Source organism: Zosterops lateralis (assembly GCF_965231275.1).
Source record: "Zosterops lateralis genome assembly, chromosome: 10".
Lineage (NCBI taxonomy): Eukaryota > Metazoa > Chordata > Aves > Passeriformes > Zosteropidae > Zosterops > Zosterops lateralis.
The window spans coordinates 2,661,227-2,805,405 of NC_139770.1; the positions used below are offsets into that span (position 1 = coordinate 2,661,227).

Consider the following 144,179-nt stretch of genomic DNA (forward strand, 5'->3'; position numbering starts at 1 on the left):
GGAAAAACAAAACTTTGTGGCATAAAATCAAAGGAATTGCACGGGGCAAAAACAAAATAGGGAGATAAGCCACAAAGGGGTAAAAATTGTTTAAATAAATGAGAAAACCAAAAAAATTTTGGGGTTTTTTGGCATAAAATCAAAGGAATTTCACAGGGCAAAAACAAAATAGGGGGACAAGCCACAAAGAGGTAAAAATTGCTTAAATTAACTGGAAAATCAAAAAAATTTGTGGCATAAAATCAAAGGAATTGCATGGGGTGAAAACAAATTAGGGAGACAAGCTACAAAGGGGTAAAAATTGTTTAAATAAATGGGAAAACCAAAAAAAAATTTTGGTTTTTTTGGCATAAAATTAAAGGAATTTCACAGGGCAAAAACAAAATAGGGAGACAAGCCACAAAGAGGTAAAAATTGCTTAAATTAACTGGAAAACAAAAAAATTGTGGCATAAAATCAAAGGAATTGTACGGGGCGAAAACAAAATGGGAGACAAGCCCATGAAGAAGTAAAAATTCCTTAAATAAACTGGAAAAAACAAAAAAATTGTGGCATAAAATCAAAGGAATTTCACAGGACAAAAACAAAATAGGGAGACGAGCCCACAAAGGGGTAAAAAATTGCACTCAGGAATGTCTGTCCATGTACCTGTTCACTTCAATGCACTCCATTTTTATCTCTGAGGTGATTTTCATCTGTTTAATTGCACTTCCTTTATTGTTAATTGCATTTCCTTTGTCGTTAATTGCAACAACAAAACCACAGGGTTCAGACGTGAGGCTGCTTTAAATAAACCCCAAATTTACCAAGTGTCTGCAGCCCCTCTGCAGGGATCTGTGTGTTCCATATCTGCTCAGAAAAGCTGCCAGGAAGGTGGTAGAAGATTTTTATTTCAGTCTCCCTAATGATTCATAATTAACTTTGAGGGGAAAACGATATTTTTAACCTCGGATTTGCATCGCGCGTCAAAACCGATCACTGAACTCACGTTTAGAGCTCTGGGTACCAAAATTCCACCAAGGCAGTGGCTGATTTCAGTCCTTGGTTTTCCATCCCTGGCTCCAGAGGTGGGAAAAAGGGATGGAAGCAGTGCCTGTCCTGCAGGAGAGACACTGAGGAGTGGAGAAGGACAAAGGAGGAGAGTTCAGCACTAAATTCAGCTTTTCTTATTAAATTACATGATATTTTAATTCTCTGTTTGTACTTGAACAACAAAATTGACAGGAAGATGATTAAAAAAACATCCCTGTTACCACAGGACATGAAAGAATTACACTCACCCATTAGGTTGGGAAATGAGAAAGAAGAAGAAATTTATTTTTGGATTTAGGGTTTAAATAGGGTTTGGACTTTGACCAGCAATTGGGGGATGAGGTTGACACCTCTCTGACCCCACTGGTCAAACTAGAAGTCTATTAATTTGTCCTTCTCCTTGGAAAGGAATGTATTAGTTACTAAACATTAGTTTTTGTTTTTTTTTTTTTTTTTTTTTTTTCAATGCATGAGAAAGCTCCAGCAGAAATGTAAAACATCAGAAGGCTGAAAAATCAGCCCCAAGCATAGTCTGAACTCCATTACAGCCATCCAACAGGGGATGTTTAGGGTGGATATCAGGAAAAGGTTTTTCCCCAGAGGGTTCAGGCACTGCCCAGGCTCACCAGGGAGTGGGCACAGCCCTGAGGCTGCCACAGCTCCAGGAATATTTGGACAGGGTGGAATTTTTGGGGTGTCTGTGCAGGGCCAGCAGTTGGGCTGGATGATCCTCCCAACTCAGGATATTCCAGAATTCTTTGATTCCGTTGGGTTTTTACTCCAGATCTGAGGCTCAGAACCACCATGAGTTCAAGGAGTAGAACTCCTTGTTTTCTGGTGTTTGATTTCCTTGTCCCTTGTACCCAAACCAAAGTTAAGCTATAAAATAACCCCCAAACCAGCGGAACGTGTCAGGTTTTGGCGCAGACACAATCAGTTCTCTCTCTAAAGATGCACCTTTAGGTCAGGAGGAGTTCAAATGCTGCTGCTTAGAGCATGGGAGAGACACAAAGTTAATTTGTCACTCATTGGATTTATTCTGTCCCACTGGAACGAGCAGATTAAGTCCAGAGGAAGAGTGGAACAACACAGGGTTTAATCAAACCATCCCTCATTTCTGCCTGAGCTCACTCCTGATTCCCTTTGTTAACACTGACTGCAGATAGTCTGCCAAAGTAATAAAGGGATGTGTTGTTTAGTGCAGAATTGTTCAAAAAAATTAAGTCCTGTTTGGATCATTGTGCACATTATTATTATTATGAATATTACACCAGTGTCTCTCTCTGGATGCAAACAAATTAAATTGCTTTCATGTATAGAAAATATAATTATACTCCACGAGGGATGGTGCAGTAAACACCATGTTTCAACACTCCACATGCATTTAAACTATTGATTAAAGATGCAGATAATCTGTTTTCCATCATTTTGTCAGAATCCCGGGAATCTGGGGCTGCTGTCTGTGCTCTGGGCTGGTGGCACACCAAGGGATTCCGTAGATTAAAATCACAGAGGACAACTGGGGAATTACTGAAGTGGATTACTCTGAAATCCCTCACAAAGCATCAGAAAGGAATTTTCTGAAGTTAAAATATTTTGTTAAAAATATTTTTTTAAATAACATTTTTATTTTAAAAATAATTTTCACGGAGTTAAAATGTTTTTTTAAAATTCTTATGGTTAAAATCTGGACAGCTAGAGGGGGAAATGATGTTTTCTACATTTTAAAAACACTGTGGTGGAGCTCAAGAGTTCTGAGCCAATGGCTCTTACCTCAGTATTTAGTAAATTAACTGAAAAAGAACTGTAGTGTAATAATGAGCATGATATTCTAAGGATAGATTGCAGCAGTCCCAAAAGGAAAATTTTCTTTCCTCTGGGGGGTGTCAGCAAAAGAACAGATAACTGAAGAGTGATACCCATAATTTATTTGGGGTTTTAAAAAGCTCAAGTGCCTGTTAAGAAAACTTGGAGTAATCACAGGGCAGCTCATAATGAACTTTCATGGCCTGGAAGCTGCTTAAGGAGGAAAACAAAGAATGGAATAAATGGGATTAGCAAGTTGGAAATTGGGCTGAAGACTTAATTCTGGTTTAATGTCGGGTGGAAGTTTATGGCTTGGGTGATGTATTGTTATTTTTGCACTCAGGATTCAGATAACTGGGCAGTGAAAGGTCCTTGCTATCAATCAAAAGCAGCTCCTCATTTTGTTTTTTAGCAGCTTTACTCAATTACCAATAACTGTCATTCCCAGAAAATCTAAATTGCTGTAGAAGGCGAAAGTTTTTATTACCTGATTGATGGAGAATATTTTCAAGTCTGCAGTTTACAGCGCTCCAGAGTAAAAAAATCCACATTTATTTATTTGATTTTAGTGTTAGGATGACAGCTGCTGTAATAACGAATTTACATTTGGATACAAACCTGCAATTAAAAAAAAATCACAGATTTTATGGAGGAAAAAAAATAAAAAGATTTGTGGCAGATCATGGAGTGTCCAAACAGAAAATTCTCTGCTTTGTGCATCTTGTGCCATCATGGAGCATTTAATGAACTTGGTTCTCCCAAATGTGGGAGATTGGTCATACTGGAGCTCTTCAAACAATCTGGAAGGGCAACAATGAAATCTTTTCCTGGGTCTGAGCACAAGGAGATGCTTCACATCCCAGGGTTTGCTCCCTTTCCCACCTGCAGGCTGTGAATCCGAGCGTGAGCGCACACGGAGAGGGGAGCAGTGGGCAGAAGGTGTTTCCTGCCTTGGATGCACATTCCCAGGGCTGCCACGGATTGGGGAAATTGCAGGGCAGCTGTCAGATGGAGAAAACCAGGCAGCAGTGCAATGAGGGCCAGGAGTTTTCCAAAAAAAAAAATATTTTTTGGTGGATTTTGAGGAAGAAAAGCACTCAAAGTGGTGGGGAACGGTCTCACTGACAGTGGGTAAAGAAGCTGGTTGACTGGAGATTGTCAGAGCCAGGAAAACATCCTCAAGACAGGAACAATGGCAGAGCAATGAGGGCTGGAAGTTTTCCAGAAAAAGGATATTTTGGTGGATTTTGAGGAAGAAAAGCATCCAAAGTGGTGGGGAACGGTCTCACTGACAGTGGGTAAAGAAGCTGCTTCACTGGAGATTGCCAGAACCAGGCAAACATCCCCCAGACAGGAACAATGGCAGAGCAATGAGGGCCAGGAGTTTTCCAGAAAAAAACATTTTTTTGGTGGATATTGAGGTAGAAAAGTGTCCAAAGCAGTGAGGAATGGTCTCACTGACAGTAGGTCAAGAAGCTGGTTGACTGGAGATTGTCAGAGTCAGGAAAACATCCTCAAGATAGGGACAATGGCAGAGCAATGAGGGCCAGCCAGGGGTTTTCCAGAAAAAAAGCATTTTTTGGTGGATATTGAGGAAGAAAAGCAGAGCAGGAGTGGTGGTGAACAGTCTCACTGGCAGTGGGTAAAGAAGCTGCTTGACTGGAGATTGTCAGAGCCAGGCAAGCATCCCCCAGGCAGGAACAATGGCAGAGCAATGAGGGCCAGGAGTTTTCCAGAAAAAAAAAGCATTTTTTGGTGAATATTGAGGAAGAAAAGCGCCCAAAGCAGAGCATGAGCGATGGGGAACGGTTTCACTGTCAGTGGGTCAAGAAGCTGGTTGACTGGAGATTGTCAGAGTCAGGAAAACATCCTCAAGACAGGAACAACAGCAGAGTGATGAGGGCCAGGAGTTTTCCAGGAAAAAGATTTTTTGGTGGATTTTGAGTAAGAAAGCGGAGTGTGAGCGATGGGGAACAGTCTCACTGACAGTGGGTAAAGAAGCTGCTTCACTGGAGATTGCCAGAACCAGGCAAACATCCCCCAGACAGGAACAATGGCAGAGCAATGAGGGCCAGGAGTTTTCCAGAAAAAAAAAATTTTTTGGTGGATATTGAGGTAGAAAAGCGTCCAAAGCAGTGAGGAATGGTCTCACTGACAGTAGGTCAAGAAGCTGGTTGACTGGAGATTGTCAGAGTCAGGAAAACATCCTCAAGATAGGGACAATGGCAGAGCAATGAGGGCCAGCCAGGGGTTTTCCAGAAAAAAAGCATTTTTTGGTGGATATTGAGGAAGAAAAGCAGAGCAGGAGCAGTGGTGAACGGTCTCACTGGCAGTGGGTAAAGGAGCTGCTTGAGTGCAGATTGTCAGAGCCAGGCAAGCATCCCCCAGGCAGTGGCAACAGCAGAGCTGGTCTCACTCAGAGCAGTGCCCCGGAATTTAAGCTCAATTATGTTAATTGGGGAGACAGCTCGGGCTGGGGAGCGGTTGGAGCATCAGCTTTGAGGGTTATCAGAGCAGGCAGGTGTGCTCTGTGGGGCAGCGGCTCCTGTCGGAATCTCTGCTGCCAGAGCACTCCAGATGTATGAATTTCAGTCCCTTAATGAGCTGCTCCAGCTCCTTTTTAAGCCTCAGTCTCCTGAACCCCTCCTTTGTTTACAGAGCTGCACTGTCACAGCTCTGCTCCTCCATTTGGGTCTTGGGTTGTTGTAAAGGAGTGGTTTGGGCTGGACCTTGGTGATTTCACAAAGCTACAAGTGGTGGTTTTGTCATTAGTATGGGAAGGATCCCTCCACTTGTGTTAAACTGCACAAATTATTGATTTTTGTCGTAGCTTTGAAGGCGCTTCTCAGGCTCGTGGATCTTTTCAGGTTCAGCGTTGGACAGGCTGAGCTCCTGTTTGATATTGTGTGGAGTCGTGTTTGTCTCCGCCAGGGTTGAACGGGAGGTGAAGATGTTCTATCAGCGCCTCTCAGGATGCTTCTGTTTAATGATGCAAGCTCCTTTTTTATTTGATTAGGGACTCAGTGCTATCAAAACAGCCATGCAGCTTTTATTACAGGTGTGCAGAGAGGCTGTTCTGTTCTGTTCCTCGGATGGATGAGTGGGTTTTTTTTTCGCACAAATCTCTCTGAACACCTTTATTCCTCATTATTTTGTGAGGAGGCCACCCAGCGAGCTGCTCCAGTGGAACAACAAAAAAAGGTGTTTACACCTACCTGGGGAGGGTGGGTTGGTGTCACAACAATAATTAAATATGCTGATGGGATCTTAGGATCATTTTCACGGGAGGAAACCGAGACTCCTGCTCCTGATGAGATCCTGCTGATGAATAATCAGCTCCATATCTTGGTGAGGTAAACACAGTCTGGGGCTGAATGGATACCAGGGGAAATCCTTCATGTATTTTCATGAGTCTTTGTGCACGGGTGTTATTCTTAGATCCTTTTCCTGCAGGGTTATTTCCCTTGCAGCCCACTGCTTTTCCAGCAGCCCTTTCCTGAGCTGGGCTCCGGGATCTCCATGGGCAGGGATGGACCCATGGAGATCCAGAAACTGCTCGAAACAGGAAGGGGAAGGAGCAGAATCTGATACAAAGGATGCAGCATCCTCATGGATGGGCACTGGAAACAGCCTTGGAATAACTGGAGTTGGGAGGGACCTCTGGAGATCACCCATAGCCAAGGCAGGGTCACCTGTGATACCTCAGGATTTGAGCTTTTCTATTTCCCATCCATTTGTACTCCTGCAGCTCTTTAGTGTGTGACTCTAAACTCCACACACAGTCCCAGCTGCTGCTGCCCCAGTTTGGGCAGACACAACAATTCCTCTCCAGGCCTGGGGATCAAGGACACCTCACTGCCTCAGGCCCCAGAGATGGGAACAAAAGTGAGTTGTGGGGGGAAACTTGGGGTAAATGACTTCATTAGCTGGAGCTGGAATTGGGAGATGAACCCCCAATGTGCAAATGGCCCAAAGTGATCAAAGTGTGCAAACCCCTGACCCGGGGTCCAGTTTGGGTGTAGCCCTGGGGGGCTTTGTCTGCCCTAAATGTACCTGGAGGCAATAAATACCTGGAGTTCAATAAATTGAACTGCTTTTTACTCTCCTGATTTTATCAGGCCTCTGTTTTTAGGTGGCCCCAAAAGGCATCACCCGAAGCAGATGACACAGAAATAAGTCAAGGAATTGGAATATCTCCAGAGAGGGAGACTCCAAACCCTCCCTGGGCAGCTCTGCCACATTCCATGGAAGGTTCTTCCTCATGATGAGGTGGAGCCTGTTGTCTTTTAATTTATGGCTGTTGCTCCTCATCCTGTTGCCGGCCACACTGAAAAGAGCCTGGCCCCATCCTCTGGACATTCCTTAGGGATATTTACATGGATCGGTGGGATTCCCTCTCAGCCTTCCCTTCTCCAGGATAATCAGGGCCAGCTCCTGCAGTCTCTCCTCATCAGAGATGCTCCAGACCCCAAATCTTCTCTGTGACCTCCACTGGAGCTTCTCCAGCAGCTCCTTGTCTTTCCTGAGCTCTGGAGCCTGGAATGAGAAGTGATATTCCAGGTGTTCCTCAGCAGGGCAGAGCAAAGGAGGAGCAGGCAGAGGCAGAAACTGCTCCAAACAGGAAGCGGATCTTTGTATCAGCGGAATCTGTTACAAAGTGAGAAATAACCACAAAATTCCAACAGCAGGGAGAGATCCAGCAAAAAAAATTATCCCAGCAGAGATCGTGGGAAAGGATCTCTGCCCAGGCTGGCAAGGAACTGATACAAAAATAATGATTTTAGTGGTATTTTTAATATTAGGAAGACAAAATTTTAGAACTGGACACTCAGTTGCCACTTTCCATGCAGGAGATGAATGTTTGCAGTGATGCAGGTACAGGTTGAGCATCAAATCAAACCCATTTTCAGGCCTGTATCTGGGGAGGTGATGGATGCTTCCCGACACAGCTTTCCACGGGATCTTTTCCATGCTAATTATTGCACTAAACATTCAATCAGTAAAGCGATTTATCTCCTCATCCCACCCCCTGATGTGGGGCTGAATCCCATCCCTGATGTGTAATCAATGCAATTCTGTCATTGTAGCCTAATGCAATTATGTCTAAACAGGTATTTTCAGGGCATGATAAAATCAGCTGGAATGGTAGAAACCATTTCTAAAGATCAGCTAATTAGGGAAACTTTCCAAAACTTCATTTTTAACTCTCTAATTTTCTTGTCCTGCCTTGTTTTAACCAGGTAAAGCTTTCCCTTCAGTCACTTAAAGGAGATTTATTTATTTATATATTATTAATTTATATTAATTGATTAATTTATATTATATTATATTAAATAATATTAATTTATTGGCTCTAATTCTGAGGTATCTACTAACAAAGGGTGTAAAAAATGCCATGAAATGAGAAAAAAAACAGACCTAAGAGTATTTTCTTAGCAATGACTCTGCCCCTTGCTGTGATTACAGCACTGGATTAAATCCCAGTAATGTCCCAGTTAGGTAAAACATCAAGTGTCACCAAAGCTTCCTTGGTATTTGAGAATCTCCTAAAAAAGAATTGTTCATTTAAGGCATGGGATTTTGGAAATTCTAGTGCAGGGATTACTAGATGGAGTTACACCAGCCCTGCAGAAATGCTGGAAAGTAGGGCAGTGTTTTAGTCACGAAATGTTGAAAAAACGCCAAAAAATTTGTGTTGCTTCAAGTTTCTGTTTCATCCCACACCTGATAGTCCTGAGGTGTTTGGGATTTTTTTTTCAGGGCTACTATTGCATAAAAAAATTTACTTTCTTTTAGCTCAAATTAATCTAATTTTCCACTGTGGGAGGACTATGGAGTAATAAAAAAATCAGAAAAATCTAATTTTTGAGTTTTTATGATGTGGATTCCAAAGTACTGATTCAACCAAGATGTTCAGTTTCAAATCAGCTCAGGTCTTCCTGGTGAATGGGATGCTTTCTTTTTTAACTACATATTTAGCCATAAAAACTTTGTATCGTAGTTTGAAAGCAAAACTAGTGAGAGGCTCCAAGTCAGAAATACAATTTAATAAGAAGAAAGCTAAAAAGGTAAAAATGAAATAAAATAAATGCAATAACACAAAGGAGCACTGACAGAGTCAGAACACACCCTGAGCAGGGTGGTGGGAGCAGTCCAGGTGAGGGGCTCTTCCTGAAGCAGTGATCCCACAGAAAGGTCTGGGAGCTCTGCTCCTCTGGGAATCCAGTGGCTCAGGGCTGCTTGTCCTGTCCCAAATCCCAGATTCTCTCCAGGTGGGAATGCTTGGCTCCTCCCCCTGGGCATTGAGAGCATCTCCCAATGGGGTGAGGAGTCGTGCAGTGGGTCCTTGGTGGCCCATTAAACACAGACAGTCCTGCAGTGGGGCCTTGGTGGCCCATTAAACACAGACAGTCCTGCAGTGGGGCCTTGGTGGCCCATTAAACACAGACAGTCCTGCAGTGGGGCCTTGGTGGCCCATTAAACAGAGATAACTCCTGGAGGGAGTTCCCTGTGAGTCCTGGGCAAGGCATTGATGGGCCATGAGCAGAAGAGCCCAAAGGAGGGGCCTGGGAAAACACTGCCCCACCTGGTTCCAACAGCTCATGAAGATGGTGAGAGAATAAATACTTTGTGCACATCCTACACTGCAACCCAGGACACTTTGTTGACTTACTGTGGCAATATTTTTTTACAGCTCACAATGCCAAGGCCGGAGAAATCTCTGCTGTGCTTTTTATCTGGTTGCTATCACGGCGTTTGGGATGTAAGTAATGAAAATGTTAATGTTTATGGATTTATTTGTTTACTTTCAGTTATCTGGTTGCAGTGATATTAGAATATTTGGCCACATTGTTTTGCTGCTGTTGCATAACTTTGCCTAGAAATAATAATATATTAAAAAATTGCTTTTATGGGTGTTGTAGGATTATTTCTTGAATTATGTATTAATAACTTTACCTGAAGGTGAGGTTCTACCACTTAAATTAGAAAAAGGACAATAGTGGAAGCAAGGTCTAGAATTAAGGTGTCAAATGTGTTCCCATGGTTCCTGGTGGATAATTAGTGGTGATTGTTAGTGATAATTTGGGGGCAGGCTGGAAGACACCAGACAATAAAAACCAAATTTATATTTTGCCATATTCAGATTCACTGTAGTCAGGATGGGGATTTTTGGGTAGAGGCCAAATTTTTCAGACCTGAAATTAACCTGAGCTGGTGGGACCAGCCTCGAAAGGAAATGAGACACCAAACAATTCTTCCTTTTGACTTGGAATTCCCATTTTTTCAGGCAAAACAAAACTGAATCAAACAACAAAAACCATGAATGAGGGTTTGTGGGAAATGCAGAATAAGCAGAGTTTCCCCTGAGGGTGGCAGAACCTTCACCAATCCCTGCAGCTCAGCTTTCCCCTCTGTGTTTGCCTCCTCCAGAAGGCAAACTGCACCCAGGGAAGGGATTTCTGTGCTGGCTGCTCACTCCCAGCCTGGGAACAGATGGCACCGGGCTACCTGTGACTAATTCTGTGCTCCTGACACTGCCAGTGCAACAGATGGGAGAATTCCTGGGGAAAGGAGCTGGAGAATTCCTGGGGAAAGGAGATGGAGAATTCCTGGAGAAAGGAGCTGGAGAATTCCTGGGGAAAGGAGCTGGAGAATCACTGGGGAAAAGAACTGGAGAAATAAATAGTTTTATTTTTTTATTTTATATTAATTTTTTTTTTATTTAAAAAAAATTATTTCATTTTATCAGATTTTAATTTATTTTTAATTGTTTTATTTTTAGTTGGTTTATTTTTCAATTTTATTTTAATGGTTTTATTTTTCATTTTTAAAAATTTTTAAAATTTAAAAAAATTAGTTTAGTTTAGTTTATGTTGTTTTACTTTTAGTTGTTTTATTTAATTTTATTTTTAAATTTTTTAAAATTTTTTTCTTTTTTAAAATAATATTTTATTTTATTTTATTTTTAAAAATTTATTTTATTTTATTTTATTTTATTTTATTTTCAGCTCTTAGTGCAATTAAACTTTTAGCAGCAAATGGAGATACCATAAGAATAAAAATAGGGGTTTTTTTGGAACCAAAAATAGTTGGTTTTTTTTTGTTGTTGTCCCAACAGAGAACAACCAAACCTCCTCCCAGACTCCTGGAAATCTGGAATATTTAACTCTTTGCCTCCCAGGCTGGCAGGAATCCTCTGCTGATGGGGGATCTTTGGTGGGGCTGAGGAGCTGAAACTCAACTCCACTGAAGAATCACGTCCTTCATTAAATCCCTTTCCTAAATTAGCTCTTAATCTCCCATTAAAAACCTCCCAGGAAAAAAACCAAAAACCTCTGGCTGCTCTCAGCTCTGGAATGATCCAACCCTGAGTTTTAATTCATTAAATATTTCTGTAAAAAGGGGAGAGAGAACCATCTGTAAGAAGCTGAAATTGCTGACACAGTGCTCGTAATAAGTTCTTTCCCAGAGGTTTTTATTGCAGTTATGTAAGAAATCATCAACTTAGGAAGTTCAAAGAAACTTCCAAAATAAGTTGTTGTTTTTTTTTTTTTTTTTTTTTTTGGGGGGGTGTATTTTTGAACAAAGTAGCAGGAGACTGTGGAGATATTGCTCAGAATAATTAGAGCTGTGAAACCTCAGGAAAATGTGCTGAGGGAAAAAGGGAAAGTGCTTTATTTTACAGAAAATTTGGAGAATTTTTAAAGGGGAGGAATGTTTAAAATCCAAACTGAAGTGGGAATCCTGGAAGAAAGATTCCCAGTTCTTGGATCTGGGGATCTTTCACACCAGTTGCACAAATTTCCCTCCACAACTCAGAGGAATAAAACTAGGATGACCATGAGGGGATGAACAGAATTGCATCTTTGGATGATCATTTGGATCTTGCAGAACCCAAATCTTACCGATTCCATCTAAATTAGGCCATTGAACAGCAGAATAATTGAAATTCTTCCCCCAAATAATCCCTGAGGTGGATAAAAACAACAAACCATCAGTTTAATGTGAAGTTTGGGAGGCCTGGAGGGTGTTGCTCAGGGGATGTGGTGTGACATGTCCTTTGGAGCAGAATTCCAATTTTTTTTTCACCATCCCTCCCAACAAAGATGATCTGGAGCGATGCCTCCTGGAAAAAATCAACCCCAAAAAATCCCTGCAGCACACGTCAGTGTGTTCTTCTGGCTGCCTGCTCTTCACAAGAGATATTTTAGGATTACTGAAACTATTAAAATCTACTTCAGGTACTTGTGCTAAATATGTTTAACGAGCTGCGCTCGTTAAAATTCATCTATGACAGAGACGGGGTGGAAGAAAGGAAAAGGATCTGTTAATTCTGTAAGGCTGCTAAAAAATGAGCTTTTTTAAATAGAGATTTTCTTAATTGCTGAGAAAAATGTTGTCAGTATCAGTGTTTTAAAAAAAGGTTTGGCAAAAGACACGAGAATTATTGAAAATGAAGTAGATTTTCTGTATAAATCGAGATGGTTTGGGTGGAAGGATTGACGAGCGTCCCATCTTTTCCTGAGTGACAAATATGAACACAGGGAGTTGCTAAAGGCAGAATATTTTGTTTTTCCCAACATATTCTTCCCCAAATTGTGGAGATCCTCGTGGGCAGCAGGGGCTGGATCCAGGTGAGCACAGCTGGGTGGAGAAACTGCTGTGTGAGCTCTGCCAGCATCCACCACCCTGAAATCTCTCCCTGTGATAGAGGTCAGGACACCCTGACAAAATTGCTTTATCATAATTTCTCCTGCCCACTTTCCAGTCTTGACAGAACACAGAATGAGGTGGCTGCACCTGAGGGGTTATAAAATAGAGATGTCACTGTGTGAGGGCCACCTCATGTAGTCTCTGTATTAATGCAAATTATAGTCCAGGCCAGTGGTTACATTTCATTTAAATACCGTCCATTTATGCTAAAAAAATCTGAATTCCAATAGAGATGGGGAGAGCAGCAGTTATCCCTGAGCTGTGGGTTCTGAGAGTGGAGTGTAATGACAGCAAATGTCACTGAGGTCTCTCCTATCCTAAAGGAATTTTTTGGATCATCCTGCAGCTGGATTTGGGCTCCTGGGATCCTGCTCAGGATTCCCTTTTGCACCCTGAGGTCAGGAATTGAGGTGAGGCCTGGAATTAAATGTGTCTTGAAAAAAAAAAAAGGATGTCTCTGGAAAAATGAAAATAACGTCACAGAACTCGGAATTCTGTTTTTCCATTTCACCTGCACCAGCTGTGTGGATTAAAGGAGTGATTTTAGCAAACTCAGCTCTGCTAAGTCAGGCTCAGATCTCCAGCTCACACTTGGATGTGAAAGTCAGAGAATTCTGGTTCTGGTGGCCTGTTATCAGTAATAAATGTCCTGCAGCCCCTGGCTCCCACCTCGTGTGGCCTCTTTGCCTCCAGTGGGGTGATCAGATGTAATTAATTCACTCTGGACTTGCTTAATGATGCAGAAACAGGAAGAGATTCAAGCTCAAGCCTCGTAACTGCTTTTGCCTCTGAAATCTTAACAGGATTAAAGCACCATTTAAAAAAAATCCAGAGAGCTCTGTGAGCAGCTGAAGGCAGGATTCCTCTGGATTTGTGTCTTGTTGCTTGATTGACTATTAAACTGATTTATGAGGAGATTTTGTTATCTCTTCATACACCTATAATCCCTTCCTGCTGCATATTCTGGCAGTTCCGTGCTGCTTGCTGCAGAAATCCCCCAGTAGGATCAATAGTTATTAGGACACAATTGCTCAAAACCTGCTTTCTGTTTTTACCTCACCCCCCTGGCTTTAGAAAATTGAAACAATTTAGGTTTCCCCTTTGCATCTTTTACAGCTGCCTTTCAATGGGGAAAAAAGCACGAGGATGTGGTTATGAGCTTGATAAACCACGACACCATAAAATAAAGATCAAAACCCAAGTGAAATAAAGAAGAGGCTCTTCAGCATAATTCACAGGCCTGTGAGAATAAAAAAAAGAAACAATCACAGAGCAATCTCGCAAAACTGCTGGAAGGATAACAGCATTAGGAGGAAAATGTTTATGGCTGAGATAAAATTGGTGGGAGTCAGATGAAGATGAAATTGATGGGAGTCAGGTGGAGGATTTGGGTGGAGAAATGCACTTTTATTTTTACACAACCTGTTATTTTATAAACCTCTGGGAGGTGGTTGTGCTGAAGTGGCAGAGGAGGGTTTGGAGGTCACCTGGCTCATGTTTAGTTTATTCCCCTCTGTTTTCTTTGAGCTCCCCAACATTCCCAGTGTGATAAAAGTTCTACCCTTTTAGAGAAATCTATAAGTTTAATAAAAAAATAAAAATATACATATTTTTATATTAATTGGGAGACAGAGAAGCAAAAAGTTTTATCTGGGGCTCTTTACTAGAAAGCACACACTTCTTTTTCAATTACTGTGTTTTAAGGATTGCTGTTTTACATATTCAATAGATTCAAAACATTCTTTTCGAGCTTCTATATATTTAAAGTATTCTCAATCATCTTATTTGATAGATTTATTTGTGGGTGTCTCCACTCTGGTAATATGGGTCTTATAAATCTTTCTCTTGAGGTTTTTTGGTTGTTTTCATTTTGATAAACAGAAAATTAGCAGTCTTTATGCAGGTTACAAGGGGACGACCCTCCTCCCACACCTTCTGGCTTGGTCAGTTTAGATGTTACAAAGAAGAAAAAAAACTTCAGTCTTTTTGCTGTTAACTCTCTGGTACAAACAAAAAATATACATAAACTCTAAACTTTCTAAACTCTATTCATAAAACATAATACCGTACAATTATACATATAGTATTAATATGCATAATAATTATACATATAATATTAATATGTATAATAATATACATATTAATATTTGCTAAAAGCCAACTATATAATATGCATTTATAACACCAGGGAAAGAATTCCTGGATTTTATGGAGCTCTTCCAACCCAAACCACTCCATGACTTTGTGCCTCCGGGTCACTGCCTCAGTGCTGGAGATGCTTTATTTTGAGTAATTACATTCATTTCTTCAGCAGAAGGGTTTTAATAAGCTCCAATTTTGATTGATTTCTCATCTGTGCATAACCAGATGGCTGATTGTGTTTGAGGGGTGCAGAATTCTGTGTGTGTCACAAAAAAATTTCACCAAAATTTTCAGGTCCCAGAAAAGTCAGTGATAACCTGGTTAAACTCTCACCCAGGAGGGCAAAAACTTCATTCAGTCTTTGTGAAAATAATTCATGTGTCATTCAGTAATACAATAAATCATATTTTAACTGTCATGTCCACTCATTAAGCTTTAGAAAACTCAAACTAATAGTTAAAAAATAAAATAAAATAAAATAAAATAAAATAAAATAAAATAAAATAAAATAATAAAATAAAATAATGAAAGCCAAGAAATGGAGGATTCATGGATAGTCCAGTTCCTGGAAATGAAATTAATATGTCTCATTTCACACAGACAGGGAAAGCAAGAGCATTTGGGTGTGTTTGTTCTCAAGTTCTTTACAGCCTTTCATAGAATTCTGTATTATGAATCCTATATTAAGAATTCTATATTAAGAATTCTATATTATGGTGTTCACCTGTCTTAATAACTTGTGGGGATTCTGAGTTGTTTTTTCAATTCTTGAACTAATCTTAAGCACCACTTTTCAAATCTAAGATTCCCAGGCCCTGCCTATTTCACTAAAATAACTCTCCAGGTGTAACCACAACTGCAAGATTGATAATTTTAAATAATATTCCAATTTATTTCGTAGTGCATGGCGTGGATTTTGCTGTAACAGCAATACCTACCTTCAAACTAGGGAAAAATAATTTAGGAAAAAAACATCATTTTTGCAGGTGTGGCTGAGATTAGAACAGAGCTTGTTAAAATCCAAAGTTATTTGTGCATTTTGCTGCTTCTGATTCTGCACTACAGGAGGAGTTCAGGTTGTACAAATGCGCTTTTTGTTCAGCTGCAGGAAAATTCATTACAGACAAAGTCAATAAAAATGGGTCATTTTAATCAAGTTGATGTATTTCTCCTCAGTTCCACTCTTACAAATCAATGGGAGCAAATCCATAGTTAAGAGTGTAACTTGCACAAGGTTTCAGTGACTTCTCCGGTGGCTGGAGAAAAATGCAGAGAAGGAATAATCAAAGTTTAATGTCTGAATCCTTCCGATGAGAGGATAATTCCTGTTTCTTCTCAAAAAGCTGTGATTAATACAGAAATTATCCATGGATTTTTTTTTTTACCTTAAACCCTCAATGTCATGAATTTGTGTGTTCCTCCCTGATGGAATTTTGAGCAGCTTTTCCACAGATGATTTTCTTTCTTTTAGTGGCAGAATTTGGGGAATTGGGGTGGAAGATGAAGTGGTTGATGTCCTTTAATTCCTTTGCTTTGGGAAGCTTTTCCTTTAGGAAACTCAGGAAAACAATGGGTGTCCCAGTCAGACAGAGAAAGATTTGAAGGCTTCTTTCAAGATAAATGTGAGCATGCAAAACGGAATAATTTGTTTTATCTACACGAGATGATTTCTGAGAGAACAACTTGAGAGCATTTGTTTGGCTGATGGAAAGGAATGAAACCTAAGGTGAACTTGACTAAAACACATCCCTGTACAGAGAATTTCCCTAATTAAATTGAAAAGTTGGCACCTTTGTCAGTCCTGAGCGTTGAAAAGAGAATAATTTATGACTCATGGAAATCCCTGTTTAATGGTACAAGGCTAAAAAAGCATTCCCTGCACATTTTGAAATCAGATCTTCAGAGCTGAGACCTGGAATTTGCATAAATCAGGAACACAAAGTTATTTTAAGGTTGGCAGCTTTCAGTGAGGAAGATCCAGGACAGTTCCATCCCATTGGTGTCACTGTCCAGGAGTCACTCAGTGAGTTGGGTTTGTTGGTTATTGCTCAATTCTTCCTGTGTGAGTTTATAAAATAATAACCACGTTCCCATTTATCCTGAAAATACAGGAGAGGAAGATTTGATATGTTCTAGATACCAATCTTTAAGTGAATTGTGTAAAATTCGACATCCCCTAGTTTAATTCATGGACTTGCTTTATTTAGGATGCAGAATGCACATGGATTTGGGAGATAAGTGGTTCCTCAGTTTTTTTTTCCCTGAATTCCTTCATACTGAATGCCACAAGTGTAAGTTTCCAGTTTGATTTTGGAGTAAAGTCCAAACAATTTTTAAACATTGGTAGGAACTTGCTGTTTTCTTAATGAATGAGCTCATTCAAAAGAGCCAGAAATTACTGCAGATAATTTAAAAAAAAAATAGACACAGAAACATTATGGGGAAGAAAAAAGGCAGAAAAAATTTGAAATTGAATCGATTAGAAAATTGCATTTGTAATAACGTATCCAATTGCATTATGTACCCATTATACTTTTATTGTTGCACAAAAGGAAACCTTGTTCAACAGTCTTTTGGTGGAGGGAGTTGTTGTATTTCCCTTGCTTTTGTGTGAAGAGAACGATTTCTCATCTCTGGTCTGCTCCTGAAAAATTCCAGGTGTGAATCGAACAGAAAAGCATTTAATAATTCACAGAATACCTATTTTAAAACGTGTGTCTAAAGAAAAGCTGATGAATTGCTCTTGTAGTGTTCAGTAAAAATCCACAGACCCAGTTCCACCCTCCTAAAACCAGAATAATCCTGATTTTAATGAGATTAACTGGGCAGGACCCAAGTGGTCACATCTTGATTTCTGAAGGATCAACAACCATTCCTTGTGTTTTTTGTCTCCGACCCTGTGTGAGCTCCATTCCTCCACCAGTTTGGAATCTCTTTATCAAGGTTGTTTCAAAGAGAGATGGAGGGATCATTATTGCTAAAAATGAAAACCCAGAGAGAGGAGTGAAATCTTAAAATCCCAGAAGGGTTTGGGTTGGAAAGGACCTTAAAATCCTCAATTCCCACCCTCTTCCATGGGCAGGGACACCTTCCAGTGTCCCAGGCTGCTCCAAGCTCCATCCAGACTGGTCTTGGGCACTGCCAGGGATCCAGGGGCAGCCACAGCTTCTCTGGGAAACAGATCCTTTTATAAATCCCACTGTGTTGTGTTCATTGTTCATCAGATAATCCAGGTGGGAATCATCCTCAGACAAATACTTGGAGATCAGTTTGTGCTGTTTCTGCTGTTCATACATCTCCTGGCTTTAGGATTCTCCTAACAACTTGGTTTAAAAGGAAAAGAGTAATGTGGGAAAACAAATAATGACCAAAAATTCTTCTGTACTCCAATTATCCTTATGATCCTTTATACTTTACTATTTGACCCATATTCTGGTTTATTTTGGATCTTTTTCCTCAGCTTTGGCAATAATTCAGTTTTCCCTAGACCCTACAGCCTTCCAAGAGGCTTTTTTTTCTTTTTTTTTTTTTTTTGTTTTAATTCCCTCTGAGATTGGCTAGGGAATTCTGAAAGGTCAGAAACCCATTTCCAGTCTCCTGGAAATCTCTCCATTCCCACTGTTGTTGCAAAGCTTTTTTCCTACATCCCCCACGACGTAAGTTAAATTAAGAACACAGGTCTAGTCGTAGTCATAATCAATTTTCTGATTATGCAGAGAAGGGGGAAAAAAAAGTGCTGGAGCATTAACAATTTTTTAAAAGTACATTTAAATCATTATTCATTTATAGGGTTGCATTAATTTCTGAATAATGCAGCGCTGGAGATGGATGATTCAGAGCCGTGTAAAGTCTTTTGTAGTCGTTTAGAGCCTCATTATTTGACTCCATCACTCACTGTTCCCACCCACAGAAGCTTCTTGGAGCAACGAGGCAAAATCATTATGGGTGAGGATGAAAGGGAGAGCCTGGCAAAACAAATACAACAACAGTTTTAATTAGGCTGGTGTTCCTGAATTCCCACAAGGTGGGCAAAGTGGGCTGGCAGCCCTTCCAAACAGCTGGAGCAGCTCTTCCCAAAAAAAACCCCACAAAACACCCAAAAAAACCCCAAAAAACCAGGGGCTGTGGTTCTCCAGCTGCAGGAAAAGTGGGATGGGAGAATTTGCTGACTTGCCACATCTGACAGCAAAATGAACCCAAACCAAAGCAGTAAAGACAGGAGGAATAAAAACCAGGGGACACTGAAACCAGAAAGGGAGGAGAGAGGTTGGGCTGCAAACTGCTGACTCAGGCATTGCTTCACTTTATTTCTTCTTGATTTGCATAAAGGTGAGGTTTTTAGGTTTTTATCTATTTATTTCTTTAGATAATGACACCTCTGCATTGATTTTATTTTATTATTTTTTCTTCTTCTTTGTTTTCTCTTTTGAAAATGTGATCTTTTGTTAGAGTTAATGGAAATGTGAACCTGGTGAGGGAGGATGAGGGGCTTCATCAAGCCCAAACAATGAGTTGGGTTTCATTTCACTCCCCACGGAGAAGATGAGAGAGATGAGCGAGTTCAGGTGAAATACAACAAAGGGCTTTGATGAAAAGAATGAAAGAAAAAAAAAATAAATCTGCTAAATTTAATATGAAGGGTTTTTTTTTAGATCTTCAGGAGTTATTTTAGGAGACGTGTTTTAACTAATCAACTTGTAATCAGCTTAATCAGTTTCCATGTAGAAACTACAGGAAGGAGGAATTCCCATGTAAATAGCTGTGAACAGTCTTTGCTTGAAGAAAATTTTGTTTTTCAGACAGAGATTTGTTATTCTTCCTGCATTCATTATCTTAAAAGGTGAAGGATTTTTTTATTTTCTTTAATTTCTGACTTAACAATTTCCCTGCCATGGGCAGGGACACCTCCCACTGTCCCAGGCTGCTCCAAGCCCCATCCAACCTGGCCTTGGGCATTTCCAGAGATCCAGGGGCAGCCACAGCTTCTTTGGAATTCCATTCCAGGGTCTCACCACCCTCCCAGAAGAGAATTTTTCAGTGAGATGATTTGCAATGGTGTTTAGAGAGACAAAACTCCTGGAGCTTCTTCTCTTGGAGTTCTTGAAACTCTTGGAGCTGCTCCTTGCTGAGCTTTGAAAATGAGAGGAGATGGAGGCACCTGTGTGGCTGTGGGATGTGCAAAATCACAGTTCAGACTCCCTGGAAACAGTGATTGAGACATTTGTTCTTACACAAAAGGTTCAGGTTGGTTTATTTGTTTATTTGATTTTGGTATTTGGGCAGGAATAGGAAGAAACTGCAAAGCACAGCTCAGTTTTAGTGTCTGACACTCTGGAGTGGGTGCTGAGATCAGCACCCTGTGTATTATTAAATAAATTAATTAATTACTTAATTAGGAAATTAATACATTTCCTCCCTGTTTATCCTTTTCCCAGGAAGTTGAATTCTTTTAGAAAGACACATTTTTGGCAGCTGGGCTGAAATGAATCCAGCCTGGCTTGTGCATTCAGGAGGAGCATTGAGGGTTTTGTGGGATGCTGCGCAGATCCTCTTCTTCCTTCCCACAGCAAGAACCCCAGCGGGACTTTTTGGATCACAAAAAAAGGGCACAAAATAGGGGAAAAAATAGGACTTTGGAGCCTAAAGCTGGCAGCCTGTCCTGCTGTCCAGAGGACGTGGGATATTTGCTACAGCAGCAGGATTTTCCCTACTCAAGGGACCAGCAGGTGCTTTTCTGAGTGATGAAGATGACAGAAACTCTCTCTGCTGATCATTCATAATTATCCATATCTGACACATTTCCACTCCTGAGCAGGAGGGGACAAGCTGAGTGACCTCTTGGGTTTGGAAGCCAGGCCAGACCTCTCAGCACTTTTTTGGGATGGGGAAAGGGCGAATCCATGGATCAAGTGAATTTCCTGAACTGTGTAATGTTGTCATGGTTTGAAAGCAAAACGAGTGAGAGGCTCCAAGTCAGAAATACAATTTAAAAAGAAGAAAAGTAAAAAGGTAAAATAAAATAAATAAATGCAATAACACAAAGGAGCACTGACAGAGTCAGAACACACCCTGAGCAGGGTGGTGGGAGCAGTCCAGGTGAGGGGCTCTTCCTGAAGCAGTGATCCCACAGAAAGGTCTGGGAGCTCTGCTCCTCTGGGAATCCAGTGGCTCAGGGCTGCTTGTCCTGTCCCAAATCCCAGATTCTCTCCAGGTGGGAATGCTTGGCTCCTCCCCCTGGGCATTGGGAGCATCTCCCAATGGGATGAGGAGTCGTGCAGTGGGGCCTTGGTGGCCCATTAAACACAGACAGTCCTGCAGTGGGGCCTTGGTGGCCCATTAAACACAGACAGTCCTGCAGTGGGGCCTTGGTGGCCCATTAAACACAGACAGTCCTGCAGTGGGGCCTTGGTGGCCCATTAAACAGAGATAACTCTTGGAGGGAGTTCCCTGTGAGTCCTGGGCAAGGCATTGATGGGCCATGAGCAGAAGACAGCCCTACACTAGAGCACTGCCCCACTTGGTTTCAACAGTTCATGAAGATGGTGATAGAATAAATACTTTGTGTACATCCTACACTACAACCCAGGACAAATGTGCAAACAGGAGCCAAGTCCTTCATGGTCCTGGCACAGGAACATCTTTTCCCTCGCTGAAGAGGCTCAGAGGAGAAACATTCTCATTACAATTTTTGTCGTGAGGACAGATTGCTCCTCTCTCTTTGCATTCTCATTAAAGCCTCTGTCAAAAAGCAGCCATTTGGAATTTTAATGCTTTATATTCCTTGTTATTCGCGATGTTTGGGCTGGAAGACTCTGACCTTTCCACTGCTCTGCGGTTTGACTGACTGATTATTTCTCCCTCAAGTTGCCACCCATTTTTTGGCCGGTTTTTTTCACAAAGAGAAGTAATTAAGGGAGATTTGCATGTCTGCTCATCATTCCTTTCCAAGGTGCAGGTCAGACGTGTCCCATTGTTGTGCTGAAGTTGAGGTTTTCATCACCTTGGCTGAACTAAGCATCCCGTCCTTTCCTTGGTGCTCATTGTTCTCAGGTGTGCCAAATGAGGGGAAAATATGCAAGACTGCTATTCAGGCATGAAAATTAATGCTCGAGACAGAAATTTCTGTAGTAGAGGCTTTGCGTGGAGCCTGAGAGCTGGTTGGGATTTCAAAATAGCTGTTTACAGTAACTCCACTCCAGCAGCACATTCCCCCACTCTGCTGAGGAACTCACTGAGAAAAAATTTAGTGCATTTTATGAACACCTTCTAACAGAGTTTTCAACTGATTAAAGCTGCTTTTGGTGATTCTCAGCTGTGGGTGGTTCCACACCATTGTAGTGGCATTAAGGAAATATCTCCACTGACATATTGTCCTAACCTTTGAATATTGCTCAGGTGAAATCCTCTCCCTCCCTGACATTTAAATTAAGCCATTTGCAGCACTCATTCCTGAGGAAAAGTCCTGCATAAAATCCATTCCTGTCTGGCTGCACAGTTTTGGAAAAACCACAGCCTGCTAATAAATAAAAAAAAACATATTTCCAGGAAGGAGATTAAAGTTTACAGGCACCTATTTTTGAGCTTGCCACGTTTGTTAGATGTGAGTGCTCTGAGTTAATGTGAAACACTGTGAACATTCTGTGTGGACAGAGATTTTATTCATGCAGGGGAAAAAATAAAAAATCTGTTGTGAAGTTTGGTTCATCTTGCATTTCTCTGATGCACCCTCTGTTCAGTGCTTTTTGTTGGGTAGGAAAAGACTTTCATATAAAAGGGGTTTTGCCTTGTTTGAACAACCTGATTTCATCTTTCTCTGGCCAAAGGCATTTCTTCTGTTTCTTTAAAAAATAATGATTGTGGCGAAGTTTTGGTGCTAAGACATCTCTGTGAGAATAATGGAAATTGCTTTGATCAGAACAGCAGCACCTCTGGCTTTGGAGGAGGGAGAGCCCCATGGCTGAGTGTGAGACTGACCTTTCCTGGCGGTTTTTTGGGAAATTTTGGGCTGTTGGGCTGGTAAAATTAAATATTTGAAGCCATCTCTGGGTGGCTGAATTTGAATGGGGATCTGAAGCAGCACCAAATTCTGCTTCACTGAGGTTTTTGGTGGAAATGTCTCATTTGAGTTTCAACCTCTTCCATCCTCTCACAGCCCACACCTGCCAGGGTCCCATCCCAGAAATGCTTTTGCTCCTTTTACCAGTTTTAAGCCTTGGCAGAGAGAACATAAAGGGTTTTTTTAAAGCTGATTGGATCATTTCTTGCTCTGCCTGCAGGATTTGAAAACTGAGTTTATCCACTTTTAGAGAGTCAGTGTTCTCCATCATTCCTGCTCCATCTTTTCCCAGATTTCTCTGAGGGATTCCTCGAGGTGCTGCTGTCCAGGTTTCTCTGACCTGGACATTAAATTAATTAATAATAAATTAAGTAATTAATAATTTAATAAATAACCTGTTCATTGCTCTGTGCCTTCACCTGATGCAGAGATCACCTGTGCAGAGGCACCACTGCTGGTCCCAACATTTTATTGTCTATAAAACTCTAAAAAAGCAATTTTTCCTCTGCAGAGAGAGGAAAATCTCCATGCTGGGGGTTTGCAAAACTCTGTTAGTGACCAGGCCCCACTTCAGAGCACTTTGGAAAGATGCAGTGGTGATGGGAGGCAAAAAAAAAATCTCAATTTAACTCTTCTTGGAGATAAAAGGAAGGAACAAAGTGTTTAATGTGGATGTGAAATACTTTGGGCTTTGGGAATTCAAACAGGTTCTTTTTAATATTATCTGAACCTTGTTGTTCTCTGCAAAACACAAGTCCTGGCACTTCAGCTCCTATATAATGGTTTAAAGTTACAGAAACAGCTGAAGTTTTGTAATTCGGTCTTAAATCTGAACATTTCTAATTTAAACCACTTCATCTTTTGCATTTATTTGCCCTATAACTTCTCTTCAAAATTCAGTGATGAGGCTCTGCGACAGATAACAAAAATAATCAATCAGCTTGTCAGGCTGGGAATGAAAACGCTGATTAGGAAGTGAAATGTTGAGGAGAACAAATAAATTATTCAACAAACTCGTGGACTTTTGTTACTGAAATTAAACAGTTCTGAGGGATCTTCTTTGGACATATTTGGTTGTGAGAGTTTCTTGGAATTCCTCTCTGGCCTGAGGGAAAAAAAATAGAATTAAAAGACCCTTTTGGATCAGACATTGAGTCAGGTCAGAGATCTGTGTCTCCAACTGAAGCACCTCCCAAAGGTGAAAATCTGGAAATATCTCAGGAAATTTTTCCAATCCAAGTTCTGTTTGTTTAATTAATCTCCCTCTCTCTGGCTATTGCAGTGGTGATGGAAACTCCTCTTGGTGTTGTCCCAGCCAGGATGGAATTCTCCTGGGAAAAGCTCTCTGGGTCAGTTGTGTGGCCTGAAAATTCCCAAAAAATTGGGAAAGAAGTGAGATCCCTTCTGCTTTTGCTCAGGAAATTCCCACTGAAATCTGGGCTGGGAACAACTTTGTCACCTGCATTTGCCTTGAATCTTCCTCGAGGAGCAGCAAGGGAGAAACTGGGCTCCAAGTCATGAATTATCACATTTAACTGCCCTGAGCAGCCTCAGATTAACCTGCAGAGGGGAAAACTCTGCTGCAGGCGAGGGGAGAGCACGAAACGACACCTGGGCAAGATGAATCTCTGGGCAGATGGAGATTCAGGCACTCACTGAGATTAAACTCGTTGGTGTTATTTAATCCCTGCTGGGGTGCAGGAAAAACAGGGTGAAATTCAGTGTTCCATTGGTTCGCTTACGAATTTAAAGCAATTTATTGTTTAAATGGCTGCAGCAAACATCTCTTGTCCCCCTGGCTGAAATAATCTCCTCAAATTGCTGGCTGTTTATGGGAGCCTCTGTCTTTACATCTTGCTTGCCAGTTGATATTTCAAGCAGCAGATAATCCATTTTTTTTTCCCCCTGCAACTTGCAAATTTGCTGTGCCTGGATTCCTGTGAGCCCAGCAAAGGACTTTTCCCATTTTAAATGAATGACAATTTTATTTATTTCTGCTGCCCTGTTTTTCCTTATTTATTCCTGATGTTGTGCCCATTTGCCACGAGCTTCTTCACGTTTTAGTCTCCTATGAGAACAAATTGTGTTATTTCCTCCTGTCCTCAGAGGAGAGCAATGGTTTAGTGGGTCAAATGTCCAGGATAAGGAGGAGAACTGGTGCTGAGGATTCCCAGCTGGAGAAATCCATCCTGGGGAAATGGCTCCCAGCTGAGATCAGGGGATGTCACTGATTTTTATTCTGTTCTTTGTGTTTCTGGGGCATCAGAGCCTGTGGGGAGGAGAAGCACGGCCTGGGCATTGCTATGGAAATGGTTTGCTGCTTCTGGGGGGCAAAAAGTGGCAAAATGGATTTTTATTACATTTTTCAAATGTGATATTTATGCATATTTTCCCTTTTTCTTTAAGAGATGTCTTTGATTGGAACCAAGAGGGAAAAAACAAATTTAAAAAGCAAATAATCCCACAATAGAGTTGTTTGAATTTGCAAATAAATCTGTGCTGTCAAAAGCTTCACTCTCTGGTTTGGTCCCAAGCCCCCAGTCCCTAAACTTCTCTGGTGACATTTGTGATTCTGCAAGGCTTGGTTTATTCCAAAGTAAATAAAATCCAGGATTTTTTATCCCCCTGTCTGTTATTTTATTGGCTGGGTTTGCACATCTCTCCAAGGCTGTGCTGACACTCCACGAGGATGTTCTGGAGTCTGTGTGGAATGTGGGGATTGGGTGTGTCACAATCCTAAAAGTATCACTGAGGTGATTTCACTGCTCTTCCTCTAAATGGGGAAGGAATCATGGAGTCGTTAAAGTTGATTTTTTTTTTTTTTTTTTTTTTTTTTTTTTTTTTTTTTTTTTTTTTTTTTTTCCCAGAGTTGGGTTTAAATGCTTGAGATGGTATTTCTTGTCCAGACTCAGATGTTTATTAATTCTTATTTACGTTACAGTCTCACAAGCCGTGAGTGCTACAGCACTTCCAGATAACAAACTAAAAATGGAGCCCCATCTCTCTCTACAAGGCCTTTTAAGGATAAACTGTCCAATTAAGAAATGACACCTCAATTATTTTTACTTTTAACCCAATAACCAACCATCCCTGGCCTGCAATGAGGACTTTTATATCCAATTACAAAATCCCACCCAGACCCAGGAGAAGAAGGTGAAAAGGACTCAGCCTCTGCCCTAAAACCTCCATCTTGCTTTATATATATATTACTGTATTCTAAACCCTTAAACTCTGAGTTTTCCACCCTGTGCTATCACACACTTCTATCCAAACCCCACACCCACAATCCCAGTGCTGTCACTCAATTTTGGGAGCCTTTTCCACGGCCTCAGGTCAATGCAGTGTTTGCTGGGGGGTCAGTGCCTGTCAGCACAGAAAGTCTGAAATTCTCAGGGTTCCAGCAGGAAAAAACCTCCAAGACGATCCAAAAAAGTCCAAACCCTGCCCACTAAACCACATCCCCAAGTGTCACCTTGACTGTTTTTTTGGGCACCCCCAGGGTGGTGACTCCACCCCTGCCCTGGGCAGCCTTTCCCAGTGTTGGTCACTCTTTTTGGGAAGAAATCTTCCCTAAAACCCACCTGAACTTCTCCTGGCACGGCTGGAGGGCATTTCCCACTGGACAATAAAGGAATGATGTGGCAGGAATCCTGGAGGTGTGGGGTTTATCTCAGCCCAGGGAATGGGTATGCTGGGATAAAGTGGAGGCACAGGTGGAATTCCAGTTCTTTTAAAAATCTCCTCAGGGACCTCCAGGCCTTTGAAATTCAGCTTTTTGTGTATTTAACATGACTGGTGGTGTCTCCCAAATGCCTTTTCCCTACATTTCTTGGCATAATTCCATGGGACACTGGTGACATCCCATGTCATTAGATGAATCCTAATGAGAAATTTCCCAATTCCTTTTTTTTTTTTTTTTTTTTTTTTTTTTAATTGTAGGAATGTGTGGCTATAAAGACATTTCCTTCAGATGATTTCTGTCTGTTTCTTTCTTTCTCCTTTTGCTCTGCAAGAGGAATAACCTGTGTGGTAAATACAATTCTGTGCTTTCTCCTGAGCAGAGACCCCTGTAAGCCTAATGTGGATGGTCTGGATTTGAGGGCAGCCCAAGAAAATTCATTTCCTAAATCCAAATAGGCTTCTGGGCAAGTTGTGATATCACCCTGCATCTCTGAGAGAAGTTTTAAAGTTGAGGGGCTGGAGTTTTTTGAAGTAAAAAAAAAAAAAAATTCAACTGGCTTTCCTGGTGGGTATTGAGAAAGGAAAAATTCCTTGTATTTCTGCAGGAGGGAGATTTACTGCCAGGCCACTGGAGCAGGAGCCTTCAGGAAATGGTTTCTGTGCAATCCATGGGCCAGGATTTTATTACCAGCCTTGGAGAAAGCTACAGAAGACATAAAAAACCCCACAAATAAAAAATAAAAAGCACAAATTCAAATTAATTCTTGAGTTTTCCAGAACTGCCTAAGTCAGAAGAGTTCACTGCATCAGATGCTCCACATTTCCCTCAACATTTAAAACAGAAAAGGGTCGAAAAGTAGCAAACCAGGAGTCTTTTAATTAAAGTAGTGAACTTTAATTATTTTGGTTCTCACAGCATTTGGGAGAGAGCTGAAGTGTGATATTTCCATGTACACACACGTGTGTTCCTGCATGCTGCACTCTGTACAATCCAGCCTCTTTATTCCTTATTTTTTTGGCTTTTTCAGCTCTGTCATCTGCATTAAATGGTCCCACAACCATTTAAAAAATTATCTTTGTGAGATCCTCAAAGAAATCCGTCCCAGTGAGTTGAGATATTGAATGAGAACAGCAGCAAAATGCAAAATTCTGGCAATGAATGGGGACTGGGAGCTGTTGCAGGATTTGTAGTGTTGCCTGGGGAGGTTGGAGGCTCTCTGGAAGCTCATCCTGAAGGAGGAGGGTTTTTGTTTTTCCTTCTCAGTGTGAACACACCTGAGAAATTCAGTTTTATTTCCTTTCTGTGGGGTTTGGAGTTATTTCCTCGTTAGGTTTGGAGTGCTGCTTCTCCCAGGGAGATTTAAGGAACTCTCCATGGTTGAAGTTTAGTTTGAACCTTTGTCCTGCTGTAAAAACCCTGTTCCTTATTTAGGCTCTAATTCCCATATTTGACTGGTTCTCACAGACTTTGAGTCTGTTCCTCCATTTTTCTTCTGGAGTTCAGTCTGTAAACTTGATTTTTATTTCGTTTTAAGTTTTCAAACCATCCCACCACCCTGGAACTGGCTCCATCTCTCTGATCTTCTTGGTGCCTCCTCTGGATTTGCTCCAGGTCCTTCCCATGCTGAGCCCCAGGAGCAGAATTCCCAAATATCCCTTGGCTTTGTGGTGTGTGGTTAAAAGCAGGGATTGCTGGGGTTTGGATCTCCAAGGGAAGTGTTGAGGAATTATGTTTTCTGTGAGGTTTTTGTGAGTTTTCTGCCTGAGAACAGCAGCTGTGATCAAGCTGCCTTTGTTCCAGGCAGGCAGGCAGGCAGGCAGCTCCTTCCCAACAAACAGCAAATTCCTGAGCAAATAGGCCATAGAATCCTAAAAGGAAAAAAAGATCTCTGAATAAAAGGGAAAAGAAATAAAAATACATTTCAGCTCCCAAACTGTGCCGCATCCATCTCTGTGGCCAAGGCACAAAAGTGAGTAGGAACTTCAAAAATGCAGATTTACTCTCCACACTTCACTGTTGTTCTGTAGTTAAATACAAATAAATATGCAGAGCAAATATGTATTACAATGTTTAACATGAGTTTAGAAAATAAAAGGTACATAACAAATATAAATATAAATAATACGTTTAAATATTAATATATATACATAATACATTTAAATATTATATATTCATATGTAAAATATAAATATAAATATAAATATAAATATAAATATAAATACAAATATAAATAGGTGTGGATATATATTTTATATAAATATATATTTATTAAAAATAATAATATGACTATATAAATACAATAATATAAATATAAATATAAATATTTAAATATAAATGTAAATATAAGTATATTTAAATAGATATAATTTTAATACTCATGTCTAATACCACAACCTGAAGTGTCAGCATAGACCGGCAGGTGTTTGTATTAATTGATTTTATTTGCTATTAACTCCATGAAAACTAAGAAAATTAAAACAAAACTTTATTAAAATATAATTTGAGGACAAGAGTCACACACATTATAATAATTTATAACCATTTGAGCCTATTTTATGTATTTTACTTTACTATCAAGTGATGTGCTGTATTTTCTCACATTTTATCATTTCAGTTGACTGGGGAAGTTCTGAAATAAATCATTAAATATTGCTCACTTTGCCAGGGGAGCCCAAAATGCCTGAGACAGCTCCTGGTTGTTTTCTGTCAGTCTAAACTATTTTCATTAGCTCCTGTAACAAAACAAAAATCTTCCAAATGTCTCCGTGTTTTACTCTTTAAGAAAGGAGTACTTTGAAATGAAACACGGGAAGTAAAAAATAGCAACAATTTTGCTTTGAAATGTTGAAACAACAACAACAAAAAAATCAACTCCCTTTGATGTCTGCTCAAAACTTTTTTTTCCCCCTCAGATGAGACAATCTTGTGAATTAGATATAAATACTTCTGGTGACCTGAATCTGCATTTTTTTTTTCCCAACAAATAATGTTCTTACACCTGCATTTGGTCCCTGTTGATCAGGGTTAAAAATCCCATCCCACCCAGAGGGATGAGCAGAAGTTCATGAGGTTACAAATATTGCTGTTAATGGAGCAGATCTTTAAATACCTTTTTGTATTATTTAAATGCCTTTTTGTATTATTTAAATATTTAAATTTATCTAAACCACTGAATCCTCGTCTTCACTGCTCATGAATTGGGTTTCTTATTGGGTATAAATTTGGTTGAGCTTTAAATTTGAAGTTTTTTTGGGGAGGTCTCTGAAAATTTTTGGACATTCAAAAAAACTCTTCATTCCTATATCAGTGTGGGAGGTGATTATGTCAAAAACCTGCTGGATTTCCAAAATTTTCTATTAATTTTCCAGGATATTTTGCACCAAATTTTTTCCTTTGCTGAGGATTTGCTTCCTGAAAAGTTGCAGTCCTGAAATCAATTTCTTGCAGCAATTTTTCTGTCTGTCCTTCTTTTTTTTCTCCCTTTCCCTTCTGCCCTTCCCTTGAAGATCAGCCCAGGATGTTCAATTTGTGCCTGAGTTTTCCCAGGACAAAAAAAAAGGCAAAAATTATTCCACTTTGACGCTGCACTAAGTCAAACAGGCTTCAAAATTATTTTTTAGCAGAATATATAAATTTATAGGAAAAAAAGAAATCACCATATAGAGGAGAAACTTATTTTAAATGATCTCTCTGTTAAATATTCGGTGCAGGATTGGTTGATTTTTGATTTTTTTGATTTGTTTTTAAGAACAAGTGTAAATAAGGAACAAATATTTGTTCTGCAGCAAGAATTGCTGCACCCAGGGGTTTTTGTGCACCCATTCAGACGTGAATCTGTATTTTGTGATCTATATTGACACCTCCTCTGTAGTGTCTGGAAATTCCTGTACATCCAGCTCTAATTAAGGCTACACATGCCAGGATAAAAGACTCATTTGTATTTATGTATATGAAAGCAAATCTCTCCTTTCAAGGCGAGAGATTTGCTGGCTTTCTCTTTTTTTTTTTTTTTTTTCTTCTATTTTTAAGTTTCTTTTTGGCTTTATGCAATGTATGTATCTGACAAGAATCCCTGGCTGAGGCTAATTTAGTGGGAAAGGCAGACATCTTTATTTATAGAGACTTGATCCGAGTAAATGTTAAAAAAAAATAAATCTGCTAAGCCAAAGTTTTCTTTTCTCTTGCAGCATTTCTATTCTTGTGCTCCTCCAGAAGGTTCTGCCTTCCCTCGCTCGTTGTGAGGCCAACACACCTTGACACTTTGACAACTGGTAAGGTTTTATTGTTTGGGGGGACACCAAATGACAAAAAATACACACTTGGATGTATCCCCCAGTCACTCCTGATGAGCCTCACAAAGAATGTTTTTAATCTGTCCTTGATTGCAGGTTTTGATCTGCTGGGATCGAAAATTCCATGTATTCTTTGCCATTTATGCAAAATTCTGTCAGAAGCAGATTTATCAGGACGGCCCCAGCCATGCAGAACCAACCACACGTGGAAATGCAGATTTGAGGTGACAAAAGAAAGCTCAGGCAGCTCCAGGTTTGCACGTTTTGTGGCACATTGTCTTTGTAACAAAAAAAAAAAGTTTATTCTATTCCATCTGTTGAAACCTGGTTGGGGAGGAATTTTTTTTCTTTATCTGTTTATCTCCAGGAGGGAGGGGCTGGCTGCCTTTCTGATAACAAGCCAGCTGTTAAAACTGGGTGGGGCATTGTTTCTTATCTCTGTTTACCCTCCTATTACCTCCATGGGGATATCTTCTGTTAATGGGCCATCAGGGCTGACCAGTGACATCACACATTACATTATCCCAGTGTTCCTTATCTCCTGTTAATGGGCCATCAAGGCTCACCAATGACATCACACATTGTATCATCTCAGTGTTCCTTATCTCCTCCATGGGGATATCTCCTGTTAATGGGCCATCAAGGCTCACCAGTGACATCTCACATTGTATCATCTCAGTATTCCTTATCTCCTCCATGGGGATATCTCCTGTTAATGGGCCATCAAGGCTCACCAGTGACATCTCACATTACATCATCCCACTGTGAGATGCTCCACCCAGGGAGGAGGAGCCAAACCATTTCCACCCAGATAAAAAGGAGCCACAAGCGTCACCAGACATCCAGTGTCCCCATGAAACTCCCAAAGGAAGACTGAACCCATCTCTGGACCCTTTTCTCTACAGGATCAGCTCTACTTCCAACAGGACACACCTGCCACTCCAGGAGGGCTGACTTTGGACTGTTTCCAACACCCTGATCAACAAGGTGTCAGGTTGTATTCTGACTCTGTCAGAGGTCTTTTGTATTATTGCATTTATTTTATTTTACTTCTTTTTTCCTCTCCCTCTTTCTATTAAATTGTATTTCTGCCTTGGAGTGTCTCACTGGTTTTGCTTTCAAACCACTGCACACATCTGTTTCTGCACCATCAGACATTTCTGGCCCCACAACACCTGTCCTAAACTGGACAAAGATAAGGTGGAGTCACAGTGCTGGGATGATGCCAAGGAGCAGAATTTTAGAATTTCAGACCACATCTGGCAACAATTTTGAGGAATCTCCTTTTCTGGAATTGATCTGTATCCCAATGGTAATATTTTTAATATAATATAATGGTAGTCATTTTAATATAATACTTTAAAATATTTAAAATAGAGTTATTAAAAATATATTTCCCTTAAATATTTTCTCTTTCTTTGTGCTTTCAGGATCCTCAGTAAAGCCCATCTCATTTTTTCTATGTGTAGAAGTGTAGAGGAAGCACATTTTTCATATTATTTATTCTTTGCTATGTGCAAAAAGTTTATTTCAAAGGGAATTACAAATTAATAGTGGACAAACATTTTGCTGCTTTACCCACTTTGGTGATTTTGGCAGTCACAGCCACTCTCTTCTATTATTTTATTCTTTTCAACAGTTAATAATAAAGAAGGATTTTTAAATCCATTTGGGCAGTGTCAGTGTGAGCTCCTCACAACTTACTGCAAAAGTAAAGGGGAAGAGAAAAAATAGGATTCTTTGTCTTATTCTTTTCCCATGCGGAATTTTTAATATAATTTTGTTCAGAATATTATGAGAAGTTTAGAAAATTGCACCTGGGTTGGATCCACTCCATCCTAGAGCGCCTGGGATGGATCTGAGGGATGGGGAGAAGAGCAACCACCAGCAAGGAGAGGGGACCTCTCTCTTGGGTTTAGCCCCTGACTAGTTCTAGATTTTAAAATTCCCGTCCTACATGCACACCCACACATCTCTAAGATGATCCTCTTCCCTCTTATTTACTTTTATTTGTACAGTTTTAGGTTACATGAATTAAATAACATTTTTACGTATTTAAATGACCTGTCAAATCCCGGCATTCAGGATTTCAAACCTGCTGCCTTAGGTTTTTAATTTCCTTGAAATGTCCTTTTTTTTTTTTTTCTTTTCTCTCCCTCCTAACAGCAAGAATGTGCTAAAATGTTTATCAAGCCTTGCTCTTTTCCCTGAGAAACTCCAAGGATAATTACATTTCATAATTATCCGCCGCTGCCTGCAAGAGCCGTGTTCACCCTCTGGACCTGTTGTTCTGTTGCTGTTCTATCTCGTGCAGAAAAATTCTCCTCAGCTCCCCTCAAACAACATTAATCCCATCAAAAGTGGCTCAGATAATGTCATCAGCTCTGACACCAGCCTTCTCAGAATTCCCTGCCTCTGCCGAGGTGTAATGTCCTCTTAGGTGTAATTGAATTATGTCAAGAGGATTTTCTTGGTGGGAATAGAAAGGGAACGTTTGGGTACAAGATTGTTTAATTACAGCCTGGGCCTCAGCTGCTGTTGGGTGATTGTTTATCTCCACCTCGTTGTTGTGAGGGATCATCCCTCTCCAGACTGAATCCTAAAATGGTTTGAGTTGGGAGGGATCTCAAGGATTCTCCAGTTCCGTGGTCAGGGACACCTTTCACAAGCCCAGGTTTCTCCAAGCCCCATCCAGCCTGGCCTGGAACACTTGGGATAATGAATTTCTGGGCAACTTCTGCTTCCCTTCTCCTCCTGAGACACGTTCCTGCATTGGGAGAAATGATTTTTGCTCTAATGCTCTAAAATGCTCTAATTCTAGCTGATCTCTTACAGCTGGAGCAGCTGGGGAGCTTTGCCCAGCCCAGAGCTGTGTGAGCAGCTGAAAGGAGGTGAGGGGAGCCCCAGAATGGGAACCCCAGAAGGGGAACCCCAGTATAGGTTACCTTAACAGAAACACAGAATGAACAGAGACATTGAATCATTGAGGCTGATGTGGATCAGGACAGGGAAAAGTGTCTGGAGCCTTCTTCTGTGGGTTGGAGCTGTGGAGGAGGAAGGAACATTCCCACGCCCTGGTATGTGCCTGAAATGTTTTGGTTTTCTGAACTTCTTTTCCCAGGGAATTTTCTGTAAACAAGAGAAATGTTTTGTAAACTCTACCTGTGCTTTTCATTCCTTTTCCTGGGAGAGACTTCTTCTTGCTGTCCCTCTGCTCTGACCAATGGGAGTGAAGGGGTTTGCCTTTGTTTCACCAATGACATTGGTCTGTGTGAAATAGTACAAAAGGGAGACACATCCCAAAAATAAAGGAGTAATTTTCAGCCTTCTGAATCTCCGAGTCTGTGTCATTGTGGGGTAAAGCAGCATCAGGGACCTGCTCGGGGAACACTGGACTCACAATTCCTAAAGATGACCTCTTCCTATCCACAAAACACAATTTTAACTCATATTAACCTCCTCTATTCCAAACTTTGCTGCTGCCTCACTCCTGGGAGTGACCCCCCAACTTCACTGGGAGAACATCACCAAAAGCGCCGGAATTCGGTCCTCTGTTACCTTTATTAGCACAGTAAATCCTACTGCTCTGAGCTGTTATTTATGGAGCCCTGAGTGCAGCAACTGCTGGATCTATTGCCTCTGGTTGCTTCATTATCTATTTAAGATGCAAAGCAAACCATTATGTTTTGTTGCATTATCTCCGTCAGACTTTATTGCTCTCGTCGCTGGCGAGAGCTGTAGCTCTGTTCCACCACGTCTGTAGGAGCAATAATTCCCCACAGTTTTTTTTTTTTTCTCCCAGCCATCTACTTTCTTTTTTGGAAGTGCTGTGGAAGTCTGATAGCAGCAATACTTGTACTCAATAAATCATTAATTTGATCTAAAATGTTATGGAGGGAGCGGCTTTGTCTTTAACGGAGCCGTTGTCTTTATTTTTTTTTTCCCTGCTCTTGTTTAAAAGCCTTTCAGGAGGGAAATGCACATTTCTGAGGATTTAGAGCTGTTTGAACTTTGTTCTGGTTGCCTTCAGATGCATCCCAAAAGAGGAAAGAGGTGATGAGATCTGGAGGTGACACAGAGTTATCCCCAGAATTCCAGGTGGATCTGGAGGCTGAGTTCATTCATATCCACATTATGCATGAGGAATGAGTCTGCACCTGACGTGTTCACCTTCTCAAAGTCAATAATTCCTGCTAAAAGAGCAAAATTTTGAATTTGCAACAGAGGCAAACAAGCTGAATGACAAGCTCTGCCCAAAAAGACAGGATTTTATTCACCTCATTTATTCGAGATCAACGTGAACTTCTGTGGGTGGAGCTTCAAAACAAAGTGCTCAAACCTCAAGGTAACTTTATGGCCTCCCACAGAACTTCTGAAATGAGTGAAAGGGTAAAAAAATGTCTGAAGTGCTTTGGCATTTAGGGAAATACAGAGATTTCCAATGAGCATTTGTACCTGGAGAGCCCCAACACTCCTCCATCAGTGCTCTGGGCTTGCTTTCTGCTGTGATTTTCAGAATTGACACTCTTTTTTTTTTGACTGCCAGTGCAATGTTTTCACCACCTCCGACACTCCATAATTCTTTCTCTTCAGAACAGTTTATTAGAATGATCGAAAACAGTCAAACACTTCCCATCTCCTGACTCTGCATAGGGAAAAAAAAAACTATTAATATTTGATGCTAATCTTTCTGCAGGAGACCAAACACAATTCTCTGCAAAGTGGAATAAAATACAGCACGGCTGAGCCTGCAGAGGAAATGCCCAGGATTCGCTGTGCAATTGTAATTATTTTTAATAATTTGTTAAATTGCGTGATCACTATTCCAAATAACAAACCCGAACGCTCCATACATTATTTTGTGATGCAAAATATAATATCTGAGGGCCTTTTCCCTTAAAATTTCTCATCATTCTCATGGCAAAATCATCCAAACTCCCCAGCCCAGCCTTGGGAGAGTCAGAGATAAAAATAAAAAATCAGCTTTCCCCTAAACAAGGCAGATTTTATTGCCCCACTAACCAAGCCATGAGGGTGGGTTGTAGCATGAAAACTCGACACTAAAATCTCCATCAGTGCGTTTTGTTTTCTATTATTGGCCTCAGTGGTGGTAAGTTCATGGAGGATTGGTTTTTATGTGAGAGAGAAATAAAAATGTGGGGGGGGGAAAAAAGCCACCCGAGCAGTGTTCTTGCATGTAAAGGTGGAATTTTAAGAGCCCTCTTGGTACAGGATTATTGCTGAGTTAAAGTGGAAAAAAAAGCAGCAGAGCATCTAATGTGAATGCTGTAGGATGTCTGATTATAATAAAAATATCTGGTGAGAGACTGTTAAATCCTAAATCTCTTTTTCATGTGATTTGTAATCATTTCAGCAGAAATTTCCAGTATAAAACCTCAGGCTGGTTCATGGCTGTGTAGAGAATGAATTTAAAAAGGGTTAATAAAATGCTCAGTATTTTTCAGATCTTTTGCACAAGACAAAAGCTATTGGCAGCTATAATAGTGGGATTAATATATATAAATCTATATAATGTATAGAGAGCTCTGTAGCAAGCAGATCAAATAATTACTGAACTCAGAATACTGATAAGAAAGAAAATATACATTTTTAGGAGAAAATTAATATTTATTACTAACAACAATTTAGGATTTCATTAAAATCAGTGAGTCAGCAGAATCCCAGGATTATGGAATGGTTTGGGCTGGAAGGAACTTCGGAGCTCCTCCTTCCACCCCTGCCATGGACAGGGACACCTTCCACAGCCCAGGTTTGCTCAGAGCTCCATCCAACCTGCCCTTGTGATGCTGTTTTACACCACAACGACACAGACTCTGAACTTCAGAAGGCTGAAAATGACTCCTTTATTTTTGGGATGTGTCTCTCTTTTATACTATTTTACACAGAACAATTTGATTGGTGAAACAAAGACAAAACCTCTTCACTCCCATTGGTCAGAGCAGAGGGACATCAAGGAGAAGTCCCTCTTAGGAAAAGGAGGATAGAGTTTACAAAACATTTCTCCTGTTTACAGAAAATTCCCTGGGAAAAGAATTTCAGAAAACCAAAACATCTCAGGCACGGAACCAGAGTTGCAGCCTTGAACACTTTTTTTTTTAGCCAAAACCTCTGGATTTTTCTCCAAGCAGAACCTCACGGTGTGGTTCACTGTCCTGTACCCAGAGTGGGTTCAGTGATGCCTCCAACATCCCACCCTCCCAACTCCCACCTTGGAGTCACTCCCCACTTGTCTGTAACAGACACAACCCCACCAAGCTGCTCAATAAGAAACCACAGAGCCCTAAAACAACTTAAAATTCTCCTTTTTCAGCCCCTCTGGCTGCTCCTTGTGGGTTTTCCAACACTCCTTGGTTCCCTTTGTGCCTGCAGCCCTGGCAGGCAGATCCCTCCTGCTCCCGCTCTCGTCTCCGCGCGCTGCCAGAGATCAAACCCAAGCAGATTCCACTCCTGACAGGCTCCAGGCACCGGAGCAACGGCAGCACTTGTCTCTTCTCGTGGCTTTGTTCCCCCAAGTTGTCAATTAGCAGGAGGGAAAGTGTCACTCTCGCCAGCAGCTTTAGTTCCGTGCCCGGATTCTTTTGGGTTTTATTTTTTTTTTCCTTTTTTTTTTTTTTTTTTTTTTGGGAGCGTCGTTTGTCAAAAGTGTCGCTCGTAGAAGCTTGCTGGGGGTTTTTTTGTGTCTCTGGAAATATTCTTAAAAGATGTTCTTTCATTATCTGGTGTTCGTTTAGACCAAGTGCTTTTGAAGTGATGTTGTTAGGCTTTGGAAGTTTCTGAGGTTGACAACAATAAAGAAGGCTGGGAAGTTGAAGTTCTTTGGTTTCAACAACAATGTTCTTTTTTTTTTTTTTTTCTTTCCTCCCTCCCTTGTTGTTAAAATCTGTGACTTAGCATTTAAAAAAGAAGAGAAGACAAAAAGACAGGAGAAGTTTTCCCAGTTTTTCTATTTTTCACGTATTACAAGCAAACTTTTTTCCCTCCTCATTTGCAGCTCTTGGTGCTGCTCCCCTTCTCGTGGCCTTGGGGATGCACTCCCAGCATCATCCCTCCCATCCTGCTGAGGAGCTGCAGGGATTTGGGGATGTAGGGTGCCCTTGGGATTCAGGGATGTGGAGTTTGGGGTTTTGGGAGGCTCCACCTGTGCTGTCCCTCCTAATCTCTCTTTTCATGCTGGAGCACAGCCGGGGAAGGGAATGGGGTTGGGAAAGGGAATGGAGCCCCAGGAGGGGCTGAGGGAGTTGGGAAGGGGCTCAGCCTGGAGAAAAGGAGGCTCAGGGGGAACCTTGTGGCTCTGCACAACTCCCTGACAGGAGGGGACAGCCAGGGGGTGGGATTTGGGATCTTATTTCAGGGAACAGGACAGGAGGAGAGGGAACAGCCTCAGGTTGGGCCAAGGGAGTTTAAACTGGATATTTGGGAAAATTCCTTCATGGGAAGGGTTGTAAAGCATTGAGAGGGGCTGCTCAGAGCAGTGGTGGAATTCTCATCCTGGAATTGTTCATTCCTCCATCCCTGGAATTGTTCAGTCCTCTATCCTTGGAATTGTTCATTCCCTATCCTGGAATTGCTCAGATCTGTGGAGGTGGCCCTCAAGGCCATGGCTCAGTGGGAGTGTGGTGGTGGTGTCAGGTCATGGTTGGACCTGATGATTTTAAATGTCTTTTCCGAGTCTAGAATTCCACATTTTCCTGTCCCTGCTCCCCCAGTGGGATGGCAATAAACCTTTAATTGTCCCTGCAGGTGAAACCCCTGGGTCACCTCGTGCTCCGGGCTGGTTTGTGCTCCAATTAAATATTTATCAGGTACCTCTAAAGTAAATAAGAACAGAAATGTGATCCTTGCAGGAGAGGCACCGAGGGACTCCCGTGGCTTTTCCTCTCTGTGTAAAACATCTCCTGCTGCTGTTTGCCTGGGAAATTCCGGGGATTTGCTGCAGCAAAATCACGTTTGCAGTTGCAGCAGATACTCAGGGCTGCCTCTGGTGAGCACCTGAAGATGCTCTCACACTCATTTTGTAATAAGAACATTTGTAAGATGCTCTCACACTCATTTTGTACTGAGAACAACTGTAAGATGTCCTCATGCTCATTTTGTAATAAGTCCACAGCTGCTACTTTAGAGCTCTGCAGATATGACAGTGAAAGGAGTGGGGTGGGATGAAAGATATTTCCTAAGAAAAAGGAAAGAAAGGGAAAAAAACCCACCTTTGGATGTGCCCCAAGCCTGCAAGTGGCACAGGATTTATAAATCACTTAGAAATCTTTTTTTTTTTTTTTTTTTTTTTTTTTAAATGCAGGAAAGCATAAAAAAGGGTGAAGAAACAGTCAAAATTCCAGTTTGTGGAGAGTCGGCACAAGAAAGGCTGACGTGACGTCCAGGAATGGGAATGTTAGGCTGGACGAAGGTTTTGGGGTGCAGAGGAGATAAAACAAACCCTGAGAAACAGTCAGGATAATCTCTGGCTGGAAAAGAAATGGGAATTCTCTTCTGGTGGGTTTATCCCTGTAATTCCAGAGATTTTCAGTGGTGACCTGCCTGGCATAAATTCTGGGAAAATCCAGCTCCAAGGAATGCTGAGGAAATGCTGAGGTGCTGCCAGTGCTCAGTGTAGGATTTGCTTTGTCCTGGTCTTACTAAAACCAGTTTTATTTCTCTGTGTCCCTAAGTAAGAAAATTAACTTTCCATCTGGGATGTGACAGCGAAAGGAGTGGGGTGGGATGAAAGGATATTTCCAAAGAAAAAGGAAAAAAAGGGGAAAAACCCACCTTTGGATGTGCCCCAAACCTGCAAGTGGCACAGAATTTATAAATCACTCAGATTTGAGTATTTGAAATGATTTGGGGACAAGGGGATTGATGAGAGTTTGTTTATCTGGGCACTCTGAGTGCAGAATTCACTCCTCTCTTTGGAATTCATTTAGAGGCAAATATCAATGAGGAAGATTTTTACCTGCATCGCTCTGAAGCAACAAAAATCATTTAATGCAAGCACTTGAAACGAGGCAATTACATAATTTAGAGCATTCTAAGTCTTACCAAAAAAAAAAAAAAAAAAAAAAAAAAAAAGGAAAATTCAGAGCATGACAGGATTTTTTTAACATTATTTTTTTAATTTATGCTGAATTTTGATTTTTTTTTTCCTAATTTTTTATTATTTGTGCAACCACACATTCCCCCAGTGCTGAATTTGATTTAAAACCATACAAACATCTTCATTGTTGTATTTTGGATCTTTGTGGCGCTTACATGAAAAAACAAAGGAACAAAGTGAAGCCATCCCTATGAACAAAAAATAAAAAAGTTATTTCAGCAAAGAAAGAATTTTATTTTGATTCCTGAGGTTATGCAAGAGCTGCAGGAGAAGTGGGACAAGGATAACAAGGAGGGGATCGATATCCAGAGTTCAAAGGTAGGCAGCTGATCAAAGGTTAAATACAAGAAAAGAAATTATTCCATTCAAGTTAAATTTAGGACTTCGTAACCCAAATAGGTGCTTGGCTTCAATTAAAACCCTTGGAAAAAGCTTTTGTGCTGAGGGGAAGTTCTCAAAGTCAGGCAAACTTTGTTTTTGTTGCTTGGAGAGATCAGTGGGAAGGGATTAGGCTCTCCAAAGGATGGGATATCTCCCTTTGCACTCCAAAATGTTTCTGCTTAGAAAGGGCAGAGGGCAGGACCAGTGGGACCCATTTAGGATTGCAGGTGGCATGGAAATATTTCCTGTTCTGATGTAGAGGTTTCCACCTCGAACAGAGCCTGGAAAAAGCATCTTCTCCAGCCTGGAGAGTGCTGAGCAGAGCCAAAGGGGGCAGGAAAATGGGGAAGGGAGAGCTGAGGGGGGCAGGAGTGCAGTGGGAAAGTGTCCTGGGTTGCAGTGTAGGATGTGCACAAAGTATTTATTCTATCACCATCTTCATGAGCTGTTGGAACCAGGTGGGGCAGTGTTTTCCCAGGCCCCTCCTTTGGGCTCTTCTGCTCATGGCCCATCAATGCCTTGCCCAGGACTCACAGGGAACTCCCTCCAGGAGTTATCTCTGTTTAATGGGCCACCAAGGCCCCACTGCAGGACTGTCTGTGTTTAATGGGCCACCAAGGCCCCACTGCAGGACTGTCTGTGTTTAATGGGCCACCAAGGCCCCACTGCAGGACTGTCTGTGTTTAATGGGCCACCAAGGACCCACTGCACGACTCCTCATCCCATTGGGAGATGCTCCCAATGCCCAGGGGGAGGAGCCAAGCATTCCCACCTGGAGAGAATCTGGGATTTGGGACAGGACAAGCAGCCCTGAGCCACTGGATTCCCAGAGGAGCAGAGCTCCCAGACCTTTCTGTGGGATCACTGCTTCAGGAAGAGCCCCTCACCTGGACTGCTCCCACCACCCTGCTCAGGGTGTGTTCTGACTCTGTCAGTGATCCTTTGTGTTATTGCATTTATTTTATTTTATTTTTACTTTTTTACCTTTCTTATTATTATATTGTATTTCTGACTTGGAGCCTCTCACTTGTTTTGCTTTCAAACCACAACAGAAAGGGATTTCAGGAAAGGAGTTGTTATTTTGGGGACGAGGCAGGAGCTGCCTGGATGGAAAACAACAAAAATGCCCTTCCCAGAATCCCTGCACTGGAAAATGGGAATATTGGATAGCACAGAGTGATTGGAGAGGTTGAATACGCAGAACAGGAAATTCTGTTTCCTTTCATTATTGAATATTAGAGAAATGTGGGAGGAATTGTGTGGATCAAAGCAAGAGGGGAGAGGAGATTTTGTGGCTGTTGTTCTTCAAGGCATGGCCAGAGTTGTGCTGTGCTGAGGAGAAAAAGTGTCACTACAGAGAACATTTATTAAATATTTATCTGACAGTGTAAACACTGATAAAAGCTGCTTTTAATTTCTCATTAATCTGTTTAAAAATAATAACCAATAGAATTAAATCTATTAGTGGAAGCAATAACAAGAAGTTAGAGTTGAAGCAGAGCCCAACTCTTTGCTTTTTACTTTTGCCTTTCCTGCAGTGGGTACTCAATGCAAATTTAATCAATTTTTAAAAATGGCTGGAATATTTCAGTATCAGCTGCTTTCTGGGCTGACCCTGAGTGTGGGGTTTATGTCAAGGGGAGGAAATGGGGCTCTACATCCACCTGAAAGGTCTTCTGAGATTATTAAAACAGAGTCACTGGTCAGGGAGCATTCCTGAATCTCTTATTCCATAATTATTATAATGTGCATAATGCCTCATATGCATTAAACATTCAACTGAAATGACTCTGAGTGTGAGAGCAACCATATAATAAAGGGAAAAAAAACTCCTTCATTTTACATAATAGAATTTAAAATATTAATAATATAAGTAATGTGCATAGTGTATGTTCAAGTGTGTACACTTAACCACGCAGTGCTGAATTATGTATGTAAATACAGCACACACCAAATGTGTGTTTAAACACTTCATTTCCACATGGGCTAATCTGAAGTGCATTGCTTGGGATTAATTTTTAACATTTTACTTGCAAATAATTGTAATTCGAAAATTCACATTGCAATACGTTTGTTTTGGTAATTGAAAACACCACCGAGCTTGGCTGAATCCTTGGGGTCACAGGAGATTGGCATTTCCAGGAAATGTGAAAGAGGAATTTGCAACTCTGTGTCGTTAATCAAGGATTTCCTGGTTTAGCTGAAAAAAAAAAAAAAACAAACCCAAACGTTCCTCAGCTGAGGGGAAAAAAATCACAAAAGTGATTTTTTTTTTGTGGAAAGGGAAAAGGGAAAGGGGAAAGGGGAAAGGGGAAAGGGAAGGGGAAAGGAAAAGGGAAGGAAAGGGAAGAGAAGGGAAGGGAAGGGAAGGGAAGGGAAGGGAAGGGAAGGGAAGGGAAGGGAAGGGAAGGGAAGGGAAGGGAAGGGAAGGGAAGGGAAGGGAAGGGAAGGGAAGGGAAGGGAAGGGAAGGGAAGGGAAGGGAAGGGAAGGGAAGGGAAGGGAAGGGAAGGGAAGGGAAGGGAAGGGAAGGGGAAAGGAAAAGAAAAAAAGAAAGAAAAAAGGGAAAGGAAAAAGGGAAAGGAAAAAGGGAAAAAGAAAACGAAAAAAGGAAAAAAGGAGAAAGGGAAAGGAAAAAGGAAAGGAAAATCCCCTGAGGTCTCAAGCCCTCTCTTTTCCCAGCCCACCACACTCCAGCTGTGCTGCCAGATGTTGCCATCCAGCTGTTCCTTCCAGCTCCAAGGAAAAATCCAATTATCTGTGCATGTGTGGCAGCTTCATTAGAATGAGCACAGCCAAGTGTGACTTGGTTTTATCTTTTGCAATTCCAGGGCCATCAGTGTCTCTTTAGTGCAGCAATATCTGCTCCTGTTCCACCCTGTCCAGTCACTCCCAAAATTTGGATGCAGGAGGAGCCTTTTCAGGGCAGGGATCATTTGGGACCCCTTTGGAATGACACTGATGGAATGAGAGCTGATTTTCCATCATTTCCTCCCCACAGCAATTTGCAGGCCTGATATTTCTGGGTCTGAGAGATTTTACCCTGCTGGCAGCTGCTAACTTTTTCCCAAGGAAAAATTTCTCAGGAAGGTTTCTTCTCAAAACAATCTTGGCAAACAACTCTCCTTTCTTAAAACAATCTTTCTCCAGGTGGTGTTTTGCTGTTTCTCCAGTTTAACCAATGGGATCAGAGAGGTGTCGTTCCTATTCACCAACCATGGTCAGTCTGGATGGGAACACCTTATAAAAGGGAGTGAGAATTAGACAATAAAAGCCTTTTTTCTATGCTCTTTGCCTTCTGAAATATTTAGAGTCTTCCTTTTGTGTCCTACAGTGACAGCAATTAGTGATGGTTTCCCACAAGTGGGCAAAAATTCCAAGAAAATTCCAAGAATTCCAAAAAATCAAGCTCAGCAAAAGAGATTTGGAGTGCAGAACTTTGTGGCTCTCAGGGAAGGCTTTTTGCCTTCAGTGAGGATTTTCTGGTGAGATGGACAGCAGGATTGTGTCACACCTCTGGGTGTTGTTATTTCACAAGTGCTGGAAAGTCCAACTGTGAGGAGAGTGAGAGTTAAAAAATCCCAGCACAAGCAGGATGTTTAATTCTGTTGGACACTTCCCCAGAGCTCAGGATGGTGGATTGTCATGGGATTTCCTGCAATGGGAGATGTTGGGGCTGGATCCAGGGTGTCTGAGGAAGGAAAAGGTGGGGAAAAGGAGGGGGAAGAGGAGGGGGAAGAGGAGGGGGAGGAACAAAAGGGGAAAAAAAGTGGAGGAAATAAAAGGGGAGGGAATGGGGGAAAAAAAAGCGGGGGAGAAGGGTGGGAGGGAAAAAAAGGAGGGGGGACAAAAAAAAAAAAAAAAAAAAAAAAAAAAAAAAAAAAAAAAAAAAAAAAAAAAAAGGGGAAGAGGCTCCTTCTGGATCCCCACATTCTGTGGGGTGGGACAGACTCCAAGGGAACCAGCCCAGAGGTGGCCAGGTGAGTCTGAAACTGGGATTTCTCAGCCTGGGTGAATTCCTCAGGAATTATTATCCTGGGCACTCAGTAAACACTTCCCCCAGGGCTGGAACACGGGGTTCAGTCCATGTGCTGGGACTCAGCCCTGAAAACCAATAATAAGGTTCCCCAAATAAATAAGGAAAAATTGGGGTTTTTGGAAGCCTTTGGCTGTCCCTAAATGTTTCCCATGTCAGATGAGAGGGTGAAAAATGGTGGGAAAAAGTGAGAGGGAGTGGGGTGAAGGTTCTGTACCCCTCAGCCTTCTCTGCAGCAAAGGGACACATCTTCATCAGCTGGGCATTGCCAGCTCTGGACAAACAGGGAAGTTTTATTTGTCAAAATATAAAGTGTAAAATTACTCCTAAATGATGCTTTTTTTTTTTTTTGCCAACTTCATTATTATCATGTAACAGTGAAATGTCAATAAATTAATTATTACATTAATTCACCTCTGAGGTGTTGGCTGTTGAGTTTTGTACCCCAACATTTTAAAGCAAAGAATAATCTTTTAAATGAATGTAAAGCAGTCACTGGAAATTGCCACTACCTCCTGCAGCAGTTTATTCCCAGCAAATTTAATTGTAAATATATTTTCCCAGTCTCTTTAGTTCCTATGCTGCACTCTTGGGATAAAAAGGGGCTTTAATGTGAATTATTATTATGATAAATACACAACAACAACATTTCTTTCAGTAAAATAAACAGAGTCCATCATTCATTGATTAATTTTAAAATTTCAGGTTTAATTTTACAACTTCAGATTAAAATACAGGAAACACAAATCTGGTTTAAGTCATAAAACCCCCCCACCCCCAACTTAAATTTATTTTTTCAAGTATCTGAATATTTTATACATCAACAGCTTGCAACATTATTTGAGGCTAAATCAGTCATTTGCTTCTACTTTATCTGGCCTTAAATTCTTCATAATAATCACTTGCATGGCTGCAATTAAAATGGAATTTAAATACAGGCAAAAATTACAGCTTCTATTCCAATTTGACTTAATCTTTTTTTTTTTTTTTACAAAATTTTTCTGACATGAAGTCAGACAGGAATTCCACTCTGAAAAAAACAGAGTTTTTTTCCTTTAATTCTCACTCTGAAAGATGAACTTATCCCAGAGTGCTACTGCTTTGTACACAAAATACCTGCCTGGGAACTGACTCTAGTGGTGTGTTTGTGAGGCAAAAAAAAAGTACTCCAAGATGACCAAAAAAAAAGCACTCTGAGAATTGAAAAATAGCTTTTAAAATAGGAGAAAACGCAGTGGTGTGGCTGATGTTATTTTCCTTTTTAGCTCCATTGCAGGACGTAGTTCTGGCCCAGGTTCAGCTGGAGGTTGGAGATTGTCAGGAGCTGTGAATAAAACACACAAAATGCATTTTTAGCCCTGAAGATCCTAAAGGTGTTTTCTGTGTTCCAGGGGGAAATTGGCTTCTCATTTGAAACGGCAAGAATTTATTCCTCTATATTTTTTTTATATTTATGTTTCTATCACTGCAAACACAAATACAAAGTTTAACCAGCAGAGATTTGGGAGTCTGACCGTGACTCTCTGATCCTTTCCTTCATCCACTGGCTCTTTTAGAGCTCAGGTTCCTTTTATTTTAAAAATAAAGGAAATTTTTAAAGCGGAATACGCTGCAATTCAACAGTTCATATGATTTTATTTATTTTTTTTTTCCATCCAAAAAGAATCTCAAGGAATGCTCAGAGATGTTTTTCCTCCTGTCACATCTCCCAGGTTGTAAGGAAGATTTTAGGGAGCAAAATCCACTGCCAGAACTGCCATTAAATGGCATTAAAAAATCATTATCTGATGGCAGCTCGTGCATCTTTCTGAAATATGGTATATTTGAAATATATGTGTATTTTAAATATAAATATTTAAAAATGGTAAATATTTTAAATATGGTCAATATACAAATATTTCAATACGTCAATATGAAAATTTAAAATATGTTAAATATAGTTGTTATAGATATGGTAAATACACAAATGTTTCAAATATGCTAAGTAAAACTAAATGTGGTAAATATATAAATATTTTAAATAAGCTAAATATATAATAACGATATTTTAAATATGGTAAATACACAAATATTTCAAATATGTTAAGTAAAACTATTTTAAATGCGGTGAATATATAAATATTTAAAATGTGCTAAATATATAATTATTTTAAATATGGTAGAGATACAAATATTTCAAATATGCTCAGAAAAAATACCTTAAATACAGTAAAAATATAAATATTTTAAATGTGCTAAATACATAATTATTTTAAATATGGTAAAGCTACAAATATTTCAAATATATTCAGTAAAAATACCTTAACTATGGTAAATAGATTAATATTTTAAATGTGCTAAATATATAATTATTTTAAATACGGTAAATATAGAAATATTTTAAAAATGCTAAGTAAAATGTTTTAAATATAGTAAATATATAAATATTTTAAATATGCTAAATACATAATTATTTTAAATATGGTCAATATAGAAATATTTAAAATATGCCAAGTAAAATGTTTTAAATATAGTAAATATAAAATTATTTAAAATATGATAAATATAGAAATATTAAAAAAATGCTAAGTAAAATGTTTTAATTATGGTAAATATATAAATATTGTAAATATATAAATATTGTAAATATATAAATATTTTAAATATAGAAGTATTTAAAAAATGGTAACTATACAAATTTATAATAGGCTGAGTAAAAATACTTTAAATATGGTAAATACATAATTACTTTAAATACGGTAAATATAGAATTATTAAAAAATGCTACATAAAAATATTTTAAATCTGGTAAAAATATTTTAAATCTGGTAAATATATATAATTATTTTAAATAATTATAAATATTTAAATAATTCAGCTTTCACAGCTGAATCTCCACAGGTTTAAGAGCACAAATGCAGGGAAATGTTTTTTTTTTAACCCTTCAAGCATCTCCTCACCTTCTTGGTGCTGTCATAGGTGACGGGGTGGTTTGATGAGACTGTCCCCCCGTTCTGTGACACTGTCACCTGGGCGACACTGTTGGGCACCCCCAGCACCTTGATCTGAGTGAACTGCAGGTTGTTGGGGTCAGTGTAATTCTGGTGTGTAACTGTGATCTCCAGAGTGTTCTGGAAGGAAGAGGGAAAGACAAAAAAAAAAAAAATAAATAATCAGAGGTTGGGATGAGAGTGGTACAAATCCAGAGCAGCTGTGGCTCTGCCCCTGGAAGTGTCCAAGGCTGGGCAGGGCTTGGAGCAGCCTGGGATGGTGGAAGGTGTCCCTGCCCATGGAATGAGATGATTTTTTAATGTCCCTCCTGTAGCCCTGGTTTTGTGCCTGAGGTGTTTTGGTTTTATGAAATTCTTTCCCCAGGGAATTTTCTGTAAACAAGAGAAATGTTTTTGTGGCTGTAACTTTGTTATTCATTCCTTTCCCCAGGAGGGACTTCTCCTTGCTGTCCCTCTGCTCTGACCAATGGGAGTGAAGAGGTTTGTCTTTGTGTCACCAATCAGATTGGTCTGTGTGAAATGGGATAAAAGGGAGACACATCCCAGAAATAAAGGAGTCATTTTCAGCCTTCTGAATCTCAGAGTCTGTGTCTTTGTAATGTAAAACAGTGTCCCCCTCCCAACACAAACCATTCTGTAATTCTATGAAATCCACTTGAGCTTTTAATTTGCTGTCCTCACTCCAGGTTTCCTTTTTTTTCCCATTTTTTTTTTCCAAATCCCTGTGCGCTGTTTTTTGTTCTTTCAAACACTGAAAGCTTTTCTCCACTTTGTAAACCTGGCCAAATCCTGGGCTCTGCTGTGCTCTCATTGCCATTGATGTGAGGAGTGAAGCAACAAGAAATTCCCAAGCTCTGGATGGGAGCAGGAGCTGCAGGACCAACCCCTGCCCCAGCTTCACCTTCCAGGAGCTGTCAGAGCTGCTCCAGCCTCTTCTCCTCCTGCTTTTTGCCCTCCCAGAACAGCTCCTGCCTCCTCATCCCTCCCTCAGCACTCACAGGGCCTCCCTCATTCAGTTACTGGGATTTTAAGTCGGTTTTGGATTGTTTTATGATGTACCCAGATCTCCCAGAAATGTGCTGTGATAATTCCATGTATTTAGTGCTCAGAGGGGGAGTGTTTCACATTGTTGGTTGATTCAAGACCTCTTTAATGAGGCTTTTCCTCACCTCGAGTTTTTGTAAGAGCAGGGAAAGGTGCTTTTATTTTACAATCTCCTTACAACTGCAAATATTGAGTGTTAGCAAAACAAACTCCCTTCCTTAGCAATTAACACCCTTTTATTTGACAAAGACAGAATTAAATGAGGAGAAAGAGCAGTGTGGATAAAATTAGAAGACACTGTGCCACACTGGAAAATAATGAAATAAGAAAGTGTTTTCTCCTACAACAGAAAGAATTTTTCTTTCAAGCCAAAAGCTCCTCTAATAAGAGCCTAATTTATTTCCAGATATTCCACTGGTTATGGCAAGAAGGGAAATGTGACGATTGTACTTAACAATGCTCTTCAGATTCACTCCTAAATTCATTATTAACACGGTTTAATCACATTTCTTGTAGCCTAATCATCTGTGAGCACAATTTAATGTCAGGTTGGGATACGTAGGCTTTAGGAAGACCCAAACTAAAATACCCATCATTAAAAATACAAAATAAAATCACCTAAAGTGACTGTTAAATAAATATGAGCTAATGTGATTACCTGGTTAGCAGTGAATGATGTCAGCAGGTAAACACCATCTTCATATGCATCTGTTGAAAAGAAAGAATGGAAGAAATGGAATAAAATGTCTTTGCCATCCACCTTATTTAACACACGATCAAAATTTCTGCTCAAGGATTGTGTCCATAGACAACTTACAAAATATAAGGGATGTATTGATATGTAAATAAAGAGAAGTTGTGCATTTCCAGAAGATGAATTCTATTAGACATAAAACACTTCTGGTCTATATAAAGTTTTTTTTATATATATAAAAATTTTGTATATAAAGTCTTTATATGAAGTATATAAAGAAATGAGGATAAAAGGAGAACATTGTAGGGGTAGGGATATAAAAGCAGGCAAAGAAACAGCACTAGGAAGATCAGGGGAGTTTGGATGAGGAGAAAAATGGGGGTGGGACAGACTCCAAGGGAGCAAAAAAGAGGGGAAAGGGAGAAAACCTTTCTGTTTCTCACTAAGGAGTCATTTCCCACATCTCCCTCCATTCCCTGTTAATTACAGGTGACCCCTGATGGTGGCAGAGGCTGCTGCCTCTCTGAGACCACTGCTGCTGTTTCCCCAGCCCTGAAATTCAGCAGTGCTGATCTCTGGGCATTGGGGCTCCTGCCTTTCCACACTCCTGTGATCCATCCAAATTCCATTTATCATCAGATCCCCCTAAATGTGGCCATCATTTCTGGACTCCAGTGCTCACACTGGGTGTGAAGCACCTCCAGATCCACCTCCAGCCCCCTGCAAACTCCTCCCCAGGTCACCGTGCAGAGCAAATTTCCTCCATTCCTGATGGGAATCTCATCATTTCTACACGGGCAGTGCAGTCTGGGTGGGGAGGGGAAATGACAGCTCAGTGTCTCTTATCTGCAGACAATTTAAATTTAGCCATGTTGAGGAAATTAGTGAGAGCTCTCACAAGATCTATTGGTTATGGTTCCCATAGGGTTTGAGGAGGAATCTTTGTTATCTGCCTTGCCTCAGGCCCCGGGCAGGATTTCATTTGTATAACATATTAATTCTATAAATCACAGCGTCGTGTGGCTTCAGTCAGGGAGAATCACGCTCCTGTAATGTTGGTTTAATTTCAGTTTTGCTTTTGAAGGTGAGTTCAGATCTGTCCCCCAGAAATGGGGTGGCTTTGGCACAAGCCCATCCCTTCCCTCTGCTCCTCCTCGGACCCCCCAGGGTTTGTTCCATCTCTTCCCATTTTTTTTTTTTTTCATTCTTTTAGTGTGTGTGAATAAACTATCTTTGTAACTTTAAGTTTAGGCCTGTTTTCCTCTTTTATCCTCTTAGTCCTATCTCACAGCAGAGTAAACACTGAAACCACCACAGCATCCTTGGGTTTGGTTTCGTCTCCTTGAATTTGGGCTTGGAGGGATGGAGCCTCACTGGGCAGTGTCCAAAAACTCTCATAGGAATAAAAAAAAAGGGTTTTATGAAGGGAAGAAGCCGTGGACGTACCAATACGAACACCATCATCCCAGTAAAGGTGTCCCTCAGCCCTCAGATTATCATCCAGGGCCACCGTGAGTCCCATTGGGTTTTTCCGGCTGCAAAACACAATTTTCTCTCAATTCCCTCAACAATCACATTCCATGTTCCCCAAATGGTAATTTCTGTACAGAACAGTTGTGAACCACCCAACTGACCTCCCATAGCCATCCTCCTGTCCCATGCTACTAAAGACCATTAAGAAAAAAAAAAAAACACCAAAAGCCCCCAAACAACAACAACAAAACCCAAACCAAACCAACAAAAAAACCTCCCCAAACCCAAAAAAGCAACAAAAAAGCAAAAAAAAAAAAAAAACAACCCCAACAAACCAAAAAAACCCCCCAAAACTGACAAAACCCCCCCAAAAATGACAAAAAAAAAAAAGCACCAAAAAACAAAAACCAAAAAGTCCCCCCCCCCAAAAAAAAAAAAAAAAAAAACCCAAAAAAACTCAAAAGGCAAATTGAATTTAAATTTTTCACTTCTTCCTACCTGTAAGCTGTTGTATTAGCAGGTAATTGCCAAGGCAGGATGTATCCACCTCGGATGTGCAGGTTGATGTGGTCCAAAGGAGCAGATAAATTCTGGAATTGTCCTCTAAAGCCAGTGTCTGTGTCCTATGTGCAAAAAAAAAATTATGATTTTTTTTTACAGGGTTTTCCTTCAGAATGAAATGATATTTCTCTGGACAGGTTAATCAGGAGTTGTTACTGCAGGAGTAACTATTAATGAGAGAAATCCTGAAATTTTGGCTCTGTAAAAGCCTGGACTAACCATGGGTGATGGCAGCTGAACCCAAGGGGGCAAGAGGGTGAAATGCAAACCTGTGATTAATGAAGGGGGTTTTGATCCTGCTTTTCCTATTTCCAAATATTTTATAATTTTCCAAAAAAAAAATTATGCAACTAAACCTGTTTTTTCCTTTCTTTTTTAGAATATTTCATTAAAAAAACTTCTGTGTATCATTTGAGGGTTACAAAAGTGAAAAGAACTCTAAATTAAAGGTATTATTTCACCTTTTCATTTATCATAACTCTGGCCATGTTATTATACATTAATATAAAGGAATCAAGGATTTTTTTAAAATTCTTTATTTAGCTGAGTAAATTTTATGTTTCTAAGAACTTATATTAAATGCAAATTAGGCAGGTGAGTGTTCCCACCTCCCTGCCATGCTCAGCACTGTGAAAAGACAGAAAAAAGAAGTTTTAAAACTCAATTTTTTTAGGGTGACTTACCGTGTGGTAATCATACCAGCGGGCGTCGGGGAAATAAGCGTACACGCTCCGATCGTTCTGCAATTAAACACACAAATATTTTAGGCACCTCGAATCAAAAAGTGAAGCCCAATTAGACTGAGATTAGTAATAAATGGTTAAAAAAAAGCTCACCAGTTTCATCACGGGGCTGATGAGCAGGGCAGGACCCCAGAGGAACTGCTCGTCGATGCTCCACGTGTTCCTGTCCTGTACAAACCTGTCAGGATGAGACAGACAGAGCTGAACTTTCCCAAAGAGCTCCTCCTTGAAGACCCTTCTGTCAGTCATTTCACCTATTCTTTCTAGTATCTAATTCCCTCTTTATTGCTGTTAATAATTCAGAGATCAATTAATGGCTGCACAAGAGTCCTGATGTGACAATTGTTAGAAATACTTGAGTTGGTGCTCAGCTTTAGGGGGGTCTGTCCATTGCTTTGCTTTTGCTTTTCACTGTGTTGGGACAACAAAACTCTAAAAGTCTTATGGTTATTATTTACAATAATAAAATCTTGGACAGACTCTTTAATTCGAGTCACTGTTTTCTGAGTTTCTTTGAAAAAGCCAAATCACCGCATGCAAAAAACTCAGTTTTTCCCAGCCAAAATTTAATGGGTTTTTTTATTGAAGGGGGAAACGCTGTAACAAATGGGGAACTCTGTTGTTAGGTGGTCGCAACCAGAAGAGTTTTAATGGGAATTCTTGGAGAGGAGAGCAGAGGAATTGCACTTACTCATGGAGAACGGGGCGGATCACGGTGCTGCCGTGGGCGTGGGCATCATACATTAAGGTGTAGAGATAAGGTAACAGGGTGTATCTTATGCTCAGCACATCCCTGGACATCCGACTGAAATCTACATCCCAGGCAGCAGGATCTTGCCTCTGAAAGAGAAGAGAGTGCTGTTAGAGAAGCTGGGTGGGACTGCCTGAGAAAGCTACAAAACCCAAATCAACGTAGCAAAATGAACCAAGGAAATTCCTCCAATGAAGCAGAGCAGAGTCTTCCTTTATTTATTTATTCTTCAACTCAGGAGCAAGAGAAAAGCGTGGCTGTCACTGCCAGCCCCAGGAAGGGGACTAGAAAGAGGAGAGCTGATAAAAACCCAGGGGAACACAGTAAAAATGCTTAATGCAAAGTGTCCTCAAGGTGTGACACGTCCCAGGGGACATCATCCATCAGCCTCTGCTCCCACACTCACAGCCAGGCCGAGGCACCAAGGGCTGCTGTCAGGGGAGCCTCAAATCTTTATTAAATGGATAGAACAATACCTGGGCAAATTGGGGAAGACTGGCAGCACCACGATAACCCTGAATCTGCATTTTGGAGGCTTTCACAGGCCTGTGGAAGGTGTGTGCTGCGAGATAAAGCAGCTGCCTTTGAAAAGGAGACTTTAATCCATTAGATATTTGCCATCTAAATAGCTCCACTCTGCTAGACCCGGAGCTTTCCCTGCAACAGAAGTGCTGTTTCCCTCTTTTTTTATTTCCCCAGTTATCTTGTTTTACAGCTTTCTCCACTCCAGTCCTTAGCCTCCATTTAGGCAATTATTTCCCTTTCCTTTGAGCAGAAATACAATATCTGATGGTGGCAAACGTGCAAAGCACAGAAATTCCTGAGTCTCACTCCAGCCTCTTATTGCACTGCCCCATTTTCTCATTTGTTGTATAATTATGGGCAATTAGGGCTGAGAGCAGCGAGGTCAGTTCTGTTTCTTGAAGTGTGTTTGCCATCCAATCTCCATTTTAGCCCTGCTGTAGCTCCTTGAAATGCAAACGGCCCAGAGGGGAAAATATGCAGAGTTTGATTCAGTGAAAGCAAAGTTAGAACTTTGTGCTTCCTTCAAGAGTCCAAACCCCAGAGCAGCCTCTCTGTGGGCACAAAACCTCCCAGGTGATGGGGAGGCTCACAGCAGAGCTAGCATAGAAATAATGACAATCTTCATTTGATAAAGAGCCAAAAGTGTTTTTTTTCTTCTCCATTTTACTTAGAATGCATTTCTTTTTTTTAAGCCAAGGCAATTGTGCATTGTTCTGGCTAGTTTTGCATGTGTGTTGCAAAAGGCCCAGATGCTAAAAACTATTAAAAATTGCAACTCACCCGTGTTCCTTTCTCGTTGTGGTTCCTGGAATATGGGTAGAATGAACCCAGCTGCATCCAGCGGGTACACAGCTCATACTCGGAGTTGTTGAAGAAGCCACAGATATCAGCTCCCGTCTGAAATTTTCAGAATAAGCCAAATGAAAAACTGTATTATCGTGCACGGCATCGTGGTAATTAAATATAAGTTAATAACTCATTAGCTTACATAAGATATTCCAAAGAGACTGAACTCCATCATGCCTGAAAAGACAAATAAATTGGAGTTACTGGCCATGGTTTTTTTTACATTTTACATTTTACATAGACAATGTTTATCACATTACTGAATCAGAAGAGAAAAAAAAACAGATACAAGCCCCACAATTTCTCTTAATGTGTCACGTTTTCCTGCTACAGAAGGAGATAGGATGTAGGTGGACATGAGCAAAGAAAAAAGATGAGTGGCAGGACACAGGACCTGGAGGGGTCTGGTCCCAAGGGAATTAAAGGAGTTCCCACCACCTGATACAGAAGGAAGTAAGAAGAAAAAGTAAAAAAGGAACTGACCACAAATCCTGATTGCTGAACCAGTTTTTTTTTTTCCCAGCTAAAAATCACAGGAGTACAAAAAGCAAGGAGAGGAAGGAGGAGCAAAGCCAGGTTGGGTAATGCTTAGAGGAACCCAGCCTGTGGAAGGTGTCCCTGCCATGGCAGGGGCAGAACCGCCTGTGCTTTACGGTCCCTCCCAACCCAAACCATTCCATGAGTGGGTGATCCCAGGAGTGCAGCCCCTTTTCCTGCCACGCACCAATGATGGATTTGCGGAGCTGGTCCCAGGCTGACTTGTTGTCTCCCAGCCAGTGCCCGGCCCATTTCCCGCTGCTGGGGTAGGTGGAGCGGGTGATGATGATCCCGCGCTCCTTGGTGGCTGCGTGCAGGGCCCTGGGTGGGAACAGACACAAAAACCAGTTACAGGAGAAATTCTGCAAGAGAATTTATTGCAGAAGAGCCTCTGTGATGCCTTGGATGAGCTGGAACAGAGACTGGACAGAGCTAAGAGAATAAAGTAGAGATTTATTAAAAGGCCTTTAAGGATCCACCTTGGGCAGGACAAGAGCCTGAACAGGGCTACACCAAGGTGGACCCAAAATGGTCACCAGGTCTCACACTTTTATAAATTTTGGTTCACTTGCATCTTGAGGTTTAATTGTCCAATTACAGTTTCAGATTATGAAGTCCCATCCTTCTTGTTTCTCCCTTCAGCCACCCTTGTTTGTGCTTTTGGGGCTGAAAATTTGTAACCTTTGTCTTTGGTCTCCATCTGGAAAAGGATTTGTTTTGTCTCCCTACTCTGTAAAAAGAGACAACACTGAATATGAGTCTCAAAACTACACCCCTAAACAGCAAAGAATCTGAAATACACAAAACCTAAAACTTAAGGCATCATTGAAAAGAAATATATGGGTTTGTATTATTGTAGTGAAGGGCTACATCGTACACATCCAACCCACTCGTGCTTTTTATGGCAATTCAATATGATCCAGACACAATCCCAGCAGAGCTGGTCAACCTGCAGCTGCAAAGAGAACTGGCAAACAAGGAGGGATTAAAAAAGGAGTTTTCCATCTCAGGCTAACTCCTCTGTGGGAAAATAGGAATGTGGCAAAATTTTTTTGAGCCCATTTTCAAAGAGCTCAAAAATGTGTGCGAGGGCACGTCATTCCTTTCCTAAAGTACCTGAAAACTTGAACAAAAAGCTGGAAATAATTTAGCAACAATCAAACCAAAAGGCTCAGAAGAGTGAAAACAGAGTAGCATTGGACCTCTCAGGATAAGTTTAGCTAACTAAAATGTGATGAAATTAAAAAAAAAAGACTCAGGGGTTTGTAGTCCTTCCAAAAGACCAAGGTGACAGGATATCAATATGAATATTAGTCCAAAAGTCACCCTGATTAAACCCCACTGCTCTCCAATGTGAGCAGCACCATAATTGCCTAAACTGCTGCTTCAATAAGGCACTATTTGCTTATTTTTCTATAGGATTTGCAGCTTTAGTGACACCATAATTACAGCAAAGACACACGAGTCACTTAAATTGCCGCCGCAATTAAACCAGACTAATGTGCCACAATTATTTCCTCCAAGACAAACAGGAACTTCTCCTGGATCCTTTATTCCTCTGTAACATATTGTCCAATGTTTTAATTCTCTGCTTGTTTTCCCTGTGTCAATAATGCTTGGGAAGTGGCAGATAAAATTTCAAGAGTGAAGGCAGTGAATGCCACGTGTCAAACTGCTCAGGGATGAGCAGGACCTGAGTGTGCTGTGCCTGGAGCTCCATAGCTCTGGAGCTTTTCTATCCATGAAAAACAATTATTCAGGTCACAAAGGCTGAATTTACCTCCAAACAGTTCCTGTATTCACTAATAAGGGCTCTGGCTATGCAAAACCCTCATTACAAAAGAGCAGCATCAAGGCAACATCCCGAAGTTTCTGTGGCTAATGGATGGAGAACTGAAATGACACCCAGGTTACATAAAATACTGACGTTCACTTTTCAGTTACAGTCTTTTGTGAGTTCTGTGTGCAAATAATCTTTCTGTTTGGATGGTTTAGTATCAAAATAAATTATTGCGTTTCTTCAGTTTCACAAGTACCCCTTCAGTTACTGCCAGAAAAAAATAAATTTGGGAGCGAAATATATGTACATCTATATTTTGTAGATAACATTTGCTATAAATTTCCAATGCGAGAATATCTGTGCGAGCTGTGAGATTTATTGCAGTGATTTCTGTCGCAGTGCCTCGCAAAAGAGAGGAGAATATTTCAGTTCATACTTAAAACACAGAAACGATGGCCATATCCCTTCCCCTATCAAATTCTTCTCTACTCCACTGGGTTTGCACAGTGAGGTTTTGGCAGGGGTGGCTCCAGGGAGAAACTTCTGCAGCTTCCTCCTTTCTGATAGAGGGACCTGCCCCTGGCTGGACCCACCAGCAGCACTGAGTGATTTTGGGATAACAGGAATAAAAAAAGGGAAAATGGAGCTCCCAACAGCAACTGGAGATGGAGAGAGGGGTGAGGATATGTGGGAGGAGCAGCCCTGGGTCAGTGCAGAAGGGTCTGGAGATGCTCCAGGCTCTGGAGCTGGTGTTTCTCTGCAGCACAGGGACAGAAATCCACCTGCAGCCCCTGGAGGAGCCCACACCTGAGCAGGGGGATGCCCAAAGGATGCTGTGATCCCTTGGGATGCCTGGGATCCCTCTGTGATCCCTTGGGATGCCTGTGGTGGAGCTGGATCCTGGCAGGATGCTGTAGAGCCCCAGAGAGAGGAGCAAGGGAGGAGAGGGAGGAGAGGAAAGAGCAGCAGAGACAGCGTGTGATGGACTGACTGCAACCCCTGCTCCATGTCCTCTCTGCCTCTGCTGGGGAGCAGGTTGAAAACAGGGAATGAATTAGATAAAAAAAGGGAAGACTTGAAGGAATTAAGATTTGGTTTTAATTGTCATTATCGTCTCTGATTTGATTGTAAATTGAACTGATTTTCACAATTGAGCTGTTTTGCCCGTGACAGTCACTGCTGAGTGGTCTCTCCCTATCCTTATCTCAGTCCATGAGTCTTTATACTTTCTCTCCTCTTCCCAGCTGAGGAGGGGAGAGTTGGACAGGCTTTGATGGGCACCTGGAGCTCAGCCAGGGCCCAACCCACCTCATTTTGTGATGCCCAAATCCCATCAGACTGGGCTGACAGCACAGGGATCAGACATTCCCTCCTGTCCTGTCAGCAATTCCACCCCTGCCTTGACTGGCAGGGCAGCACAGGCTTGCTGCCAATGGAACATCCTCTCCCAAATCCAAACACCCCTGATATTTTCTCCCTTTCTGGTCATATCAAAGTTCCCAAGGGCTTTAAGGTTAAGATGTGTACAGGAAATCTGTGCCTTGCTCGCTGGCTGAATTGGAAATGAGCTGTTATCATCAGATCAGGTGTTATCTAAAGCAGGCTGGGGACAATTCAGAGGGACAGATAATGGCCTTGGAACTGGGGAAAGAAATGCTTCAAAGCAAAGCTTTGTGCTCACACTTTGCATTTTAAAAGTCACCATTCCCCCTTTTTACTTCATTTTAAATAGAGAACATAATCGAGCCCTTCTGAAATTCATAAGATTGAAAACCTGTCTTCATTTTCCCCTCACTGGGTGTGAGGCGTGAGGGAAACCAGAGCAAACTAGGCAACACCCAGAAAGAATGAGTAGGTGATGTTTTAATTCCAGTAGTTTTATGTGCAGAAGGGATTTATTGCAGTGGAGCCATGGAAGCACAGCCTCAGCTCAGCCCTCACCTTCTCCTGCAGCTCTGGGGCCTCTGCACCCTTCCTGCAGCACAGGGGAGATCCCTGGCTGGAATAACTCCAGCCCTTGGAGCACCCAGCTCCTCTGGATTGAAAAACCCTCACCTTTTCCTGCAGCTCTGCTCCCACCACCCTTCCTGCAACAGAGGGAGATCCCTGGCTGGAATAATTCCAACCCTTGGAGCTCCTCTGGGAGCTGGATTGGAAAACCCTCACCTTTTCCTGCAGCTCTGCTCCCACCACCCTTCCTGCACCACAGTGGAGGTCCCTGGCTGGAATAACTCCAGCCCTTGGAGCACTCAGCTCCTCTGGATTGAAAAACCCTCACCTTCTCCTGCAGCTCTGCTCCCACCACCCTTCCTGCACCACAGTGGAGATCCCTGCCTGGAATAACTCCAGCCCTTGGAGCACTCAGCTCCTCTGGATTGAAAAACCCTCATCTTCTGCAGCTCTGCTCCCACCACCCTTCCTGCACCACAGTGGAGGTCCCTGGCTGGAATAACTCCAACCCCTGGAGCTCCTCTGGGAGCTGGATTGGAAAACCAAATCAGTCAGAGCAAAGAGAAAGATGCCTCAAGCATCTTAAATTAACCAATGGAAGTTTTGGCAGTAGGAATGCAGACATGGAGAGCCCATTTGGGGCGTGTTTTGGAGGCAGGAATGGAATATTCAAACAAGCACTCACGGCAGGGTGGCTCTGGTTTGGGACCATCCATAAAGACTGTGCACGTCGTAGTGTCTGGCCGGGGTCCCGTCTGGCAGGTAGTGCCGACCCTCCATGCAGGGAGTTTTGTAGATTAATCCTGTCGACATGTATCCCAAACCTTGTGGAAAAGGTAGAAATATATTTATTATTAATAATAGGTATTAGTCACTTGAGTTGCTTTTTCTTAATTTTCATAATCTGTTAGGCATTCAGTGTCTTTATGCTGTTGCTTATTTATTTATAATTATAAACATAGCATTTCCAAAATGGAATGTTTTCAATATTCCTGTGCAGGTATTTGGGCCTGGGAGTGTTTTAATAGCTCAGTTATAGATGATCTTACTACAGAGGCTCAAAGAATAAACAGAGTCTATCAGAAAATATCTCAAATCTTTTTAAACACTGTCATGCTAACCACACAAACAGAAAAATGGGTGTGGTTGGGGGGTATGATCTGTGTCTGAATATTAATTTCCTGGAAATTCCTGAGAAAACACTCATGAAACCTGAATACAACAGCAAGCAGCGAGAGTATGCTAATAAACCATTAATAAATAATTCCTAATTAGTACTACTTTACAGCAGTACTTCAGGAAAGCTGAGCTAAGAAAGCAAAGCATTTCAAGCATTTGACTGCTCACATAAATGGTAATGAGAGGAGACACATGGATATTTTCTAAATATTTAATTAATTGCATTATTCATCTGAGAAAACTGCAAAACAGAGAGCTCAGTTCTCTGCCGTGCCTCAAGCAAAGCACTTAGACACAAAATAGAGATCCATATGCAGCAAGGAGCTGGAATGAACTTTATTTTTGCAAAGTGCTGCACAGCTCGTGCTGAAATATTTGGGATTGCACTGTGCCCATAATCTCAGGAATAAAGGGCCACGTTCAGTGAGGAGCTGTGGGTTTATAAACCCATCTTTATTTCAGCTTTTATGCCCCATGTACCAGATAAGAATTCATGCAGGAACCAGAAAAAACTAAAAGTGTTTTAAGGAGGGATCAGACTTACGAGGCATGTAGGGGGGATAATTTAGGAGTTCGTCCTTGCAGCCACCCATGGCGCCATTCATAAAAGCTGCTGGTTCATTCATGTCCTGAAAACACAGAGCAGAACCCCTTAGTTCGCTACAGAACACCATAAATTCTGGATTACACACAAGCAGCATTGCAGGGCTCTCAGGAGCCCCCTGCAGCTGCAGTCTCAGTTGGACATCCCATGTTCCATTAAAGGGGATGACAAAAAGGCAGGAAAAGGACATTCCATGAGGGCATGGAGTGACAGAAAAAGAGGGACGGCTTTGGGCTGAAGGAGGGCAAGATTAGATGGGATACTGGGAAGGAATTGCTCCCTGTGAGGGTGGGGAGGCCCTGGTACAGGGTGCCCAGAGAAGCTGTGGCTGCCCCTGGATCCCTGGAAGTGTCCAAGGCCAGGCTGGACAGTGATTGGAGCAGCCTGGGACAGTGGAAGGTGCCCCTGCCCACGGCAGGGGGTGGGAATAGAAGATTTTTACAATCTCTTCAAACCCAGATTATTCTGTGACTGAAGAGTTCTTTGTTTCAAGGAAACAGACTCCAAGATGGTCAAGACCAACATTTTCTTAATGGGAATTTAACACGGGATACTTTTGCCAGAGCAGTGCAGATACTGGGAATTGGGAATTGAGGCCCCCACCACCAGCGTCAGGCAGAGCAAAACAACCCAGAAATCAGATGCATTTCCACACTTACTGTCCACAGGCCATCAAACTTGATGCTTTGTGAGGGGTCGGTGGGGTTGTCGTGGACCTCCACGATTTCCCTCTTCCACCACTCCATTGTGGAATTGCGGAAGAAATCTGGGAAAGCACAGTGTGACACATAGTTCTGTAAAGAGAGAAGGAAAGCAAGACAGGTAAGGGGACTGAAGGTATTCCATATGTAAGTTCTGGAATTAAAAAAAAAAGATTAAAGAAGAAAAAAATCCTAATTGCTTGTTCACTAAATTTTTTGGCTCTTAGAAAGGCTTAACTAATTTCTGCAACTTACTCCTGCTGTCAGATTTATCAATGAGTTTGCTGCTATTTTAAGTGATTAATATCTATATCTGAGTCCAGAACCAAGCCATGTCAGTACTGACCTCTACTTGATCTTCATGAGGCAGTGACTCATTGATTTGGACACCGGGAAGGAACGACCAGACCTAATAGGACAAAGAATATTTAAAATAATCAAACCACACTAAATACAAACTGAAGCATCAACAACACACAGGTTCACTCTTGCCTGGACAGTACCTTGGAATATAAAGTTTGATTGGTATCAGGCCATTCTATGAAGACTCTGTTGGCTACACCTCTGTCGAAGGCAGGATAACCGGTTTCATTCCCAGAAATGCCTGGATCCTACAATTAGAAGCACTTTTACCCTTATGCTCAAAACTCACGTTTGAATATATTCTCCATTTTGTGATGCTACATTGGAATTTAAAAGCAATATTACAAACTGACCAGGATAATGATAAATCTCATTCCTTCTTCTTTGATTTTGTTGACCAGAGCTGGTAGCCCAGCAAAACGTGGGGAAAGGGTGAAGTCCAGGTTCCTGTTCATGTAGTCAATATCTGTATATTGGACATCCTGCAGTTCAAAAGAAAAAGGAAAGAAATAATTATTTTCTCCTCTTTTTTTTTGCCAAATATTGAAAATGGGCCAAAATAAGTAAAATACTGATTTTTTGATGTGTAAAATTAGAAGCAGTGGTAACTTCAGGCTGAAGTTGTTAAATTTATATTACACAATCTATTAGCAGGTCCAAACCAAAATAAGCCTTTCACTGATGCATCTAAACTAAGGGGAGAAATTGATACAAAATAGAGAAAAATATGGATTTGTCCATACCTACGTACACAGAAACTGCACCTCTATTTCCATAGCTATAGGGAAACAATGGAAATAGTTGACCTCTATTGAAACATTGATATTATTACATTTAAAATGAAGCAATATTCAATTTGAGACATAATTTTGTTACACCTAGGTGCTATTCCTACCATCCCAACAACAACAACCTGGGCCAAATCACAGCTGACATGACAGAGATTTATGGCAGTGAAATTATTCTGCTTCATTTTTTTCCCCCTGCTGGTTTTCCTCAATCACTGCTCCTTCCTTTCATTCTTCCATGTGCATAATGAAGAAATCCAAGCAGCTTTTAACACACCCCAGAGCCCGCGGCACAAAACCTGTTCCTCTTTACCACAGTGGGCTTTTTGTGGTTGGTCACTGCTTTAGTGTCTAAGTGGATTTAGTCAATGCCACGAAGCTCGAAAGCTCAAATGTTATTTTCTCCCAACGTACGTAGGGAATCCCAGCTGCCTTCATCTCCTCCACGACTTGGGCCACCTCCGAGTCGTTGGCGTAGCCATAGCGGCACAGCTGGAATCCCAAGGACCAGTAGGCTGGCATGACTGGGCGCCCAACCAGCTGGAAAACAGGGAAGGATGCTCGTGGTGAGGAGGGGCGAAGAGAAACCAAACCGACCCACCAAAGCCCAGCGTTAGTCAGGCTCCTACTTCGGTGTATTCCTGAACCACGAGCTCGGGAGTCGGGCCCAAAACCATGTAGAAGTCCAGGATTCCTCCGATGGTGCGGTAGGTCAGGGCAGGGGTGGGCTGGAATGTCACATCTGGAAGGGGAGGGAAGGAAGTGAGAAAAGGGTGCCTGGGTTTGCCACCGGGGCAAAACACTGGCTGTAAAAATGGAGCACATGGAGAGAGACAATTTACAAAGGTCTAGAGGGATCGGACAAGGGGAATGGCTTCAATATGACAGAGAAGGGGCTTAGAGGGGATATTGGGAAGAAACTGTTCCTTGTGAGGGGGGTGAAGCCCTGAGGTTGCCCTTGGATCCCTGGAAGTGTCCAAGGCCAAATAGAAGCAGCCTGGGATAGTGGAAAATATCCTTGCAGGGAGGTGGAATAGGATGAATTTTAAGGTCCCTTCCAACACACACCATTTCACAATTTTCTGAAATAAGGTGAAGGTTTTCGTACCCATTGCATTGCTGTTAAGCAAGAGAACTCCGTGGGCATTGCCATCTTCTTCAAGAGCCATATAATATGGCTGAAAACCATAGGAATTCAGCTTGTACTGCAAATAAAATAAAATAAAATACATTTTACTGGGAAACATTTCAACATATCACCATCTAGTAATAAATTTAATATAAGACAAGTGCCAAAGATAGCAAAATAAACTTTAAATTTATACACCTAAACCCTACGTAACCACAAAACAGACCTGCAGAAGATCACTTGGAACTTCACAATTTGTCAGGCTTGTCCAGACTGCTCGGGCAGGAAGGAAAGCAAAGGTATTGCTGCACTTAAATTTCACTAATGAGAAGGTGCTTCTTCAGGACAAAACTTTCCCTTCTTTGCAAACAGAATCAGGTGTCTACGTGCTCAGAAGGTGCTGGTGACATTATATTTAATTTTCTCAAAATGTGTTCCAGCCTGAACTGGAAGTTAGAGCTATGATTAGCTGCTGCTATTTCGTTGGCCGTTCCCTGATAATTGGAAATTTGCTATCTTGTAGGAAATAAGGCAAATAAACAGAGATAAGATTTCTGCTTTACCTGTGTAAGTACTAAATTAATCCCCAAGCAACAGGAATTGTTCTGACTCATGTCTAATTTTCGAAACAATGAGATGAGAAGAATAAAAAAAAGGAGGAACGTGCTGTTACTCCTAAGCCATCTGGCACCTTCCAACACCTGACTGAGGGCCTGAGCTCCTCACATTGTTCTTGCACGTCACAAATAATGGGTTTACAGGAGACCTTTGCCATGGAGACACCATCTAAATTGTAAACTGTGATAAATATGGTCAGAGCCAATGCCCAGTACCAGCAGACATTCACTGAATTTTAAAGTCGTGCTGAACATTCCTGCACTCGTCGGTTCAAAAAAAGAAAAAAAAAAAAAAAATCACATTTTCTCCTTCTTTGCCTACTTACAGTTGGAGGCTGGTCCCTGGTGAACATTCCCCAGGTGTGCCAGGTCATGTTGTGTCGGAAACTGGGGTGCTCACTCTCCCCAAACCCGTAGATGTACTGGGATGGAAGGCGGGTGGAAATCTGGATGAACATGTCACTGAAGGTGAAGGTGGGCAGGGCTGAATTCCAGCTGAAGTGGGAAGAGGAAAGGGAAAATTAGAATAGAGCATCCTCAGGGCTCTGTTTCTTTTGGGCCACTCTTTTTCTCTGGAAATCTCACTCTTTAGTTAAAGTGGACTAAAACTGTCGTGGTTATCAAGGAAACTTAAGGCACAATGAAATGATGGTGCCTAAGAATTGCTGAAGAGTTTGGGGACACAAAGTCCTGTGTGTCTCTAAAGAGAGGAACCCTACACAGGCATCATGCACTGCAAGTTGTATTTTGGCAATTTAGTGAGAAAACACATTTCAGGACACTGCAATCCTATTTTCCTCCAAGTCTGAGCACTAGACCCACATGGAATATAGTAAATAAAGTGTTTTTTACAGTTCACTGGACTTTCTGTGCAGGTTACACTGAAATTGCATTCATAGGTCACATTTACTATAAATCAGCATCTTTCCAGTTAGAAATCAAAACTGCAGCCTGGTGGGCTCTGCCAGAGAATTTCATTGTTCCAGCAGCTTCAATTGCAGGTTGAATTATTATTCTGGTTGGCAGAAGGAAACTCAAATTGCAATTAAGTTTTGAGTACTTAAAAAAATTAAATAAAATTGGGTTTTTTTGAATAAAAAACATAACACACTCAACTGTTCTCTGTTCCCTAACTCTGACTTAATCAAGAAAAAATTAAGGTCATCTGTCACGTTACCAAAACCCATCTAAGGTTAGTTGGGACACTACTTCCTTCTATTTTTTTTTTTTTCCCTTAACCATTCCCCAAAATTGACCCAAATGGCCAATCCGTAATAAGCAGTGCTGTGTAATATCTATTTTAGGAACTGTAGAAACTCATTTTTTCTCCCATAGGCTTGGGAAGCGCACAAGGCACAGCCTTCAGAGCTGCCAAGTGTTCTTCAGTCTGATACGTGCGCAGAGAAAAGGTTTAGAGGGAAAAAAGCTACAAAAAAAAAAGTGAAATAAAGTAACAAGAAGTGTCAGTGGCTCACATGACTGTGCCCGTGCTCTTGCGGCGGACTTGGATCCCAAAGGGTTGGGTCTGCACCGAGACCTCGTAGAGCCGGTCCTGGCTCGTGCTGCTGGGGGAGCTGGGCAGGTTCAGGGGCACTGGGACCTCGTACCGGGGGTTCGCATAATCATAGATCTGTCAGGCAGAAATTAGTTTATTTAAATGACTCAGTTGTTGGAAATCTGAATCTGATATGAGTTTTAAAATGCTTGCGGTGGTATTGCCTTTCAAATACATGTTCTTGAATCCTTTCACAGGATTTTGTTGGGGGGAAAAGAATCCCAACCAACAAACCTTAAAGATTTATTTTGGATGAGGAATGGCTCGTCTAATTATCTACATGAATTTAAAGTATATACTTATATTTAAAATATATGTGTGCATACCTTGCAAGTGTGATAAATACTTTTCTAGTTCATCTTTTCACTCAACTTTTAGGATTCTCTTTCAGGTTTTCTGTATTATGAAAGCTGATAGAAGTTAGTTTTTGATGTCTGACCACTTATCTTGATATTATTAAAAACATGGCAATAAATTACAATTAAACAACAGTGCATGAAAAATTTTAGAATAGAAGTGCAATGACAGATTTAAAAAACTGTAGAGTCACGAGAGCACTTACAGATAAATTTACCTGAATATCAACAAAATACTGACAGTTTCAAATTCCTGGTTGACTTTACACACATACACTGACATTATACCTTTCATTCATGCAATTTCTGTGTAAAATTGAGTGCTAGGATTCTAGGGTGAAAAAAAAAGATTCAAGCTAAGAGCAATAATAATTGGTTAGAAGGAGAAACATATTTACACAAGGCTGCCTCTGCCTGTGAAAAATAAATTTGGCTATAATGTCCATAAATAAAATACTCTGGGATGGCGTTACCTTAAACTGCAGCATGTGGTTGAGATGATATTTCACCTCCAGGCGCAGGGTGCTGATTGGGGCAGTGGAAGCCTCGTTAGCTCTGACCATGGAGGTGTCCAGTTTGAGGTCAGCCACGATTCCATCGGGGGAATAACTGATGCTCTCTACTGAGTAAGGATTGCCGGAGCTGTAGTAGCAGGAAGGAGCATCGGGATTTTGTGCCGCCTGGTGCAAACAGAAAGGAGTGTCAGGTTAGCGAATCAGCTGGAGTTTTTGTTTGGTATTCACATGGAATCCTGTTTTTATCAGATCTGTACCAAGTGGAGGATTTTGGGAGAAAAAAATAATGGAATTCTGAATAAAGAAATAATACACAATAATCGCTGCACTGACTCAGGTGTAATAAAGGCAGCCGGTGGAGGATGCACAAATAGTTCTGCCAGGAAAACTAATCCTTGTGCAATGAAGATGGGTTTAAGTTCCCCATCTCTGTGATCTTCAGATCAATCCCTCAACGTGGTTTAATCTTGGCTTGTGGAAATTCCTAAAGTTTTGTCCCTTTTAATCCCATTGCTCTCTGGCCACCTTCAAGGAGATGTGCCCAAAACCCATTTCACACTCAGGCAACATCAGAGCAGATCTTTCCACTGCCTTTATTCACACAAATTATCCTTAATATATCCAGTGAAAATAACAACCTACTCATCCGAGATCTGACATTTCCAAATGTACAAAATTACAAAAGATTATTTTAGCAGTGCAGCAAAACCAGAGCAGTTCATCAACTGGAGCAGCCAGCACAGAATTTTGGATTTCATTCCTATAGGAAAGGCCCAAAATGGGCATTTTAGATTTAGAAGAACAGAGAATAATTTAGTTGGAGGCACCTTCTGAAGTTCAACTCTGCCAGGCCATGTTGCTCTCACACGTTCATTAATAATTAATAATATTAATACATAAAACCCCACGTGTTAAAGAACTTCATGTCAGAGATTAAGGTTTGGAAATAGCTCCTTGATGTTGCTATAACCAAGATTACAAATGAATCAAGATTTTTGTGGGATTTAAGGATTTCCTCTCAAACTGGGATCCAGAGGAGTTAATTTGTCAGAAAATGTCCCTGAGTGACCCTGAAGGTGACACAAAGGGGCTGAGCCTTGCAGGCCACGGTGCCACTGAGGCAGAAGGGGCAGCTGAAGATGTTCTTCTACTTTTTCATAACTCTAATATAATGATATTATTATATTATCTAAAATTTCTGTTCATCTTTCAAAAAATCCCTCATTTTTCCTCAACTCCTGATATAATTTGGTAGAATTTAAATGGTTGTCAGGTATTGAGGTAAATAAAAATCCATCAGTACAGGCCGGCTGTGTGTCCATTTTATTTAAACCTGACAAATCTCCCAGACCGCTTTTATTCTGTAACAACCACAAAGGAAAACCTTTTACTCTGGCTGGTTTTTTTTTTTTTTTTTTTTTTTTTTTTTTTTTTTTTTTTTTTTTTTTTTTTTTTTGTCTAATTAGTTTAAAGAAATAAAGACTTACTTCCCAGGTACAGCCAAGTTGTTCACATTTTTGTTGTGTTGCGTCAGGGCTGGGGTGACAATCAAATCTTTCATTGACATTTGCTCTTAGAGTCCAGGTGACTGTGTAAGACTTTCCCAGATCAAGCTGAAGGCCTTTTATAACAGCAACCTTATAAATATGAAACAATAAAGAGTTATTAAATGTCACATCCCATCCAGCTTTCCTTCAGTCAGAAGAGGTGCTGGTCCTTAAGAATAATACACTCAAAAACTGAAAAAATTCACAAAATCCCATCTTGTAAGATTTGACACAGTCTCACTTTTACAAATATACACATTTGATATTTGTAGAGATAAAATCTGAAGAATTAAGGCTCTAAAAGCATGGAGTTAATCCCACAGCTTCCTTGGAAGCAAACAGGAATAAATACATGAAATAAGCTGTCTGCTGCACCGCGAGCATAACTTAAGATGCACTTTTATGCAGCAGAGTTGAATGCAATTGTACTTTTATTCCCTAATAAAATTCACATTGTATTTCACTGAAACAACATTGGCACTGGCTACTGTCGTTTGCAATACATAAAATCAAGTTGATGCAATTTTAAATATGTTTACTTTCCATTTTCCTGTTATTGCTTTACCTTTCTCCCAGCATCGTAGGTGAGATTGGGGACATAACCTTGCGCAACGTTGTTCTGAGTCACTGTAACTGTTGCTATTTCCTGGGGCAATCCCAATATCTTGATTTCCTCAAATTTCAGGTTGTTTGGATCAGCATAACCGCTGTGTGTAGCAGTCATTTGTAGGACATTCTGAAAAATAATATAGTGGTCATCTTCTTATTTTGAAAATCTGCCAAAAAATCCTCCTGATTTAGCAATTTTTTCTCTATGAAGGCTTTCACATTGTAGCATAAATAAACCAGTATATTTTCCCACACATATTATTATTGCTCTGCTCATTGTTATCACAATAAACATTTTCTACCATGTATAAAATAATCTTCAGAATTGCATTTCAGCTTTTTTTTTTTCCTTGTTTGGGAAATAAAGAAAGGCTGGGGCGGGTCTGTGACAGGGCAGATAAACTCCACCTGTCTGGGATCCTGCTGAGTTCCAACAACCAAAGGTTCTCACTTCTCTGGATATAAAAATATCACTTCCTATTCCATGTCATTAATTATTTTTAGAATGAGAGTCCAAGCAGAGGAACTGCAGCATGGCTGTCACACGTGTGTGGGACTTCCTTATTGCCCTCCATGGGAACATTGTGGTTAATTGTTAATTCAAATGTCATCACAGTCAACTCATGGGGTTTCAAACTCCAGCAATCAATCTACAAATAGTTCTATGATTAATAATGATTTTAAAAATTACTAATCCAAGCACTTCTCTGGTGTTCCTCTGCATTCTCTCACTTGGTTCATGCTCCTGCATCATGGCAAAGGCATGAATATCTTCACCCAGCATTAATATTACTGTTATCATCATCATTATTATTATTGCAGAAAAAATACATTATCATGCTGTGTAATAGCATGTTATGTAATAGTTACTGTCAATATTGGATGGAAACACTATCAGGTCTCCACCCTGATGTCAATTACCCCTGCAAAGGCACTTTCAGCTTAAAATAGCACAATAAAACTTAACCCTGGTGTAGTTTCTGAGGGCTCAGGCAAGGTGTGGGTCTCCCTCACTCTTTGGAGACATTCAGCTGTATTTTCACAGTATAAATATATATTTTTTTTACAGTGCCGCTATTTTGAGAAGCACAAAAAAATCACAAAACAAAAAATAAATCACAAAATCCATGCTTCTCCTTTTTGACTCTGTTTTAAATGCCTCTTATGCTTTAGATTTCTCTTGTTCAGTAAATATTGCTGCTTATGTGGAAATAGGAGTTATTTATATATTTGCATTAACTGGGAGAAAAACACCCAACAGGTTTCATCTCAGTTAAATGAGAGTATTTTGAACATGATTCCTCTTGGCTTTGGTAAATATTTTGTTTTTCCAGCAAATCTTACAGGAGAATAGAGAGAGAGAAGAATGCTCTTGAAAGATACTGGAGAAAAATCAGAAATTAAAATAAGATAATTTAAAATCAAATACTTACGTTGGAAACTCTAAACTCGTAGTAAATGTAGTTGTTATTCTCAATTGTACCTAAAAGGTAAAAGAAAGAAGTTACACTTGGAGTGCAGAAAAGAATAAAATTAAAGTAGGGCTGTGCCACTGCTAGAGACCAATAAACTTAATTCATTCAAAGCTGCACTAAGCAACTCAAATATTTACTAATGTTTCTTTGAGGAACTGAAATATCCCTTTTTTCTTTTTCCTTTGGCCAGTCTCCCAGGAGAGCTAATTTTTTTTCCACAAAAAATTCCTTGAAATCAGCTCCTCTAAAATTTTGTGATTTTTTTTTTATTCTACTGTTATTTCTTCACAGTTTGTCTTAAATATAAAAGTTTTGATCAAAGCTAATACTTCAACATAAGCTAAATAAGAAAAAAGATAATAATGGTGATGATGATAATAATAAGGATAAATGTCATGGAACCATAAGAGAGGAAATAACACATGACCAGGAAAAAGAAATACAAAGTTATGCTCAATCTGGATTTTTTTTTTCTTTTTCCTCACGTACAAAAAACCAAATCCTGTCACCACAGGCAAATTGCAAATGGTTCCCCTGTAAAACTGCAACCTGTAAGTTTTGGGCAGGCCATAAAACGATGGGATGTTTTATTGCTCTGTTTGGCAGCAGCAGTGAGGGCAGTAATGGCTTTGTTATTTCAGGCCAGAGGAGCACACGGAGCTGTCACCCACCATCACAGCAGCCACCCAAGGCCTGTTGGATTTATGGCAGCAATAATCAGCTGAATCACTCCTCTATTTCTTAAAAGCATCCCTGATTTTCACTAAATTCCAAAAAGAAGAGGCTTGGGAGGTTTCCTGGGAGATACGATTGATAGAACTCACAAGAACAAGGAGTTGTACAGGTGGAATGTATGAAGTTTTCCAATACTGATGCTCAGATACCTCCCTGGATGGTTTTCCCTCCTATGGGAAAACCCTGTCACCTCCTGACAATCTAAAGATTTCTCCTGAAAACCAGAAGTTTGACCTTAAGGTAGAGGTTTGACCTTAAACTAGAGCCTCATGTCTTTTTTCCTTACTTGTGTCCAATTAAATTACGACTTCAATAATAACAGCCACAGTTTTCTACTTAAAACTGATGAAAACCGTTTGATTTATGAGCAATAGCAGCAGTGTGTTACTTTGTCTTCTTTTCAGCTGGAACACTGAAATCTGAGCGTGTGAAATCTTTGTTAACCATATTTATTTCACTGTTGGTGGCTGCTCACCTGTAGATTCTCCATCATCCCAGAACAAATCCCCAGAAGCTGCATTGTTGGCATCCAGGGCAATTATCAGTCCCATGGGATTCCTTCGGCTGTGGAAAGGGAGATTTATGTTTATTACAAACATCTAAACACTCTTGATGCATCCTCCACCTTCATGTAAGAGTGAAACACCCAACAGGGTCACAGTCCTTGGAGAACTGCCTTAATTAAGTTTAATCCTCGGTTTCCTTTCATTTTCATGCAAATGGATTGAAACACCCAGTGAGTTTATGAATTTCTGTGCAAATTATTCATCACTAAAGGTGTGGAGGTGAGGTTTGGCTCACAGCTGTTCCCACATTTCAAAGTGAAAATCCTAAATACAATGGGCTGCTGTTATTTGTATCCTGGAAATCCTCAGCCCTGTTATGGGGGGGAAAAAATAAATGTTAAAAGTGTTCCATTTGGGATCGTACCTTGCCGCTGTGGTGTTGCTTGGATTCTGAGTAGGGAAAACATATCCTCCTCTCAGGTGCACCCCCATTCTCTCTGCTGGGGTGTACAAATTGTGCCATGTTTTCTTAATATTGACTGATTCACCCTAATGGACAGGGATGGAAAAGAGAATAAGAGTTTTGTATTGCCCACTGCTGGGAGCGCTTTCTTAAGTCCTGAGTTTCATCAAATCGTTGCTTACAAAAGAAAAGTTTAAGTTATGTAAATATCTATGGGCACATAAAATACAATAATTGAATATCACTATGATTTAATGTCATAATCTTGTGCTTATCCCACCACCCTTCATCCCTTGTCTCCCAAGTAACCCCGAAGTCTTTCCTTCACATCTCTGTCCCCAAAGCAGGGCTGACAATTCTATTTCATCCCATTCCTATTTAGAAAATGATGTGATATCCCACAATATCCCCTGCATTTCCTTACCGTGTCGTACTCGTACCACTCTGCATCAGGGAAGTAAACATTAGTGGACTCCACACCCTAAAAAAGTGAACCAAGAAACAACTTTCATATTTCAGTTTTATCGGAAAAACTCAATTTTCCAATAAAGGTGAAGCCCACAGTGAGAAAACCATTGATATTTCTACACTTTGCTGTTTCCTGGTGTCCAGGAAGGTGAAAGGGGCAATCCAAGCACGATTTCTGTGCTGGGGTGGAACTGAATTGCTGCTCTGCAAAGTGGCAGCTCATTGAAAGCCACAATGTTTCAAACCCAGTGAACCAGATCCTATCCACAAGTATCTCTCTATCTTCTTTATTTTCACGTATTTTGGGGCTGGCACCTTTCAGATTCTCTCTTTCCCTTTCTGTATTTAAAAAATATTTTACTTTTCGCTGTGGCAAATGTGTTGCTGGCAGGGGAAATCAGTATTTACAGGACTCTGCCACAGAATAAGCCCCAATTTTTTTGCTTTCTTGTTGTACCAGAGAGAAGCTGAAATTCAGCAAGAGAAGCTGACTCCAAAGGAAATTCAGGGATGATGTGAAGATGAGGTAAAGCAGAATATCAGACCAGACAGCCTTGACTCCATAGAAAACAGGAATAGGATTTAACTGCAAGATTTTCTGGTTCAGCAGGAGTAAAAATGTGCTGTGGGCTCTCTGACTGGAAGCAATAAATGAAGGAGAGGGAAGTGGTGGCTCCACATGGCCCAAGGTTACCAGACAGATCCCAAACCAGCCAAACCTACCGGCTCAAGGACAGGGGAAATCAGCAGCCCAGGGCCCCACAGGAACTGCCTGTCGATGCTCCATGTGGTTTCATCAGCGTAGAACCTAAATAAATGTGAAGGATAGAGCAGAAATTGTTTGTTTTTGTGATTTATATCACCAGCAACCCCAAGGTTTCATGGTACTGGTTGTCCACAATTATGACTAAAGGATGTCATACAAAAACACCTCCCAATTACACCAAAATGAGGTTTCACAGACTGGGGAATCACCTACAGATATCCCAATTGGCATTTTCACAGGATAGAGGTTTAGAAAACCACCTAACCACATGAAATGTGTCAGGCTTTTGTTATTGGTTCTAAAACTCCCCAACTCACTCGTGCAGCAGTGGCCTGACCACGGTGCTCCCCTGGGTGTGAGCTTTGTAGAGCAGCGTGTACAGGTAGGGCAGCAGAGTGTAACGAATGGTCAAGTAATGCTTGGAGCTGTTCACCAGCGCAGAGTTTTGTCCAAACACAGCTGGGTCTTGATGCTGGAAGCAAACATCCACTGTTATTATTTCCAGATTTCTCAAAATACTTTGGCAAATGTGTGGAAAGCTGTTTCAGAGAGGAGGGGTTCCCTGGGGCAGCTCAGCTCTGGGTTCTCCTTTCTGCTGCTGTGACCTGGTGTCCTGTTTGCACAGCCCATCCCTCCTTGTCCATCAGGGTTATTCCAGGATCCATCCTGGCAGGCAGGTTCATGCCAAGAAGCTCCCCCAGGGGTCAACCTGGTGGCTCACACAGACCTCGGTGTTCCTTGGTGGTAGGAGCACCCAATATTCATGAAACTGCTGCCAAATAACTGTATTCTCAATTAACCCTCATGAAACCCAACCTCTCCCATCTATAATAGCAAAAAGACAGCTTAAGGGTCTGTTTTCAAGCTGGTCAGTGGTAGTGAGGATTAGAAGTGGTATTAAGGGAAATGTGGTCGTGTAACACAAAGCAGTTTGGAACAGAAAGCACAACTTACAGCAAAACCTTCACTGTTGTGGTTCCTGCAAAATGGGTAAAATGCTCCCAGTTGCATCCATCTTCTGCAAAGTTCTTCTGTGGTGTTATCACCAAAACCACAAATATCTGCTCCAACCTTTAAAAAAAATAATTTAAAAAAAATCAGAATGTGTTGGATGTACAGTGTTCTGCACCTTGAAAAGTAAAACACAATTATAACTTTCCTTTCCCAAATCCAGCTATGCTGTCCAAAAAATTAAACTGACCGCTCACTAACACTGCCCATCGTTCTGCTTCTTCCAAATTTTACCTTCCTCTTTGGTGATCACATGCACAGAATGGGAAAAAAGCTTCAAAGCCATTCAAATTTAAATCAAAAAAAGGATTTTGGCTATTTCCCTTCTAAGTGGATGTCTCTAATTTTAAATTTTAAGAAAACCAGGAATTGTTTCCCATCTCTCACTAGTGTTTAAAAATTACTGAAATAAGAGGTAGATTGGAATATATAAGATAATAAGTTTGTTACCCACTTTTATGTCACCACAGCCACAAAAAAATCAAAATTAACGGCCTAAATCAAAAAAATCAATAATTGAAAATAAATGCTCAAAGGAGATTCCTAAAAAGGGTTAATTTTGAGGTGTCAGTGGCTATTTAGAGATTGCTTGATTAGATAATCTGTTCTCTGTTTTGAAAGGATGGCACAAACTGATGTCCTACATAAGGCATTCCAAAGAGGTTGAACTCCAGCGTTCCAGGGATGGACCATCTCATTTGGTCCCAGGTGGCAGAATTGTCTCCCAGCCAGTGTCCTGTGTACTTTCCTGAGCCTGCAAAAGTGGACCTCGAGATGAGGAAGCTTCTCTTTCCTGGAAACACCGTCTCGATGGCTCTGGGAAGGAATGAGACTGGGGTTACACAGAGGAAAAGACAATTCAGACATTGGTAACTCTAAAAAAAGCTGATTTATACTGTTTTGCATTGGTTATCCATCCCAAGGATGTGTTCATCACTTTGAAGGTGTGTTTTAGCAGAGTTCAAGATATTAATTTGAAATTATCTCTTTACACAGCTCTGACAAACAATTTGTGGCTTTTCCTACCAACTCCAGGCTGTGGATTTTGCCTTGGCTAAATTGGCTCAAAGGTAACGCAGCATTTCCCAGGAATCTCATTCCTTTAGCAGTCAAGTCTCGTGGTGCTGGGGAAAATGCACCACAAAATGTACTCTTTCTGAAACCTTTCTGCAGGATTTTAGGATGAATTCCTTACTTCCTACTGGCTATGGCCATGGAATATCCATAAAGGTTGTGGACATCATATTGCTTCCCCCAGTTCTGCACTGCATCCAGGCAAAGAGTCTTGGAATACATGAGTTTGTCGAGAATCCCTGGAAAAAAGGAATACAAATACCACTGGTAAGGTACATTTTTGTTATTAATATTTCCCATCTTTAATGCACATTTATGATATCCAAGCCCCTTTAATTTCTTTTTTTCTTTCAATCAGGCAGTTTAATTAGTCCAAAACCAAAATGCTGGTCTTGGCTGTTGGTTCATCTTTGCTTTGTGATATTTCCACTCTTGAGCTTTGCACCCATCCAAGGGACTGGGAACTGTGCTCTGAACTCCTGAACCACCATCTGACAACACACTGGCAAAGGTTACTTAAACCTACTATTAATACAAACTATGAACTCCATTTTAGTTCTGCAAATAGCTGAAAAACTACTGACAGTGCAAGAGGACCAAGAGGTAATTAAGGCATTGGCAATATCCAGTAATTATCTGGCAAGATAAAAGAGGCAGCTCTATAAACCACACCTGAAGTATAACAAATACAAGCACATCAATATTGTTTTCTGTCAATAGTAATGTCCAAACCCCACCCATAAGAACTACACTAAAATCATGTTGTATCTTTGAAGGCAATTAACATTTTATTTGATATTTTATTATTTGGATTAAAGTAGCTGGACTTACTGGGAGTGTAAGGAGGGTAGTTATATTCATTTGGTGCACAGCCGGCTTTTGAGCCTTGAACAAAGTTGGACACTTCATTCATATCCTGGAAAAGAAAGATGCAGGATGTAATAAAGTTGCCTTAAGTACACTTTCCTGAAAAGTCTTCCACTCTATTCTGTCATCCTTTAAAGAATCATCAGATATTCTTCAACATCTCCTTTTTGATGGCAAAAATACCTCTCAATCTAATAAAAAATCAATGTAACAAACATCTGCTATCACCTATATTTTAAAAACTAAAAAAAAAAATCCTGAATTACTCACAATCCACAGTCCATCATAGGGCACCATGTCGTAGAATATTTTGGTCTCGTTCACCCACCAGTTTGCGCAGTCGGGGTTGGTGAAGTCTGGGAACACAGTTTCCCCTGGCCACACCTGGAATAGTCAAAGGAAAATAATGAATTAAACTTTGAATGAGATTAAAGAAGGTTCATAAGGATCACAGACCTGCTCAGGTTGGATGGGAGCTTGAAGAACACAAAGAGTATGAATTTCTTAACTTTGAATTTTTCAATTGCTTTTTTTTTGTGAGGCCCTCAAGGAACAACACACTGCTGAGAAAATTCTCAATAGAAGTTAAAATTATAAATTAAAAGGATAATGTGGGATCTGGCTCTTCAGTTGCTACTGGAAATAAATAGGACCTGGCTGGCAGAATGTCCCTTGAGCCTTCAAACTACTGTTTAATGTAAAAAAAAAATTAGGGTTAATGTGAACGTGTGTGATTTTAATTGCTATTTTGGTTCTACTTTTCTTTAAAAAAATTAAAATTCAAAAAGATATTCCTTTTGAGATATTCCTCATGAAAAATACCTTCTTAATGTAAAAAAATTGAAAAAAATCGAGAATTATTGCCAACAAGAGACCTTATGAACTTTGCTCTCACTGGTAGACAACTCCCCTGAGCTAAATGAAACTATAACAGTGAAAAAAATTCCAATTCAAAAGTGTGAAACCACAATTACCTCTCCAATCAGTGTGCTTCCATCTGCCTCAGCAACCCAGACGTTTCTTATCGTTCCCCTGTCGTAGCTTCCATAGTTACTTCCATCAGCCATTTTCTGGGTGCTAATAGCAGGATCCTAAAGAAGTCAGAAAAAAAATAGAGAAAAGAAGAAATCAGGATATTCCATCCATCATTACAGGCTGTAAACGCAATAATTACATAAAATTAGTAAAGAACAATAAAAAAATAACTGCAATGGAAGTGCTGTAAATGAAATAATTATATAGAATGAGTAAAGAATAATCATAAAGAACCGTAATGGAAGTGTTCACAAAGGGAAAAAAAGGAGTAATTAAATGCTTACCAATATGATGATATATTTTTGTTCACGGCTATGCAAATAAGATGCAAATTGAGGGAGATCCCGAAATTTCACCTTGTCGTAAGTAAAATCTTTCCTATTCTCCATATATTCAATATCAATGACTTGAGCATCCTAAAAAAAAAAAAAAAAAGGAAGTTCAGCTTTTCCATAAAAAGTGGTAGGTAAAGATTTTTATTATCCATTTTCTTCCCAAATATTAGCTTAATATTAGGGTATTTTTATTCTGTTGAAGACATCAGGTTCATGTCCCCTATCATTTCATTTTAAAACTTAATTGTGTTTTGCCTTTGACTGTCAATTAATAGTAATATATGGCTCCATAACTGTCCTTAGGACATTAAAAATAATGTTTCAAGAGAAGAAAAATGGACAGAGTTGGAAAGAAAAAAAGAAAAATCATTACAACAAAATGTTTGAATAAAATCTAACTGCAGTTAACCCACTCTCCAATCCAACCTTCTGATAATGGACCTAACACCAAAATGCACAAAAAAACCTTTGGCAGCACAGGTTTCTTAATCCAAACTCATGGAAAACGAGGCCGTTGTAGGATCTCGGTGTCCTCCCCAGACCCCACACTCACGTAGGGAATTCCAGTGGCCCTGTTCCTCTCCACGATTTCCTTCACCTCGTCCAGGGAGGCGTAACCGTAGCGGCTGAGCTGGAATCCCAGGTTCCAGTAGGAGGGCAGTGTTGGCAATCCCACCAGCTGTGAGGGGAAAACAAAAACCCCACACGGTGTTGGACAACCCTGTGTCACCTCATCCCCTTTCCCTGCATCCACTGATGCCTTAGGATTAAACTTTCATATTTCCCATCCATTTGTACTCCTGCAGCTCTTCAGTGTGTGACTCTAAACTCCACACACAGTGCCAGCTGCTGCTGCCCCAGTTTGGGCAGACACAACAATTCCTCTCCAGGCCTGGGGATCAAGGACACCTCACTGCCTCAGGCCCCAGAGATGGGAACAAAAGTGAGTTGGGGGGGAAAACTTGGGGTAAATGACTTCATTAGCTGGAGCTGGAATTGGGAGATGAACCCCCAATGTGCCAATGGCCCAAAGTGATCAAAGTGTGCAAATCCCTGACCCAGGTCCAGTTTGGGTGTAGCCCTGGGGGGCTTTGTCTGCCCTAAATGTACCTGGAGGCAATAAATACCTGGAGTTCAATAAATAGAACTGCTTTTTATTCTCCTAATTTTGTCTGGCCTCTGGTTTTAGGTAGCCCCGATAAGGGATCACCACATTTCTCAAATCTGCACCAATAGCACACAGTAAATCAGCAGCCCACTCCTAAATACAGTAATATGTTTCCCCTATTATTAATTTATTTTAATAAATATTGCTATTTTGGGACAATGCCCATCCTTTAAGGTGTCACTGGAACCAATGCAGATCTCAAGAAGTGCAAAAGACACTCAAAAAGTGCAAAAGATATCTTGTGATCATAAAATCCAGACATCCTGTACACAAACTCTCTATCCCATACTATTGCCATATGAAAAGGAATTTGTCCTCATGAGCAAGGAAACATAAATTATTCTAGAGATCATCTCCAGCCCTATTGACCACAGTGTCAATTACAGATTAATGAATTTTGGAGCTCTTGGTCTCCTCTCCAGCAACCAGAGAAAAAGATTATTATAAAATAAATCCCAAGAACTTTGGAAAAAAATCTGTTCAGTGCATAATCCCTGTAGGTGAAGGTACCTGCAGGTACTCCTGGACTACTTGCTCTGGAGTGTCCCCCAGGAAGATGTAGAAATCCAGGATGCCTCCAATGGTTCTGTAGGTCACTGCTGGAGCAGGCTGCACCACAAACTCTGCCAGACAAGAGCGCACAAAAACAGTTCTGAAGGACAGGAAACTCTAAAATAACTTTGCCATTTTCTGATGGATGATTAGAGAATTTACTGAAGTAAAAAACACAAAATGCCTAAAGAACCCTAAACCAGTCATTGAACTTGCAAAGGAGGGGAAATCAGACAACTCTTTATGTGTCCATATTTTCATTCCTTTACATCCTACAGGGAAGAGAATCAGAAGAAATCCAATGGTTCAACCTTTTATCTCTGAATTTTTAGCACAACTTTCCAGTCAAAAAAAGCTGGAGCTCAGTGAACATAAATAAAAATAAAAATATAAATATATTTGTTTGAAGGGACTAAAGGACATTTCCTTCCAAGTGTTGTTCACTACAAATTCAGTCTCTTGCTCCAGTACAGCCTTTGGATAAATTCCTGACCCTCAGATTTCCATCAAAATCCTCCAGTTAACTCACTGCTTGTATTTAAAATATTATTAGGCTAATTGAAATATTACACAGGCTAATGACTGCCCTCACATATTGATGGTGTTTTTAAGAAGGGACACTTAGATCAGCTCAGTTTTTATTGCAATCCAAAAGATCATTTCAAAAGAAATTCAGCTGCACTTCTCAGAGAGAGGTTTCTTACCCATGGCATTGCTGTTCATCAGGAAAACACCAAAGGAGGCTCCAGTGCTGTCTTCCAAACACAGGAAGAAAGTGTGGGCTCCATATAAATTATCCATTGACTAAAATAATAAAGGGAACAGGCAAGCTGATCAACATCTAATAACAGGATCTGTTCTGGAATATTTCAAAATGTATCACAGGTAGAACTTGAAACATCTCAAAACGGAGCAAACAGCAGAAATTTAAATCCTGACACTTCCCTCTTTTATATGTTCTGTTTTTGCTGGTGTTTTCCTCCTTTATTTTCCATTAAAACAATAATTTACCCAATAAATAGATAACAGATCTGATGGAACTCCAGGAAAGCTGGCAGATATTGCAGCTCTATTTCTGGGGAATAAATGTGCTTATCAAGGAGAACTTGAGAGGTGCTTCTATCCCCTTTCACCACAGATTAGGTTTTACATCTAATCTGTATTTCTATTCATCCTACAAGGCAATAAATTTGATGTTTAATCTGTGGAAAAAGGAGAGTGCCTTGCTGCTTTTTCATTTCCTTTCCAATTCTTTTTTATTCCTGTTGTTATTATTAGCAACATAACCCCTCAGAAATGCTAACAATCGTTGCAGTGGTTGTGCTATTTCCCCTGAAAAAGCAAATTCAGTTCAAATGAACAAGAAACAGAACCTGAGCAATTTGAAATCAGCCTAACTTGGTGCTGTTCAGTGTTTTATTATCTGAATGAGTTTACACTCAGTGGAGTCATTCAGTTAAGAACTATCTGCAAACCAGAGGAAAGAGTGAGGGATCTCAAGCAATGGGTACAAATTCCAGATTATTAATTAACTACACACAGCCATCACAGGTTTCAGTCCATATATCTCCTATTGCAGTGGAACAAAAGTTCTCTCTAAGAGCAGGGAGTTGCTTTATGAGGCTGAGGTAATGGGGAAAATAATCTTACGGTTATCAAAAAATAGGTGTCACAGAAGTTGTTTCATGCAGGGTCAGCCAGAAAACTCTAGAAACAAATTACAGCTGACAGACATATTTTATCTTGGAAAGAGGCAGCTGTTAAGGAGAATTTTTCCATCATTTGAGCTCCAAAGATGTTGCTGAAGCAGCCTGAGCCATCCAAACTGAACCCACCGAACCCTGCACGCAGCAAAGCATTAGGGCATACTGTGATTTATAAGTTATTCATTCTGATTATCAGTAGAAGCTGAAGACTCATCTAATTAAGGTTTATCCACTCATTTTCCACTGAACACCAGCACAAAAATCAGAGAAACCCAAGGAGTTTTTACCAACAACTACACGCAGCGCCTGGAAAACCTTTAGGGAAAACTGTGGATACACAAATGTCCTCACTGCCCGAGAGGTTTGGTGCACAGAAATGCAAAGAAGGAGGGGAAATAACCCCAAACTCACTGCAGAGGTGCCGACATCCCTGGCAAAAATAGGCCAAGTTTTCCAGTTGACATCGTGCCTGTACTGCTTGTGCACGTGCTCCCCCACGCCGTAGATGTTGCTGCTGGGCAGTTTGATGGAGAGCTGCAGGAACTGGTCAGCGTACTGCAGGGGCCCTATGCTCGTGTCAAACCTGGGGAGAAAGTGCAAAAAAATTTGAGAAAATAGGAAGAATTTTAGCGAGAGTTCTTGGAAGGAGTGTTCCTGCTCGTTTTGGCTGGAGGTGGATGGCAGAGTCAGGTCTCTGCACAGATTGTTCAGGTTTTCTTCCAACTGTTGTTGGAATCAGAATTCTATTTTGGGGCCTCAAGTGGGACAAATGATGGTGGAAGGTGGCAGACTTTATCAGAATAATCAGGATTTTGGTAATGAGCTCTCCCAACACATTGTCCTTTTATAAGGAGGTCTCTGTTTTTAAGAGTTGGGAAAAATCTGTGATCTTGTGCAAAAAAATTTCTCTCTCAGGATTTCTCTCTCAGGAGCTGCCCTTATCCCATAGTAACAACAGCTTCCTCTGAAATCCTCAAACTCAGAGCCCAACATCACTGTCATTTTTTCTTTAGAGACCCAAATGCAAACACTTTTATGAAGTCAAACAAAGGCCTAAGGAAATTCAGACAATATTCTGAATTGTTTCAATGTGGTCTCACAGGTGTCTCATCCCTGGACCTGTTTAATCAGTCAGGCACTGTTGACTGCCAAGTCCATCTTCTGTGCCCTCCATAATTGCAAATCAATCATTACACAGGATTCCAAGCAAGAAAACAATACTAATAAGAGGAAAAAAGAACAAGCCTTAATTAATTAAACTGGAAGCCTTGCTAATCCAAATGGCCCAGCCCTGTGACAGGTAATCATTCCTGGCTGATTTAATGAGCACCTTCATCCTGGAACTCCCCTCTCTGAGGGCCCTTGGACACCTGTGGGTTGGTGGGTTTGGTTTGATTTGTTTATTTTTAGGACATAAATGTGGTGAGAGAATTCAGTGTTCAAGTTCATTGAATATCTCACACACCAGCTGTCCTTGGATATCACAGGTCTAAAGGGCAGTCTGATTTTGGTAAGTTCTAAAAGGCAACCTGATTTTGGGGTTCTAAAGGGCAGCTGATTTTGGTGGTTCTAAAGGGCCTCAGCAGGAGTGTAGTAAAGAAGATAAAAGGTGCAATCAGGAGTTTTCCCTTATGGCTTTAAGCATTGGCAAAGAGACCATCAGATAAAAACTCCCCATACTGAGATTTCCTCAGCCCCGGGGAAACGTGATCAGAGAGTCACACCTGAAACCTTTCAGACAGAGCTTCCCATTTCAGAATTTTTGTTCCCAAAGTCATCCCAAGAGTCCTTGAGAGACATCCACCAGTCAGGAGAAGGGAAGAAGAGGGGCCTATGCCCAAGAGGACACATCACAACTGGCTCAGACTTTTTGTTCCCAAAGTGATCCCAGGAGTCCATGAGGGACATCCACCAGACAGGGAAAGGGAAGAAGTAGAGCTGATGCCCAAGAGGACACATCACAGGGGGCATCACCAGCTTTCAGGGACATCTGAGGAAGGCCCAGCAGGACTTACAGCACTTTGCCATTGCTGGCTCTGGACACCACGAGGCCGAAGGGGTTCTGTTTCAGCTCCACCCTGTAGTTGAGGCCGGTGGCGGTGGGTCCTGTGAACGCCTGGACATGCTGGTGGGGGACCTCGAACCTCCGTGAGCTGGGGTCAGTGATCTGCACACAAACACACAAACACAAGCATTGAGCCTTTACCAATTCATCCCCGATACAGACATTTCCCAGCACCACCCATAGTTCTGACTCGGATTTCCACCCTCATCCCAGTCTCCTCCAGTCTGCCTTTATTGTAATTCACTTCCAAGTTTAGTTATTCATCTTCAGCTGTTTTCTTCACAATGTTTGACTCTGTTTCCCTGGCTCATCAGGAACCCACCACAGGACAATCTCCCACAGAAATTTCTCAATCCCACAAGTCACTGATACCCCACACCCAAGGCACAGACTGGAGCTCTCCATGGAAAACACAAACCCCTGGAAAATCTAATATCATCTGTCAAAATGATTGAGAGACGTGACCAGGCCATCAACAAAAAGTAGGTAAATACATTTATCCCCCAAATCTTCCCGTGATGAGGACAGATGGTAGATAACAGAAAAGCTGAGCTTCTCAAAGGCCTCGGTGATTTTTCATGCAGAATTCCCACCGTGCCAAGGGCCTGTTAACCTGAGACATTGCAACAGCAGGGAGGACAACAACAGGACTTTAGTGGGAACCATGAGAGGGCTCCAGAGGCATCAACCCCACACTCCCTGCACAGGCGCTGACCCCACACCTCACAGAGAAAAGGGACCTTGAAGCAAAAGGGGACAAAGACTGACCTTGAAGCGGAAGCGGTTCTTTGTCTGGTACTCTCCACTGAGCAGCACGGTCTGGATGTCATTCCCAAAGAGGGAAGGGGATGGCAGCCTCTTCAACGTGGCCTCAAACCCTTGGGAGACAAACAGCAGGGGTTGTGTGGGATGGGACATCAGGGGGGTGTGTTGGAACTGAGAACTGGGCACTGAGAATTTCAGGCTTTCTGTGCTCACAGGCTCTGACCCCCAACAAACACTGCATTGACCTGAGGCCGTGGAAAAGGCTCCCAAAATTGAGTGACAGCACTGGGATTGTGGGTGTGGAGTTTGAATAGAAGTGTGTGATATCACAGGGTGGAAAACATAAATTTTAAGGTTTTAAAATATAGTAATATATATTCTAAAACAAGATAGAGGATTTAGGGTGCAGGCTAAGTTCTTCTTTCACCTTTTTTGTGGGTTGGGTGGTGTATTATAATTGGGTAGAAAAATCCACATTGCGGACCATGGGTGGTTGGTTATTGGGTTAAAAGTAGAAATAATCCAGGCGTCATTTCATAATTGCACAGTTTGTGCTTAAAAGACCTTGGGAAGAGAGTTAGAGACAGAGCCATTTTCTACCCTGTTAGCTGCAACTCACAACTTGTGGGACTGTATTGTAGATAAGAATTAATAAACATCTGAGTCCAAACACAAACTGCATCTCCTGAGCATTTAATCCTGTCTCTAACAGACAAAAGGAAGATAAGAAACCCACAGGGGTGGGAATGGGGGTGCCCAGCCCAGAGCTCACCTGTCTGGGTGGATCTCTGGGAACCATCCACCTGGTAGCCGTGGTTGGGGGAGAAGTAGCACCAGGGCACGTTGGTGTCGCTCTGGGGGCTCCAGCAGCAGCCACGGAGGGAACAGACACTCTGAGCAAGGACAGGAGGGACACAAATCAGCTGGGGTTACCCAAATAAATCCGTGCTAAAGCAGTTAAAGAGAATATTTCACCCCATATACCAGAAAACTTCTGCGCTCGGGTCGAGTCCTCTTTTGGAAAACTCTCATTGAGTGAACTCAGTGGCACAGAAGGCATTAAAGAGGATTTTTATTCTGGATTCAGAGTAAACTTGCTTATTGGGCATGCATTTCTTTCTTAAGATCACAAGATCCACAGGTAAAATATACATTTTAGAAGAATTATTGAAATGTTTGAGCTGTGACAGAAGATACAGCAGAGTCTGACCAAAAGTCACACACTGGAGAGGGTGTGAAATTTATAATGGGATTAACATCTAATAAACATCTATATATGAATAATTGAATATTGTGTACAATAGCTACATTTTAATGTAGTTTTCATAGTATCAGAAATATTCAGACTGCTTCTGTGTAGCCCCAAATTGAGATAAATAATTTTTATTTTTAGAAAACAAACTATTGTTTCAAGCCTCTGTCTCAGCGCAGTGACATCAACCTTTACACTCCCATTCATTAAAAAGTTGAAATCCCTTTGCTTTGCTGTTAGAAATTAACTTGTTCACGTGCTGAGTGTGTAAGGTCTATGTTTGGAGATAAGATTGGGGCAAATAATCACCAAGTTTCCACCCATTTTTGTTCCTTAAATCCCCATTCATGACTCAGGGCAAAGGACAGTGGCAAAACAACTCTCACTGAGGGTGAAGGGCACCCATCAGTGATCTCAGGTGTCCAATTCCAAAAGGTGACACCTTCAAAACCTCACTTTCACCTCTCCACTATCAGAAGCTCTTTCTGCCTTCATCTGGTTGTGCTCAAATGCTTTTGCTGTTTGTAATAAAGATTTAAAATATTCTGCAGCTTGAAATAGGTGGACATGACCCAAACCCTTCATTGCTGCTGTCCTTGTTTTGGGGTTGGAGAGGCCAAAATGGTCAGTGCAGGTCAAATCGTTTTCAGAGGGTCTGGACAGATAAAAGATAAAGCAGCTCCAGCCCAGCAATCAGTGAGGGAGCTCACAAAGCCACTGGCTTGGGAGGTCTCAGGGCATTTATTTGATAGTGGTTTTACAGAGCACAGAAACTGCTCAAAAAAACCACCCAAAATAAATCCCAGGTCCAACACAGAGATTTTTTTTTCTCTCTCTGCCATGGATTCATCCCATCAGAAAACATTTGCTGTCATTTCCATCAGGTAACAAGCCAAAAATAAGGGTTGGAGGAGAGATGTAGGGACTCTTTTTCCCCCCTCTTTGAAACCCTTTATAAGGATGTGAAAAACCCAGGGTCACCTCCCACCTCCCCAGATCCCACCAGGAGAACTTCCCATTTCCCATCTATAAACTTTTGCAGAGTAAAGGAGAGGAGGCACCAAGCCCTCCAAGACTGCAGAGATCACAGCTTTATTCCCTTACTTCATTTCCTCCATATACAGGGGAATATCCTAAATATAAGAACAGATTTGCTACTTCCACCTCCTTATCCCTTCCCAGACCAGCGACCATCCCATAAAAACCAGAATAAACTGATTTTCCTAAAACATGGCACTTCAGGCATCCACATTCCCATCTTCCTAAACATCATTTCCTTTTCCCCAGCTATTCTTCCTGAATAATAAAAAGCAGAACAAACTGAACTGGTTTTCCTAAATCCTGGCAGTTCAGGCATCCACATTCCCATCTTCCTAAGCATTTCCTTTTCCCCACTTTCTATTTCCCCTGAATACTTCTTCACTATTTCCAGCAGTTCCTTCACAGTCCAGTGATATTTTTTCCCAGCTGGATCTTATCCTGGCAGATTTTTATCGCGGCATTACTGAGCTTTCTGCAGGAGGAAGGAAAGGCAGGGGGTTGAGGATTGGCGATGCCTGGCACAGCCAAAGGAGCAGAGTTCACCAGAGACACTGGGGAGCCCGCTGTAAAAGCAATCATCTGCTATAAATAAAGATGGGAGCTGTAAAAAGCAGCACAATAGATACCAGCATCCAGGAAAGCCAAAGCTCAATCAGGAATAACCCTGGATACCAGGAAGCTCTTTGTGCTGGGGTAGAGCACAGACTGAGCACCAAGGACTCGAAGAAGAGCGTGGCCACGTGCTGAACTGAAATGTGCTGCTCTGTGCATCCACACAGGCCTCTGCCAGCAGGGTGGTTTTGGGTAGGACAGCACAGAAACCAAGCCCAAACCAACAGTTCCCCCTTCCCTGAGCGTGCAGCCTGGTCTACACGAGCTCTGCTCAGTGGAATTTGTGTTTTACTCGTGTGCTCTGCTTGTCTGATCAGACCTCCTGGCAATTTTACACAGCAGTGAATAGTTCCTAAATATCTTACTTCTTCCAGCCTCTCTACCTTCACCAACCACCTGATGAGATTAAAAATGTCTATTTCTTTCTTCTTCTTTTTTCTCATTTCTTCCTTTTTTCCTCTTCCTTTTTCTTCATTTCTTCCTTCCTCTTTTCTTTATTTCTTCCTCCCTCTTCTCTTCCTTTCCTCTTCCTTTCTCTTCTCTTTATATTAATCTCTTCCTTTTTTTTCTTATTTCTTCATTCCTTCTCTTCCTTTCTCTTTATTTCTTCCTTCCTCTTTTACATTCCTTCCTTTTCTTTTTCCTCTTTTCTTCATTTCTTCCTTCCTCTTCTCTTCCCTTTTCTTTCTTTCCTTCTTCCTTTCTTTTCCCATCTTTCCTTTTCTTCCTTCTATTTACTTCTCAATTCTGCAATCCTACTCATTTTCTATCTCCATCCTGGACACTTTTATTGACTGTGGAAATCGAGGCAGACACTGAACCTTCCAGACCAGCTCGGCCAAATCACTTTTCCCCAGCTGCTGTTTATTCTGAGGACCATTAACACAAAGCACTGCAGAGGAGTGATGCAGGTACCTGCACTTTTCCAGGTTGCTGCATTCCTGTAGCCTGACACAACCAAACCACTTCCAGGGGAAAACGTGCACAGGAGTGAACGGAATCACTGGGATTGGACTCTGCCTTTCCTCACGGAGTAAAGGTGATGTTTATCTCTAACCCTGTCAAATCTGCTGCCTGCTCTCTGCTGATATCCAGGAATCATTTCTTTTACCTCTAGTTCCAGAGCAAGGCACCCTCAGTGTTGCAATCTGCATCTACTTTTCTGCTGGGAGCTGTGATTTGATTGTTTTCAATTCTATTCTTGCAGCTGCAAACCAGAGCACCACTGCCTCCCTCCCTGCCTGAGGAGAGCAGCCCTTTACATGAGGTGGCTGGTTGCAAAGGCAGTAATTACAGATTTAAATGATCTGCACGGCTTCTCCTGCAGTGCTCTGCCTGTTCCTGGGGCAGGGAAGGAACCTGAAGAGTGGAGGAACAGGCTGTGATTTGAACCTTTCCTAACCCATCCCCTGCAGGACTTTATTGAGCTACAAATCAGAACAAAACCCATGGCATGAGAGGCTTTAACAGCAGCCAGCTCTGGAATTAGGTGGGAATTTCCTCCGAGGTTCAGACAGCTGGTTAACAATTTTTCTACCTCTGTGAATGACAGAAGTAACTCACATCACACTGGGGTTATTTTTCTCCTAAGCTGCCTTTCCCCAGATCAAAGAAAGATAACAGGTATCCACCAGAAAACAAGAAAATCCATAATAAAGATGAAAAACAATAATTATAATAATAATTGTCTTTCAAGAGTAATTATTCCAGGAAGGCTCTCAAGGTGAAAGCACTGAAAAATAAAGGGCACCACAAAATCATGGAAGGGTTTGGGTTGGAAGCTCCTCTCATCCCAATTCCTTCCATGGGCAGGGAACCTGCCACCATCCCAGCCTGAGATGCTGCTTTTCACTGGGAATTTTAACTCTGACATTCATAAGCCAAAAGATTTTTTCCATATTCTTCTACCTCCAGCCAGGAGGGGAAGACACTGGGATCCAAACTGGGTCTGAAAGGAAGCTCTGAGCACACCTTGGATGTTGTAAAATGGCACATCCCAGTAAAGCCCAACATTTCTGAATTATTATAAACACCACTTTCTGAATTATTATAAACACCAGTTTTTGACCATCACACCCAATGAAACCATTCAGAAAAAGCTGTTAAACACCAAGAGTGACTCTTTTAACTGTTTGATGTCTGCCCAATATTTTTGCCACCTCTCCCCAAACTAAAGAAATCAGAACTTCTTTCAGTGGGCTGAAATGCTTGTGCAGGATTGGGACAATCACAGATCTCAACAGGTTAATAAAATATCTGATCTAGCAGAGACAAATGACATTTTTTTAAACAAGCAGGAGGTTTTATGGGATGACATCTATTTTTTCTAATATTTTTCCCAGAACGTTACCAGACCTTTGTTGCTAATTGATCGGGGATGCAGTCAATCCTCTGTGCTGCTGGTGTGTTCTGACATTGTGGGTAAAAATCTGTCAGGGAAATAAAGGGATGGGTTAGTACCAGGATTTCCATTTATTCCCTCTGAACTCAGCACCTGCTTCCCTAAAAATAGCAGAGATTCACATCACCAGTGATTTATTTTTACCTTTGGAAAACGGCACACAATTATTTCGGATATGAAAGTTTCACCGTAAATTTTTGAACATATTTTGATAATTTTATTTCATTAGTCCGTTTTTCAGTGGGTTGATGTGGTCCATTTCATTGAAAATATTTGCAAAACTAAAAATTGGAAGAATTTTTCTCAAACTGGGCTGTATCAGGGTGCTCCTTCCCCTGAGCCAGTTTTCCACAGGAGCTGGAATTGGAGCACCAGGGAGAAGCCCCTTAAAGCTCCATTAAAATGCTCCTTTAGATTTCAGGTTTGTGGGACTGAATTTAAGGTGGGCAGTTTTAGCTGATTAAAGGGAACACTGAAGATCATTTTAAGTATTTTGGAACTTTTTATGTCTGGAACAAGGACAAGGGTGTGCCTGGGCTGAGATGGACACACACACACACAGATTTGTCTCTTTGCATCATCTGCACTTGTGCTTTTTGCTCAAGAAAACTCCTACTCATGACAGAAACAGGAAAAAAAAAATAATAGCAGATATTAGTCTGGGCAGTTTTACTAAAACACCGAGGTGTTTGCCTTGCATAAGCAAGATTTTCTTATTTTTTCTGCCATTTTCACCTCCAAGCTTTTTTGCTTCAGTCCCTGTGTGTGAATGGAATTACAGAAAATGGGAGTGGAAGGAAAGCAGGTGCTCTGCATCACATCCCTGGAACACAAGTGTTACCTGATTTATCAGTGCATTAGCAAGAAACACTGTGGGATTTCAGGATTATAATAATGTTCCACACTTTGGCCACTCCCACATAAGTGATCAGGGAAATTTTTTTCAGCGGTTTTTTTTTTTTTTTTAATACTCAAAATTTTGAAGTTATTTGATCTCTGTGTTCTTAAAGAAACTCCAATCAGCAGATGGGGAGATAAAAGACTTTCCATGACAATAAATCTGACTCAAGACATTTATTGCAGTGATAACTGGTGACTTTGATTGTACCATCCACAGGAAGGACTGGCTGTGATTCACCTTTGGATAATGATAAGAACAGAAGCCCTGAGCAGATCCCACTCAGGGTTTTGCTCCTGCAGAACTCACCTGGATATTTCACTCCGGGTTCTCCCGTGGCCAGCAGCCCAACGAGGACACAGGCGATGATGGTCACCACAGAGAAGAGGACAATCAGGGAAATCTCCAACCCACTGAACTTCCTGCCCATCTAGAAACCCAGAGAAACTCCATCAGTCAATGGAAAATGCAAGGAACAGCTATAAATGACATTTCAAATTTATTAAATTAGCAACGTTTTATAAATTATTCCAGTTTTAATCCTAAGGTTTAAATAAAACTCTCCTTAAAGACTATGTGAAATCAATCTCCACTTCATGATAATTCACCCAATGCAGATTACAAATTATTACACTGAGGGAATGTATTTTTCTCCCTGCAAATCACTTAACACAGAAAAATTTATTCCTGAGATTAACCACACAGTTTCCTACAGATTACGAAAATTCCTGAAACAGAAAAAATATAAAATCATCTTCCCTTTTTTTTTCCTTTTCTGAACTTTCTTCTCTCCTTTAGAACAAACACAGGTCTATTCATTTAAAAAGGAGGAGCTTGATTTGTTAAAAATATACCTGAGAAAAGCTGCAATAAACTCTGAGGATGTGTCCAGGACAGGTGGGGAAGGCAAGACAGGGGTAAATTGATTATTTGTACAGTGGCAGAACAGATTGTGTACGAGCTCATGGCACTGGAGTTGCTGCTGGAATCACAACTGAAATATTTAAAATAACTCAGCAGAGTCAGTGCCTTAAAAAGCTGTGGAAAACACGAGGTTTTCCCAAATTCCTTTTTTTTTTTATATTTTTGGTGAGAAAGGCGTGCTGAGCCAAGGGGGCTGTGCTGGCTCGAAGAACAAACCAGAACCATCAACACTGAACTGTGCATCAGCAATCAAACTGATTAAAACTAATTAAAACCAATTAAAACTAACCTCAGCAGTCAGATCAATACACACTGGCAGCTACCATTGCATTTAGCTTGTGGTTAAGAGCAATTAACCTCATAAAACAGAATTAAATATAAAAAATTGGTTCTTTTAAGTTAAGGAAATGTGGGAGCACCTGTACATTGCATTGGCACATCAGAACAATTTTACATGTCTTAGTGATGACCCACAGACGTGAAAAATACTCTAAAATGAGCTATTTTGTGTGTGAAATAACAGTCTAAATTGTGCTCCTGCTGCCATTTTTAACCCATCACAACCTAAAATCTCCTTTCGCTGAGTTGCATCAGATGATTTAATCCTAAAACTTAAAAAACCTAATGCTCATTTTCCTGAAGAGTAAGATTTTATTCAAGTTCTTGTCATTAAAGCCTCCTATCTCATTGAATTCTTTCTTCTCCTGGTCTCCCTCCAAACCCTAAAGCATTGGAAATAAACAGTCATAACTTACAATTCTAAGTTCTCTTGTGCCATGAGCATTCACCAGCCAGGCAAAGCTCTCCAGAACATGGAAAGCAATAAAACAAAAGTCTTACCTTAAAGTTTCAGTGGCGCCTCAGGAGCATCAGCTGCTCCTGGCTGTGAAGTCCAGCATCAAACCTGGGGCTTTATGAGCTGCTGTTATCAGTGCTCAGCTGTGTTTGCAGAGCCCTGGGCCAATGGCAGCCACAGCCAGAGTTACAGGCAGATTAAAGACACTCTTTGGACTAAACACTTGGGATTATTGCAGTCCAGGGATTGCTCGTTAATTAATAATTTTTTTTTTTTTTTTTTGCTGCATTGAGAAGCATTGGGTACTGCAAAGGGAGAGGAAAGCAGCTGGGAAATGCCAATCAGCTCATCCAGTTGGCATGACTGGGTGTTTTTTTTTAATCTGTTCTTTTTCCATATCTTTGCTACTTTAACCTTTATGGAACCCCTCACGTTCCTCGTGTGTTACTTCTGCTTAATCACCACAAGAAGTCGTTAAACATTCCCAAATGAGGGAAAGAGCTGCTGAACGCATTGCAGGGCAGAATCAAATCTATGGCCATTAAATTTTTTATTGGAATGAAGTATAAAATATGAACCTTAAATCAATATAAACAGATTTTAGGGGGTACTGCTAATAAATGTCAAAAGCAGATGAAACAGATGAAAGATTAACACAGAAATGTTAAAATTTTATAGCAAAGAGGCTTCAATCATAACCTTAATTTGGATCCTTCACACCTAAGTGGTTTTTGTCTTTTTCTCACAAATGATAGGTGAGATTCTAACACTAAAATTGTATTTTCCAAAGGAAAGCTTTCCATTTGTATTATTGAAGCATTTACAAGTGATTTTTTTCAATAATAAAGAAAAATTAATTAAATTTTATTATTTTTCAATAATAAAGAAATGGCTGAGAAGAGCCATTTGTGTTTTTTGTACTGCTCATGAATTTACTCCAATTCCTCCATCCCTCGGCTCTGCCTGTGGAGCCCCAGGAATGAGAAATCTGGAATATTTCCTGATGAGTCACACAGGAGATGGGCCCCTTTTCCTCAGTCAGGAGTAAAAGGAAAAAAATAAATCAATGGCACATACATAGCACTGGAGCTTCCTTCCTTCCTTCCTTCCTTCCTTCCTTCCTTCCTTCCATCCATCCATCCATCCATCCATCCATCCATCCATCCATCTCTCCATCCCTTCATCCCTGTCCATCCATCCATCCACCCCTATCCATCCATCCCTCCATCCATCCATCCCTGTCCATCCATCCATCTCCATATCGATGCCACCACTCTCAGGGACTCAGGGGAACAACAGGCAGAGTTTCCAAACAAACCTCACCCCTCTTTTCCATGGGAACAACATCCACGTCCAAGAAAACTTTGGAACTATTCCTAAAATTTGCTAAATACTCTGCTTTATGAGTTTCTATTAAAAAACTCAAATGGTTTAGTGTGGGTTATGAAGATGGCAATGGCTGGAGAAGCCTGAGGGGTTTGTCTGATGGATATTTGTTTTCAAAGTTTATTTATTTCGATTGACTCAGGCAGAGTTTCCAAGCAAACCTCACCCCTCATTTCCATGGGAATAACACCCATGTGAAGGAAAGTCTGGAACCATTGCTAAAAATTGCTAAATACTCTGCTTTATGAGTGTCCATTAAAAAACCCAAATGGTTTAGTGTGGGTTATGACGATGATAATGGTGGGGGAAGCCTGAGGGGTTTGTCTGATGGATATTTGTTTTCCAAAGTTTATTTATTTCACTTGCCTGTTCCAGGAAAACACTGGGCCCAGCGCAGCGTGTCCGATGGGTTCCATTTACCAACCTCCCCGCCATCAATAAAACCATTTATTTAAGTGCCACAAACCCCTGTTTATCCATCACCCAGGGAACGCTTTCCCTGCCGCTCCAGAGCACAGAACCAGGGAACACAGAGCTCTCCAGGGAGGCTCTCCCAGCAGGTTTCCCAGCTGAGTGTGCTCTCATCACATCACACAGAGGAGATCAGGGCTGCCAGGGCAAGGTGTGGGATCAAACTCCAGGGAGGAGAAAAGGGGGAGGCTCCTCAGCCAGGGACACTGAGAGGTCATAAAAACAACGAGAACTCCATTAAGTGAGGAGCTGGGGCAGCGTGGTCTCTGCTGGATCAAGCTTTGGTTTCCAGGAATTCAGAGCTGATTCCTTTCTGATGAAAAGCTGGGAAGAAGAATTGTTAGAAACCCAGGGGTACAGGCTAGGCTGGAGAGAATGGCACAGGAAAGCAATCTAGGAAATGAGGTACTGTTTAAAATGCAGTAATTTAAGAGGAGACATTTATCGCTTTCCTTTGAACAAGTCCATTTTTAATTAAATCACACACAACCTGCAAAGCTCATTAGCTGGGCAGACTGAGCTCCCTGGCATTCCTTCAGTCAGCTGGGCTAAAAATTGGTGTTTCAGCTACAGGACCTCACTAGGAAATAGAAAATGGCTTATGCTCTGTCTACAGTTTAACAAGATTTGTTTTTTCACTGTTTTGGTGACAAATATTTAATAGAAGTGAAGAGTTACAGGCCTTAATTTCTGTAAGAATCTGTTGGCACCTTACCAGCCCAGGCAGGAAGGGAATTGTTATTACGGAAGGATGTCTGGCACAGATCCAGGAGGAACAAAGTGTCGTAGGACACCAAAGAAAGAGGAGAAACTCCAAATATTTCAGAAGGCAAAGAGCATAGAAAGAAGCCTTTATTGTCTAAATTCTTACTACCTTTTATAAGGTCTTCCCATACAGACTGAACATGGTTGATGAATAGGAACGACACCTCTCTGATCCCATTGGTTAAACTGGAGAAACAGCAAAACACCACCTGGAGAAAGATTGTTTTGGGAGAGTTGTTTGCCAAGAGAAATTTTTGAGAAACTTTTCCTTGGGAAAAAATTAGCAGCTGCCAGCAGGCTGAAATCTCTCAGACCCAGAAATATCAGGGCCCCAGGAACACTCTCCTGTAATCCCCACATTCCTCCTCTGTCCCCCTGCAATCCCAGCTCTCCAGACTGGGAGCTCTCCAGGGTATCTCCAGCCACATCCCAGCAAGGAAAGAGGCTGAGCTGTGTTTGGAGGCCTGGAGGCTCCTCCAGACTCAGCAAGACAAGGAGCTGTGAAGCCTCACCAACACTGAAAAGAGATTTTTCCTCCAAAGAGACTCTGGCGAGAACGAATTTGGATTCATCCCATGTTGTGTCATTTTCCCAAAGCACATCGCAATTCAAGATCAGATGCTGTGAGCTCCGTCTGAGACAAAAGCAGTTTTCATTTTATAGTAATTGACAACCAAAATATTTTGATTTTGTTTACCAAACAGACGGAGAAACGATATCAACTGAGTCACTTCACTGCAGTGGAAAAGCAGGACATATTTGGAGTTCATTTTGGAAGTGTGTGCAGTTCTTCTCAAAGAAATGCAAATAGACGTTGTATAGAAACTATTTTTCTAGATAAATATGTTTCTTTATGTCTAAACAAGGGATTTTAATCCTCATTCCAACACCACTTTTGATCCAGCAAAGTCTGGCAGAGGTGATGAATATTAGAATTTAATGCCATTGGTTTTTATTATGAATTTTTATTAGGTCAAATTAGAGACCAGTGATAATTAGAGATCAGTGGTCATGATAATGATGACAAAGGTAAGAATTCCAGTGGATCTGAGGTGTACAGAAAAGAGGAATAAATTTTGCAGTTCTCATTTTGCAAATGAGGAAATGACTTGCTGGGAGTCTCTAAAACACACACAAAAAAATAATTACTGGAAGTCAGTGCAGAACACATTGCTCAGGTGATGACTCAGTGGGTGAGACCTGAAATCAGAGGAGAAATGTTATAACAATACTCCTAAAAAACCCCAAACCCTCTCATTCTCATTTTAATCACTGCTGAACACAAAGAGCACGAAGCGAGAAGGCGTCTGATGTAGAAGGAACAAGTGTCAGGATGGTTTGAACCATAATCATGAATATAAATCACTTGATTATGTCTGAAAATTAATAACTGCTGCTGCTCAAGATAGCAAAGGGGAGCTCTTAGTAGAGCCAAGTCTTATGTATTGCCAATATTTATTATCTACCTTCTCAACTGACAAAGAAATTACAAGATTGCACGAGAAAAGAGAATATTTTTCCTTTGGCTATTCGTGCATAAAGATGGGGAAATATCAAAATGTGCCTGGCATTACTACTTGATCAAAATCTATCATCTACTTTTTTATTTTTTTATTTTTTATTTTTTTAAAGCTGTAATAAGAGAACATCAGGGATATTCCAAAATGGGAATATCCTACAGGCAAGAGATCTGAACCTGGCATTTTGTAACTGACAATGTTCACTCCAGGATAGAGTTCACTGCCTGTAAATGAAAGGGTAAAGGGCAATTAATATTTGTTTCCAACTAATTGCGGGCTCCAGACAATGCATCAAGTTGAAAGTGATCCTCAGCTGCATCTCCCCAGCTCTGCTTTGGGCAAAATGAGAAAGGAATTCTTCATTTGCAGTTGGATGGAAACACCAACCGCAGGAAAGCTGAAATAATCCCAATCAAACAGAAAGAAGTTTAATTCTTTGGTAATTATCCTTCCTCCTCAAGTATCTGGATTCACAGTTTGTTGATTTTTCAGACCTCTGTGGGTGCTGGTTTTGGGCTCCTTTTTCTGGGAACAGCTGTCAGGTTTTACTCTCAAATCTTCCTTTTCTCAACTTCTTCAGCTTTATGTGATTTTTTTTTTTTCTTTTCCCCATGTTCCTTCCTACCTGGAATGTACCAGCAGAAAGGAATTTTCACTCCTGCTGGCAGACCTAGAAACATCAGAGAGGTTTTCTGCACAGGGAGATATCAAGGTTAATATTCAAGTTAAATTTAAATAAAGTTTTGAATAAGAAAAAATGGGTATTGCTTCCTATGAAACCCAATTGGTGAAAAGTTGAAGAAGTTAAAATAAGTATGTATTGTGTCTTAAATCCCTTTGAAAACTGTCCTTACTTCTCTTTTGATTCCTTAAAAACAGGGAAAATTCTTAAACCTCCCAAGGCACGTCATTAATTTTCTAACAATGTCTAAATTCAAATGTGAGGTGCTTGAGTAAAAGCAGATATTCTTCAATAATTCAAATATGGACAAACAAGAGTCTTGGATTTAAGAGCCCAAATCACCCCTCTGGTATTTAGTCTGATAAAATAATTATTTTATTAAGATAAAATAAATATTGACACAAGCCCCTCTCCGTGGCAGTTTGGAGACACATATGCACAGACCACCAGGACACCCAGGACTCTGCCAGCTCCAAAGATCCTTGAGTCATCCATCAGGGCAAGTCCAAAATAGCCTTGCATGGATTTTGTAATGCTAGTTAAGAAAAAAAACCCCAACACAAAAACACCAATAAACTGGGGACTCTTTTATTTCTTGGCTTGTAAATATGCACGTTTTTACAACCAGCAACTTTAGTTATTATTTTTAAATGAAGGTTAATAGCTAGGTGAATAATTGCAATAATAATAATAGCAATAATTTAAAGAAAGCATTTTAAGGTGAAATGATGGATCTGTAATGATGACAACAACTTAAAAGGAATAAAAACCTCCAGTTAGTAAATAACACTCAAAATTAACTTTATTAAGTCCTAACTTCATTATCCACCATTCCTACCCCATTCAATTGAGTTTTTTCACGTTTTTACTGAACAAAAGCTGAAATGACAGATCATGCCCCAGCTTTTGGAGACAGGAAAAGATAATTCTGAAAGGAGCTGCTTAATGAAATCAGGGCTTTGACTCTCTGCTGATTTTTTTTTTTTTTTTAATTTTTTTTTTTTGTCAGAGCTTTTCTGCTGCTCCCATGACTTTCCCTGTCCTTGCTGCAGATGGTCCAACAGCCAATTCCTGTGTTCCTTGCTGCTCCTGAGCAGGAAACAAAGCAAAGCCACCGTTATTATCTCTTGATTCCTCGCCAGCTTTTTGCTTATTTAGACATGATACTGCTGGATATTATTCAGCTTTGCATTTCTTACCAGTAAAAAAAAAAAAAAAACCCAAACAATAAATAAATGGCTATTGTAGGAAAACAAAAGGATTAAAGGCTTAGGAGCTTGGGGTGCATGTTTAATATTCAGATATTTGTAATAACAACTGAGAGATGCAAACAACATCAGTGCCAAGAAAGTGATGTCATTACACCTGGTTTTTTTTGGTGTGTGGTGATTCAGGGAGCACTGCCCAGCAGGGCTGGTCTGGGCAAGGGACACTCCTGAGGCAAAATCCAGCAGCTCATCCCAGCACCGTCCAAGATATGGGAAAACTCAAAGTTCTCAGCTTTGACCTTCACTGCCACTGTCACCTCCATGGAATTTCAACTTTTAGTGACCTCTGAACTTGCACCCAGAGGTCACTTTTATATCGCTGTGGTGAAGGATTCCAATCCTTCACGGAAAAATGTTAAACTGTGCCATGAGATGTCTCTGTTTTACACAAATCCTCACAGGTTCTGATCATAATGGTTCCAAGCTTTTCTCTCCAAACACAACAACAGGAAGAAGTATTTGTTTGGGGGTTTTTAATGATATTTTTACAGTCTCTTGTAATTGGGGTGGGAGTGGGAATGAAAGCATCAAACAGAGCCAGACTTTGACCAAAGCCTTTGGGCCAGCAAGGCTGTGGGTTCTCCACACACCTTGACAGTTCCCAACTGGAAGATTCTCCATTGGAGCAACACCTCCTCAATATTTGCACACATTTATCTGTATAAACACTCTTATATACATTTATTTCACCTGCTTTTAGGAGTCCTTGATCATGGAGATGGCCTGGTCAGCCTCAAACCATGGAGGATGGAAATCCATGCAGCGATTTAGAACTGAGACAACCCAAAACGTCGCTTCAACATAATATTTAAACACCTCCAACTATTTATTCTTCCGTCATGGAGTGAGCAACACTAAAACAATAAGAAGGTAACTAAAAATGGAAAAAGCTGATAAAAACCCAGGGGAACACAGTAAAAATGCTTAATGCAAAGTGTCCCCAAGGTGTGACACGTCCCAGGGGACATCATCCATCAGCCTCTGCTCCCACACTCACAGCCAGACCGAGGCACCAAGGGCTGCTGTCAGGGGAGCCTCAAATCTTTATTAAATGGATGGAACAATACCTGGGCAAACTGGGGAAGACTGGCAGCACCACGATAACCCTGAATCTGCATTTTGGAGGCTTTCACAGGCCTGTGGAAGGTGTGTGCTGCGAGATAAAGCAGCTGCCTTTGAAAAGGAGACTTTAATCCATTAGATATTTGCCATCTAAATAGCTCCACTCTGCTAGACCCGGAGCTTTCCCTGCAACAGAAGTGCTGTTTCCCTCTTTTTTTATTTCCCCAGTTATCTTGTTTTACAGCTTTCTCCACTCCAGTCCTTAGCCTCCATTTAGGCAATTATTTCCCTTTCCTTTGAGCAGAAATACAATATCTGATGGTGGCAAACGTGCAAAGCACAGAAATTCCTGAGTCTCACTCCAGCCTCTTATTGCACTGCCCCATTTTCTCATTTGTTGTATAATTACGGGCAATTAGGGCTGAGAGCAGCGAGGTCAGTTCTGTTTCTTGAAGTGTGTTTGCCATCCAATCTCTATTTTAGCCCTGCTGTAGCTCCTTGAAATGCAAACGGCCCAGAGGGGAAAATATGCAGAGTTTGATTCAGTGAAAGCAAAGTTGGAACTTTGTGCTTCCTTCAAGGGTCCAAACCCCAGAGTATTTTATGCCTCTGTTGGTATAAAACCATAACTGGGACTCATCCTTGTTCCTTTCTGGTTGTGATTCCTGGGATTTGGGTAAAACAAGTCCAGGGAGGACACAGCTCATACTCAGAGTCTTTGAAGGAGCCACAGATATCAACTCCTGTCTGAAAGTTTAAAAGTTATCTGACTGGAATAAAATCATCTACAGAATCAAGGTAAATCAGTGGAAGGTAATAACTCGTTATCTTATAAGATATTCCAGAGAGATTGAACTCCCCCACACCTGGAAGGAAAAATATTTCCTTTTACACTTTCCCTCTCTTTGGTGTGCTGATGGTCACATAGAAAATGAACATTCAACAATTAGCTCCATTCCTCAAATTATTAAATCTATCACTCAATCCTTGGGGCTTTATGCTTCCTAGTAGTTCCACCAGGGACAGAAACACCTTTCTCTGACTGGTGTGGATGCACTTTTCCCCTTCCTTGGAAATTCTTTTGCGCTCTGAATCACCACAGCAAAAACCAAACATAGGACATGCCAGAAACTTGCCCTGATTAAATCCCACTGCTCTGCAACAAGTGTTCCGTATTTGCCTAAACTGCTGCTTCAATAAGGCACTATTTGCTTATTTTTCTATAGGATTTGCAGCTTTAGTGACACCATAATTACAGCAAAGACACACGAGTCACTTAAATTGCCGCCGCAATTAAACCAGACTAATGTGCCACAATTATTTCCTCCAAGACAAACAGGAACTTCTCCTGGATCCTTTATTCCTTTGGAAGATGCCATCCAACATTTCCAGCCTCTGCTTGTTTTCCCTGTGTCAATAATGCTTGGGAAGTGGCAGCTCAAATGTCAAAAGTGAAAACTGCTCAGGGATGAGCACGGCTCAAGTGTTTTGCTGTTGAGGTGGCAGCTCTCTCTGCTCTAGGACTGAACCAAAATACCCATGGAAAGCAATTATTCTTGTTAAAAAGCTTGAATTTACCTCCAAATAGTTCCTGTATTTGGAGTTCTGGCTGTGCAAAACCCTCATTGCAAAAGAGCAGCATCAAGGCAATATCCCAAAAGTTTCTGTGGCTAATGGATGGAGGAGTGAAGTGACACCAGGTTACATAAAATATTGATGCTCACTTTTCAGTTACAGGGTTTTATGTGTTCTGCATGCAAAAGGTCTTCCTGCTTGGAAGGTTTACTACCAGAATAAATTATTATTACAACGTGTCTCCGTTTGCACAAGTGCTTCTTCAGCTGGCAGCAAAGAATAACTTGGGAGCTGATGAATAGACTTTTTTAAAAAAAAAAACCCTCACATTTTTCTAGAAAATTTAAGTGCAAGGATATCTGCACAAGCTGTGTAGTTTGTCACAGTGATTTCTGCTGGGGTAGCTCTGCAAACAGGAGGAGGTTTTTCACTGCATTTCGCTTCACACATAACACACAAAGCAAAGATGGTAATATTCCTTTTAGTGTTATTATTTCCCATTTTGTGAAGCCCAAATCCCATCAGATGGGGCTGACAGCACAGGGATCAGACATTCACAGAATCACAGAATGTGCAGGTTGGAAGAGACATCCAAGATCATCGAGTCCAACCCAGCCTTGACACCTCAACTGGATCATGGCATCGAGTGCCACATCCAGTCTCTTCTTAAACACATCCAGGGATGGTGACTCCACCACCTCCCTGGGCAGACTATTCCAGTGCTTTATCACCTTTTCTGTAAAAAACTTTTCCTAATATCCAACCTGTATTTCCCTTGGCACAGTCTGAGGCTGTGTCCTCCCGTTCTGTCAGTGCTGCCTGGAGAAAGAGACCAACCCCACCTGAGCACAGGCACCTTTCAGGAAGTTGTAGAGAGTGATGAGGTCACCCCTGAGTCTCCTTTTCTTCAGGATAAACAACCCCAGCTCCCTCAGTTGTTCCTCATATGGTTTGTTTTCCAAGTCCTTCACCAGCTTTGTTGCCTCCTCTGGACGTGCTCAGGTGTCTCAATGTCCTTCCTGAACTGAGACACCCAGAGCTGGACACAGCACTCAATGTCCATCCTGAACTGAGGGGCCAGAGCTGGACACACCACACAATTCCCTCCTGTCCTGTCAGTAATTCCACCCCTGCCTTGACTGGCAGGGCAGCACAGGCTCGCTGCCAATGGAACATCCTCTCCCAAATCCAAACAGGCCTGATATTTTCTCCCTTTCTGGTCATATCAAAGTTCCCAAGGGCTTTAAGGTTAAGATGTGTACAGGAAATCTGTGCCTTGCTCGCTGGAGGAATTGGAAATGAAAGAGCCCAGCTCTGTTATCATCAGATCTGTTATCTAAAGTAGGCTGGGGACAACTCAGAGGGACAGAAATTTGTTGTGATAAAAAAAGCAGACAGGGCTCAGTTTTCTCACACAGAAAAGCCCAATTCTTTATTCACAAAGCTCATATTTATAGGAAATAGCAGAAGGCACTGTGTTAAACTTAATTGGTCAGCAATACAGTGAAATTCATTTTATTGGTTGGTGAGGGTTATTATATTATATATATTTATATATTTATCATATTTTCTCTCTCTAGATATGTTCACATATTTTCTTCACTGAGTTTCATGGGATAGAATCATTCTTCGTGCAGGTGAAAACTTATTTTTTTTCTCTCTAAGAACAGGTTGTTGTGTTTATTTTTATAATTTTTCTTTATGAGGACTTACTCTACCTTAGCTAGAGTAGCAGGGCTTCAACCATATTGTGTAAAGCCTTTATTTTATAATTTCTCTACCTGTCTGCAACAGATAATGATGCTGGTCTTGGAACTGGGAAAAGAAAAAAGCTTCAAAGTAAAGCTTTGTGCACACACTTGGCATTTTAAAAGTCTCTAAACCTCAATGTACTAATTGTTATGATCAGGCGGTTTATAGGAGGAATAATTAATAAAGAGAGGAAATAAATGTGATTATTTCTATAACAGACCTTGTTTATCATGAGAAAAATGTGAGCTAATTCAGATTTTAGTCCTGAAAACCAAATTAACTTCATGATGTTGCACTGGGCCAAATCATGCTCTGCGTTGCCTCCTTTAGTAATTATATCCTGACAGTGCATAATTAGTGTCTCGAGTTGAATTCCCCCACAGCCATCACATTTGCAAAGAAAATAAAAACTAAACCAAGGAGCAGGTAGAGGGAGGCACGAGGAGCAGAGTGGGGTGTGTGGGATGTGTGTGCTCAGGGCAGTCACACACATGGGGCTGATTTAAAATCACAATTTTCCTGACTCCAGCTGGATCCAGACAAGAACCTGGAGGCTCAGATCCTGTGGAGAGTCCACCAGCAGAGCCAGGAATATCCATTTTTTCCAGAGGAGGAGGCTGAGCACAGCAATTTTTATCCCATTTCTGCTTTTCCAGCTTGGGCATTCCTCTGTGAGCCCTCCTGGACAGCTCTGGGGGGACAAAGAGGTGACAAAACACAGGAGGGACACCTTGGAGTGCCATAAATCCCCCTGGCTCACCGGCAGAAGTGTCTACCCACATCTTTCATGCTTAATTAATTAACAATTTAACTCCTGATGATGTTCACTCCATATATAACCACAGTTCTCCATCAGACACCTCACCCCATATCAGCCCAATGGTAAAACCTCCCCCCAGAAAAAATAATCCCAGGACAGATCAGAGTTCCTCTTTCCAGAAAAAATAATCCCAGGACAGATCAGAGTTCCTCTTTCCAGAAAAAAATAATCCCAGGACAGATCAGAGTTCCTCTTTCCAGAAAAAAATAATCCCAGGACAGATCAGAGTTCCTCTTTCCAGAAAAAAAAATAATCCCAGGACAGATCAGAGTTCCTTTTTCCAGAAAAAAAATAATCCCAGGACAGATCAGAGTTCCTTTTTCCAGAAAAAATAATCCCAAGACAGATCAGAATTCTTCTTTCCAGCTGTCAGCAAAACCCAGAGCAAAAGTCAGTTCCATTCAGAACATTCCCTCTGTTAATTTATTGTTGCACCTTTTACCTTTTTTGGTCATTAGAGACAAGAAATTCCTCTTCAAATAAAGTGATGAGAGTTTTAAATATTTAAACCAAGCTTAATTTCATTTTTTTTTTCTATGGGAATGACTGGGAAAGCTGTGACAGGAGCAGGATCTGGACTGGCTTGGCCAGCAACGTTTGAGGTGTGACTCCTCCTCTGGTTCCAAAATCCCAAAATGTGGGATTTTCTCTCATGTGTCCAAAATAATGAGATTTTCCACCTTTTGCTTAGCAGTAAAGATAAACAACCCCCAAGGAAACCAACTGCACCAGAATGTTTGAACCACTTTGTATTTCCTAAGCAACAACAAATACCCTGAAAAAAGGGTCTCTCCCAACTCATGGAACCAACCAAAATGTTACATTTCCCTCGTTTTGTGGCTGATAAAGTTCATTTCCTCATAGATTTGGCAAATGCATCAGCCTCGGGAGCGGCTCGAGTTTCCATCAAGCCATCACTTTGAAAGGAAACAATCCCAAATAGGATGCAATTGTGAGTTAAAGCAGATTTAAGGCAGGGAGCGACTGCAATGAGGCTGATCCTCAGATTTGAAGGTTATTTTCAGCTTCATTAAGCCCAGAGCTCACAGGGATCTGCAGGAAGGCAGCCTTGCCCCGGAAACAAGGAAAATTTCTTACTTGGGGATGCCAAAATACCTCAGTGTGGATGAGCATCACACACAGTGAATATCATTTTATCCACTCACTCAATGGAGTTTTAAGTAGAAATTCTATTTTTTTTTTTTTGGCCATATTTTTGTGTGATATTTGTGGCATTTAGCAGACATGATACTCACACAGGGAGAGCAGCACAACTTTTTCTCCACTTTACACAAGCAGACATTAATTTTCAGGGTCTTTATCACTTCAGGTGCTGTAACTGCAGATAGTTATTAATATATAATTATGTAATATGTGATTATTTGCTCATTACAGAAATATTAATCGCTACAAGATCTCATCACCACTAAAATTTTTATGCCTAAAGAGCTCCTTAAACAAATAAACACACAGAGAATTACCCTGACTCTCTTTTGGGGGCTCAAGTGTGACAAATAATGATGGAAGGTTTTCTAATTACCTGGATAATTAAGAGGTTTGGTGCACCATTGTAATTTTTTTTTTTTTTTTCTCTAGAGACCACAATGTACTTTGATGAAATTAAACAAAGGCCTAAGGAAATTCAGACAATATTCTAGAGAATTGTTTCGATGTGGTCTCCCAGGTGTCTCATCCCTGGACCTGTTTAATCAGTCAGGCACTGCTGACTGCCAAGTCCATCTTCTGTGCCCTCCATAATTGCAAATCAATCATTACACAGGATTCCAAGCAAGAAAACAATACTAATAAGAGGAAAAAAAGAGCAAGCCTTAATTAATTAAACTGGAAGCCTTGCTAATCCAGGTGGCCCAGGCCTGTGACAGGTAATCATTCCTGGCTGATTTAATGAGCATCTTCCTCCTGGCCCTTCCCCTCTCTGAGGGCCTTTGGACACCTGTGGGCTGGTTTTATTTCTTTATTTTTTTAGACGCTAAATGTGGTGAAAGAATTCAATGGATAAGTCCATTTAATATTTTACTTTATGTATTTGGGAAGGGTTTATGTCTGGAACTGTGAAGTGCAGGGATGTGCCCTGGGGTGAGATGGACACACACACACACCCAGATTTGCCTCTTTGCATCATCTACACTTGTGCTTTTTCCTCAGGGAAACTCCTGCTCCTGACAGAAACAGGGAAAAAAAATAATAGCAGGTATTAGTTTGGGCAGTTTTACTAAAACACCGAGGTGTTTGCCTTGTATAAGCAAGAATTTTTTATTTTTTCTGCCATTTTCACCTCCAAGCTTTTTGCTTCAGTCCCTGTGTGTGAATGGAATTACAGAAAATGGGAGTGGAAGGAAAGCAGGTGCTCTGCATCACATCCCTGGAAGGCAGTTCTGAGGAACCAATACAGCATTTTATGGAAATTGAGTTTGCTCCACATGGATTTTCTGTTCCCACAGTCTCCTGATCCTTGATCCGGGGTGTCCCAACGCTGAAATCTAGTGAGGACACCTCCTGTGACTGTCACCAGGCAGAAGAGTGAATTCCAGCTCTCTAAATCCCCTTCTCCATCCAGACCCAGAGAAACCCCAGTGGCAAAAGGAAACAAGAGTGACACGAGCTTTGAGAGCTCAATAAATGACATCACTAATTTATTAAATTATCAACACTTATAAATAATTCATATTTTAAATCGTGTCCTCCCCGCCAAATCTCAGTCCCTAAATCAAACACTCTTTAAGGACTCAGTGAAATAAATCTCCAATTGAGGACAATTCACCCAGCACAGATTACAGCATTATTACACCAGTGGGCAAGCACTGGGAAATGGGTTTTATTCCTTGCAAAGCACTTTACACACAGAGAACAATTTTCTCCTGAGATGAACTACAGAGTTTCTTACAGGTTACTGAAATTCCTGAAAAGGAAAAGAAACAAAATGATGTTGTGGGCTTGATTTTGCAGGTTTTTTTCTTCTTTTAGGAGTAATGTCCACCTGGGGTTGTTGATTTGTTAAAAATGAATTTAGCACAACCTCTGAGGAGCTCTCTGATGTGCTCAGGACATGTGAAAAGGCAAGACAGAGGTCACAGGTAAATTTTTATTTATCCAGTGGCAGAACAGACCCTGTGCACAAACCCTGGGCTGTCACCAGAGGGAGAGCAGCAGGAACTGTCACAGGAGCTCCACTGGTGGCTGCTGAAACCCCAAGTGAAATATGGGATTTCATAATGGGATAATCCATATTGAGATGGATTCCAGCCTTAAATTGCTGTAAAAACTCATAGTTTTCCCAAATTCCCTTTTTTTTTTTTTTTTTCAGTGAGACAGAGTGGAGCAAGGAGTGCTGAGCTGTGCTGGCTCAAACAACCCAGACCCATCAAGACTGAACTGTGCACCAGCAATCAGACTGATTAAAACTAATTAAAACTAATTAAAACTAATCTCAGCAGCCAGATCAATACACACTGGCAGCTATCACTGCATTTAGCTTGTGGCTAAGGGCATTTAACCTCATAAAACAGAATTAAATACAGAGAAATTGGATCTTTTTAGTTAAGGAAGTGTGGGAATATCTGTGCCCAGAGAAGTTCTGGCTGCCCCTGAATCCCTGGAAATGTCCAAGGCCAGGTTGGATGGGGCTTGGAGCAACCTGGGAAACTGTTTGGGGCAGAAAAAAATGAGTTTTAAGGTCCCGAACTGTTCCATGATCCTCTTGAACAAGAAACAGGAGAAAGGAGAAGGAAATATTTAATATTTCGTTTGTCTATTTACTGAGCTGTTGTTGGAACGAACTAAAATTGTGAGTTTAAAATACTCCACTGAAGGCAGCAAGCAGGAGCTGCAGCCCCTGGGCTGGAAATCTCCTCACAAATGAGATTATTTCTTGGCCTGCTGTGCTTGTCTCTCCCCTCTTCCTGGGAAGAGAAGCAAAGTGGTTCCTGTCACCTGTGCTGCCACTTGCTCTTTGGATTCTTGATTTCTTCATTTCCAGGGCTGCTGTCACAGCTTTCTCTGTGGCCTTGCTGCTGCTGCTGAGTGTCTGCAGACACAGCCCAGTGTCAGAACCCTCCTGCTGTGCCCCAGGCTAAATGAGAGATGTCACCAACCTCCTGCCTGTCCCTGTCCCTGCCTCTCACACAGGGCTGAGCCTTGTCTTCAAATTCTCTGTTTGCTCCAGGTGAGGATTCAGATGTTTCTCTCTCTTTGGGTGTTGGAGCTCCCAGGTGTCTGACAGGTCTCACAAAGCTGCTTTTCACTGCCCAGGGAGCAGCCCCAGTTTGTGGTGTCACACTCTGGGGTGCTGAGCCTTGTCCTCACATTCTCTGTTTGCTCCAGGTGAGGATTCAGATGTTTCTCTCTCTTTGTCTCTGGGTGTTGGAGCTCCCAGGTGTCTGGGAGCTCTCACAAAGCAGCTTTTCACAGCCCCAGTTTGTGGTGTCACACTCTGGGCTGCAGTGACCTGGCCCTGCCACGGTGACATTGATGGTTTGTTACTGTCAGGGATAAGAAAAAACTACACACTCACTGTCAGGTTGAAGTGAGAAAAAGAAGGACAGTTTATTGTGATTTGGGGTTTAAATAGGATTTGGAATTTGATTAAGGATTGGAGGACAGGAGGAACACCTCTCTGACCCCTGTGGTTAATTCAGAAGTCTATCACAGAGAGGAATGAAAATAATCTATTTTGCTTTGAGAAACTCCAGAAGAAATATGTAAATAAGATCATCAGAAAGTTAAAAAATCAGAGCGACAATGGATCTCTTCTTCTGCTGGAGTTGCTGCAGCAATTTCTTCCCATCCTTCTGTCCACTGTGAAGAGAATGAGAAATTGGCTTCCTCAGGTGAGGACGAGGAGGAACCGAGCCTTGCCTGGGATCAAATCTGCTCCTTGCAGGACGAAATCTGCTCTTCAGCTGGCACTTGAGGCATTTGGAAAGAAGGGAAAACAGCAGATGCAAACAGAGTGTTTAATAAGTTAGCTGAGACTCCATTATCTTCATGCAGGAAAAGCCAATTCTGTATTTTCACCACTCATTTTATACAGTTTTTACAGACCTCGTGGCCAACTTTAATTGGTTAACAGCTTTCTTACCAATTACTCTATTGGTTAATCAAAGATATTCTACTTGTCCATCAAATTTCTCTATTCTTGGATTGTTGACATATTTTCTTTACTGATTCTCATGGGACAAATCCCTTGTTATTGCAAGTACATTTGTTTTTTATCTCAAGAACAGGCTGTTCTGCTTACGAGTTTTCATACCAAGATTGTTTTTGCATGGGAACTTCTTACTTAGAAGAAGTGACAGGTTAACTTTGGCAATTTAGCAGAGCAGGCCTGATTTTATGAGGCCTTTCCTTTATAATTCTTTTAGCTGTCAGGACACAGAGGAGCACAGTCTGTAGCCCGGGGTGGGAGAGTGATTTCTGTTGATTTAATAAGTGGCTGCTTGGTCAGCTCCTGCTCTAAATGAGGAACCAGTTCCATTTTTCAGGTGGGTACTATTTAACTTTCAGAAAATCACCTGCAGTTTAGCTGGGAACGTGGCTGGGAATTACTCTGTAAATTCCATAACTCCTGGGTATCTATTATATTTATATTTTATATTCCAGAATGAATAAAAAAATGGAGAAAGATGCAAATAGGTGGGTCTTATGTTAGTAAAAAAAAAATAAATATATATATATATTGTCATTTCAGAAAGGATTAAGTTGTTGATGTCTCTTAAAAAAACTTATTTATTTCATCTTCTGATGAGAAAGGAAGGAGAAGGAATGTTTGCAATGTGGAAGGATCATCCATTTATTGTTCCACGTCAGGAGCACTCCCTGTGTCCTCCCTGCACAGCCAACCCTGACTGAGATTCAACTGGAAACTGCAGAAATCTTTTAGGCTTGGCTTTTGGGTGGTTTTGGGGTCCCCTAAAAGTCACCAGTGCAGCTGGAAAAGCCCCACACAGAGCCCAGTCTCAATCCATCTGTGCTTGCACCAATCCTGCACCCCTGGAGCGTTTTATTGAATGGAATATCTGATCCTTGTGCTTCAGCACCTCATTTACATTCACTTTTGTGCTTGTGTGGCACTCACACAAAATTCAGAGAGTTCTCAAGCAAATGACTGTTGGTACTTAAATACAGAATATGCTTTTTAAACATATAATTAAACCCAAGATATCTCCACCAAGTGCACCGAAATCCATGTGCCCAAATTCAAGGCTAAATCGCTGCCACATTTTAAGTCTGTGTTAAAACAAAATTTTAATTAAAAATCTGTTTTTTTTTTTTTTTTTTTTTTTTTTTTTTTTTTTTTTTTTTTTTGTTTTGTTTTGTTTTGTTTTGTTTTGTTTTGTTTTCCCTGGTATGTTCTAGGCACACTTATCTTGCATAAAAAGTGGAACTTTTGGGGGTGTTTCCTCAGTATAATTTTCAAGTGAGGGATTAGATTTCCTCCCAACTCCTTTCTATTTCTGGCCAACCACAGCTGAACATCTGTTTATTTCCCAGGAAAAATGTCAAACAACAATACGAGGTTGTAAACGGAGGGAGCATCTGATGGAACAAATTCTGGTTTATAACCTAGACCTGTACATTGGGGATTTTCTCCTGACAGTTCAGAGCTCTGCATCAAAGCCACTTCTCCTGAAAATGAACATCAAATAACTCAGCTCGTTAAGGTGGTGCTTCAGCAAACTCTGCAATGTCTCTGTAAATTAAAATGAAATTACTCCTATCAACTTTATATTGACTGTATCACCACTCTGGTACAGGATGCAACCCAATGGAGAGAAGCGTTGAAAGAATTAAAAATAAATCTATTTTAAAAAGAAATTAGCTTGGTTTGACTTTCCTATTGTGATATTTAAGAAAGAGTAAAACCACCGTAAGTGTTTTTCCTTTAGAGAAAATACAGAGTGCACAGCGGGGTTCTGAAGGCAATAAAACAGGACATGATCAGCCCTAGACAGGATTTTATTTAGGGAGACAAAACCCTCAGTCAGGGAGTTCATGAAACGACGACAAATCTCATCAGAGGCCAACGAGCAGAATTTGTGTCTCTGTGGTTACCATGAGCCAGACGATATTTTTAACAGATTTTGATCATTCTGGAGAGGAGTTCAGGACCCGCAGATCTCTGGAAGTCCTGAGGACATCTCAAAAGTGATTGCAATGTGTGTATTTTACATCTAATAACAGTCATGTGTATATACATGAAATTACTGGGGGTTTTTCTACATGGTTCACATGTAAAAATTAGTGACTTTGAAGAGGTGATTTTTATTTGTTTAAAGAAGTGGTGATTTTTTATTTGTTTAAAAAATGCTGCTGATATGGTCTGGAGTTCATGTGGTTTCTTTTCCTGAAACAGGTGATCCTTTAATTTTTTTTTTTTTTTTTTTTTTTTTTTTTTTTTTTTTTTTTTTTTTGGGTTCCATCAATAACCACGAGTTATCCATCAATCCTGGAGGAGATTCCCACCCCTAGGTCAGCAAGATCCTCTCAGCTCAGACTTTTGACCTCCCAGTCACAGTTTCCATTTGGCCATTTTTGGAACCTTGCACTCATTTTATGATTTGAAAACCAATTTCAAACCGTAAACAGAAACATGAGTCATTTTATAGGCACTTTCTCCAAAAGATGCTTACCCAGGGTTTTTAAATGCTGGCTGGTTTATGCTTCTGTTTCCTGGAGATATTTAGAGAAGTAATTATAACTGGGAAGATGCAAAGCTCCAACTTTTATTAATAATGCACAAACTCGTGACATCCAACAGCTTGTACACAGTTAGAGCATCCAAATCCTCCAAAGGACTCCATAGATTCTACACTTGATATTATTTTCTTGGAAGCTTTAATATTCTGGATTTTCAAGCCGAGGTCAAGTCAATCAAGTTGTCTCAATTTATTGTTTAAACTCTGATAAAAATATTAACAAGTGTGGGGATTTTGCATGAATTAAAATTTGATTTTTCTTCTCTGATTTGTATAGGTTTATACATTTTTTTTTCTGTTGAATACATGCCTTGAGTCACGGCATATTTTCTATTTTAGCTGCTAAAATAAAACCTTCATGATGGATGCAGCATCAGCCCTTCCTCTGACTGTAGTTTTCCTCATTGGAATTTCTGATCACACCCAAATCCAGCTCCTCTACTGAGATTTTCCAGCCCAGCAGATGGGAAAGTCTATTGAATAATACTAAATACTCTTACAAAAGAGACAAACCCAACTGAAACCTGACATTTTTGGACTCTTAGCCTTTAAAAGACAGCAAAGAATTCAGAGGAATTTTTGCCCACATAACTTTTGGGAGTTTTTTATTTATTTATTTTTGCTTTTCATCAGCAACATGTACAATCTGACACAACATGATAAAATGGTGAGGGAGTCCACCAGGAAATCATTTTAGTGCTTTTTTCTGCTTTAGTGACTGGAAAGAAACTTCTTTCATTGAAAGGATCTTTGTATTTCCATGAATTTCTATGCTCTTTCTGTTTTCATGAATTTCAGCTGGCTCTGCTGGGCTCTGTGTGTCCACAGGGATGTGCCCACACAAAATCATGGGAGGAACCAGGCCCTGGAAAAGCAATCAGAAGAATTCTTTCCCAACCTTAGGTGGTTATTTTTTTCCCCCAAATGAACAAAAAAAAAGAGGCAATGCATCATGGTTTTGTTTCTTCTCGTCGAAGGCTATTCTTATGATTTTTCAGTTCAGATTTGCCTGGATAAAATATTCAAAATAAAGCACATTATCCATAATCCCTTCTGGCCTAATTCCATTCTGAGTTTACTGATGATGCAAGCTGACATTGCCAGTAACTGAGGACTAAGTTTAGCCTGCAAACATGCATGTTGCACTCAGCCTGAGCAGTGTTCCCTGCAGACACGGATCTGCCCTGACTCACAGGGCTGGAATCTGCTCCCTCCCGGATGAGCAGCAGCTTCCACCACGCTGGAGCAAAGCACACCCTCCATGGCAGCACCCCCAGGACATGGGCCACATCCCTGTGTCCAGTCTTGTCCCCAAACCACGGAGCACATCCCTGTGTCCATCCTTGGACCACATCCCTGTGTCCATCCTTGTCCCCAGGCCATGGGGCACATCCCTGTGTTCATCCTTGGAGCACATTCCTGTGTCCATCCTTGTCCCCAGACCCTGGGGCACATCCCCATGTCCATCCTTGGAGCACATTCCTGTGTCCAGCCTTGTCCCCAGACCCTGGGGCACATCCCCATGTCCATCCTTGGAGCACATTCCCATGTCCAGCCTTGTCCCTAGGCCATGGGGCACATCCCTGTGTCCAGCCTTGTCCCCAGGCCATGGAGCACATCCCTGTGTCCAGCCTTGTCCCCAGGCCATGGAGCACATCTCTGTGTCCAGCCTTGTCCCCAGGCCATGGGGCACATCCCTGTGTCCAGTCTTGTCCCCAAACCATGGGGCACATCCCTGTGTCCAGCCTTGTCCCCAGGCCATGGAGCACATCTCTGTGTCCAGCCTTGTCCCCAGGCCATGGGGCACATCCCTGTGTCCAGTCTTGTCCTCAAACCATGGGGCACATCCCTGTGTCCATCCTTGTCCTCAGCCATGGAGCACATTCCTGTGTCCAGTCTTGTCCCCAAACCATTGGGAACATTCCTGTGTCCATCCTTGGGGCACATCCTTGTGTCCAGCACTGTCCCCAGGCCATGGGGCACATCCCTGTGTCCAGTCTTGTCCCCAAGCCATAGAGCACATCCCTGTGTCCGTCCTTGTCCCCAGACCCTGGAGTACATCCCCATGTCCATCCTTGGAGCACATCCCTGTGTCCATCCTTGGAGCACATCCCTGTGTCCATCCTTGGAGCACATTCCTGTGTCTAGCCTTGTCCCCAAACCCTGGGGCACATTCCTGTGTCCAGTCTTGTCCCCAAACCATTGGGAACATTCCTGTGTCTATCCTTGGGGCACATCCCTGTGTCCAAGCCTTGTCCCCAAACCCTGAGGCCCATTCCCACATCCAGCCTTGTCCTCAAACCATGGAGCACATTCCTGTGTCCTCAAACCCTAGGGGAACATCCCCATGCCCAGCCTTGTCCCCAAACCATGGGGACATCCCTGTGTCCATCCTTGTCCCTGTGCCTTGGCTCTGCAGGTGCCTGTGCTGGCCCAGCCCTTCTCTTTACCAACTGAAAACCTCCCAGCTGCTGCACAGATCAATCCCACAGGATGGGAAGAGGTGGGGAAGCTGATGCAGAAATATTTTATTGGCCCAAATAAAACCTGCACCTGAGGCGGGAGGAAATATTTTCACCTTGATTTAATTTTAGGGGATTTTTCATGTCTGACCATTGCACCCCAACACAATGCCAACCCCTAAAGACAGGTAAAAAATTAGATCCAGAACATTGTTCCTGCTTATTTCCCAGCCCAGCTGGTGTAAATAGAAACCCCCAGCCTCTTTCTCACAACCTTTTCTGGGGGACATTTCCCAGCATTTCTGCAGAGCCACCACGGCCCTGGTGTCACTGGTCCCTGCTCAGGTTCCTCCCTCTCTGCTCTCCACTGCTGTTCCTGCTCTTTGGCAGCCCTCAGGACCACAGGATTCCTGGATCTGCCTCTTGGGGACCACTGTGTCCCTTTTAGGGAAAATGGGACTAACTCCCAGCTTTCACTTTATGCTTTCCATACATTAATTGGTGCTTTTTTTTGTGCTAATAGATAAGGATAGAGAGACGTGCAAAAACTACAGAGTTTTCCCAACTGGCTGGTGCAGAGTGAGACCAGGAGCTCCAAAAAGTCCAGTAACTCACCCCAGAGGCCAAGCAGCTCTTGCTGTCTTTTGTTTCCCTTCTTGCAGAACATCTTTATTCCTATTTGCAGACTAAAAGTGACGAGCTATTGACTGAAAAAAAAAAAAAAAAAAAAAAAAAAAAAAAAAAAAAAAAAAAGACAGTGGCTGGAATAGTAAATAAATCTTGCCTGCCACAGCGCTGCCTCCGCAGTGAGAAACTCGAGCTGACACGTCTCTCATTACTCTGTGTTGTTTCCTGTATAATTTATGACTCTCCCTTGCATGTGTTTGGAGTTGTAAATGTGATCTGCAGCTGCAGCTGACATCAGGCATGCACAGGACAGCTCCCAGTAATGCTGTTAGTCCTTTATGGGCAGAGTTACAGTAAATAACACTTAATGTGAAATATGTAGAGCCATAATAAACATGACAGTGGCTAAGGTTGGTTCTGCTGAGGATGCTGAGATTGCTGGAAAGGAAGGGAGGGAGCTGCATCAAGGACAGGGCCCACAGGTCCTCTGCAGACTCCTCCCTCCTGGTTGCTGAGATAAAACACTACAAGAAATGTGTTTTGATACTTCTGTTAGAACAAATTCTAAGAGCTTTGTCTGGATAAAAGAATATCTGCTCTTCAGTCCATTAAGGCAGCTCCAGGTGATCCAAGGGAATTGATTCAGTGCAATGTGGATGTTTCTCATGCACTGCTAAATATCAACTCAACATCCAAATCCATGGAAAATTTTCAGCAGATTCTGAGACTGGTCTCAGCATCCTCCCTGTCCACTTAAAGCCAAACAGCAGCACTAAAAACCAGCCTGATTTTTCTCTTAGGGTGCTCTTGTGGATGGAATTCTGTGGGGTACCAGCCACTGTGGGTGTCTGAACTGGAGAAACCACCGTAAAAACAGCTTTTCTTATTTCCCTTCTTGTACTGCTGACTGCCATCAATTTTCACTCTTAAAGCAGAACTAAACTGCTGCTTTTAAATTTCAGGAAACCATTGTAGGTAAATTCTGCCTTAAATTGCACTCACCTGAACCTATAGAAACTCAAGGGCTGATCATGCACTTTCTGATATTAGGAAGAAATTCTTTATTCAGAGGGTGATGAGGCCCTGGCACAGTTTCCTAAGAAATGTCTTGGCTATCAGCTGCATGGCTCCATAATTTGAGACTTCCTGAATATTGGAGTTTTTTTTCCTCCTGCAAAGTTAAGAATTGGAAACCAGCCCGAAACACAAGCCACTGGAAAGTTTCAGGATCAAACATCAATTCACTTCCAGAAGTTCATCTCCCTGTTTGGGCTCTCTCCAACCAGCTCACCAAGGCTTGGAAAACACAGAGAATCCTAATTTTAAGGTTTTTTTTTTTTTTTTTTCTCCTGCTCTGATTAAGCCGTGAAAAAGAAACAGGCGAATGTAAAGAGATCCACCCACTCCAGGCACATTAATTACAGGCCCTGAAAGTCAGCCAATAATGAAGGTAAGACAGAAATTCAGCGCATTAACAAGTGAACAATGGCCATTGTTCTCTGGTTTACCCACAGCTGCAGGTGTGTACAGCACAGCCTTTGTCTTCCCGGGGGCTAATTGAGCATTCTGACATTGCCAGAGAGAATTCCTTTATCCATGAACATCGTGCTGCCAGCCCTGTTCTAGGCACGCTCACAGTTTCAGCCTCTCTGCACATTTTTTATTTTATTTTTTTTTTTGTTTGTTTGTTTCACGCACAAATAAACAGATGAAAACCTGTTTGTTTGTTTGCCCTCCTTCAAGGACCATTGGGTTATTCAGGAGAAGAGCTGTGGCACAAAAAGGGAAAATAAATATAAATTAGGCCATTGAGACCGTTCTCCTCTTATTGCAGTGACATTTTTCTGCGGAAAAAAAAAAAGAATAGGACGTGTAAAAGGGTCTAACTTCAGAAAAAACATCTTATTTCTGGTGTTAACCAGTCAAGGACCTGCCCATACACATACAGTGCCAACTAAAGACACACATTTGGCCACTTTCCCATTCTCTCCATAATTAATAATTAAATTTTACAGTTACTTCATTAATTTGATTATACATAGAACAGCTTTTGGGTGCGGTGTTGCCTGTCACTGAAAATAAGAAGCAATTGCAATTTTTCTCTGGGTTCTCCTCAGTTATTTACCTGCTACAAATATTCCTTCTAGTAACGACAAGGTGGCAGCAACAAAGATCATGAACTCAGTCAGAGTTTGCATTTGGATTAATGTAATACCAGAAATGAGAAAATGATTGGATATTAATTCCAAAGGATTAGGCATTCCCAAGCCTCTGTTGATTACACCCACATTACTGGCAGTGGAAACACAGGGTTTCTTTTTAATTTTAAGCCCTTTGCCACCAATACTTTAATCATTCTTCCATTCAATATATCATTCCTTTGTTTATCCTGATTATCAGAGAATCCCAGCATGGTTTGGGTTGGAAGGGACCTTAAAGCTCATCCAGTGCCACCCCCTGCCATGAGCAGGGACACCTTCCACTGTCCCAGGCTGCTCCAAGCCCTGCCCTTGGACAATTCCAGGGACACCACATTTATTTATCCCTTAAAGCAATCAATTACTGAAGTTTAAGATGTGTAATGCCTTTTAGAAAAACATTTTTGAGTTCAAAATCAAAACCCTCATGTGCCTGAGAGGGTTTTTTTTCCACGTTACCATTGTTTCTCTACAGACAAATCTGATACAAACCAAAGCCCATAAAATTTGGTAAAAAAAAAAAAAAAAAATAAAAAAAAAAATAAAAAAAATTACTCTTTCTATGACTAGAATGGTTTGTTAAAAACATACTTTCTTCTAAACTAGTACTATTTTCAGAAAGCTTCTCCATGCTTCAAAAGGGAGATTCCTTCAGATGAAAAATGTGGGGTTTTTCTTAAGATGAAAATGACGTTGGAAAGGATTTTGTTTGAAGCTGCAGTCAAGGAGTCATAATTCTTTCAGCCATCAAATAATCATAAAAAAAGTCAGACCAAGGATTTTGTTTTCCAATTAAAAGCAGACATTTTTCAATGGAGAATATTTGAAGATAAAAAATCTTCAGCAACTTAATCATGGCCTTTAAGTGTTCAGAACTTAACACACCTTTATCCAGATCTGTCAGTGATTTATTAGCATAGAGCAGTATTTTGATATATTAATAATTATTTTGATATTAATAATGTAATTTCTTGTTTGTTTAATTTTTATTCAATTCCTAAAATCCCTTCCTATAGAAAGAAATACCAGTAACAAACTTTCCCCTTTTTTTGTATATATGCAAAGTTCCTTTAAATAGAAGATCTGGACATTTAAAAACACACATTGTACTCATAATATTTTTATGTGAAGAGAGATTTTCACTGTCTTCCCCATGGAGACAGGAAGTTGGGAACAGAAGTTTAATTCCAGTCAAATTCTAATTAATTTTAAATATCTCGGTGTTTAGATAGAACACAATTTCCCAAAGCTCCAGGTAGGATTAGTGGGTGGAGAAGCCTCTCCCTGGGAATGTTTTGCTCTCCTGAGGACACAAACCTCCTCAGATCCCTTTCCTTTCCCATTTGCTACTTTGGGAATAAATTGTATCTCATCAAAGTTGGATGAGTCTGCACTAAAAAGATTCACAGAGGGAAGAGGAGGAAAATATTCTATCAGAGGAAATATTGGGAATTGTGTTTTATACTCCAGACAAGATCTTGGTGGTCAATGTCGGCTTATTTATTAAAAAAAGGTGTTATATAGAGCTTTATCCTTATTATTACTAAGAAATAGCTTTATTTGGTTTAAGCAGGATTTGGTAAAGGGAGATTTCCTTAGAGATATTTTTTTTCCAGCACACAAGGACGGGATCAGCTTTCAGGTGGGTGCAGAAGCTTGTACAGAGTTTGAACAGAAACCCTTTGTGAATTAACAGCCTGTCCAGGGGCCTGGGGACACTTCTGCCACCAAAAGCCATCCCACAGCAGTGACTTCTTTACACTCCCGTGGGTGAAAGGCAGAAAAAAGCCTCTGACAGAGTGAAACAACCCAAGAACTTCACTGCCTGAAACCTCACACGAGCTGAGAAGCTGGGCAGATTCATCTCAATTACTTCAAGAAATTCTAATTGAATTAGAAACTGATTGAGAAAGTTGAGAAAGCTTTTGAGAAAGCTCCAGCAGCAGGTTCCAAACATCTGGTGCCCCCTCAGCAGCACAGGGCCAGCAGCTTTGCTGTGCTGGGAGCAGAGCAGCTCCCAGGATTCACACCAGGCACCTACAGGCTCTGGGGCATTTCTTTGGTTGTCCATCCCTAGAACGCATTTAGTTTGTAACTCCCATCCTAAAATCCACTGTTTCTTTCCCAAATATAAAGAAAATTCAGTGTTCCAGAGGTAGGGTGGGTTTCTTGTTACTTTTCAGCAGCTCAGGTTCATTTTAGATGAAAATTCATCCTTCAAGGAGGAGATTGCTGGGAGATTTGCAAAGCTCATCTGGCTCCAGCCTGTGGGTTCCTGTGTGAACGGCTGCAGCCCTGAGGACATGGACATCCAGGCGTCTTCTTTAACAGTGACATCAGAAAAAACTTCTTTCCCCAAGTCTCCAGACTCTGAGTAAAGCAGCAGCTCTCTTTCTCAAAAGAAAAATTAGCCATCAGAGGATGATATTCCTGTGCATGCCCCAGAGACACTGCTCTCGAGTGCTTACTCTGACATTAGGCCTGCATGAGTTAATTCAAAAATAATCATTTTTTTTCCTTCTCCTCTTCTAGTTGTCTCCAGTCAGGCAAATATGCTGAAATCACAAAACCAGCAAAGGGATTGCTTTAACTAGGAGATAGGGTATGAATTCAGCATATTTTCTGCATAGAAATATGACATTTGTATGGAAATGACCCATTTTCTTGAACAGGCAGCTATACATCACAGAAGTTTCACTGTAACGTTTATGCAAAAGAGATTGGGAAGCACTTTTCCATAAAGTGCTGATTTCTCCCAGATGAAATAATAAGGCAAAGCCCAATCCAGAAGCTCAGGAGAAACATTTCACTCAATGTCATATGTTCTGGGTGTTTGTTTTGCTTTCCATGATGGTTTTGTGTTTGTCGGTCTGTCTCCACCCCTGAAGGAAGTGAAGGGCTTAGGAAGGAATAATTCATTCTCATTTTTTCTTTCTTAATCACACCCCAGCTTCCAAATGAAGGCCAGCAGGACATTTCCAGCCTGCTCCAAGGACCAGGGAATGCTCAGGGTGGAGGCACAAGGAGGTTTTTTTGCAGGACTGGACAAGGGCTCTGCCACAGGGAGCCAAAATCCCCGTGACAAATCCACGCTCCCATGACCCACATCTCTTGGAATATTTGCACAATGCATGTGGCAATTCAGCAATCAGCCAGAATCCGGGGCACACAGCTCAAGGATATGCTGAGGGATCAGCACTTTGCAGCTTTTCCTTTCAAATGCAGTTTTTGAATACTGGGGCTGGTATTCCAGGGGCACTTCTGGCTCCGCTTGGGGCCAAACTCAGAGTAAGAATCAGCAACACAAAAACAAAACCAACACATCTTATCCACAGAAAGGTGCTGTATCCATAGAATACATAACCAGCAAATCGTTTTTTAGGCTGCTTTTATTACAAAATTACAATTTGAATTAATAGTTGCACAACTACAAGATTGTTTTTTATGCCAGTGCTGAATGGAACACTCTGATCCCGTTCAACCCCACCGAAGTCAAGTGCAAAATTCACCCTGATATGTATGAGAAATTCTTTGAGCTTATCATGAATTAAGGTATAGCTTGTTCTGATGATGAATTGAAATTATTTAAGATCAATTAGAACATAAAAGACACATCCCAAACTAGATGTTCGCTGAGCTCAGATTCTTGATTTACAGCCCAACATCCTGACCCTAAATGGAAATCCATACATCACTGAGGCAACATAATCAGACTTCAGATAACTTACTTTAGAGCAGGAAGTTAATATTTTTTTCCCCCTGTTCAAGCCAATAGATGGAAAATTAACAGCACCCAGAGTAATTATCAGTGCAGATATTTCACCATCAAAACTCTGAGGGCATAGCAGAGGTTTCCAATGCACAGTCAACAACCCTTTTCCTTTGCCTATAAAACCAGCCCTGAGTCATTGTGGCCACCAATTTATTTCACAAATGTGGAACAGCTCTGGAGCAGCTCATGATTTACTGGAAGTCCTCTGGAAGAGTAAAAACCTTCCAGGCTTGTGCTCAGCCACTAAGCACCACTCCTTTCTAAACAGAAAAGAAAATTTAAGACATTTGTGCCAATGTGACATCAATGGAAGCAGCTTCTTTTTTTTTGTGGGGGGGGAGTGTTACAGAAAAGGACACGCTGTGGAAATGTGATTTCCCCTAGTTGCATGACTATTTATATAGAGAAATAGAAATTCATATAAATGTATACATTTCTATAGATACACATTTTGTACACTGTAGGCATATACATACATACATATATACACAGGGTGTTATATACACAGCTCCAGATTTGTATCTACATATATATAAATATATATATACACACACAAATGCACACACAGCTTGCTTTGGAGCCAGCTAGATTTATAAATTCTTCCTCCCCCACAGAGCCAAGATGATCTGAGCTGCCTCTGCTCAACACCCCACGGTTGCCTCTCCAGCCCAAAATTAAATATAATCCTCATTATTCTGCCTCTCTGGTGCCTGAGAAACTTGGCAACCTCTCTGGGTGACTCGAGATGCAGCAATTCCTCCTGCCTTGCCTCTCCTAACCTATTCTAGGAGATGCAATATGCTGCTAAGATTAAGTGTCCAAAATGTTAATACATCTGAGAAGTGCCTCCACTGACCTACATCAGGAATGTAGGTCAGGAAGGAGCTATTTTTAACAAAAATGCCCATCTTTTAATTACAGTCCAAAGCAAGCCACATTCCTGAATCTCCCAGAAGCTTCCAAAGATGGAATTTTACACTTCCATAGTGTAATCACAGGTACACAATCTTTAGATATACACACAGTATACACAGCACATACTCAGCGTTTCCATGACACGCGAGGCACTCGCTCCTGCTTGGAGCTGACAGCGACTAATTTTAGGAACACCTCCTCCTTCTCCCTGTTGCATACCTGTTAGAGATCCTTCTTTATCAGGGCTTTTGTGCTCTGGAGGCTTGGACAGGCTCTGCTTGGCTCGGAGGGGCTGGCAAAGGCCTGTGTGTGACACGGCCACCGAGGCTGCCAGCAAGCTGAGGGCACTCCGGCGGGGCAGAGGGAAGTCTCGAGGTGCAATACACCACTCTACAGAAAAACCCAAGAGAGAGATCCGTGTTTTCAGCTGGTCTCCTCCACTCCAGGCACAAACAGAGGGGTCAGGGCTGTGTCTTCAGCCCGAGGAGGATCTGTGCATGCAGACAGGTAAAAGCAATTCTGGGAATGCCAGTGACCTGCAGGATGGGTGAGAGCCAAAGCTGGTGGCAGCTTGGGCCAAAGGCAGAGAAAACAGGGGCTGGGAGCTGTTTGTTAGCTGCTCTAAAACAAGAGCAGCTAACACTCTAAAACTCTTGTTTGCAACAAGAATTTCATGTAGTTATTGGCTGTGTCTAAGCCTGAGAGAGGCACTTGACTTTCAGGTGCCGTTCTCACTGTCAGCCTTGGCAACATTCCCACTTGTCACAGCTGAACCATTGCCACTCCTTCCATCAGCCTCCCCGGCTGCAGTGGCACAGCCCCCCACTGCTACCAGGAGGAATAAATAGATATATTTATCTACATAAATTACATCCATCCACAATCCTTTACTGGTTTAAAACTGAAGGGGAGAATTAAGCATGGACTGAACAATTACTCTCTGCCTTAATCAGTGCCTTAACTCCTCCTCAGGACCCCTCAGTGACTCGCCCTCTTTTTTTTTTTTTTTTGAAGAAAACACTGACATCAACTGGATCTAAAAAAGACTTTTACTTGCCATATTTCTTTGCTTGCCAATACTATCCACTTTCCAAAGCAGCCAGGTTTTTGGGTCACTGCAAGAAAACATAACAGAAGTGATGCCACAGGAAATGTCTCTCTGATTAAGAAGAATGCAATTAGCTACAGATTTATTCCAGCAGTGCTTTGGAGACAACTGATCAGTCCTGCCTTTGTATGGCAGTTTAAAAGCACCAGAGAAACATGGATGTGCTCCCTAAAAAAGACAAACTTAACTGACCAGCATCCATTACCAGTTTCTGTAAAACTCATTTTTCACCACAGCACAACGTGAGTTTTCTCAGTGCAGCAGGGCTGGTACCTCCAGTGGTACCAGCAGGACCCCAAGGACTGGATTTCCCACCCTGAAATCTCCCTAATGGAAATTTCTAAAATCTCCCTTTGAGTCAGACCATGATGGGCACACTCAGGACACAACAGAGTGAACACATTTCAAACTCCGAGTGGCTCTTTGGAGCAGAGCTCCTCCACTCTCCAAAGAAAAGAAGCACAAGAATTGAAGTCCTATTATAAGAATTTTCACACTGCAATGTTTCCCTCTCTGTGGTAAACCAGTGATACAATCAAACTGAACAATCACAGAATAAAAAAAAAAAAAAAAAATCCCAAACCATTAATAAACTTTGATTTGCAAAGCCAAAGCCTCCAAAGTTCAAAGACAGACTTTGGTTCAAGGGTTATTCAGATAATGGACATTTTATATATATATTTAAACACATAAAATAATTTAGAGACCAAGTACAAAACCAAAGGTTTATGTGGTTTATGTAGCTTTCCATAAAACTCAGTTTAGGACACTTACTGATGGGACTGACTTAGTTTTAAACAAGTACAGCCTGAAAAAATGATCAACAAATACATTCCTATAATGGACATTCCTACATTCCTTTAAGGTGTAAACCAACTACTGTCTCTGGAAAAGGAAAGGAAAGCAAGAAAAAAATGCATAAACTCCCCATAAACAGTATATTAATGTCACTCTAACAGTTGAGGAATGTCATTAACTTCAGATAAAGTCCCTGTAGGATAAAAAGCCCCAAACTTTTCTTCAGCTTTTTTATTTTGGTTGTCGAGTAACTATTACAGGAGTCCCTCCTCAGGAATGGTGCCAGATGCCACCACCACCACCAGAAGCAGCAGCACAAATGAAGCCTTTCCCATCCCAAAAGTGATTTATCACAATTCAGGAATTCCTGCTTGGAATCATTCAAACCCTACTGCACAATGTGATGACTGCAGAGAACCTCCCTCCCTGGCACCGTGCTCCAAGGACAAGCCAAATTGCTGTGCCACATGCCATGGGCAGGATATTCTTCCACAGGCAGTGGCATTTGTTGGATTCTCAAGTGCAGAGAGAGTCAGTCCTTGGCTAGCCTGAAATATCTCTTCAGGATTCATAGAATAGACAGGATATTCTTGAGAGAGCTAGGAAATTCTAGTGGAAAAATAAAGACATTAGGAAAAGTAAATGGACATTAAAGATTCAGGATAGGACATAGGATTAGGTCAGGAATAATTTATATTTGCTCTGCCCTCTGTTAGTATCTGCTCTTTTTAAGGCACCCAACAGCTGAGTGTTGCATGTCCACACCTCTAAATAATGCTTAAAAATAACCCCACACTTCAGATCAACATCCTTAATATTCAAAAATATCAGGATTGATGCACCATCCACCCTACAGAGACCACCCAGCACGAATGTGGGACAGAGTATTCCTGCAGCTCTGCTCTTTGAACCTTCTCCTCTCATTTTCCCACAAAAATTATCCATCTGACACCATCCTGAAAAACACCACAATATTGACCAATTCAGCAGAGAAAATGCCACCACAGTAAAGTGTTTGCAAATACTCCCACAGGGATCCAAAATATCCTACAAATGTCACCCCAGTTATGAGTGTCACCTCCTGGGGAACTCCACCTGCAGTAAAGTCAATGCTTTCACAGAAATCCCCCAAACTGCCCCAACAACCTGAACAAAAATGAGATAATGACAGAATTTTACAACTGAGAAACTGTAAGGATCAAGGGAAAGACATTTTAAAGAAGTTGTAGGAAACACAGTTGTCAGTGCCTGTCAATCATAGAGAACACAAAATGCCCTGGGTTGGAAGAGACCTTCATATTCTTACTCTCAAAGAAAAAGATAATACTAATAAAGTATTTCCAAATAATTGGCAATTATTACATTAATGACCTTCTTGGCTAATTGGTCACCAATGACATCAGAGCTAAACTAATTTGTCTTTAAAACAAAAGCTTTAAAGACTGTTTGGTTAATTTCTGAGCAAGGTCAATCAGAGAACTACTGAATTGATGGCAAACCCATTTTTCTCTGTACCATTACTCATTTTATTCTGAAACAGTCCCATGCAGTACTTGTCTCAAAATACTTGAATCCACTTAATAGATGTTGTAATTTTCTGAGATCAGATTTTGCTCTTCATTCAAGTCTGTTGACTAAAACTCAGCATAATGTGATGTTTCAACATTGGCTTCCATGGGAGCAGATTTGGGCCTCCTTTCTCACTCAAGGGTTTGTTCCAAGCACATTCCAACTGCCCAATCAAACAAAAAATATTTCAAGAACTGGAAAAAAAAAATATTTCCACTCACACCAGAATTTAAAAATAGGAATTTTTGTACAAAGATCTGTTCTGAGCTACATCCTGGGTCAATCTGCATTTCTTCCACGGAGGAAAACTGTGTTGTACTGTGTACAACAGAAATACATAACAATATCCACATAAATACACACATACATAAATTCACTGAGAAACTCAGCTCCAGACTGCAAACCAAGCCTTGGGAAAACTCAGAAAACGGGAATACGCAGCACACAGCAGCCTGGTTTCCAAGTGTCCATAAATCCACGTTGTAAAAGTGAGTGCCTTTGGAAGAAGGGCAATCCTGGAACGAGTTCACCCCGGGGTTACTGGAGCTCTGCCAGGAGTCGCGCCCGTGGTTGGGTAATGAATGTCCTGAGCAATGAACTCCCACACTTAAGGCCAAATTCTACAACCTGCTCTTCACGTGAACACTTCTGTTAAAACCTAAACCCCAACCAGCACATCTCTGTCCTGTGAAGTGGGTACTTGAGGCAAGTGGAAGCAGCACAGAGCTCATCGAGTGCTGCTGGCACACCCAAGTGCTTCGGAAGAACAGCCTCATATTTTGGAGAGACCTTTCCCTTCTGGTGCTCTCAAAGTTCTCAGAGAGAACACAAGCTGGACAAACCCACACATTTATAGATTAAAAGCAAATCAGCTGTGCTGCCACACTCAAAGGTGGTTTTGTCTGGAAAGGTCTCTGACAAAATCTGGAGCTGCCACAGCTTAACTTACATTCACTGAACCTCCTAAGAAATGAGATTCTCACTCTCCAGTAACACTCTAACCAGAGCAGTAGGCAACAGGCTTTCCAAAATTCAGATTATTACTCATACCATAACATTTGACATCTTTCTATTGTTGTTGATACACTCAAGAGATCCATGAAGCCATTTCCCAACAGATTTTTTAACCTAGGGCACAATGCGATGGTGACATCAATGACAACATCCAGAAAATACAAAAAGCACCAATAACTGAGCACCAGGATCATCCTTTCCATTTCCCTGTGTGCAGCTGTTGGCTGGGACTGGGGCTTACCTGGCCTTGCTGTTCTTTTCCACCTGTAGGGAGAATTTCAGTGGTCAGTGAGGGAATAAACCAAACACCTCCTGAAGGCTTTACTACCACAGGCTGAGCTGCTCAAGCTGACACCAGGTACTTGTACAACCATGAAAGCAGCTAAAAATATATTTATTTCACACATCATCCCATCAAACAGCTCTAATGCAACTGCAGATCATTGAACTTTATTTGATTCCTTCCCAGTGGCATTAATGCCACCAATGCTACTGCTGATAAAGACAGAATTATCATTAATACTCCCTCTTAAGTAGGAGGAATCTGGGTTGGAGCATGCAAAGGGTCACCCACTGCAGGTCAGAGATGATGGATCCACTTTCATTTCCTGCAGTGGAAAGGAATGCTGCTACCCACTCAGCCTCAGCTCAACACAGTGAAAAAAGCAAAATAAAAGTCATCAAAACACCCTTTAGACATCACACTTAGACACTGTCAACACTTCCAGAGCAAATCACCCCCAAATCATCTCAGTACACAAGGGAAAGGAAGTTTCCTACGCAAGGAAAGAAAAAGAACTCAACTTAAGCCAAAAAAATTATCTCTTTTAATACAAAATTCCATTCTCATAGAACAAATTTATTTCCACTGAATAAATAGATCTGCTCACTGTCCACGGGCAAGATTACTGCCTATATTAAGGATGAAATTCTCTTGCCTTTCTGCAGTTTAATTAAAATATAAACATTTGCAACCGGCTTTACTCTATTTTGGATACAGGTATGAACACTTGGGGCTTCGAGGACATTGCCAAATGTATACAGCACCACTCTCACTGGGGGTTGTACTTTAACCTGATTTATACAGCTCCACGCATCACTTGCATGTAGGCTTATCAATGTAATTATTACAATTATGATTAGAAGGATCTGGCCTTTGCACTTGCATGTTTAATACTCTTAGCACGTGCATGCTCTTCCACTATCTATTAAAAAAAACCCAGCAAAAACAAACAAACGAGCAAACCCCAACGGGTCAGAGCTGAAGGCAGCAGTGAGGAAACACAATCTCAAACTCAACAGAGGAAATTCCAAGGTGTCATTGTTTTACTGATGGAGGGTGATGCCAGATTTACAGACATTCGGAGCTGTCCCTCCATCTCCAGACACCCACAGCTGATACCAAGACTGGGGAGAAAATGACCCTCCAAGAGCAAAAAGCTCAACCTTGATCATCTTAGGAGGAACTGCAAAGAGCGACATGGTGGGGACAACAAGTATCTGTGGGTTTATTTCTGTCAGAAGGCGAAACCGAGCTGTTCCCCAAGGAAAGAGGGCGAGGGTGACCTTGGCGAGGTGACCCTTTGCCAGGAGGTGACAGACCCCGCTCCCCTCTGGGACAGCGGCGGGAGCAGCACCTTTGGAGCTTCCAAAGCTCCATTTATTGGGACAATAACCTCAATTCACTTGGATAAACCGCCCTGACTCTGTTCAGACAAATGATACTGATGGACACAGCGGGTATTTGTGGATAAACGCCGCTCTCTGCAGCACCTCGGGGCAGCGCCCAGGCCGCGCCTGGGCCCTGAGGGCTGCCCTGGGCAGGCCCCGCCCGCCCCGGGATAGGGGGGACATTCGGCGGGGCGGGCGGGGGCAGGGAGCGACTATAGGGCGGGATTAAACCCAGGATCGAGCCCGGGATCGGTTCCAGGATCAATCCTGGGATTAATCCTGGTATCGAGTCCGGGATCGGGGCTGGGATGGGGTCTGGGATCGGGGCTGGGCTCTCTGGGCCCGCCGCCGCCTCAGCGCTGGGGCTGGGGCGCCACCTGGCGGCCGAGCGGGGCCGGCTCCGCGCCCGGCCCGGGACCCGCGGGGACAGAACCGGGACAGAACCGGGACAGAACCGGGGACAGAACCGGGACAGAACCGGGGACAGAACCGGGGACAGAACCGGGGACAGAACCGGGACAGAACCGGGGACAGAACCGGGACAGAACCGGGACAGAACCGGGGACAGAACCGGGGACAGAACCGGGACAGAACCGGGACAGAACCGGGACAGAACCGGGGACAAAGGGACACAACAGAGCCGGGGACACCGCCGGGGACAAAGGGACACCGCCGGCCACAAGACACCAAGGCGGACAAGATACCAACCGAGACCCGCCCGGGCAGGGAAAGCCCACGCTCTTTGGTCTCGCTCCGGGCGGGAGAAGAGCGGACAGGCCGCTGGGATGATGCTTCGCCTTCCCAGATCGCATCCCCTCATTCCAAACTGGAAATGCGGTTTAAATCCCCGCTCAGGAGGGGTGGGAGCTCTGTCCCCATTGCCAGAACAGGCAAAATCCCCCTGCGATGGCTCCCGGTGCCTCCAGCAGGCCGGGAGGCAGCGCTCAGGAGGGATGCTCTCCCCATTTTCCCCATATTTTTTAACTCTCAGGGACACAAATGGAATTTGGTGACAGTCTCGGGTGGTATCTTGGCCAAGAGACGCTGTACAGGGTTGTTTGGTTTTGTTTTTTTGTTATTTTTTTTTCCTCTGTTAACATCACAGTGCATCGAACTGTTATTAATAAAAATAGCGTTCAAGGTTATGGAGAAGAAGGAAATCTCTGTAGGGGAAGCTGAAGTTTCAGGTTCAAGCTTTGTATTCCTATATATATATATATATTTGGGGGTGTGTGTATATATATATATATATATATTTCTGCATTTTGTTTCAAAACGTTTTATTAGGAAAGCTATACCAGACGCGTCACTGTACAATGATTAAACATTACCTTTACAATTTATATTCACTTGAAATTACAGAATAAATATATGCACATTGTTGTACCTTTGAGTGTGTGTGTGCCTGTATGGGTGCATGAGAGAAAACATTAAAAGTGCTTCCTACAAAAGCTGTTAGTGAGAGGTGCCCATTAGCTTTTTTTTTTTCTTTCTTTCTTTCTTTTTTGTATATTTGCATGTCGCTTTTTTTTTTTTTTTTTTTTTTTTTTTTTTTTTTTTAGTTATTATTTTTATTTAGGAAAGTGCGGATGTCCTCCAAAAAAAACCATGGCGTCATGAGGAAGTGTCACTGACAGAGCATCCCCTAAGGTGAGTTTGTGCGCCACGAGGTGACATCCTTTGGGGTTCCCCCAAGCCCCGGGATTCCCCCCGGGATTCCCCCCGAGCCCCCCAGGGAGGGAAGGGCTGGGGGAGGGTGAGGACTGTGCGAGAGAGACAAGAGTGAGACATTCCAGCAAGACCCTCCCCTCCCTTCCCCTCTTGCAGTTTTCCAGGCATGCAGCAAACTGCGCTCGTTTGCTTTCTTTGCATTATTATTATTAATTTTTTTTTTTTCTCTCTTTTAAATAAATGTACAGGATTCTGTGCCATGATGGGCAAGAAGAAAGCAGGCCAGAAAAAATGCCATCTTCCCTCCCCTCCTCCTCCTCCCCTCCAAGGGAAAATATCGAGGAAGTTTACTGCCAACTGAAAAAAAAAATCAAAAAAAAATCAAAAAAAGAAGAGAAAAAGGGAAAAAAAAAAGAAAAAGGAAAAAAAAAAAGAGCCAACAAACAACAAGAATAAAGAAAATAAAAGAAAAAGGGGAAAGAAAAAAAAAAAAAAGAGAGAGACACACATAGAATTTACTTAATCAGGATCCATACAAAGATCCCCCGATAATAATAATAGAATAATAATAATAATAATAATATACCTTTAGACATGGCACAGTCAAAGTCTCAGTTTTCAGTATAAAAAAATAATGATTGATTAACATCTGCTGGCAAAAGTCTGCGAAGGCACTTGGTCGATGACTGATCTGAGAAGGGCCCTGCCCCGCAGCGCGCACATCTGGCGGGGCAGAGCGCACAGCTGGATCCTCTGCTGGCGGCCCGGCCGGGGCGGCGCTCAGAACCGGTACGTGGTTTTCTCCAGGACTTCGAGGTAATCCGGCTTGGTTTGGAGTTTGGCCCTTAACTCGAGGTATTCGCTTGTGGGGGTTTGGTGGTCCGGGAAGCCCTTGCCGGCCGCGAAGAGCAGGGTCTCCTTCAGCCTGGCGTCCTGCTGCAGGTCCGGGTATTGCATGCCGGGGGGGTGGACGTGCAGCTCCTTCAGCTTGGGCACGGTGCCGTACAGGCAGTCCACGAAGCCCACGGCGCAGGGCGGGGGGCGGTCGCGGTCCCGAGGGGCTCCCCCCGTCCCCACGGCCGCCACCGCCAGCCCTCCGCCCGCGGGGTGCTGCGGGTGCACGGCCACGATGGTGTTGAGCTGCGAGCTGGACACGGCCAGGCTCCACTCCTGCTCCTTCTCCAGCAAGGTGCGGTAGCTGCTGCCCGGAGGCTCCGGCGCGGCGGAGGGAGCGGCGGGATGGGCGAAGCCTCGCTCGCCTCCACCGCCTCCTCCTCCTCCCCGCAGCATCTCGGCCGCCTCGCCACCACCACCGCCAGCACCGCTGCCCGCCGCCTCCTCCTCCTCCCGCGGCTTGTAGATGGGGTTGTTGCACATCTGGGTCACCGGGTGCGGGATGTAGTCGTAGACGTGGCCCGCCGGGGGCGCCTTCTCCGGGGAGCGCTCCCCGGGGCCCCCCCCGCCGCCTCCGCCGCCGCCGCCCTCGGGGAAAAGCCGCGGGCAGCGCAGCGGGACCGCGCCCAGGTCCGCCGCCTCCGCCCGCGGCCCGCGGAACGGCAGCTTCCTCCGGCGGCGGCGCAGCACGAAGGCGAAGAGCCCGGCGGCCACCAGCACGGCGGAGAAGAAGAGGACCAGGAGGCTGAGGATGAGCACGGAGAGCGGCACGGCCGCGGCCGCGGCGGCCGGGGGCAGCTCGTAGGCGGCCGCGCCGGTGGCTGCGGGAGGCGGCGGGGCGGCGGCGGGGGGCGAGGCGGCGGCGTTGGGGCGCAGGGCGGCGGGGCACAGCGCGGCCAGCTCCAGCGAGCGCAGGTCGCGGTTGGCCAGCGGCTCGGGGCTGGTGCACTCCACCTCGCCCACCACGCTGACGGAGCTGAGCGCCTCCAGCCACTGCTTGAGCGGCACCAGCTCGCAGGTGCAGTCCCAAGGGTTGAGCTTCAGGTCGATCTGCACGATGGCGTGCAGGTGCTCCAGCACCCCGGCCACCGGCAGCGCCAAGAAGTGGTTGTTGCGCAGGTTGAGGCGCGTTAGGGAGGTGCCGGCGAAGGCGTCGGTGGGCAGCGTGCGGAGGAGGTTGTTGTTGAGGAAGAGGAGCTGCAGGTTGGGCATGAGGCTGAAGGCCGCCGGCTGGATTTCCCTGATCAGGTTGTACTCGAAGTACAGGTAATGCAAACTCTGCAGGCCCCGGAACATGCCCGGGGTGAGCCGCTCGATGTCGTTCCCGTTCAGGTACAGGCTCTTGAGGTTGGGCAGGTTGATGAACGCCCCGTCCTGCACGTAGGAGATCCGGTTGTTCCCCAGGTGTAAGAGATCCAAGGAGGAAAAATTCCAGAAATCAGAGCGGTAGATTTTCTGGATCAAATTCCCGCTCAGGTAGAGCTTCTTGGCGTTCAAGGGCCTGGGTAGGAGCTCAGAGATGTTGTGGAAGCCCCGCTCCTTGCAGTTGACCGTCAGGCCCAGGTCGTTGATGTGCAAACTGCAAGAGCAGCCGGTGGGGCAGATGATGGGGATGGGGGGCCGGGTCTGGTAGGCAGCCACGGGAGGTTGGTTGGGCCCGGGGTACAGGCCACGGGGGGTCGGGGGAGGCCGGGGCGCCCGGGGCTGCTTGGTGGGCTTGGGCTGCTTGTTGGACGTTTTGTACTCAACGGAGGAAGCGGTGAAATGGAAGGAGGACAGCATGGAGGAAGGCTTCGTAGGCCACGCGTTCTCCTTGCTGGAGGACAGCTGAGGGATGCCCAGGCTGGCTTCCACCTCGGAGTCGGACAGCATGGGGCACAGCTTGCTTCTTTTGATCTCCCTCAGGTCCTTCCCGTGGAAGTGGAAGGGCGTCTCGCAGGTGATGTCCCCCACCAGGGCGGTGTAGGGGATGCGCTCCAGCCAGCTCTTGAGCTGCACGATCTCGCACGTACAGTTCCACGGGTTCTCCTCCAGCTGGATCTCCATCAGGCTCCTGCCAATGTGGTCCAACATCCCGCGGTACGAAAGGACTTTGAGGCGGTTCCCCCTCAAGTCCAAGTGGGTTAAGGACACGGACTTAAATAAATTGGTGGGAAGCATGGGGATAAGATTGTCATTTAGGATAAGGACCCTCAATTTGCTTAGGTTTCGAAACGCCCCGCTTTCAATCCGTTTAATGACATTGTAATCTGCCTGCAGATATTCCAGACTTTCCAAACCCAGGAAAGTGTCGTTCCTGAAAATGTCCAGTTTGTTTTCGTGCAAATACAACCTCTTCAGAACTCGGAGCCCGTTAAAAGCCCCCGTCTGAATGTCCTGCAGTGCATTGTTCCCAAGGTTAATAGATACAGCATTGTTCAAGTGAAGAAAACTGTTGGTGTACAATTTCCTCATGGAATTCCTCTGCAGATAAAGTTTAAAAGGTCTCGACCACGACTCTGTTATCTGACTAATATTTATAAATCCCTTGTTGTCACAATGTATATGGAAAAGGCTCTCTTTCACTTCACAGTAACATGGATCAAAGCAGGGCTCATCCAGTTCCTCCGAGTCCTCTATCAAGGGAATAGGTGTAGTCCATGCTAGAGCAATTGTGCTTAGAAGAATTATCCACAACATCCTTCCTTTATGGAGCGTCTCTGCCGTGGAAGGTTTCATCATTTGTTGATGTTTACAAAACTGCAACGGGAAGAGAAACACAGATTTCAGTATTTCTGCCCTGCCCCTCTCCTCCTCCTCCTAAGCCCCTACCTGCTGGACTCATGTTGGGCTCCTGGAAAGTTCAGCAATTGTTGGGGCAGACGTTCCCAACCAACTCCAGGGGTGTGAGCCTTGCCCTGATTTATACTTGAGAGATGTTAGACGGCTCCATCACGCGATAGCAGCCTGCCCTCGCTCCCCTCCCCGTGGTAAATGCCACCTATAAAGAGGACAGCACATGCAGCCCCACACGGCACCACGAGCACACCGAACGTGTTGCGTCTCTCCACGTTCCCCAGGCGGTCGGAGCTGCCCGGATCTCATCCCCGGGTGCAGTTTTAGCCATCACAGATCACAGCCAGCCTCGACTCCGGGAAAAGGGGGAACCCACACCGAGTGTGGGCAGATCCCTCCGGTGTCGCACCACATCATCCTTCATCCATGCAAACTCCCCAAAGTTATTGAACCTCCACCCTCGAGTCTCCCCTCCCTTCCCAGCTCCATGTATTCCACACTCCAGTCCCATGGAATGTGCTCGGTGTCCCTGGCAGAACAGCTCCCCTCAGAAATCCCCACAGTGTCTTTTACCGGAGCAAACGGATAACGACCCTGATTGGAAAGGAAATTATTCCCCCCCCCTCCTCCCCAAACCTTGCAAATGCGCCGGTGAATTAATGCAACTGGTACATATTATATTATCAGATAAATACACGCCACATATATTAGTCATTTTAGCTGATTAAAGCATTTAGAGAGATGATTAATTCTTTTCTAAAGCACATGCCCATGCGATCAGCAGATCTAAAGGGAAGTGACAGCTGAAGAGGCACCTAGGATTGAAACGCTCAGCCTGCCTTGGATTAGGGCATTTTTGTGCCCCCAGGACCAAGCAGAAGACCCGGTTAAAAAGCTGAGAGTGGAAGGAAAAAAAAAAAATAAAATAATAAAATACCTTGACACTTACCAGCCGATAAATTCTCTATCCTACTATACACGGTTCCGAATGAAGACACCATTCTTCTCCAATCAGATGAAAATAATACTGCCCTAATGAGATGCAGCTCCTTCAACATATGGTTTCACCCTTCCTTTCACCAGATATTTTAAATGTATGGGCACAGGGAAAACGCTAAGGATGGGGATAATACCAGTGGTGATGCAGCCTTCCTTGAATCCCTGAAATGCCCATTAGAATGATTCGGAGCGATCATTGCTGTTAGTCTCAATCTCCCAATAAAAAGGTCCTTTTTTGCCTTCCTCGTGCAAGAACTAGGAAAAAAATTGCTCACCATCCGCAAACTTAAGAGCAGAAAGATGCATTTAGGGGAGAGAAATGCCAGAGGAACAGAAATCCTTCGGATCAAGTTGCAAATGAAACCCTCCCCGGTGGGAAAGAGGAGATGGTTGAAAGCACGAAAAGAGAAATATCCTCTGCAATTAAAACCAGCATCTAATTGGGGAGAAGGGAGAGAGACGAGAGCTATATTGCAGTATCAATCTCTCTGTCTCCTTTGCAAAATATTAGCCACTTAAGTTCTTTCTCTTCTGCAAGGGCTGTAATAAAAATAATAATAATAAAAAATAAATAAAGAGGATTATTATATCTTCTTTTTGGAAGAGGGGGGTGTCTTTGACCCTAGGCGGAAACAAAGGGATCCAGAAAGGTTGTACTTACCGGTTTGCAGGAGAGATTTTAGCACATCGTTACCAAAAATAATGAAAAAAAAAAAGGCAAAAGAAATAAAAAGGGGAGAAAAAAAAAGAAAGCCCGAGTTTAAAGATTGCTGGTTTCTCTCTGCCTCTCCCTCTCTGTTCTGTGGCTCTCTCTCTCCCTCTCTCTCTACTCCTGCTGAAGCTGAGGCAAAAAGGAAAAAAAAAAAAAAAAAAAAGGCAGGGAAAAAAAAAAAAAAAAAAAAAAAAAAAAAAAGCAAGCCTGAAACGTGCTGGGAATGCAATGAGCCCCTCAATGATCTTCTTTAGGATGCAGAGCTGCTGTTTGGCACACTCAATGGAGGAGGGAGGAGAGGGGCTGCTGCTGCTGCTGCTGCTGCAGGAGGCTCCATCCAGCGCCGCCGCCTTCCCCGGGCAGAGCAGCAGCGGCAGCGCGGAAGGAGCGCGGGTGCGCAGCGTGCGCGGGTGTGCGCGGGGTGCGGGGCTGTGTGTGTGTGTGTGTGTGTGTGGGGTGTGTGTGTGTGTGTGTGCGCGCTGCCCTGGATCAGGCTCCAACACGTCATGAAAATCAGCTCCAAGACAAGAAGGGGAACAAACGGAGGGGGCGCGCTCGGCTCCAGGTCGGGGGCGCGCATTTGGGAAGCCCTGACTACACAGTTTTGTATTTTTTTTTTTTTTCCCTTTTTTTTTTTTTTTTCCTTTTTTTTTTTTTTTTTTTTTTCTCCCTTTTTTATTTTTTTTTTTTTTTTTAAAGAGGGAAAGAGGGCGGAGAGGAAGGGAAGTGGGAAACGAGCAGATGGGGGAGGAAAAAAAAAAAATAAAAAAACCCAACAAAACCAAAGAGAAGAATCAGAGAGAGGGGGGAAAAAAAAGCCACCGGGATGGGGCAGAATTTTGAATTTTGCACCCACCTCGCTCCCTCCCTTTTCCCTTAAAAAAAAAAAAAAAAAAAAAAAAAAAAAAAAAAAAAAAGGAACAAAAAGCCGAAGTCTGGAGGAAATCAGAGCTGCTCTGACTGCGAGCGCCAGCCGAGAGCTGCAGCCCGGGGGTCCCGCACCCACCGCACCCACCGCCCGTCCCGGGATCCCGCAGAGCCGAACACCCCGGGGAGGAACACCCGGCACCACCCGCACCCTCCCGCCGGGAGCGGCCGCAGGGCAGGTAACGGGGCTGCGCGGGGCGGAGGAGGCGCGGAGAATCCGCCGAGAGGGGCGCAGCGGGAGGGTCCGCGAAACTTGCTGGGTGAGATGCTCCGGAGGGTTCGGTGGAATGGAAGGGAGGGAAGGGCTGCGGGCAGGGCAGGGCAGGGCAGGGCAGGGCAGGAGGGGAACCCCGCGCATCCCTGGCTGTCTCCGCACCCGCGCATCCCTGGCTGTGTCCGCACCCGCGCATCCCTGGCTGTGTCCGCACCCGCGCATCCCTGGCTGTCTCCGCACTCGCGCATCCTTCACTGTCCGCACCCGCGCATCCCTGGCTGTCTCCGCACCCGCGCATCCCTGGCTGTCTCCGCACCCGCGCATCCCTCTCTGTCCGCACCCTCGCACATCCCCGCGCCCGCCCAGCCCAGCCCCGCGCGCACATCCGCGCGTCTCTCCGCGTCACTCCCGGGGTGTCCCGCGCCCCCCAATTCCCCGACTTAACTGGAACCGCGGCTCGGTGGGAAAAAGTTGCTGGGGGCGGGCGGGAGGTGCCGGGGGCTCCGCGGGGTCCCGGGGCCGCTCTGCGCGGGAAGGGGCGCAGCCTCCGCGCCCGCGGACGCGCAGCATCTTTATCCCCCCCCTCCCGCCGCGGATGCCGAGCTCTCTCCTCCGCCGGTGCAATATGGACGCACCGCTCCCTCCTAATTAAATTGCTGCATCATTCATTTCCTGACGCGGGAGCGACATGGGGTACGGCACTGACACCCCCCGTTCGGAATGGGGGGAGAGGCGGGGAAACAGGGGCCAAAGGGGGGGATCACAACAGTTTGGGCTCGCAACAAGCTCGCACTTGCCGGAGATTCGGGAATAGAGAGCTAAGGGAGCAAAAAAAACCCCTCTGGGTTTTTGGGGGGCAGCCCCAGCACAAGGCGTGGGGCAGGGTCGGGGTGCGCACTTTGCTCCTTCCCCAAATGTCGCTCTTTTTTCCCTGGCCGGGGCTCCCGCCGTCGGGTTGTGCAGAGGGGCTGACACAGGGGAGGGTGGATGGATGGATGGATGGATGGATGGATGGATGGATGGATGGATGGATGGATGGAGGGAGGGATGGATGGATGGAGGGAGGGATGGATGGATGGATGGATGGATGGATGGATGGATGGATGGATGGATGGATGGAGGGAGGGATGGATGGGATGGATGGATGGATGGATGGATGGATGGATGGAGGGATGGATGGCCCTGGAATGCGGAGCGCGGGGGGACGGACGGACATCCCGGCGGGACACACGGACACCGCTGTGCCCCCTGCCCGGCTGGGACACGGGACAGCCCTGCGGGATGCCCCGGGAGAGGAGGAGGAAGAGGATAGCCTCGCACCTCCCTTCCCATCCTTTATGCCCCCGCAGTTTTTTTCCCAAGCGGGCTCTCCCAGGGTTTGTCCCGGCCGTGTCCCCTCGGGCAGGAGGCAGAAGTCACCGCGGGCCACCCCCTGCATTTCCCTCCGGCCTGTCTGTGCTCCCCACGCCCTGCTGGGGACAGCACCGCTGGGACTGGGACTGGCAGCGGCTCCAGTCAAGGGGACGGCTGATGTAACCCAGATTAGAACGTCACTGGGTTATTAATGATAATTATTATTATTGGCAAGGCAGCTCTCTCCTTGCCAGAGCCCATCCTGGAGCTGTGGGGATGCTGACAGCAGGGTGGGGAGCTGGCAGGTGCCCTTCAGCCTCAGTTACCACCACTGAAATGCATCTTTCCCCTCCCCAACAGCCTTGTGAGAATAAGGGAGGGGAGACCTAACTTAGAGGTTGGATACTTGAGCAATTATTGTGCCTTGCAGAAATAGCCTTACAAGGTTCTGTTTCCAGCAGAGGGGAGCGTTGTCCCCGCTGCAGTCACTGCTCAGCAGGCTCTGAGTGCTCCAGGCAGGCTGCAGTGGGAACCAGCCCCTTCCCTCCCTTCCCCTTCCCAGCACAAGTGGCAATGATGGAGAGAAAAGAGGGAGTTTTCTCCCAAAGCTCGCCCTGCCTGTCCAGAAAGAAATATTCCGAGCTTTAATAGTCTCTCTGTCTCCAGCAATCCGTGGCAAGGGCAAAAGCAATAAATAGTGCAAGGGCGAGGGAAGCTCAGCTGTAATTATTACAAATGGGAGCTGGGAGCTGCTCCCCGGCTCGCTGTGTTTTGGTGAGGTCGGGAGCAGTTCCGAGGGGCTGGGTCTGACTGTTGGGAGGTTTTGGACACAGCTCCAGCTGCATTTCTGCCCAAAAGGCTGCTGGGCACTCAGGGATGGCCTCCAGCTGCCAGCTCTGGGGGCAGGAGGGGCTGTGATGGGAAACCCAGGGTGGCAGGAGGAGATGTTGTGGGAAACCCAGGGTGGCAGAGGGAGCTGTTGGGAAGCCCAAGGTGGCCAGGGGAGCTGTGATGGGAAGCCCAGGGTGGCAGGGGAGCTTTGGTGGGAAGCCCAGGGTGGCAGGAGGAGTTGTTGGGAAGCCCAGGGTGGCAGGAGGAGTTGTTGGGAAGCCCAGGGTGGCAGGAGGAGCTTTGGGAGAAGCCCAGGGTGGCAGGAGGAGCAGGGAGGCCCCAGTGGGATGTGCTGCTGCTCATTGATCCCTGGTGGGATCTCCTCGGGGGCAGAGCTCCAGGGAGAGATGCTCCAGGAGCAGGGCAAGGCCCAGGGCTCAGAAGGAATATCCATCCCATGGCTCTCCCTGCCTTGGGGGCAACATGGAAATCCTGGGATTTAGGGAAGGCCAGAGCTGTGGGCTGTGCAGAACACAGAGCTGGACTCTCCAGCACACACAGAGTGGCCCTGGGCAGAAACACTCCAGCTGCAGAGGCTGCCAGAGGCAGATGTCTGCTCATGCCATTAGTCTGGGCTCAAAGCTCAGCTTAACCTCCTTCTGATGACCCCTCCCCTTGTCCCCATGGGATTTCTGTATTGCACAGTGTCCTCATGTTCAATATTGAGTTTCCCCCCCCCGCTTTGATTTTTAGGGAGCTGAAAGGCTGAAATATTCTTGGGATTCTGTATTAGACATTATTTAAGAAGAAATGTCAGTGTTTTTGAAAATGTTGATAAAGGAAAATCAGGATTGAGAGTCTTCTCTGTGCAGCAGTTAGTGAAGCAGTTCATGAGGCTTCACTTCTCTTATTCCCTCTCTGTTCCTTAATTAATTTATCAAACACAGACAGAGAAACACAATCATCAGCTGGAATTTACCTCTAATCCTGGAAGAGACTGTTTCTGGTGAATCTCTGTCCCACTGTCCCAGTGGTGTTTTATGGACCATCACCTCTCTTGCTGCTGCATCAACAGCTCAGCCTCACTACAAAGGGTCCCAAACTGCATTCAGGAGCTTGTCCTGTCCCCCTGAAGCCACTGCAGAGGTTTCTCTGACTGCTGGAGGGTCCTGTTTGCACTGGGAGAGCTCAGCCCAAGGCTCAGGTGCTGCTGAGGTCCCTTTATCCCGTTCTGGCTGCTCTGCCGAAGGCTGGATCCTGTTTTCCATACACTGCTGGCATTTGCCACGCCATATACAAAGTGCAGGCACGGATTATTTGAGCTGCATAAGCACTGGTGAGTGCACATGAAATGGAGGAAGTGGAAGAATTTTAAACTGGGCTTTTCCAGCTGGAATCCTCCAGGCTGGAGAAGCTTATGCCAAACTGATGCTCCTGGCCACAATTTTTTTTTCTTAGCCACCTCATTATCATTTATTTATTAAGGCATCACAATTAATTTTTATTTTCAAGCCAGTTGGGCTGTTTTCTGATGAAACTAAGAAATAACAATGCACCACTTGATATTAACATGGATAATTTCTAATATAAAAGTGTCCTGAGCTACTTGAAGCTCAATGGGACACTGGAGCAGCACAGAAAGCTCAGCCACGCCCTTAGTAGCAAGTTATTTGTAATTGGTTTACCCTCATGGGATTTTTATTTTTTTCCAGCAGAGAAATTTTGCCCAGCATTTGATGATATGTGTAAATATTAAAAGGAAAGGAAGGAAGAACTAATAGACAGCATTAAAACAGAACCGCAAATACCAGCAAATTGTGAGTGCAGCATTTTTAATGGATAGCTATTAAAAATAAAAGGGAAAACTAGGCAAAATAAAAGGGAGGTTTTATTGGACAAAATTGACAGTTGTTATCCTCACTGATTCCTGACATTTCAAGAGCAGTTTTTTACCTAATGTTTCAACAGCCTTGGATATTTCCTTCTAGTGAGCCACACTCAGCTGTAGCTTTTTTTTTTTTTTTTTTTTTTTCTCCCTTTAAGCCAACAATTTATTTTTTTTTTTTCTAAATGTGCTGATATTTATTATAGCCAGTGTCAAAAAAACTCCCCACTCCACTTATATATGAGCTTCTCCTCAGCCTTTCCTGGGATGATTCACAGCCCTGGGTGGGCATGCACAGCTTCCCCTGGCAGCAGCTGGGATTTCAAGGGGAAAAATGCCCTGAGGGTGATGTGTTCCCACCCAGACTGGGAGTTATGAGTCCCCTCCAGCCCTGAGAGGGCTCCTCCAGCCCTCTCCATCCTTCACAGAGGCAGCTCTGCAGCCACATCCTGGAATTATGGAACTGTGGAATCACTTAGCCTGGAAAAGATCTCCAGGATCATCGAGTCCAACCATTAACCCAGCTCTAAACCATGTCCCTAATGGACACCGAGACATTTTTAAATCAGTTCCAGGAATGGTGATGCCACCACTGCCCTGAGCAGCCTCTTCCAGTGCTTGACAGCCCTTTTGGTGAAGAATTTTTCCATAATATCCGATCCAAACCTCTCCTGGCACAAATAAAAGCTGTTTTTTCTTGTTCTGTCATCTGGTACGTGAGAGAAGAGTCCAACCTCCACCTGTCCACAGCCTCTTTTCCTCCACCACCACAACGTGCTGCATCCTTTTCAACCCTTTTTATTCAGTAGAGAGGCTTCTTGTCACCTGGCAGCCCGAGTGGAGCTTTTCATGTCCTAAATGAGGCTGAGCATGCACCTCACAAAGGAAGAGCTTGGAGTTGGAACTGTGTTTTCTGAATGTCTCCATCCATTGCCCACTGGTGGCAGGACACACCTTCAGATGGCAACTTCATCGTTCCCATTAGAAAAATCTCAGATAATGCAAAAAAACTGTTTGAATTCTTGTTGTGGTTTATTTTGACACCTCCTCACACTCTGCATGTGGACATTTTCTATTGCAATTTCTCCTTTCCTTTTCACCTTGTGGGCTAATCTTCCATACATCCCAATTCCTGGATTTTGCCTGGGTACACAAAAATGGGGATTAGCCTGCAGTGTGTGCTGTAAGCAACAGCCTGGATTTTCAGGGCATCTGGATTTAGAGTTGCCAGAATTAGAAACACGAGCCAGACGAGATCATGCTAGGGCAATTCCCCAGGACTGGGCCATAAAGCCAATTAATTTAAAATGTAATAGAAAGCACCGAATTCTGGGTGAAGGAAGGCACTTACTGCTCATTTGGAAAGAAAAGCTCATATTCTAAATTGCTTTTCAGATCAAGACTTGAGCCTACTTTTAGTGATGTCAGTGGTGCCACTTCCGTTCGGTCCAGCGGTGCCAGAACAGAATTTTCTGTTTGCTGCTGCTACTTCTCCACTTCCCTCTCTCCTCCTTTTCCTGACATCCCTGGCAGCACCACTCCTTGTATGGTCCAGAGGAGGCACCAGGATTATCCCAGGGATGGAGCAGCTCTGCTGGAGGAAAGGCTGGGAGAGCTGGGATTGTTCACCTGGAGAGGAGAAGCTTTGAGGTGACCCCGTGGTGGCCTGGAGGAGCTGCAGGAAAGATGGAGAGAGACAATTTCCAAAAGATGGAGGGACAGGACACAGGGAATGGCTTCCCACTGACACAGGGAAGGGTTAGATGGGATATTGGGAAGGAATTCCTCCTTGTGAGGGTGGAGAGGCCTTGGAATAGAATTCCCAGAGAAGCTGTGGCTGCCCCTGGATCCCTGGAAATGTCCAAGGCCAGGCTGGACATTGGGGCTTGGAGCACCTGGGACAGTGGAAGGTGTCCCTGCTCATGGCAGGGGGTGGCACTGGATGAGCTTTAAGGTCCCTTCCAACCCAAACAATTTGTGATTCCTCTTTGAGGACAGTTGGGACATGGAGACAGAGCTGGTTGTTCAGAGGCAGTGAGATGAAATCATTTTGATCTCACAGAAAAAGGAGTTCACCGGTCGTGGAGGGGATGGTGACAATGGTGTCTGCTCTGCTCTTGCAAGTCTTGCCCCAATTTTGGTTTTGCTCCTGGTGGCAGGAGTTTTACAGCAGCCCCAAGCTGGGAATCAGAGGTGAACTTTCATCCCAAATGGGCTCAGCTGGGAAGTGCAGGGTGAGCTGACTCACTCCCATTTCACTCATCCCTAACGGCAGCTGTGGACTAATGCACCTCTGTAAAAATGGCCAAAGAGATCTGGGGCCTGAGCTGGTGGGTCTCTCCTAACACCAAATGCTGCAATTCTTGGGTTTCCAGTGCGTGGTGCATTAACTCATTAGCAGGCACTTCAGGTATAATTTATCTTATGCTAAAATGATGAAATGGTGAGAGCCAGAGCGAGCTGAGGTACCTGAGTGTCCTCCTGAGCCTCTGGAAGAGAACTGCCCTCCCTCTTTCCCAGCAGCCAGAGATCCTTCTGGAAACTGCCCTCAAAAATCAAATATCATGGCTACTTTACATGCAGGAGTTGCCTGTTTCCTTCTCTGATATTATTTTATTGAAGAGGAAAATTGCTGGTTTTCTTTTTCAAGTTCTGAGGTTTCTGGTGATTTTCCAAAAAGACCAAATTTTTCTTTCACCAGAAACTTTGGGAACTGCCATTTTTGGTCGCTGCATCCAGGGAGTCATTACTTGTGGATGTACAAAGAGAATCAGAGGTCTAGGAAGTCAGGAAAGAATAAATTATGATAGTTCTGAATGGAAGAGTGGAAGGAACATGACAGTACTTTTGAATTATACAAAAATACGTTGGAAAAAATAAAGGGAACACTTTGCTCTCTACAAATAACATCAGAGAGAGAACAAGAAATTGGTCCTAATTTGGAGCCAGAAAGATTGATATCAAATATTAGAAAGATGTTTGTGATGGAGAGGATGGCAGAGACTGGCTGAGGAGCTCAAAACCCCACAATCCTGTGGCTGTCCGTGTTGAGGGACAAATTGTTTACAATCATACACCACACTCCTTAAAATAAATATATTGTCAGTTAACACAGGAGGAAAATCCAGTGAAAAGCAGATTTGGAACCAGATTCCAACAGAAACAATGACGTAAAAAAATGTAACATGAAAAAATTAAAGGTTTCTAGATCAACATGGCTAAGTCATGTTCTGGGCATTTTATATCCAGGCCCTGAATTTGTGGAATTGGCTAAAATCATCATCTTGGAATTATATACACAGATATATGGATACACAAACATCCACATGCCCATCTGCATCTTGGATCATTTTTGCACGTCTTCAATTTTTCAAGGTTTTTGTGTTTAGGGTTTTTATTTTCCATTCCTTTTCTCCCTTCCTGCCCCATCCATCTCTCCCTGGCTGGCTGCATAGCTGGGGAACACCAGCTCCTTGGAAAGTCACCTTCCAGAAACCAGAACTTTGGGGAAAAAAAAAAAAAAATCTCAAATAAGCAGATTCACAACAAGCTCTGAGCATTGGGATTCCTGAATAGAGATGAAATCTCAGGCATGAGTGTAATGTAAAATCTGTTACAATTTCCTCCCCACTTTCATGTTTGCAGTTGCAGCGAGTGGTGAGTGAGAGGAGGCTCCTTTTTAGGTGTTGATTTAGCTGGGCTTAAAATCCAATGAATAAATTGTCCATAGTTCATCAGCTTGTGAGGTGCTCGCTGCCTACACACCAAATAATCAGCTCCACATCCCACTGTGAGCAGTTTATGGCCAGAGGACTGCGGGGAACACCGCGGTGGAACTGTCAAAATAAAACATGTGAAGGGCTCGTAAATGAAATGAACGGATATTGGTTTAAAATCAAGGCCATAAATATGTGTCACACCTGTCCTCTGGGTGGTCAGCAGCAATCAGGCTGCTAAATTCTGGGCATATTTTTGAGCTGGTGCTGTCTGATTTGCCCTTCCCCTCCTTGCTGAGGGGTGAAGGGAAAGGCTGAAGTGAAGTGATGCCACTGCAGAGGGTGCAGCCAAGGTGATGTTAATGTTTCAAGGTAAATATCCAACAAATCCAGGATAATTCAAGGCTAATTGGGTTTTATTGTGTTAACCCTTTTAGGAAAAAAAAATAAAAATCAATGAAAATAGGTTTACAGGAGGTGTTTTCACCTCCCAGCAAGCTTCTGCACTTTCCCACAGAGGTTATTCTGAAGGTGGAAATATTCTAACATAAGGATTAATAATAATAATAATAATAATTTACACCCTGGGAGTGCCAAGGATTCCCTCTATGCAGGGCACTGGAGAAACAAAATCTTTCCACAGAAAACTTCCAACTAGTGGCCAGAGTGTGTGAATCTACCTGTGATTGTCCCTCTTCATACCTACAACTCCATGCTAGGCCTTAATAAATTCAGTTCAGTTCTCAGTGCATTTCTCCTAAAGGTTACTGATTTTAACAGGCCATTTTCATTATTTTCCTGAAGAAGCCACAGAGGCAGATCCAAATTCTGATGTTTGATATTTGCCCCAGATAATCCCCTAACTGATTTTAGGGTTGTACCCCATCTGCTAAACCTGCTCCATGTTCCAGCAACTTCTTCAGGAGGGATTTAGTGCAAATCTTTTATTCTTCCTTATTTCGTATTTAAAGACAGCATCGTTAAGGTGTGAAATTGCTCTGGTTAAAATGCAATCTTTTATTTTGCCATTTAAGCAGGAGGGGTTTTTGGGGGAGAATGCATTCCTGGAGCTATCTGGGGCCAGCCTTACGTAAAGGCCATTGAAGAGTCCCTCAAACTTGAACAATTTTCCAGATTAAACAGACAAGGGAGATGAGGCTCTCTGGAACTCCCTGCCAGGGCTCCATTCCCACCTCTCCTTCCTCTTCTGCATCCTGAAAACCCTGTAGATGTTAAAGCTTTCAGGATTGCCCAGGTAAAGACTCATTCCTTTATTTGAAATATCTGACTAAAACAAGTTGTACATTGAGCTGGATCAAGAAAAGCAGCAGAGTGGCCAAACTGCTGCAAACCTGTGAGGACAGAGACATTGTCTGGATTTTTTGGTGTGCAGTGAAGATGCAAACAGCACCATTTCTTCTTTCCCTCCATTTGCACATCTGCAAAGGACTGCAAGGCAGGGTAGAAGGAGGCCAGCTGGATTCAGTTACAGAGAAAGGTAAAAAAATCTTTTGCTTCTGATTTTCATTTTGCAGTTTTGAGCAGGGCCACGTTCTGAGTTCCTTCCCAGATTTTAGAAGAACGAGTGAAGTTCTCACTGGCGCCTTCCAAGCGGGGCAGCTCACGGTGATCAGAATCTTGAGAAGAAACTCTATTTTTACACCAATAATTAATATTTTGTCTTGTGCAGCCTCCACAGGGAACACGTCTGAGGGCATTAGAGCTGCTTAGGGAGATTTCAGAGGACACTAATCCTCAGGACTTTCACTGACAACCCAAAGGCAGCGGTGTCACGTCAGAGCCTTGTCAGGGCAAACTCACCCCGAGCCCATCTGCAGCATCTTCCTGACCTGGGATAGCTCAGGGTGCTGCATCTACTGACCTTAGGGAGGGATTTTGGGTGTGCCAGAATTATTTCCGTTATTTGGAGAAGGACTGGAGGCTCCAGGTCAGTGACAGAGCTGCCTCCCAACACAGGATGAGATGCAAACCTCTTGCTCTGTGTGATTTTTCACCTTCTTCTTCTTCT

At 42.4% G+C, this 144,179-nt stretch overlaps 2 protein-coding genes across 3 annotated transcripts; both read right to left on the minus strand.

Moving 5' to 3' along the window:
• Positions 1-45,033: 45,033 nt before the first annotated feature.
• SI (sucrase-isomaltase) lies at positions 45,034-89,733 on the minus strand (the record flags this gene model as incomplete). The annotated part of the gene is made up of 47 exons (XM_083868440.1): positions 45,034-45,575; positions 47,191-47,361; positions 48,944-48,993; positions 50,426-50,514; positions 50,951-51,075; positions 51,697-51,753; positions 51,850-51,934; positions 52,448-52,596; positions 53,813-53,929; positions 54,021-54,055; positions 54,603-54,736; positions 58,831-58,969; positions 59,869-59,953; positions 60,588-60,722; positions 60,976-61,038; positions 61,133-61,240; positions 61,346-61,474; positions 62,195-62,320; positions 62,410-62,522; positions 62,889-62,985; positions 63,853-64,021; positions 65,002-65,156; positions 65,911-66,117; positions 67,440-67,589; positions 68,065-68,235; positions 69,542-69,591; positions 70,794-70,882; positions 71,249-71,373; positions 71,712-71,768; positions 72,479-72,563; positions 72,839-72,993; positions 73,476-73,592; positions 74,177-74,348; positions 74,728-74,845; positions 75,438-75,522; positions 75,744-75,857; positions 76,448-76,564; positions 76,793-76,924; positions 77,397-77,522; positions 78,522-78,634; positions 79,268-79,367; positions 80,681-80,852; positions 82,285-82,436; positions 83,103-83,212; positions 83,872-83,992; positions 88,360-88,433; positions 89,613-89,733. The coding sequence occupies 47 exons, from the start codon at positions 89,731-89,733 to the stop codon at positions 45,513-45,515; spliced, it is 5,427 nt and encodes a 1,808-aa protein (XP_083724566.1). The 3' UTR covers positions 45,034-45,512.
• A 31,337-nt stretch (positions 89,734-121,070) lies between these two features.
• On the minus strand, positions 121,071-134,472 carry SLITRK3 (SLIT and NTRK like family member 3). 2 transcript variants are annotated; one of them, XR_014590790.1, is made up of 3 exons: positions 132,463-134,472; positions 128,431-131,477; positions 121,071-121,128 (listed from the first exon to the last, which is right to left on the minus strand). XR_014590790.1 is itself a non-coding variant. In XM_083868617.1 (2 exons), exon 2 carries the CDS (start codon positions 131,457-131,459, stop codon positions 128,625-128,627), a length of 2,835 nt encoding a protein of 944 aa, XP_083724743.1. In that variant the 5' UTR covers positions 131,460-131,477; positions 132,463-134,472; the 3' UTR covers positions 128,188-128,624. The 2 variants fall into 2 exon arrangements, 1 of the variants encoding a protein (XP_083724743.1); XM_083868617.1 differs by lacking the exon at positions 121,071-121,128 and having other exon boundaries at positions 128,188-131,477.
• Between the last annotated feature and the right edge of the window lie 9,707 nt (positions 134,473-144,179).

Excerpts from the sequence above, each read along its gene's own strand:
- SLITRK3 (XM_083868617.1), bottom strand. The coding sequence starts at position 131,459 with ATGATGAAACCTTCCACGGCAGAGACGCTCCATAAAGGAAGGATGTTG.